We start from the raw sequence: 144,179 nt of genomic DNA, 5'->3' as shown, positions 1-144,179 counted from the left end.
GGGTCATTAAGGCACTCCAATTGGATTGAGCTGGTGCAAGTTTATATCCAAGGGGAGGTTGGGGTTTATTGTTTATGTAATGTCACTCAGGGATGAGTGAGGCTGGTCACTCTCATCTTAAAAGACCAACTTGCCTATCCCTGGGTTCCTATGCTCCTCATGGGGAAACATAGGATTAAATGATGAATGAATGAATGAATGTAATGTGATCTTTCCAAGATAAATCCCAAGAGAATGAAACCCCAAGTATGTTGAAAGATGCTGCAGCATTGAGCTGGAAATTATCAAACATTAGCAGGTACTCCTGTGGAAGATTTTGTTAGGCTGATAGGCGTAAGAAGTGAGTTTTTGATGCATTAAAAACAAGATTACTTTTACCCCAGTCAGAGATACGAGCCAAGTCAGACATTTGGTGTGCCATAGTCTCATTCCTTGTTTGTTGAAGTAACTACTGAGAAGGATGTTGCAGGAAGCAAATGGAAAGGTGAAGGATGGAGTCATCGGCACATAAGTGGAAGCTATTTACAGTACATATTACATATACAGCAAACAATATTAATGTATCTCAAACAGAAATACAGTAAACCCTCGATAAAACGAACCCCGGTATTGCAGATTTCGGAAATAGCGAACGGCCAATTCGCAACCGAATTTCCCCCAGATTTTGCGAACAAGGGTTGCTAAATGTGGGGGAAGTTTGCTAATCAACCCACAGTGACAACAGCAACCCTTCCTGGCACAGTAAGTGTACTGTAACAATACTACATTATACTGTAATCTTATTATTGGCATTGTATTTATATGTACAACTTCATAAGGTAATGTATTTACATGTACAACTTCATAAACCATTGAAATCTCCATGCAATACTTCATAGAGTTAGTTTAGGTTATGTCTGAGAACGCAGGACCAAACGACTCCCCTTATATAGCGAACAGAGTTCATTAATCCCTCAGAAATACCGAACCCCTCGTATATAGCAAATTTTCGGATATAGCGACCCACCCTTCCCCCCAATTAGTTCGTTATATCGAGGGTTTACTGTTCAGTGATAAGGAAGACATGTTAGGGAGCTACCTTAACCTGTTTATTTTTGGATACAACTAGTTATTAACCTTTGTATGTTACTTGTGTGCAATATGATAATATCAATGATTTAAACAGTACACAATAGTAATAAGTAGATGCAAGTAGTAACAGCAAAATATTTCACTTATGAAGAGGTGTTAGGGAGCCTCCTAAAAAAAAAAAAAAGGTGGGAGAGGGGGAGTTGGAAGAGGTTAAGAACACCTAATCCAACTAAGCAGGTGTGGACCTAAGCCAATCCAGAGCTACTGACTGTGACTAGACTGGGTATCTGGGGCATTCAGTTTCCACATATGGCAACACTGAATTCTTGGTCTTTCAAAATAAATAACCTTAAAGTTAAAACTTATTCTTGCCTAACAATGACAAGTTAGACTCTATCCACCTTAACTTGCCTATATTCTTTTAAATCCTTCATTTCAGTTATATATTACTGTATGTTTTTTATATTATTCTTGCTGTCTCCTATTTTATTAAGTTATGGAGATATGTTTCAAAACAGAGGGGTTACATACAGCTTTCATTTACCCTTTTCAAAACAAGATGTCTACCAAGAGCTGAATAAAATCACCTGGAAGTAGCAAAAATAAATAAATAAAACCGGTCACCGCTGTCAAGACATTTCAACTTAATCTTGCCTACACACACCAATGATACACTACATTGTAGTTCATCCACTTTACTATGGTGAAGATATTCATCCCAAAGCTCAAAGGCAGAATTAGTGAATATTTATAGCTCTACATCCTTTCCATAACACTTTTTCATGACCTGAACCATATTCTAATGTCAATCTCATCACAGCTCACCACTTAAGATGAAGATGATATTTTTACACCAAGTGAAAGTGGACAGAGCACAGCATAAATGACACATGCACACAGATAATGGAAAGAAATTGATTACATGTGGCTCAATTTCAAAATCTCAGTGTTTAAGCGTATTCAAATGAGTTACAGTATATAAAAAGTGACTCACAGCACTTTACAATACTGGGAACCACAGAAGTGAACTGGCCTTTGCACTTAATTATAGTAGAACATATCACAACATGTAATTATTAACTTACATTGCACAGTTTACCATCAAAACACCATTACATTATTACAATGTTAAATAAATTAACCCACATCAAAAGCACTTATGTTTCTACAACTGTCAAACACCACGCTTGGAACTGCAGTCATAAGGCTGGGATGGCCAAGGAGAAATCCAATAAGAACAAAAGTAAGCCTGATATCCTGTCAGGAAGAATAGGATGGTTGTGATAAGAGGAATAGATCTAGACCATGGTGGGAGAGTTGGGATGGTTTTGAAGAACAGACTGGGACTGGATTTTTGAAGGCTGGAATGGTTGTGGAGGGACTGTGATTGTATTTTGGTTGGAAGGTTGGGATGGCTGTGCTGGGCTTGGGACAGACATGGGAATGGGATTCTGGTGATTAAAGTTGGGAAGACTGTGGAGAAAATGGGATTGGAGCTGGAGTGAACAAGCATATTGATTAGAAGGTTGGGATTGGTGTGGGATTTGGGATTGGGGATGAATGAGCTTGGATACTGGTTGGAAGGTTGAAAAGGGGCAGGAACAGGAGTGAACTTAGATCTGGCTGGAAGGCTGGGATGGCTGTGGGACATGGGATTAGGACAGGAGTGAGCTTGACTGGAGGGCTGTGGAAGTGATGGAATTGAGACACAAGTGAGTTTGCACCTTGAGGACGCAGTATTAATACAGGTATTAGAGCACAGGTGTACACAAACCCCTACTTTCTGACAGTCATTGATGGAACACCTATAGCTGTTAGTGATAAACCTGCATCCCACACTACAGTGTACTTAGCAGACACAAAAAATTAAAAATGATCAGTCATCATAATATGCTTCAGAAATTACTGTAAAAACCTAAGGGCTTGGCTCTCAGTTTTAATGAAGCAGTCCCTGGCTGGAAAGCCAGGAAAGATTTAATGGAACTGTGACAGTGCAGAACTGAGCTAGGTGGAGGTAACATTCAGAGGTAAGCATATCCAGTACTTCATCTACAGTCATGATGTTATTGTGCTATACTTCTATGTATTCCCTGGGTATCATCCACTTCAGAGGCAGCAAAACATTCATTCTAAGCTCATCCAGATGTGACAGTTCTTGTTGCTGACAGGTGTGTAACCAGGTAACTCCAGAGATAGCTCTAGCACATCATCCACGATTTGTGTGTCAAAGCCAACCTTACATCGGCACTTCTCGGAGGATATTCAATAAAAGATAACAACGAAGCAGTTCCAAAGAAGGGCAAGGGTACAAGAGGTCCCAATCTTACAAATATTTTTGGTTGCTGAAGCTTGTGTATACATTGCATCTGTTCCTTAGCCCAACTGTACTCTTGCAGACACTGAACATCATTCACAAGCCCCTCCCCCAACGTGTTCATCTTGGTGGTATACTGCTGGCAACACCAACTAAGTGCAAACTCAGTGAAAAGCTGGCTAGAATATCTGAGATTTTGGAAACACAATTAGCTCATCTTGTGCTGCCAATTCTCAGCAACAGTGGATTTCAAGGTGGCAACTTATGCTTTATGATGCTGTAATGAAGTTATCTGTGTTCCATAAACTGATAAATTCAGTATGTATACAGTAACAACCAAATTTTTGTAACCTAAAATCTTTTAAAAGTTTTTTTTCTTCCATGTGTTATCAGAGCTGATACTGTGTATCCAAGCATGTGATTTGAGGATCAAATGTATTTCTACTTTTACTGGGAATTATTATTACTGAAACAAACAAATGAATGTATCTTACTGAGTTCAGTTCATGTATTTTTCAACACTGGAACTGAAACATTGTACTATATATATACACAGGGTCGGCATACAAGGATTCCCCTTACATTATCATCACAATTATTCTTCAAAAAAATTGCAGCGGGCCATATTTACACAGAAATTTCATTCTACCTGCGCCTCCACCATGCCACAAAAATCATATAAATGAATTTCATGATTGTTAACCCAAAACTTGATGTAAATTTTCACTGACTGTTATAGCAATCAACCACATACCAGACAATCATATACTGGATCATGACTGTACACCATTAGATTGTACAGACAGAAAGTGCTGTCTTGAAACACTGCAAGCATTTTTGTAAGGAATTTTGAAACAATTTACGTGATGAAAACTTTATCCAAAATGTTATTCTTGGAATTAAATATTTATGTAATCATTAGTTAAATACACGAATTCATATAATCAATTACCTATTCAGAGTCAGTGCAGTATATACAGGATACTGAATGTACATAAATAAAAGTTTGAGGAACAATCAGGAGCATGCTGGATATGGACCACTATTCATCTGTGAAGGCCAGTAATGATAAGGATAGAATCACTTGGTGTTGGTCCTCCAAGGTTTTACTGCTTCAATATGTGAGATTGTTGAGACACCCATGTGCTCGTGAGTAGACTGACATTACTTGTTGTTTGGCAACTTAATCAGTACATGTGTGACTTTTCGTCTCATTAACTCTAACTCTTCTCCTCTTACTGACGCCCTTCAACCTCTGTCTCTTCTCCGCACTGTTGCATCTTTATCTCTTTTCTATCGCTACTTTAATGGTCACTGCTCCTCTGAACTGTCTGCTTGCATTCTTCCACCTCTATGACGGGCGCGTAGCACCCGTCTGGCAGCAAACTCTCATCCCTTTTCTGTCCAACTCTCTAATGCAAGAGTTAACTGTTACTCCCAGTCTTTCATTTATGCAACAGGTCAACTCTGGAACTGCCTCCCTCTGTCTGTATTTCCTGCTGCCTATGATCTCCAGTCTTTCAAACGCAGTGTGTCCAGGCATCTCAAAATGATCGGATCTTGAATTTGGCTCTCTATTGTATTTTGTTTTTCTCTTGGAGGGAATTGTAAACTGCGGGCTCATGGCCTTTGGTTCCTTCTTCCTCAAAAAAAAAAAAAAAAAAAAAAAAAAAAAATATCAGCTAAGTTTTTGTACTTTAGGAATTGTCTGTTTGTATTTGCAAAAATTTGTAAGTCAGTATTTGCAAAAATTTGTAAGTCAGACACTGTCTACAGATTCCTGACTTCTACAGCCTCCTGTTTTGCCATCTTGTCAAGGCCATGTATGTCACGCTCATGACTCTTCAGCTCATTTTGTGTCTGAAAGTACTCTTTGCAGAGTGTACAGAGGTATGGCTTGGCTGCATTATGTACACACTTCATGTGCTTCTTCAAGTTTGGTAGTTGTGAGAAGGTAGTAGTGCAAAGTACACATTGGAATGGTTTCTCCCCCGTGTGTGATCGCATGTGACTCTTAAGTACTGATGAATGGCCGAAGGCAGCACTGCACATCTGGCACTTATAGGGACGCTCTCCTGTGTGAATCCTCATATGAACTGTCAACTGGGAATTTTGGGTGAAAGTGGCCCCACAGGAAGAACATTCAAAGGGCCGCATACCCAGATGCAGACGCATGTGCTGCAATAAATGACCCTTGAATGCCTTGCCACACAGACTGCATGTAAAGGGGCGGGAGCCATGATGTACTGTGCTGATGTGCTTGTACATCCCCTCAACGCAACTGAACTTCATATTGCAGGCACCACACTGGAAGTCTTTCAAACCACGATGTTCCAAAAGATGGTCTTTGAGTTCATGGTATGAAGCAAACCTTGCACCACACTCAGTGCACTTGTGGGCCTTTTCCTTTGTGTGTACGCGTGCATGCAAAGTCACCTGGCTACGGCGAGCAAATGTCATATCACACTTCTCGCATTTGTGAGGCTTCTCTCCTGTGTGCAGTCGCATGTGCAAACGAAGCCGATCTTTCAGTGCAAAACTCTTGGCGCAGATATCACAACAGAATGGCTTCTCACCAGTGTGAATCTTTTCATGACCACGCAGTGCTGTGATCTGAACAAAGGCAGCATGACAGACCTCGCACTTATAAGGCCTAACACCTGTGTGGATACGCACATGTTTTAGCAAATCAGCCTTGACTGAGGACAACTTTCCACACGTGCCACACTTGAACCGCTTCTTGTTTGGTAGATACTCAGAAGACTCATCCTTATCACATTTAAGCACAATGATAAGCTCTTCACCTGGATCTTTACTGATCTTTTCTTTAATCACATCTTTGATGACTAAATTCATCTCACTTTCAGATTCATCACAAGAATTCTCCTCCTCTTCCTCTGCCTTGAGGGGCTTACCTTTGCCCCTGGCCTTACTGCACCGTTTTGGCTTAGCTTCCTGAGCAATTTCTGAAGCAGATACATCAAGCTGCTTCGTTGAGGTTGAGGCTTTACTTCCCTCAGATTCTTTCTGGTCTGTCTCTTTCACCAGAGATTCTTTTTCCTGTTTTATAGATAATCTCTTCTTAACTTTTTTCTGGGGACTCATTTTACTCTGTGTCTGTGTAATGTGAACTTGTTCTATGGCACTACTTTTACCTGAACTTGCATTTATAAGGATTCTGCCCTTGGCTTTTTCTTTACCTGTATTACTCAAGCTTGCAGGAATGTTCAATGAACTGCATTTCCCTGATAACCTTGTGTATGGTTTCTCCCTGAGGCCCCTATTTAGGTTCTGTCTGGATCGCATGATGATGGCAAACACAACAAAAGATCCACTAAATACCAGTGAACGGGTGATTCCAAGCTTTGCATGGACAATTACAGAACAGGTCCTCTACAACCGAATTCAATATAAAGAAATCTTGAGGTGGCATGCTCCTATACCCGATTATCATATGATGAAGAACACGTCTAAGAGTGGCGTTGTGAGCCAACAGGTGATAATGGTTAGTTTACCTTAACTTGGTAGAGATCTCTGCCCTTTTGCAGTCTACCTGCCATAACTTAGTGATTCAATAAGACATTACAGGATTACAGCTCCGCATTCTTTCCATGGCACTTCCGTATTACAAGCACCATATTCTAGTGTCCCACACTTGTTACAACTAAGTATTCAAAATGGAGAGACAATAATTTTAAGCTAAGTTAAAATGTACAAAGTATAAAGTTTCTGATAGTGCAATGTGATAAGAGTTAGTGCTGAAGTATAAGCCAACCCGCCCACTGCCACCACCACCATTAGTAAGAGCAGAGCACCTGTAAGAAAAGAAGACCATAACCACTATCTGCATGCATTTTACATACTGCCTTGTAAACAGGCCACAAAAGGAATATTACTAGTTAAAGTGCCTTCTTACTGATGAATGTTTTAGTCTCATGCCTTTCATTAACTCCTCTTTTATGCCATAATCTGTATAATATCAGTATGTACACTGTTCAGCACCCAGATTAATTTACTGCTTTTTACAGTATACAGTACTGTACAGTACTTAAACCCTTCAATAATTTTTTTTCTTCTATTTTTTCTACTGCAGTTAATGCCCATGATTTTAATCTGTTATGAAAGACCTCACTGACTGAATGACTTAGAAAAAATCTCTATCAATGCTTCCAGAGAGATGACTCCCTCGGAAAGTGAACAAAATTGCCAGGCACAGCACAAACATGAGAAATTATAGTTAAAAAAAAAAAAAAAAAAAAAAAAAAAAAAAAGGGCCTGAAGCATATAACAGCAGTAAGGCACATTTCCTAGGTCTGTCCACCTCTACAGTCCCACCCACATGAAAGATGCCACTTATGCTTTGACTCTCACCATCTCCATATCAACAAATTGTGACTCCTGGGGTCATGTTCCAAGAAGCTTTGGAGATTTTGTAGCACCTCTTGCCAAATTATTCTGCACATTCCACCTCCACATCATCCTGCATGCTGATGATACAAGTTATGTTGAAATTAAAATTATATAAATCTCAATGATAATGTTAAGATGTAATATGCAAAACAAACCACTGAAAATGAGGTAGGTACTGTACTAAAATACCTCCTCCATCACCTAAAACATGGCCCATACATGCAACACATTTCAAAGATCAACAACACCCCCCCTAAAAAAATAAATATATAAATAAATAAATAAATAAATAAAAATCTAACACCTTAAATGTCTGTGAATGTTTTGGCAATTCAATGGAGGTAAAGGTGTATCTGATGTAGGGTGAATTTTTTGGTAAATTTGTGGAGGAAAAGATTTATCTACTGCACGGTGAATGTTTTGGTAAAATAATGAAGGTAAAAGTGTATTTGATGTTTGGTGAATGTTTTGGTAAATTAATGTAGGTAAAAGTGGTGGTAGTGGGGGTGCTCACGACCCACTCACTTGATGTCGTGCTGTCCTTGGGTAACTGCCCTTTCCTCCCTTCCTTTTTTTCTTCCTTCCTCTTCTGCCTTTCTTTCCTTCTTTCTTTCCTCTTTCCTCTGTCTGCAGGTGACTCTACACTGAGTGACAAGCCAAATGGTTTCTTGTAGACCAGGAAACCATTTACTGCATAGGGTAGTAACCATAATACCAAATTCTGGCGCCTGGTGGTTTAATGGGTAATTAAGGCACTCCAATCGGACTGAGCCTGTGTAGGTTTATATCCAAGGGTAGGTTGGGGTTTATTGTCACAATGCCACTCAGGGATGAGTGAGGCTGGTCACTCTAATTTTAAATGTCAGGATCAACTTGCCTAGCCCTGGGCTCCTACGCTCCTCATGGGTCAACACAGGATTAAATGATGATGATGATGATGATGAAAAGTGTACCTGATGTAGAGTGAATGTTTTGGTAAATTTATGGAGGTAAAGGTGTATCTGATGTAAGGTGAACGTTTTTGTAATTTTATGGAGGAAATGGTGTACCTGATGTAGATAAGGTTCGTGTGAGAGGAAAAACACTAGAAAGGGTAAATTCTTTGTTTCTCCAATGTTTCTGACAACAAAGAAGGAGTCAGCCAATCTGAGCAACAGGTTCTGTATTGACTGAGAAAGAAGAATAGAGAGCTTTCCTGTAATTTTCCTCTCATCCATTTCATCAGCTTGTAATTATGAGGCAGTAACATCAACCTGACACTTTCTTATTCAACAATGAGGTACAATTCTGATGGGTGAAAAAACCATCAAGAATGTTACAATGAAGCATAATCAGTGGCATCTTTCATGTACCTAAACCTCCCTATGTATCTTCAGTACACTAGTCTACTGTTACCCATGCAGCCCTCACTAGCATACAGAAATTCGATATGTTGTAGTAATGAACAGAATAACAGTGTGCAAGAGCCTTCAGTATGATGACACTTATATTTAGATTTCATGCTGCCTCCATAAAATTAGGCTAACTTAAGAAAGATGAAAGACCCTTTGTACTGATGGATTAATAAAGGCTTCAACTAACTTTTGCAGCATGCAAAGTCTCTCCTAAGCTGAATAAAATAATCTGAAGTAAGAAATATTATGACTGTTTTACTTCTAGAGTTAGTCCCCTATGCTGAAAAAATCATCCACTGCTAACAAAAATAAAATATTCAAGATGTTCTATGGCTGAAAGGGTGAATGACCAAAGTAACAGTTAACAAAAAGTGAACAGAGATCCAGCAAAATGATTCTGATTTATTTACTGATACAAACTTGAACATAAAAGTTGCTATTTTAATAATGAAAATTTAAAAGCTTCCAGAAAAAATTAATACATGAACAAAAACCAAAGTGTGACCAAATGAATTACAACCATGGGTGAACACTTTAACCACAATACATACACTAAACCAGAGTGAACACGTGAACTAAAGTACATAAACTAAAGCCAAGGGTAAACAAGTGAACTACAATACATAAACTAAATCCAAGAGTGAAGAGGGGATCTAAAATACGTAAGTGAACACATGACACCGAGCATACTGTGATCAAAACATCAAGATATGAAGTGACCCAAATACAAAGGGAAAAACCATAATCCATGAGTGAATACCAATAGGTACATCTTCTTAAAGGTTGTTAGGAACAATAATACAGTAATAATAATTAAACAGCCAACATTAGTATCAATAATAATGAAAAAAAAAAAAAAAATACTGTAATGACATCAGTAATAATACAAACAAGCATGTAGTTACTGATGAGAATAACTTTAACAAAATACAGTACAATATACATCAATGAATACTACAAAACTGGTATAACCTTATAGAACGAAGAACCCTCCTTGCTGGGTGCATGAGAGGTCGAGGAAGTTCTGCTCCCAGGCCAGACACGGTTACTTCTCCTCTCCTGGGGTGCACAGTGAATCCAAGGGTAGGCTCACCACTGGCACTAGTAAATATGGTAAAACTGTAAAATACACTGCCATCCACCAAATAACTAACAACTACAGTACATCATAACTAAAGAGCTTACAGTATATAAATCTCAAATCATGCAATTCATTTGTGAAATGGAATCATGTACATATGCAAATGTGATTGGATAACCACACACACACACACACAAACACACACATTTTGGTTAAAAAGATGTTCTGTTCTTCATCTTTAAGTTCTTGTATACAGCATATGAGAATTTTTGGGGAATATTTATCACGTTTTTTATAACCTCAAGTTTCCGTAACTGTGGGTTAAAAATTTGTACAGTATAGTACATTAAATCTTGGATTAATGAATCTTCCAAATTAGTTAGTTGTAAAACTGAAGTCTACCAAATTTTTGGTCGTAAAACTGAAGTCTATGATACTGACAGTACTGCATTTGCAAAGTTATTCATAGTTTCATAAATTTATTTCCATATATGTGAATGTCACAAATGTGAATATTAGTCTTCAATTTGAAACCCTTAAAAGTTCTACAGCCCCAAACTTTATCACTTCAGAACAGGTATGATGATGTCTTGTATGGGTTGACTCTTATTACCTCCAGATGATTTTATTAAGTTTTGGGACACCCTCTTGTGAGGAGGTTTTTTTAAGGTGCTATTTAATCTCTCAAATTAAAAATATCATGATGAAATACAGTTTGAAGAATATTATCACAATGAAAATTTTGTCAATATCCTCCCCCCCAACCCTGGGCATAGGGCTCACAGCCTGTTCCCAATTCCCAGTAGTCCTCCTACATACCATACACCTCCACAAGTCTGCGGGTCTTCTGGCAGATCAGTAAAGTCTGCTTGAATGAAATTTAATTCTTAAACCGTTCCCTGCCCCAGCTGGGATTCGAATCTGGGCCCATTAAGACTGCGGGCCTCCTCTCTACTGATTAAGCCACCGCTTCCCTCAACCTGGCATATTCTTTCCTCCCCAACTACAGCATCAGTTACCGTTACCCTTTTTCCTTACTTTTAAGTACCACTGATGGAGTCACAGTGTTCCTGACAGGGGGCAATTTTACACCAAAAAGTGGAAGTGTTCTATTATTTTATTTTATTCTTTAGGCTACGCTAAATAGATTACATGTACTGAAGTTTCATCAATCACTGGAAATGTGTGTAAAGGGTAGGGATAAATATTCTGAAAATTATATATTTTATACAAGAAATCACATTATTTAAAAAATTAATAAATAATATGTTTCCCTTACACAGGACTAAAGCCTGCCAGTTATGTAAATGGTTAGTACAGTACAGAGTCATACCCCAGTATATGATCCCCCTTTATGCGACACCCTGCCTTAGCGATGTACAAAAATTAACAGCCTTCCCCACATATCGATGGCCGGTCCCCAGTTATCCAATGAGTTTATATCTGATGGGCTTTTTAAAACCAATTTTGATGATTTTGAACTTAAATTTTGTGTTTAGGTTGATTAATAAACTGTTTTTAGACTCAAATTAATGTGTTTTAGTCATAGGTGGGATGAACAGTCATTTTGAGTACAGTTTACTGTTTGATTTTTTCCAGACTTATTTTTGATGATTTTCAGATTTTATTGTTGGGTTTAGGCAAGTTATAAACTGCTTTTAGGCTCAGCTTAGCTTGTTTTAGAGTTATTTGGGGGTTTAGGTGACCTAGAAACTTGTTTTTGGACTCATCTGGGTGGGTTTTGGACTTGGCCAGAGGAAGAGATCCCATGGCTCCCAAACGCATCCCAATGCAGTACTATGTTATAATGATCCCATTTAATGATATCCCAGCTCAACGATGGCTTTTCCCAAATCCATCTCATCATTATAACGAGGATGGCCTGTATCGGTCAAACTAAAGTAATACTGGCAAACCCCAGCTTATGGAAGGTATCTATGTTATCAGCTGATACAATCATCGTAACCACACAACAATTTTCGTAATGCACAGTAAAATATATTACATTGCAATATATCTCATACACCTGTCTAAGTTCAGAGTTCTATATAGGGGTTATAATAAACATAACTTACTTTATTATTTGGCGGCAGCGAAAAGATAAGTACCACTGTAATCATTCATAGCTCCTCACCACCAGCGTCGCGGTGTTTACATATCGCAGCATTGCTAAGTTAGCTGTTTTCCCGCTAAATCTGGAGGTGCGGCTACCGTGAAATTTAGCGGGATTGCATGCTCGTCTGACGGTTTGCTAGAGGGATGGAAAGGATATATTTGTCGCGCAGTTTCACAAATTCAACTAGTAAAAGTAATGGATCCCCACTCATAAATATGTATGTATGTTACACTACTGCCGATATCAGTTCACGTTCCTTGGTTCATGTTCACGTCTATTTCCTACTGAGCATCGGCGAGTCGTTTACTGCCCTCGGTGAGTCAGTTTACAGTTTTGATTGTGATGGATTTGAATTGAAATATTTATTGTTGTAAGAAATACAGAGTGCTAATACAACAAAAGAAGGTGGTGGGTCTCGCCACACACCTTCAGCCACCAGTTTTTCGTGGGTGTGGCCACACCATTTTTTTGGTTGTAGCCACATACCCTTTGATTAAAAAAAAATAAAGCTACATTTTGTTATAAAATACAGACACACATGAGTGGGGGCTAGTATCAGAGTTCTCGATACTGACTAATGTGTCCAAGGAACAAAATGAAGGCAATAGTACTTTCGATTTATTTTTTCAGAACATAGAGTGTAGCTCATTTTTATCAAAGGGTATGTGACTACACCCAAAAACCATGGTGTGGCCACATCCACGAATGCTGAAGAAAGTGTGTGGCAAGACCCACCACCTTCTTTTCTTGTCTGTACCTTTTAGAACAATAAATAATTCAGTTGAATTCAATTTTTCCTTGCTGCAATCAGGTTAATTTTGTAATCGAATTACGAAACATTTAACTCTTCAAATAGTTTCTCAAACTGTGCGAATTATCGTTTTCTTAGTTTTCATCAGGATGGACATTTTAAAATTCAGCGGGTTTTTGTCCAAATCTAGCGGTTTGGGGGGTCCAATCTAGCGGTTTTAAGATTCGGAGTTGGCAATACTGGCCAGACGCCAACATTCCCAACGACGTGACGTTCCAATCCACTTGGGTTCAAGCAGCGGTTTTCAACCATTTTCGGGTCGCGCACCCTTTTACCTTACATTCATCCCCCCACCCCCTAGCCTAGGTTGATTGGTCAACATATCCACGCCCCCCCCCCTCCCGCTTTCCAATATCCAACTTCCTGCCATCACCTGACGTTTTTGCCGCACGTTCTAGTGAACTTTAACCCAGTTGCATACAGGCAGCATCAGCTTTCCAGCGGTTCACTGTCCCCTTTTCGAGGGATAGTGGGAAATTTGTGGAACGTCTATATTTTAACGGGTCTGGCCTAGCCGCCTAACGACAAGATTACATGGAAAATAAAAGCAAGAGAAGTGTGCTTTGAAGATTGAAAGAGAATATAAATAGTAGAAATGTCAATAGGTCATGACACACACACACACACACACACACACACACACACACATACTGGTTCAAGCCACTCACAAAGTTTTATCACACGCACACTTGCTCAATCCACTCACAAATTTTTATCACTTGTTCAAGCCACTCACTAATTTTTATCACACACTTGTTCAAGCAACTTACCAATTTTTATCACACACTTGTTCAAGCCACACACAAATTTTTATCACTTGTTCAAGCCACTCACAAATTTTTATCACACTTGCTCAAGCCACTCACTAATTCTTATCACACACTTGTTCAAACCACTCACAAATTTTTATCACACTTGTTCAAGTCACTCACAAATTTTTATCACACTTGTTCAAGTCACTCACTAATTTTTATCACACTTGTTCAAGCCACTCAATGATTTTTAACACACACACAACTTGTTCAAGCTACTCCCTAATTTTTATCACATACACACACTTGTTCAAGCTGCTCACCAATTTTTACCACACACACTTGTTCTAGTCACTCACTAATTTTTATCACACTTGTTCAAGCCACTCATTAATTTTTATCACACACACTTGTTCAAGCCACTCACTTTTTTTTTTTACCATACACTTGTTCATGCCACACACTGATTTTTATATTTTTATGTCCTGACCCCCTTTGTTAACTGCTCATCCCCCCCACCTCCAAGTTGAGAACCACTGGGATAAACACTACCATCAACATCCTGACCTCATTTTTTTCACATACTGGTAATGGCAATGTGGGATACAGCTTCAGAGAGAGAGAAAAAGGGGCATATGCCATTTTTGCACTATGCTGCATTGCTCATCTCTGTACCAAGGAAACAAAATGTGAAAAAGGAAGAACCATCAATAGCATACCAGTGAAATGGTCTTGACAGTCATTCACACATCATTTAAGCCCCTAGAAAACTGGCTTCACCTCACATGGGGATTCAAATAAAATTACTTGTAAACAAAAATAGTTTACAGTTAGAGGCTTGGAAAAAAAAAAAAAAAAAAAAAATGCACCAAAAAATTTATCGAGTAAAAAAAAAAAAAAAAAAAAAAAAAAAACACTATCCAATGTAGAACTACTGTATATTAGTCTTCCATGCATTCAGTCTGTAGTGGATAAACAAAGGATAATCACAGACAAAAATATTTTACTAGTAAATTTGTATTATAATGTTAACAGTGTAGAACCTTCCCCCCCTCCCCCCACCCCATCTCTATGCTACCCTACCCTACCCTACCCATATAGTGAAAAGAAGCACATTTGAACATGGTGAAGACGGAGAGCATAAAAATGACTTGCAATCATTATGCGCTGGGGCCAAAGCCTCAGGTATCTGTAACAATTTTCCTTTAAATAAATAAAGTTAATATTTACTGAGGTTCATATCATACACAGAGTCCCCTATGTTACCAGCATACTGTACATTCAGCATGACCAATCATCTATATACATCTCTGGGTTGCTAACAACAGCATAATATTGTACTTACAGTTGGGGAAGAAAAAAAAAAAAAGTACAAAATGTTCTGCTTGGGTAGAGGACATCTGTAGTTTAAAATATTTTGTAGGATGTTTTCTTGCTTGGTAAGAAAAATTCAAACTGATTATGTGTAAAGAATTCTGGCAGATTAAAAAAAAAAAAAAAAAAATTATAACAAAAAGCCCATACATCATTCTGAAGATAATGCATACCAGTACCTCTCAAGATGTGAATCACAGTTTCTGATACCTAATAAGGGCTGCTCTCTAATTCTTTAAACAAAAGGTGTTAAAAACATTACAAAATTCCTTAATAACTTTTCAACTACAATTTATTGTCACTTTCACCCAATGTCATCTTTCTCTTCAAGAACAATACATATTTTCATTATGGTATCTGTTTACAGTCCTAGCACAATCCATTTAGATCAGATTTATATCACTACTTCTTATCATCACTTTTCTTCTCATCCTTATCTTTCTCCTTGTCCCCCTCCTTCTTGTCCTTATCTCCCTCCTTCTTATCTTTATCACCCTCCTTTTTATCCTTGTCTTTTTCTTTACCCTCCTTTTTTTCTGCATCTGTGTTGGCAAGCTTGTTGTTGATAAGATTGTGAAGTGCAATAACAGAGCGGACTAGGGATGCCAGGTACACGACGAGCATCTGGTCATTAGTCTTCACATACAGGGATTTTACGAGAGCTGGATTGGTCACATCAGGTAGAAGGTTGAACATATCCTGCAATAAAGTACAGTAATGGTGAACAGGAAAAATGCAGAGGAAAAAAGTACTGTCTGAACCAGGTATACAACTAGCATCTGATCGCTGGTCTTCACGTACATAGATTTTATGTGGGCTGGGTTCGTCAAGCTGGACAGTAGGTTGAACATATTGTACAAAAAGATGGTGGTGAACACATAAGGAATGGAGGGGAGAGGGGGAAGGATTTTTGAAGATTCAGCAATGGCTTTGACACTTCTGTTATTCCTGAGGAAGCCAGTATAACAAAACTGAATAAAATTGGGTCCTACTCTACAGGCTGGATTTTATGAAGGCCTGGCTGGTCACGTCAATTAGGATGCTGAACATGTCCTGCAGAAAGATGCTGATGATTATATGAATACTTAGGTGGAAAAGAAAGAACCAATTACAGTATGGGCTATTATCTCCTTCACTGTGGCATGTCTGTCCCAAGCTGAATTTTATCATCACAGTGAAGGAGACAATGGGAGTTATCACTATAGTTTGATGGAGTTCCTGACCAAGTAAAATTGCATGGTAGTATCATAAATACAATAAAAGTGGCATCATAGCAGTGAAGATGTTAACAACCACCTTCCTGTGTTTTACAAATTATGGTGAATCAAATCATGCATACATACAAGTTTAAAAACTGGATTAGGATAATGACTGGTTTGGAACTGGTTTAGGATGATTGGTTGGCAAGTGGATTTGGATGATGACTGGTTAGAAAATGGATTAGGATTATGATAAATGATTAGCCTATGCTTCTCATGGGGCACCATAGGATTAGATGATGGATGGATGGTTGATGAATAGAAACTGAATCAGGACTTATGATGAATGATTAGAAACTGGGTTAGGATGATGATGAACAGCTATGTGATATTACTGTACCTGTAGGTGATAGACAATGGTGTGATTGACAGGCAACGTTCCATCCACCACCTGCTTTAAGTAGTTCAACACCTCACTCAGCTGCTTGTGTAAACCCTTCAGGCCCAGCAGCTGTGTTGTAATGCGCTGACCCAGAGAACCCACCACTGTGTCCTGTAGATTAGTAAATATGGTATACCTGGTAACTGTTTGTACTTTTACGACAAAGATGTATATTTGTGAGCATTTAATCAACTTAATACTACAGTATGTGCAGAATATGAGCCAGGTACTGTAATATGGTAACACTATATGGTGAACAGTTTACAATTAGTTAATTAGCTACTGCAATGTTTTAAGGATCATTAGGGGGATAACAGATATACAACATACTGTAAAAAGAAAGAAAGAAAGAAAAAAAAGGTGCAGTGGGGAGGTAAAAGTCACATGGATACAAGTCCCAGCAGAGCATTCAGAAGTCCACAGCTAGGTCCAGAATATGAAAGAGTAGGTGAAAAAACTATGCAAAAATAACCTTGAACTCTCTGCCATTACATGATCAATAATTATGTAAATGTTTATTAAAAAAATTATAACAACAGAACCTGCTCCTTACCCTCAATGTAGGGGTGACCTCATTATAAAAGTAGCATCTGATGTACCTCTACCAGGTAACGTGTATCTCTAAATTTCTGTGAAAACAGATAAAGCAACTTACCTTAATGTCTCTCAGTAGGTGCTCCACACCCACCTCCTCTGCCTCTTCTGCTCCAATTTCACTGGCCACATGCTCAAATGTCTTGGTAGTTGGTGTTCCATCCTGTTGGTGCACAAATTTTTTTTTGACAATTTAGTTTACACCTGCCAGTACACAAGGAGAATGAGTTGCTGGTCTAACAGTTTAGGTGGCATTCTCAAGAAGCACCTGGAATTCATTACATACCAGTAACAAGGAGTAGACTGTAGCACCAGTCGAGCAGGGCAGTACTCCCGAGGTGGATGGAAAGCTGATGACAGGGAGTGCTGGAGCTCCCGTTTCATCAGCCCTCAGGACTAGTTCCTGACCATCCCCCTTTGCTGAACTTTTTCAGTGTCTCAGTTACACAGAGAGTAGGCCAGCATGCTCTCCAGTACAAATTTCTCTATCTATCTTCACCAAACTACATGCACAGTACACACTACACTTCCTATTCAAAATTTACCAAAATGGCGTCAATTCACCCAGCCTCGGAGTCCCCAGGGGGGGGGACCATAAATGCCCCCGCCATCTGCCCCTCTCCCGGTGACGACTCGAGGTGCCTGGAACCACTGTCTGACTCTCTTCTTCTTCATTTCTGCAACATTCGCGGCCTTTCATCTAACTTTCGCTCTGTTGAGCACCACCTCTCCTCCTCTAAACCTCACCTTCTTTTTCTAACGGAGACTCAGCTGTCTGAGGCAACTGACAGCAAACCCTTCTCTGTATCCTCCTACTTTCTCTATACTCATTTCAAAGCCAAAGGTGGCTGTTGTGTATACATACGCAACGACTTATCTTGCTCTCGTGTTCCTGAACTTGATTCTTCTGAATTCTCCACTCTCTGGCTTCGGCTTTCCTGTCATTCTCTGACTAAATATATCTGTGCTGTTTACTTATCCCCTAATTCTACTGACTATCAAAAATTCTTCGACTATCTTACTTCTACGATGGAACACATTCTGTCCATTTCTCCTTTCTCTGAAATCTCCATTCTTGGAGATTTCAATGTTCACCACCACCTTTGGCTCTCCTCTCCTTTCACGGATCCTCCTGGTGAACAAGCCTACATCTTTTCTATCCTTAATGACCTAGAGCAGCTTGTACAGCACCCTACCCGTATCCTGACCGCCTTGGAGAGAGCTCCAACATACTTGACCTCTTCCTCACAACTAATCCTTCTGCTTACTCTGTTAATCTTTTCTCTCCGTTGGGCTCCTCCGATCACAACCTTATTACCTTAACCTGTCCTATCGCTCCAGTACGGCCTGCGGACCCTCCCAGGAAAGCGTCGTCTCTGGCATTTTGGAGCTGCGAACTGGGAGGCCCTCAGGCAGTACTTCTTTGATTTTCCCTGGAATGATTATTGCTTCCATGGCCGTGAGCCATCTGAGTGTGCCTTGCGCATTACGGGGGTTATTCTCTCGGGCATGGAAGCATACATTCCTTTCTCATATCCTTTGACTAACGCAAGAAAGCCTTGGTTTAATCACGCTTGTTCTAATGCTGTCCGCAACAAGGAGAAGGCCTACAAAAGGTACCGACCAACCCACCCCTGAATCACATAATCTTTACGTTTCTGCCCGGAATCGTGCTAAGTCTGTTCTTCGCTCTACTAAAAATAATTTCATCCATACTAAATGCTCTCAACTCTCCAACTCGAATTCTTCCCGCTCCTTCTGGCACCTTGCCAAAAATCTTTCTAACAACTTTACCTCATCATCCTTCCCTCCTCTTTTCTACTCTGATGGTTCTGTAGCTATTTCTTCTACTGATAAAGCAGATCTCTTCGCACAGACTTTCTCCTCCAATTCCACCTTAGATGATTCCGGTGCTGTTCCTCCATCACTTCCCCCCTCTGACTTCCTCATGGCTGACATTAAAATTTCTTCAGTTGATGTATTTTCTGCCATTACTGGCCTCAGTACTAACAAGGCATATGGGCCTGATGGGGTCCCTCCTGTTGTTCTCAAAAACTGTGCTTCTGTGCTTACACCCTGCCTAGGCAAACTATTTCGCCTTTGTCTGTCAACTTGTACCTTTCCTTCTTGCTGGAAGTTTGCTCTCATTCAGCCAGTCCCAAAGAAGGGTGACCATTCCCAACCCTCCAACTATCGTCCAATTGCTTTAACGTCCTGTATTTCAAAAGTTTTCGAGTCAATTCTTAATAAAAAAATTTTAAGGCATCTTTCCTATCACAACCCTTCTTTCCGATCGTCAGTATGGGTTCCGTCAGGACGCTCCACTGGCGATCTTCTCACCTACCTTTCAGACTCCTGGTCATCCTCCTTTCGGGACTTTGGCGAAAGCTTTGCCATTGCACTTGACATCTCAAAGGCTTTCGATCGAGTCTGGCATAAATCTTTAATTTCCAAACTGCCCTCCTACGGTTTCTATCCTTCTATCTGTACCTTCATCGCTAGCTTCCTTTCTGGTCGTTCTATAGCTGCTGTCGTAGACGGCCATCGTTCTTCTCCTAGATCTATCAACAGTGGTGTTCCTCAGGGCTCTGTCCTATCACCAACTCTCTTCCTTTTATTCATCAATGATCTTCTAAGCTGTACATCTAACCCTATCCACTCATACGCTGATGACTCCACCCTTCACCTTTCCATTCGGTTCCCGCAACGCCCATCTCAACAGTTACTTCAAGAAACAAGGGATGAGGCTATGGCACACCTAATGTCTGACTTGGCTCATATCTCTGACTGGGGTAAAAATAATATGGTTGTCTTTAATGCTTCTAAGACTCAGTTCTTACACCTATCAACCCGACAAAATCTTCCACAGGTATACCCACTAATGTTTAATAATATTCAGATTAATCCTGCATCATCCTTGAACATGCTTGGGGTTTCATTTACTCGGGACTTATCTTGGAAAGATCATAATTTATTACATCTCTTGTAAAATCTGCTTCCAAGAGATTGGGTGTGCTAAGCCGACTCCGCTCTTTCTTTACCCCTGCACAATTGTTGACTCTATACAGGGGTTTTATCCGCCCCTGTGTGGAGTACAACTCTCATGTGTGGGGAGGCTCCCCACATACAGCTCTTCTCAATAGGGTGGAGTCAAAGGCTTTTCGTCTCATTAACTCTCCTCCTCTTACTGACTCCCTTCAACCTCTGTCTCTTCGCCGCACTGTTGCATCTTTATCTCTTTTCTATCGCTACTTTAATGGTCACTGCTCCTCTGAACTGTCTGCTTGCATTCCTCCACCTCTACCACGGGCGCGTAGCACCCGTCTGGCAGCAAACTCTCATCCCTTTTCTGTCCAACTCTCTAATGCAAGAGTTAACCGTTACTCCCAGTCTTTCATTCATGCAACAGGTCAGCTCTGGAACTGTCTCCCTCTGTCTGTATTTCCTCCTGCCTATGATCTCCAGTCTTTCAAACGCAGTGTGTCCAGGCATCTCAAAATGATCGGATCTTGAATTTGGCTCTCTCTTGTATTTTGTTTTTCTCTTGGAGGGAACTGTTACTGCGGGCTCATGGCCTTTGGTTCCTTCTTCCTCGCATTAAAAAAAAAAAAAAAAAAAAAAAAAAAAAAAAAGCTTGTCACCATTTCACAACGACACATGGCCTTCCCACAGAATCTCTGCAAATCGGTACTGTACATTGCAAATTAAAGGAGTGATAGTACAGGGTAGGAAACAAACATTTCATTAGAAAAATCATATCTTTGGACAACATATATCCCAATAACTACCATAATTATGTAAACACGCATTAGAGAGAGAGAGAGAGAAATTAGGACTGACAAGTTCACAGGAATGTCAGCTCTGAAGACAAATTTCATATATGAAAGAGATACCTTAACATTATTGTCATTGTTTTATGAAACAGTATTATAAATGCTTCACTTGTAAAACACAACTGCACCTAGTGCCTTATGCATGTACTATACAGTGAGGAAAAAAAAATCAGACAACTAGTGAAAGAAAATTTAGAAATCATTATTTTGTAAAAAAAAAAAAAAAAAAAAAAAAAAAACACTTACACATATGGGGCAGGTATAGTCTGACAGGAAAAAAAAAAAAAAAAAAAATGCAATGCTGAAACTTACATCATGAACTTCCTCAACACTGTAGTATGCTTCTGTGGGCAAGCCGATGTTTGATGCATGTGCGTCGATGATAACCAGGACCGAGTTGCCACAGTGGCGTTTCACCAGGTCATTGATTGCAATGTCATTCTGACACAACTTGGGGCCTGTGTGATACCACCCAACTATCTTCTCACGTGCATTCACCTATGAGAGGAAGTGCACGAGGACAGTTTTGAGAATAAAGTACAGTACTGTTTATTTCCTGTAATATAAACACATGGCTATCTTATATAGTAATTTGGGGATAAGTGCTATTTCTTGTTTGGAATATGAATCATGACAGTACTGTGTACTCTACAGTACACAGGCTAAAAGTGCTGAACAACACAATACAGTACAGTAAACACTCACTACAGTGCATATACTGAAATACACTATAGTACACCATACCTGAACTTAATTTTATTATTATGAATTCTGATGACACATTTATTTCTTCATTATTTACTGTACTGGTGTGTATTATTACATAAGCATGCATAGGCTACTAGTGTCTCTGACTCACAAAGCTGCATGTTTTTTTCTTCCCATAAAAAATGATAATATGACATCCAGGAAATGTCCTATAAAGACAGATCTTTATATCAGACTTGTGGTTTATCACACTTGATCTTATCATATTCAATTTGATATATATATATACAGTATTTTCATATACCATACATATCCCATTGGAGCCCAGTGTCCTGAGAATTGGACAGAACTGAGAATTTTTCAAATCTTAATAAAGTAGGGACCCCCAGGCAGGGACCTATGAGCTTCGCGACTATGAGCCGATAGGCGGAGGTCAGTATACTTAGTACCCTCCCAATGCAATGCCTCGTCCAGCAACTCTGGGATCCAATGGGATATACGTGGAAGTGCAGTGCGTCCCTGATTGTAATGCCTGTGGGGGCTAGGTTTACGGTGGAAGAGTTGAGGGGGATGATGGACCTGGAGTGTATTGGTGTTGTGATGAGGAGAGGTAGATTGAAATGGTCTGAGCATGTGAAGAGGATGAGGGATGATAATTGTGTGTACAAAGTGAGAAGTGTTAATGTTAGGGTTAAGGTTGCATGTGGCAGACTGAAAAAGTCCTGGAACGAGGTCAATGATTGTGGCCTCAGGGATAAGGGACTGAATAGGAAAGCTGCCAGAGATCGAGCAACACGGAAAGCTGCCATTAGGTGACCAAGGCCAATGCATGCAACCATTTTGGAGCCTTCAAAAATGAATGAACATAAAGTGCCCCTACCTTCTTGAACATGTTGTATTTGTTTTCCAAATAATCATGATCAAGGAACCAGACTGACTTATCCTTCTCATCTTCATCAAATGGAACTGAAAAACAGAGGAAAAAAATTATATATTACTTTATCAGAGTAACTGTCACCTTTTAAAAATCAACTATAAAGTATCAATATCTTCTTAACCTATCTTTCTATTACCACCACCATCACAACTTATTTCCCCATCTTCATATGATATGGAAAAATCTACCACAATTTATGGTGAAGCTCCTCGTATAGGACAAATTTGCGTACCCATAGATTCTGAGCTGCCCTACACTTCTCAAGCTGTCCTTATATGGCCTGACAGTGTTAGCTAACAAAGAGCATAAACCAGGTGTAAGTAAACTGTGAGAGTTTACTCATTACTGTCAGAGTAACTCTTACAATGACTGGGGACACTTAACAAAGTCATACCACAGTTTTCTTTCCATCACTGTTACAGTCCACTATATGATACCTACAATGAACTTTCAATTATACAGTACTATTTAATGTACGAACTTTGATATTTTGCCGGCAAATAAAGCAGGGGTTGATTCTACTGTAAACCAATTACTTGGCTGAATATCTAAGAGAGCTCCCACTCCTCTAGTACAGTACTACCGTATACTTTTTCCTTTCCACGTAGTTTTACTTGACTATGAGTGACACGTTTAGAAGGTGGAATTGTAATTTTGAAATTAATCATACAACCACTAATTCTATGCACACACCACACTTAACAGCACCTTGCCTAACCATGAAAGCAACATCCGTCTGTCATTACACTGGTATCACATCGTTAATATCAGCATTATGTGGGTGTCATAATTATGAATTACAGTAGCCTAGTCTGTGATGGAACAATCCTCAAGAACTTTCTAACATCTGTGACTGGAAGTTCTCTTATATTTTGTCCATAGTTATTGACAGAATGTAAAAAACATTAATTGTCCCGGCACAATCTCACCTGCATATGAATTTGAGACATCCAGGACGCCCTTGCCCCGCCACGACCCCAACAACACTCCTACCACTCGCTTAGTGCTTCCTATCTTTGACATTCTCGTGAAATGATCCACCACACTGAGAAGTACTAGGGGATGAACCACCACCTTGTTCACTGGGAGGGATTCGGTGCTCATTTTGCGGTATTTAAGTATATATTACAGGATATTCTAACAAATTTTGGAGAATGTGACCACAGCACCAGCCTCCAGTTCGAGTTTGTTTTGATTCGTCACTTTGTCAGACCGTCGACATCTCTGGAAGGTTACTGTATTTCTCTATTTGATAGAGATATATAAAAATAATAAATATTTATGATAACATGAATATTATATATCAGCAAGGCTACTTAAAAATATTGAAGATTTTAATTTTAGATATAAGTCGACTAAATAAACTGACCTATTTTCATCAATGAACCTATAGTTGTTATTTACATGAAGCAAAAAAACTGTAATTTTACTAACCCCTTTCACTTCTCTGTCATTATTCAAGGTTTATTGGGAAAGGTTACCTTTGCAACCTACAAATGTCAGATTCAAAGAAAATGGACACAAGAATGAATTTTGCCCGAATTGATATATTCTTGACTCAGCTAAAATCTCTATAGCATTTAAGGATGTGCACAGAGGTTTAGTAAAATCCATTATTTAGTAGATCTTCAAATCAATCATAATTAATAGAGAAAGAGCAAAAAATACCAGATTCTCGTCCTAAGATCGATTTCACCGAATGAAGTAAATTCTTTATTACAAATAAAGTTAATTTTAAGCTCCGATTAGGTAATTATGCTTCTTATTAATTTAGAAATTATGACAATAGTCCATGAATTGTTTTGTCTGGATCGATTTTCATGGCAATGTTTACGAGAAGTCAGATGATCGGGCATGGCGGGCCTCGGTGATCAATAATGTCGTGTTTTTTGCAATTCTGGTGGAGTGAGAGGCGAGACACGTGATGTAGAGCGTGAGGAGGAAGGCGAGGAGTGTGAGGAGTGACCAGTCTGCCTCAGTCTCCTCCTAAAGTCTAGGAATCTCCCCCCAAAGTCCTGAAGGCTCTTGTTCAGGGGGGAGAGATTTACAACTCATTTACGCTCCCCCTCCCCTCTGGCCCTAGTTTACACCCCCCACGCTGCCCCTGGGGACACTTCTCAAGGAACTAACGTGATATTTGCCGTGAGTATAATTTATTTCCCCCGTGCATTGGTGGAAGAGTGATTGATACGGGATTTTGTGGACGTCAGCTGATGGGATGTTATTTTTTATTTATTGTTTTCATGGATCAGTATGAAGTTGTATATGCACATAATTTGGCAGGAACAAGTATGGCACACAGGTTCTGTGATTTTATATTCACTTAAACTGTTGTGGAAATATACGAGTAATATAGGCTATGTAAAGTGGAACTACGGTAGGCAGTTATTTTTGTAGTTTTTGTAGCAGTTCCACGTTTGTGAGGTGTAGGAAGGATAGGGAGAGTGACCTTGAAGTACTTGGTTTCAGCTTGTGAGTGGAAACAAGGGATCAAGAAAGGATGTTGAGGATGTAGATGTACCCCAAATTACTGTCAGAAAATTCCCTTAATTGTGGCGTTCTGCTTTGACCGTTTGATTTTGTCTTTTAAGTTTCAGATACAAGGACCCATGCGATTTGCTCTAATTACAGTTTTAAGTTTTTTTTAACACTAAAGCTCACATTCTCATCAGCTTAGGAATCTTTCTGGTACCACTCCCATGCCAGTATATTTTGTACATTACACCTTCCTGTTCTGATTTTAGATGTGTTAGTTAGCTGTGCCTTTCTAGCATGGAAATAGATTGCATAAATAGTATACTGTAGTAGAATGTACGGTATTAATGTAGAGTCAGATTCTGTACTTTTGTCAGATGGAGTTATAGTAAGGATTAGGAGCTGTGCCAGGTGAAGTAACAGTTGAAGTCAAAAGTTGTGTCATAGGAGCCGGTTGTAATGGGGATGGGTAACTCCCACCACCTCTGACTCCAGCACAGCTTCTGCTTCCCTACCATAAACTTACTGACAAATCTTTTGGCCCTGACTTTACCGTGTGCAGTACAGAATAACATTTACAGCGCTGGGTGGTAACCATATAACCAAACCATACGTGCTCCCCACGTGTCAACAAGTGGGTTGGTGAAGGGTTAGTGCCCCTCCCCGTAAAACAAATAACTCAAAGTCAAATGGCCACCCCTTATGGGATTGTGGCGTCTGGCAATAGATAGATAGATAGTACAGAATAAACTGGTAAGAAATGATAGGGAACCTCTGTAACCCCTATAGTCCAATGATGTATGTGGTGTTTTAAGGGGTAAATGAACAATGTAGCAATGTACCAAATAGGCAGTCATTTACCGAATTGTCATTTTCAATAGGAAAATGTTATATACTTTTCACCGTATTGGTTCATACACGCCTAATTATCTGAAATCTGGTAAAAAAATTTTGCTTAATTTAACTACAGTAATCCCTGTACTTTCCGGATGCCCACTTTCCGGACACCCCACTTACTGGACATTGTGGTCCTGGTCCTTCGGAACCCAAAAATGGCCAAAAAAAGAAAAAAAATACCCCCCAAATCCTAATTTTTTCCCATCCGTAATTTGAAATTGCCGCGTGGCGCCGAACAGCTGTTACACCATGGACCCTTCACCCCTTCCTTCCTCCCCCTTTCCCCCTCCCCTGTCAGGGTTGCCATTTGGTATTTTTCATTACCAAATGTGGGCCAATTTGGTAATGAAAAATTTGTTTGGTAATGAATCAGAATAATGCAATACCAAACGGATTTTTCACATGTGTGAGGATACACAGGATGGAGATGGTGGATTGTTTGCTCTCTCTGATTAATCTGCTAGCCTATATAGCGTGAAAATAATCAACATGCTGTTAATTATAAGAAGAGAGATTACATGAATTTCCACTTGTATATATAATTGGTGAAGAATAAATGCTAGCTTTACGAATTTGGTAATGAAAAGTTAAATTTGGTAATGAAAATTGAGGAGTTTGGTAATGTGGCTGTTGTGATCTGGCAACTCTGTTACCCCATCATCAACAGTCGCAGCCTAACTCCGATCAAGAGCAGATGCTTATCGTAATGGAAGCCACACGTGCACGTTTTTTGTGAATAAACAGTGAATAAATTGCAATACCTCGCTCCTAGACCACACAGGAATTTACAGTGTTGTGCAGTGTTAAGAAATTAGAATTTAGAGTGCAAAGGATTATCTGTGGAGTGCACACTGGCAGTTGAAACTGGTGTGGTGCAATTAACAATGTGCAGTGTTAAACAATTATAACTCATAGTGCAAAGAATTACTGTAAGTGCAGCACAACACTGGATTACTGTATGTGCTTCAAGAGCATTTTCACCTCTGCCAAAGCCAGAGAAGGCAGCTGTAAGTACCCTGGCTGAGGTACAGCCACTTCTAATTCCTCATTCTTTGGTTCCTTTTCATTTATTTCATGCTTTATGTTCGTTATTGGTGTGAATAGGGTCTTAAATAGGTTTAAATATGTGGTATGCATGTCCATCAAGGAGTTATTTAGGTGGCTTTCAATGTTAGGCTGGGTTAGGGTCCTTAAGTACCAGTCCAGGAGCCAGGGACTTGTTTTAAGTACCCAGAATGTTTAATATTGTATAAACTCACCTCTAAAACCTCATTCTGTAGTTCTTTTGCATTTATTTCAGTCTTTTATGTCCCTTATTGGTGTGATTTGGATCTTAAATAGGTGCTGTGTGTGTCCAGTAGGGAGTTGTATAGATGTTCTTCTGAGTCAGGGTAGGTTAGGGTCCATAAGTACAAGTCCAGGAGGCTGGGGACCACTTTCCGAACATGCTTTTGGCTCTATTACATCGGAAAGTGGAGGGATTACTGTATTAATAAGAAATCAAGATTTATGTGTGCCAAAGTTAGTCGGTATTTCCCATTTAGATTGCCAACATGCCTTGACAGACTTCTATTCATCAATATTGCTTTACAGTGCAAATAAATGTATTTGCATGTTAAATCAATATTTGTTCAAACTAGAAGAGTGTCAGTGCGAGTTGTCAAGCTTAAACGTGAAACACTTTAGCTAGTTCCACATTGAATCCTGTTTTTTTTTTTTTTTTTTTTTTTTTTTTTTGAGTTAATTTACAGATAATATTTTGACCAGATTTCAGGTAATTAGGCCTGTATGAACCTCTATGGTGATGAAATCAAAACACTTCCTAATTTAAAGTGCCGATTCAGTAAATGACCACTGATTCGGTATTTCGTGGTACCCTTAACGAAGGGTGTTTGTAACTTCTACAGTTCAAAATACAGCATATACGATATATATATATATATATGTGTGTGTGTGTGTGTGTGTGTGTAAAACAGCAGTGTTTGGAAACTCCCTGTACTGTTGTTTGCAGATGATACTGTGTTGTTAAAAGCAGATGAAGGGGAGCTACAAGGTTTGGTGGATGAGTTTGGGAGAGTATGTAAGAAACGGAATCTAAAGGTGAATGTAGGGAAGAGTAAAGTTATGGCCTTCGAGAGAGGTGAAGTCAGTGAATGTACAATGAGGTTAGATGAGGAGGAATTGGAAAATGTGAGTGCGTTTAAGTACTTGGGTAGTGTGATGAGTAAGGATGGAAGTTTAGAGGATGAAGTGCTTGAAAGGGTACAATTAGGAAGAAAAGTTGCTGGTTCCTTGAAAACAGTGAAAAGAAACAGGGAAGTGAGCATGGAAGTGAAAAAGTTACTACATGACAGTTTTGTGATACCAACTCTACGTGTGGAAGTGAAGCTTGGACCTTGCTGGAGGTACAGAAGTCAAGAGTGAGAGCTGTGGAAACGAGTTATTTGAAAGGAGCATGTGGAGTCACATGGAGAGTCAGACTGACAAATGAGGAAGTGAAGGATCGTTGTGGTGTGGATGTGGATATAATAGGATGCGTTAGGAGAAACACTTGGAGGTGGTTTGGCCATGTGGAGAGGATGGAGAGTGAGAGACTAATGAGGAGAGTGTATGTGAGTGAGGTGGAGGGGGGGAGAGGGAGGGGGAGGCCAAGGATGAGATGGAGGGATGGAGTGGAGAGGTATATGAGAGAGGGGGGTGTGAGCTGGGAGCAGAGCAGTGAAATGGTAGGGGACAGGGCGACACGGAGGCAGTTTGATTGTGGCCACCCCTTACGGGATTAAGGCATCTGGCAATAGATAGATAGATTGAAATATGACAAAGATTTGGGTGTCAACAGAGCCCACAAAAATTTATTGCATGTACTGTAAATGACTTAAAATGGTTTATCATAGTGAGTTGCAGTGCTTATAAAAAAGTAAGATAAGATCAGTACATTGTGTTTTTATGCTATAAACTTTTAAAACCCAGCAGGGCAGTGCAGACACCCTATACATATACAGTATAATAAACTCTCTGTAATTCGGATTATCGGGGGGGGGGGGAACCCTATGTCGAATTATCCAAAAATTCGAATGATTGGAGCTCATGCTTGCTCCTATTCCCAAATCACACCCACGCTCACAAAAACATGGCTTTTTCACGAAATAATTGAAGTACAGTATATTATTACTTTATACTCAGAGAGTGCACAATACAATAAATAGTGTCAAACCTTGATAATGAAGTCTTGCAACACAGTAGTAGAGTACAGTACACTTAACTGTACCGAAGGTACTGTACTGTTCTTAAAAATTACATTTATTACTACACTTATCACAACAAAAACTGTTCACATCCACTTATCACTGGAACCCTTTTCGGACTTGCTTCACTTGATTCGAATTTTTGTCCGAATTAAAATTATTTGTCTGGTGGTCAGAAAAGTTCCAAAGTAACTGATTTCCGAATTGTTCGGGTTCGAATTAGAGAGGGTTTACTGTACTATACAGTATATATATGGCAGGAATATGTTACTGTATGTACCTAAAGAGAGATCATATCAGTCATATGGTAGGTTGTTGATGTTTCTGTTTGACAGATCATGGGTTCACTCAACCTTGTGGTACCACTGGTGATGTGGGGACGGGAGGCACCCACACATGACATCTCCTGTATCCTCCTTACCCCTGATGTCCGTTCCGTCCTCACTGGATCCAGGGATGGACAGATCTGTGTTTGGGACTTTGACCCTCCCAATCTCAAGGTGAGCTAATTTGCAAAATGGATGCCGGTATGCCTAGAAAGATCTGGTTAGTTAAATTTTTTTTGAGTGAATATTGTTAATAATTTTTGCTGTCATGAAGTTTCTCTCTCTCTCTCTCTCTCTCTCTCTCTGCCCTTTGATATACAGCTTTACTTATTAAACATTGTCCTTGTGAAAGCATCTGTGGTATTCATAACTGGTACAGTGTTTACCTATCCCATTCTCTTTTTGAACAAGATGCCATTTTCACATCTATATATCTTTATCCTCTGTTACTAGGTAGAGAACCAGTGAAGAATAAAAAAAATTAAGGCAAAAAGCACTCTTTTCATTTCTTTGTTTCTATAACCTTGTCAGTCAGATGATGTCTTTTAAAATTCTTGCTGGCCCCAAACTAACCTGCTTTATTCAGCTAGGGAAAACCATTGAACTGTAGGGGTTAGGTATGGCTTTCTCTAACCCTTTCATTACAAAAATGTCTTTCCAGACGAATAAAATTATCTGCAAGTAATAAGAATCAACTTAAAATCATCAGGGTGAAAGGAATGAAAAAATGTTCTTCTTTCTCTGTGCTATTCCCAGTTTTATTTGTATCTCTAAAATGTTTTGATGTGGATCCTGTAGCTGACACCACGATGCCTGCTGGTGGGACACACAGCAAGTGTCACCTGCCTGGCTCAGGGCGGGAAGGGAAATGGTACATCATTTGTTGTCAGCTCGTCGGAAAATGGGTCAGTTGATATTCTGTACTGTGTCTGCTGTAACATTGTGTTAGTTGCCATTTTTGCATTTTTAATGCTGAAATATAAATAGAGAATATCTCTAGAATATATTGCAAATATCATAATACAAACCTTGTGTTGTTTGCTTTTCATACCACCAATGTATTATTTTTAAGTTTTGTTCAGCATGGTTAAAGGCATCTTGTATATACTGTACATCAGCTCAGAAGAACCAGACACTTACAGTGGTATTAATTCTGTTTTAAAGTAGTTTTGAAGTCATATTTTTTTTTCTTTCAGCCCGTTAAACAAGAAGTATAGGCATGGCCTGCTAAGATTCTAGGCATTAAGTGTAAACTGACTACTCATGAGGTGCATGAAATCTGTTAGTAGTTAGGAAGTGAACCTTTAGTAACAAGAATGATCAGAGTAGCATACTGTTGTGCATCCATAAATAAAATTGCATCATGCTAACTCTTTAATAGCCATCATTGTTGTAGGATGGATTCAGGATATAAAAAAATACTCCATGGCTTTTCATCCATGGCGACTCAGTGGTAGAGCGTCTGACTCGAGACCGAAGAGTTGTGAGTTCGCGCTGCGCCCGGGTATGCTGCCTTGCCGGGACAGGTAGCGCTCACCTGTCACCTAGCTGGTTGTGGCAGCTGTGGCTCAGTGGGTTAAAGCGCTTTGACCGAAGGGTCGGAGGTTCAAGTCCATCCAAGGGTCATTGGTAGACATCAGGAAGGGCATCCAGTCATAAAGTGCTACATGCTCCAAAACCAGCCTTTACCCAGGGGCAGCGCCCTAGCCCGTATGGAAAAAAAGGGAGAAGGCGGAAAAAAAAAAAATGTCATTCCTTTTTCTTGCCAACACCAGATGATTCTGTTCAGCTTGGGAGAAACTCATGTAGGAAAGACTGAAAAAAAAAATATATATATACAGGTATATATATATACCTTCTTTTCATTGCTGGAGATCTCATCCATGAGCTGAATAAAATTGTATGGTCTTAGGGAAAATGCTATGTAAAAGGGACTGAATGGGGAGGCTACCAGAGATTGAGCAGCATGGAGAGCCATCATCAGGTGACCAAGGCTGACACATGTGAACATGTTGGAGCCTTTGTAAATAATGTGATATGATACGATTATAGTGAATAGGTTGAGATAGCCTTTCAGACAGAGTAAGGTGCTGGTATATTTTAGTACTACCAGGGGCACCTGATGTTGCCTTGGTAAAACCTTGTGATTGTGCATACCATTATTGCTTGGGACCCTGGATGGCCAATTCTCCCTGTGGGACAAGACTATGGTGTCTCATTTTACCCAGTGAACCTATGTTGCCCCTTCTCATTTCCCCAGGGATATATTCTCTATGGACCCATGGACCTATTTTCCCAATACTTACCCATTCATCAACCCTTCTGACCCACTCTGCTCACCCAGCAGCCCATCCGCCCACCCATCTTGTCACACCATTCGCACTTAACCCTGCCCACCTATGCTGCCCCCCATTGCCCACTCAACCCTGCCCACCCACCCTGCCCCATTGCACCTGCCCTCCCACCCACTCCATCTACCCTGCCCATCCACCCCACCCACCCTGCCTACCCTTCCAGTCCATCCAGTCATCCATCCCAGTGTAGTTAAAAATGATATTGTTGTAGAAGCGTCAGCTCTATAGTAATTGGCTGCCATGTTTCCACAGTGTTGTCTGGTTTATTTCTAATCAGTTCTAATCATGGCCATTAGGGACGCCTCTTAAGCAGCTGTAAGGTACACATTTAAATTCATTGTAAAAAGCCACACCTGTTAGAGTTGCTCAGAGAGCTCTGTATGCGTCCCCCTCAGTTTCCATAGAGGACAGAGACAGACAAACATAAACTGAATTATCCTTTCTGAACCCAATCTTCAAATTTACATGTGAATTTCTGCTCCCCTTGCCTGGTCTACTCTAACATTCTGAAAAGCATCATTAACTGTACTGAAAAATGTGTAGTTCCAGTTTAGACCAACATAGGGGCACCACGAAAATCCACCTTTTTGCGGGTTTAGCAATGTTTTGGAAAAATTTGATAACTAATGTACACATGTAAATTTTCTGTAAAAAGTTACACATGTTAGAGTTGTTTAAAGAGTTCTGTATGCATCCCCATCGATTCCCATAGAGGACTAACAGACAGGCAAACATTCTTTGTTATATACATGGTTTTAATTTTGAATGTTGATAATGGTAGTGAGGATTTTTGTAGCAGACAGTCCTCAATTTAAGTCAGGAATGCATCCCAAAGTATCAGAACCCCTTTTTAGCAGAGCTGGTATTGGAAATGAGGAAAACCAGTAACTCAACTGTATAGGTAGCAATGAAACCTTAATAGGCAAGCTTTTCTACTATTTACTTTGGGTTTAACATTAGATATGGAAAAGAAAAAGGTAATATAACAAGGGTGGGGTATACTGCTTATCTGCCTCCAAGTACTGTACTTGTAATTACTCTTAATGTTACAGAGAGATGTGTGTTTGGGATATACGCGATGGGACATGTGTGGAGATGCTGCGTTCTGCCAATGTTCACTCTTCCATGAGGGTAAGTAATAATGGTTGTATGTTTACTTATTCAGTACAGTATATACTGTAATTTCAAGCAGTGACTGGTTACTCATGTCCTAAATGTTGGGATATAGTACTTGTTCCCCGGGTCCCTACTCTCTTATCGGGGCAGTAAAGGATTGGGTGATGGATGGATGGTTTCCTTGGAAAGGGACGTTAGTGAGTGGTTATCAGTGTTTCCTGTTGATAGTGTAAGTTGTATGGCTCTTAACCCATAAACATACCATATGAGGATGCCATTTTGGATTTTTTTTTTTTCAAGCTTCCTTCACATTATTTTATTCAATTTAGGAATGACTTCTATGCAGTGAGAGTGTTTTTGATGACTATAGGCATCTAATCTCCTCAGGTTGAAGTCTTATCAGCTGAATAAAATTATCTGGCAGTGGCAAAAATGAGAGAGAAAAAAAAAGAACCAGAGGGAGCAGTTAGCTATGATACACAAGAGTCATGTGGACTTTCAGCTCGAATATTGTTCACGTGTGTGGAATGAGTGTCAGTTAGGTTGTACTAAAACAGCTGGACAATATTCAGAACAAAGTTATAAAAATAATTAATAACCTAGCAATCACAAATGACCTACCTCCCCTACAAGTAAGACAGAATGTTGCCTCCATTGCATTACTTTACAGATACTGTACTTTTATTTTTATGACATGTTAATAAGTTGCATTCATTGTGCCACCTCTTTATACCTTCCTCCGTGCTGCATGGGCATCTGGTAGCACTGATGACTTGCCTAGTACACTGCCCTCTGCAGAACTGCTGCCTATCAGAATTTATTTATTCCCTGAACTGCCTCGCTTTGGAACCCACATCCCCAGATTAGTTTCACCTAAAACTTCAGTTAATAGCAGTTCATGTCCAGGTGTTACTTTTTTTTATTTTTTTATTTTTTTTAAGAGAAAGTAGGTGGGGGCGCTCGCCATCCACTCACTTGATGTAGTGATGCTCCCGGGTATCTGCCCTTTCCTCTCTCCATCCTTCTTTCCTCCCATCCTCTTCTGTCTTTCTTTCATTCTTTCCTCATCCTTCTGCCTACGGGTGGCTTTGCACACCCTCCTCTGTCTTTCTTTCCTTCATTCTTTCCCCTTCGTATTGCCTGTGGGTGACTCTACACTGAGTGACAAACCAAGTGGTTTCCTGTACACAAGGAAACCATTTACTACTCTGGCTGGTAACCATATAACCAAATTTTGATGCCTGGTGGTTTAGTGGGTAATTACAGCGCTCCAGTCGGATTGAGCCTTTGAAGGTTTATATCCAAGGGGTGGTTGAGGTTTATTGCTCATGTAATGCCACTCAGGAATGAGTGAGGCTGGTCAGTCTCATCTTAAATGTCAGGACCAACTTGCCTAGTCCTGGGTTACTACGCTCCTCATGGGGCAACGTAGGATTGGATGATGGAAAGGAATGGGATGAATAGGGAACACCTACAGTCTGGTGCATAGATTAAAAATTGAAAATCATTACACTAATTTGTTTTTTCATCCTCTGTACATGTAAAAAAAAAAAAAATCTCATAAGCTGAGTACAGTTTTGTGGAGACAGCAAGAAATAACAATTTCTGGAGATAATAGGGATAAAATTATCAGAAGAAAGCAAGAATAAAATCATCTGGAGATGGAAAGATTAACATTTGAAAACTTAAAAATTTAGAACTTTTTTGTGTGGAGAGAGCAAGGATAATATTGTCTGTAGATAAGAAGAATAAGATAAAGTATTTTTATTTAAAATGTTAAATATGAAGATTAGTAACATCTTGAGATACCAGGAATTGAATTTAAAATAATATATTAAAATGGTTAAAATTAGTTGAGAGTGGTAGATTGAATGGTGAGTGAGTGAGAGTGTGGTCCAGTTCATTGGATATACATGTGCTGTTATTTAGTTCTCCCTCTGTTATGTATTTCCCTTTTCTTGCATTCTGGACCTAACCTTACCCCATCCTTGGATGAGAAAATACAAAAAAGACTACCGGTATGATGAAAACTTCTTCACAGGCATACTAGATGCTTGACGATGGTGAAAATTGTCTTCATCACAGGCTTACCAGATGCTTGATGTGAGTGACGTGCGACTGTTCTGCTGTGGGAACTACCCGGAGATTCTGATATATGACCCACAGACCCTAGATATACTCTTCTCCCTGGCTGCTAGGATACAACCGGATTGGATCTCAGCGTTACACATCCTCCGCCCGCCTCGGAGGAATGGTAAGGAAAATTACTGCTCTTTTCATTGTGGCCCCAGGGTCATATAGGCTTCAGGTAGAGTCTGCCATCCTTCTTTAATTGGATAGGAAGAGGGTTGAGGAACATTTGTATATTGATACCACCACATTCTTGCGTCACTCTCCAACACCGAGGAAGTATTCATGTGGGAATAAAAGGATCCAAAATGTTTTGATGAGGGAGGAGATTCATATAATGAAAAGGGTTGAGGTGGAAGAGATCTGGCAGTTTCTTGCAGCCAAACTGCATCAACACAATACAGTTTTTTGGTTTTCATATGTAACCTCCTACTTCTTATATAGCTTTCATACCATACCTTCTGTCTCCAGTGCCACAATCTTCACTGCACCATCAATATATCCTAATATATGAATGATATAGTCATATGTAATGGGCAGCCTATGTGACATAGCTAATGCTTATCTGTATTAGACCTACATTAATACTAAAGTCATCATGAAAATTAGACTAACCATTTGCCTTCCAGTCTTTTTGTTGTTGTTGTAGCCCCATGCTTGTCTGGATGTACACACTGATCTGCAGGCTGAAGTTACCCCTCTCGAACAGTCCTCTCGCCTTCTTTTGGGAGATAAGGAAGGAGTTGTGGATTGTTTGTACAACCAGGTAGCACTGTCGCCTGCTTGTATTGGTGTCACTACATGAAGATGTCCCTCTATGTTAGCATCCTCTAGTGTGCTGAATTATTGTAGCCAGCCCCAGACCCCTAGACTTTAAAGTGGTAATATGGAACTTTTATTTGTGTTTTCAGATGAGGTGGTTCTGGGAGTGACAACAGGGGGGTGGGTCAAGGTATGGACGGTGAGTGAGCGTGAGGTGCGTCCCAAAGAACCTATCTTTGAACATGAGAGTAAAATGATTCATTCCCTCAATGCCCTGGGTCTTGTCTGCTGTACCTACAACCAGCGCACTGTCCTCACGGTCTCTCAGGATGATTGGCAGGTGTGTAACAAGTATGCAGAAGTTGACCATAATTTTTGTAATTTTGCTGTACCGTAGTTAGTTTATTTTTACTTGATGGAACCAAACCCCTCCCACAACTTCATGGTTTTATGGAATATTTAGATGCTGAATTGTGCAAACATGGCAAAATAGAGTGAGAGAGATCAGGGTAGAAGGATTTGGGAGAACTCTGTGTTATTTTGGAGATGAAGAGGGCCTTGTGTTATAGTGTGTAGTTTGATGCCTGTGTATTGAGGTGAAATCTGGTCAGTAAATTCATCAGTGTTCTTGGTGTCCGATAGTGAAGTGGAAAGTGGTATAAATGCCCATGTCATAGTGATGGGCTTGGCATATTTATAGGTTTGGTGATGCAATGCTGCTCTCAGGTGTCTGCCGCCCTTTCGTCTCCTCCATCCTTCTTTCCTTCCATCCTGTTTTGTCTTTCTTTCCTTCATTCTTTCTTTGTCCTTCTGCCTACAGGTGACTTTACACTCCCTCTTCTACCTTTCTTTCCTTCATTCTTTCCTCTTCGTTCTGCCTGTGGGTGACTCTACACTGAGTGACAAGCCAAATGGTTTCCTGTACACCAGGAAACCATTTACTATACTGGGTGGTAACCATACAACCAAATTTGGCGCTTGGTGGTTTAGTGGGTAATTATGGCGCTCCAGTTGCGTTGAGCTTGTGAAGGTTTATATACGAGGGGTGGTTGGGGTTGATTGCTCATGTAATGCCACTCAGGGATGAGTGAGGCTAGTCACTCTCATCTTAAATGTCAGGACCAACTTGCCTAGCCCTGGGCTCCTGTGCTTCTCATGGGGCAGAATAGGATTGGATGATGGATGGATGGATGGATGGTTCTTTAGTTCTGTAATGCTACTGGTACAAAAAAAACTGGACTGTTTATCTACCCTGAACTTTTACTGATGTTTTGACACATGTTAGTGCTGCATTTAGGATGAAGTTTAGCATTATTTCCAGTCTGTCACTTTGAATTTTGAGTTGTTTTGAACTTTGTATGTAGTGAAAACATTGTAAACAAAGCAGTTTATAATCCTGAAGTGTTCACAGTGAATAGTGATAAATAATACATAGTAAATAAACACAATGCAGCAGGTTACCATTTTATTTCTTTACAGATATATGATGCTGGAGACTTCTCACAGTTGTGTCGGGTGGGTGCAAGGACAGGTGAGAGGTGGATGGGTGGGGACTTCCTCACAGCCGATCGTGTCATAGTGTGGACTGACTTGGGACGTGCCTATATCTACAAACTGCCTACCAAGTGAGTTAGTTCCCAGAGCATTCAGTAATCAAAAGGTATTACCCACTTTAATATCATGAACTGCTCTTAACTCCTTCAGTTCTGTGACTTAATTTTACCTTTTATTCATACTACCTCCTAGCAACTTCAGATAGGTTTAGAGGGATTTTTCAAACTGTGAGAATCAGGCATATTCTTCATTAAGCCCTCCAGTATGAGAGAGCTTTCCTAAACTGAATACTGTCATCTGGTAGTGGAATGAAAGGGTTGATTTTATTCTTCCTACCACCAGATGTTTATATTTTCATTAGGAGACCTTCCTTGAAAAGGTGAAGTTTGGGAGGGTATATGTTATGACTGCTGTAAAAAAATTAATAATAAAAAATAATCAAAATCACATGGAGGAAGCAAGAATAAAATATGAACGGATGATGTTACTGCAATCAAGGGGGCATCTTCTGATTTTTCTTTTCCAGTAAATAATCTTGACAGTAATATGTCATTTTGATTTTAGTTACCAGTATAATTTTTTGTTTTTGTTTTTGTTGTCTTGGATTTTGGTGTTCTCACTGTGGCTGATTCATTTGTGTTATATTTTTTTGTATTCTGGTGTTGATTTTTTAAATATTTATTTTATTCATTTATTTATTAGTTGTATGCATGTCTGGTTGTCCAGATAATACAGCACTGCAGGTGGTTTAATCAAGATTCATACTGGTTTTAAGTTTCTTGCAGTACAGTAGAATATACAGGTATACCCTGGTTTAACGATGTAATTGGTTAAACCCCATTGTTAGGCGGAGTATCATATATGGGGGAACAGTAAGCCCTTTAAGACCCGTATGCCCAATACCTGGACACCCCACGTCCCGGACATTTTGGTCTTGGGATCTGGGATGCCAAAAATGGCCCAAAACCGTCAAAATCCAAAATAAAACAAGCCGATATGTGTTTATCCCTATTCTAAATTTGCCGCGCGGTGACGAACAGCTGTGTTTTGGTGTGTAGTTCCAGTGACATCTGCTAGAGCGCCCCTGCATCCTCCCCATTTCCCGCCTACCGACCGTTGTGACCGCATTCTCGTTGCCATGGCTGCCCACGTGCTTGTTTTTGTGAATAAACAGTGAATGAACTGCAATACCTCACCACCAGACCACCACATGGGAATTTACAGTGTTGTGCAGTGTTAAGAAATTAGAATTCAGAGTGCAAAGGATTAAGTGCAGAGTGCAAACTGGCAGTTGCAACTGGTGTGGTGCAAGTAAGAACAGCATGTGCAGTGTTAAACAACTTTAATTCATAATGTAAAGGATTAAGTGCAGTGCAACACTGGATTACTGTATGTGTTTCAAGTGCACCTTCACCACTGTCAGAGCCATAGAGGAGGCAGGTTAATCTTCGCGACAGCCATGGACGTGTCGAAAGTACCCTGTACACTGCTAATTATTTTCCTTACATCTGATTTCTCATTCTGTGGTTCCTTTTCATTTATTTTATGGTTTCTGTCCCTTATTTGTGTGAATAGGGTCTTCAACAGGTGCTGTGCATGTCCAGTAGGGAGTTATTTAGGTGGCTTTCAAAGTTAGGTTGGGTTGGGGTTTATAAGTATCTGTCCAGGGGCATTTTTCCCAAGTCCTGGACAAGACCAAGTCCCGGACATTTCTTGGGGTATGTTACATTGGATCTTGGAGGGATTACTGGACTTTTAACGTGTAGCTAAAGTAATATGAAACGTTTATCCGCTTTGGGTTTCCCCCCAACCCAGGTCCAAAACCCACCTAAATGAGCCCAAAAACAAGTTTAAAGCCAATCTAAATGGCCTAACTGCAGTTAAAGAAGCTAACCTAAGCTCAACACCTGTAAATAACTCACAAAAATCAACAAATAAAATCTGAAAATCATCAGATATAAGTCTGGAAAAAATCAAGCTTAGTAAACTGCACCCCAAAATCACAATGTTCACCCCACCTATGACTAAAATACATTAATGTAAATCTAAAAACAGTTTATAAATCAACCTAAACACACAAATATAGTCTATAATATCATCAAAATCAGTAAGAAAAAAATCAAAACCCATCATTAAACCGGGGTTTGGCCTTCGTTAGGCGGAGTATGGTAGTATTTCTACCCCTATCATTAAGCTGGAGTATTGCATCTAGAGATATCATATATCGAGGTATTACTGTGTGTATATATAGTAAAAAAAAAAATGTGAGTCTTATTCACATGAGCTTAGGAGGCTTTCTTGCACCTCTTCTCAAGCAGTTAATATTGTTTATTACGCTGTAATTCCGTAAGGATGGGCATGTTTTTCCAATGTATTCCACAAGGACGAATTTTTCCAGACAGTGTTAATGGCTTGAAGGGACTCAAACCCTGTACTCACAGCAAACACCTCAAGATTGGAACTTGCTTAGTTGTTTTTTGTTGATGAATCAAGATATGTTTGTATTCTGTATGTGAAAACTACACTTTTTGGAAATTTCATTCTTAACCTCTAACTGCCGGGTATTGGTCGGAACTGTCAAGAAATCGGTGGCCGGGTGGCACTGGGTGTCAGTCAGAACTGCACTTGTTTTCGTGCGACAGTTTGAAGTGGCTGCCACTTTATATCATCACCAAAAGCTAGGGAGGGACTCCCGCCAGCTGAGCCAACCATACCTCAGTGGTCTTTATGACTGCCTGGTGTAAGACGATCTTTTCTTAACCATTCTTGTCCGATTCCGTTCCCGCCTCATGTGGACTTTTGCCTCATCCACCCCTGCCAAGCCTTCTTCCAAGGATACTAGGAAAGGACACAGTGATAGTGCCATACAGTGTGCCTTGGACACCAGTGTGTCTAATTTATCTAGTAATGGAGAAGTTATCACATTGAGAACAAAGCCATAGTTGGGGCTGCGGGCAGACACATGAACACATCCTGTTCTTGCTTTAAAAATTAGTCCTTATCCTCATGTCATTACTCATCGATACAATGACGTACAGACCTTGAGATACTGTACTTTCATTTGCGAGAAGAAGAGTTGGTGAGTAGTAGTGTCATTAATTTGTTTCTCTAACTGCTATAGTTTCTGAGATATTAAGGTTTGAAAACAGGCTATCTGTCTATCTATCTATTGCCAGACACCATAATCCCATAAGGGGTGGCCATTTGACTTTGAGTTATTTGTTTTACGGGGAGGGGCGCTAACCCTCCACCAACCCACTTGTTGACACGTAGGGAGCACATATGGTTATGGTTACCACCCAGCGCTATAAATGGTTTCTTGGCTTACAGGAAACCATTTGGCTTGTCACTCAGTGTAAAGCCACCTGTAATGGAAAGAAAACAGGCTATTTTCTGAAAAATGCCTGTAGTGGGAGAACAACGGCGCTATAAATAGCTTGGCGTGGAAGGGTTAATACAACTTGAAGATTTGCCACAAAAAGTCTCACAAATCCTGTGAGGTTACAGTCCTTCTTAGTGTTTATATTGTTATTATTTTTTTTTTTATATTGGCATAAACTTCATATAAATCGCACAACATAACAGTTACGTACCAGATGCAGAAATAAACTGGAGAGGAAGTGTTAAAGAGCCTCCAAAGTTAACATGCATACAGCATAATCCTATGACTGCATTGTTAATTCCCAGGATCTTGTAATGTTTTGTAGACTATTTAAATGCACTGCTGTATATGCACATGCACTTTTTATTTGATGTAGAGGCACTCCAAAAAATATCCTTACTTTTTCCATCCTACTGTTTGAAACAGTAGACAAAACATTTGAAGATAATCTGCAGTTCCTTATGTTTGTATATAACTGTGAGTTTTTTTTATAGGACATACAGAAGGAAATTTATCTGACTTGAAAAACACTTATTATTCACAAATACATTTGTCTTATGAATAAACATAGAAAGCAGCATTGCTCATTGTGAAGCCTTCAATCACCCAGGTAAAGATATATTTTGGAGTAACTTAGCCTTGATGAATAGCTCTCTCTTGCATGTGTTGGTTTTCCCAGCCACTTGCCTTGTCCTTATCTGTAACACTTAGATGCCTTGCCCTTCTTTTATCTTTATTTTTATTTATTTTTGTTTGTAGTTTGTTTTTATCACTGTTGTTTTACATAAGTTACTTTGGTTAGATTTTTTTTTTTTTTTATCATGTTTATGTTTATTATGTCACCAGTTCAGCTGATTTTTTTTTTTTTTTTTTAATTCCCATTTTTTTAATGGTTTAATGTTCTGAGTATGGGTAGATTTTTTTTTTTTTTTATGCCTCCATCTTTGAGCTGTTTAACTTTTAACCCCTACACCGCGGGCTTGTTTACCAATTACTTGCGTGTGCCGCGGGGTTATTTGGGCTCCGACAGACTCTCAAAAAATATTTGCCAAAAATCAGTTATTAGTCCTAGAATAATAAAATTACATATGCTTATGGCACATACCTTCAGCTTTCTCCTGGAATGATTGTTGAGCCTTCGTCGGTTACCGTAGGACTTGTGGAGACCTCTGAAGTAGGGTAACGAAGTCTCCACTTTACACTTCCCAACAACCCGTAATATGATTACCACAGCCAGATACAAACACTATAAACACTATTCTACAATTTTCAAGTAGTTTGGGATCCATACTAAAAAAAAAAAAAACACTGTGAAAGCAATGGAAATTACGAGCGCGTCTGATCGTCGCACTGGCACTAGTTCGCTCATGGTAGTCTGTCATTTATTATTCATAAAACCCCTCACACTTTATATTTCTATTACTATATAACACTTATATATATCTACAGTCTTTATCCATAAGTTTCCTTCAGTAGTATTAGTTTATTGTCACTGTAGGGATTCAATTTCTTTCAGTAAAATACGTAGCATTCACTTTCTCGTCCTGTACAGTATACTGGCATTGAGAGTGAATGTCACTTTCATCTTCACTCTCATAACTTATAGCATTCAGACATGCTAGAGTGAAACTCACTTTCATTACTCCTAGGGTATATACTCATATTCTTATAATACTACTCATTTACATTTCTATTTACGATCTCTATTTTATTTACGTTATTTACATTTCTATTTTATTTACAGTGTTATGCACTGTCACTTGAAATAACTTATAAAACTATTTTCCATTGTTCACGTATATTTACATTCATTACTTTCACTTGCTGTTTACACATTATTTACAATTCCACTTGCACTGTTTTACTCAACAGAAAGATCGTAGTCACTCTTTTATCAATTGTCAGCCCTTTACCTCTTTCCACACGAGGTTTAGTAGGGGGTAAAGGTCACAGAGCCATTTGCATGGGGGTGAAAAAAGGCCTTGAAGTCAGCAAGATGAAACATACGTCCTCTCACTTCGGAAGATGACAGTACACTGATAACGCAGGGGCAGCCTAGAGGCCTGCTTTAGGGGTTATTCAGAGTTACCAATATTACTTCTTGAAACAGCTAAGTCTAGCACTGATATGATTGGCAGGAAATCTAGACAATACATTATAAATTTGGTAGTTCCAGGTGAATGTAAATATCATTTAGGGTTCTCCCTTCCCTCCTTACAGGTATATTTATTACGAAAATAGATTAGAGGCCTACTTAGGAGATATATAATCAGAGCTACCAATGTTAAATCTTGAAACAGCTTTGTGTAGCACTGATATGATTGGCAGGAAATCTAGACAATACATTATAAATTAGGTAGTTCCAGGTGAATGTAAATATCACTTAGGCCTCTCCCTTCTCTCCTTACATGTATATTTATTACGAAAATAGATTATACGGCATATTTCAAGTGGAAAAAAACAGCGAAAATTAGCGAACGAGTGCACGTGAGGTGTTGTCAGGTGATAATTAGCCAATTCCAGGTGTATGGCACTCTCACTTACCTGATTTCTTTCTTGTATATATTATTTGGTATAAGAATACGACATAGGGCTTATTTCAATGGATGAAATCAGTGAAAAATTCCAGGGATGATTTACTTAGCGTAGCATGGCCGGGCAGGCGAGAGGATAGGGTAATGGAGGGGGGGTAGGGAGGGGAGTCAAGAACAGGGAGAAATGGCTAAATTGTCAACAATGGATGGGAGTACAGATGAGATTAGGAGTGCTGACTAGTGTTGGACATTGTCAGAACTGATAGATGATACAAGCCCCCACTTGAAAGCCCGGGTGAATTCAAAATAACACAGAATCACAAAAGCGACGCCCCGCGGTATGATCCCTTGCTCCCAAGCGTCACGAAAGTGACGCCCCGCGGTTAAGGGGTTAAATATGATGAGGTCATGTTATTTTTGTTACCCCCAGTTGATTTTGTTGGGCTTAAGAGAGTTTTCAAACAGGATAGATATAACCTTCATTAACCCATTCACTAGAAGTCTCCTTTGATGTGAACGTAATTATCTGGAGGCCGCAATAATACTGTAATACAGATGTTACTTTACTTTAAGAGTTATTATAGCAATTTGAGGTATTTCTAGTTTAATATTTGTCCACCTTTTCTGATATGTTCCTGTTCTGTATTTGTTTTTTGTGGAGATTTTACATGTTTATTTAACGTAATGCCTTTAGTTAAGCGGGAGCTTCAGTCTTTTTGTAGTATCAGTATTTGTATTATCTTGATTTTTTGCAGTTGTATCTGATGTTTAGCTTCCCCCCAAATAACTCTCAAGGATATCAGTGTGTTGATAAGATTATCCCCCCACTGTCTTCTTAAAATCCTCACATTTTCCAGCCAATAGATGCTTTCCTATGTTCTTCTTGTTTTTAGTTTCTTTTCCACCTTATACAGCACGGTACTCTCACATAAATACAATCTGTGATATTACTCCTCATTCTCTCTTTTCACACCGTCCTCGTTAGTACTGTTATAAAGTACTGTACATAATTATTTTTATGGTAAATCCTGTTTTAATGAAATGATGATAAACTGATTTCTTTGCATAAAGTTCATACATCCATGCCAGTTATCCTCAAAATGTCTCTGCAGCAATGGAGGTCTGATTATTCAGAATCTAATTATTGTTTTAAGAAGGTTCATTAGGCAGCATTTTCTTCAATTTAACTCTTAAGCTAAGCTGTGCTTACATTTTTACTAAGTTTCTATTTTTATGATTGTGTTGTATCATTTACTCACGTTTTGGAATATTCTGGTTACCATCATCATCATCATCATCCAATCCTACATTGCCCCATGAGGAGCATAGGAGCCCGGGGCTAGGCAAGTTGGTCCTGACATTTAAGATGAGAGTGACCAGCCTCACTCATCCCTGAGTGGCATTATGTGAGCAATAACCCCAACCACTCCTTCAATATAAACCTTCACCGGCCCAGTCTGATTGGAGCGTCGCAGTTACCCACTAAACCATCAGGCGCCATAATTTGTATATATGGTTACCAACCATCATTGTAAAAGGTCTCCTGGTGTACAGGAAACCATTCGGCTTGTCACTCAGTGTAGAGTCACCCACAGGCAGAAGGAAGAGGAAAGAATGAAGGCAAGAAAGACAGAAGAGGGAGTGTAGAGTCACCTATAGTCAGAAGGACAAGGAAAGAATAAAGGAAAGAAAGACAGAAGAGGAAGGAAAGAAAGGAGGGAGGAGAGGAAAGGGCAGACATCTGAGAGCAACACTACATCGAGTGAGTGGAAGGTGAGCGACCCCACTTACCACATCTGGTTACCACAAATAGTAAAAATCAGTATGGTACATAACACCAGTAGCTGGTACAACAGACCTTCATCATAAGTGGATACAATCATTTTTTAACTCTACTCCCTTTTTATATAGAAACTGTAAAACTGAGCCCCTGCATTCCATTATAATAAAGCCAATGTGCTAAGCAGATTTCTAACATGACTACCACTAGATGCCACCTTGTCTACTGATAGGTTATCTGAGGACATGCCCTGTTATGCAAAAGTAAAGCGGATGTACAGTAAAACACTGGCACTAGAGAAATTCAAGGCAACAAGTAATGTCCTAAATTACATCATTTTGTGGCTGATTGAAATGGCTTGAAGTTTTCTGCCATCATAAATCTATGTTTGAAGTGATATTGCCTCATACGTGATAAGTGGAGCAGGTTTTGATTGTCCACCCAAGAAGGAAATTTATTTTTAGTTTTTGTTGTATACCTAAGAGGAAAATTTATTTTAGGTTTTGGTTGGCTACCTGATAAGAATATTTATTATACTGATATGCTTTCTGGTAAACTGCATACTTTTACTTGAATATGCAATAACAGAAAATGTGATATACATTACTGTATTGCATTATGTTCATAGACAATCTACACCAGATTCAATACAGGATGCACATACTTCAGACCAAACTCCATGAATAGGTTTGTTAATTATGTATACATGACAATGAATGGGAGAACAAAAATGTTTCGGAAGAACCTTCAGAATAATCAGGTTCTGGGTCATTGGAGGTCTGATTACCTGCTTACTGTACGTGGAAGAATATCAGTTCTTTCAGTATCATGGTGTCTTGTACTGTATATTATTTGCATCACTGCAGGATGGTGTTATTCAGTTTAGATGGGTCTTTTCATTGTGATGTGGTTACTGAAACCTCTCCAGTTTGGAAAGATCCTCCTAAGTTGGTAATCATCTAGGAGATGGTAAGAATAACAAAAATAAAGGAATCATTGTATTGGTGGTGTCTAAGAAATTGGCAAATACAGTATGGCAGCAGTGGATTGTTTTGAATATAAGTGGCTTAAAAGACCTTGGGAACAAATTTGTAGGTAAGTGGAATATGACATCAGTTCTGAGAGCTGTTTAATCTTTCCGTATAAAATGAGCCTATTGCAGGCCACTGAATCCTGTTTCATTTATAACTTTCAGTTTATTGAGAAGTTAGCCTAATTGATTGTTGGAGTACATAGGAATTTCTTGTAGGAATTGCTACATGCTACAATAATGTAGCACACACAGATGTGTGATCACACTGGCATGTTAACTCCTTCATCCCAAGAACTCTTTTCTAAGATGAAAAAAATACAAAGTATGTTCTCAGGCTAAAGAGGTTAATCCCTTTAGTCTGAGTGATCTACCAAAGTAAATACGAAAATTTGGCTTGTTGCATTAAAATACAAAGTAGTCGTCCCTTGGACTGAAGGGGTTAATTATTTGCAGTAACCTGGTATTGGAAGTATACCTTTGTAGATGACTCACATGCCATCAACTTTTTACAGGTGTTTGAGGGGCAAGGCTGTTAGGTCAGTAGTCCACACACTCAAGTCACTCTCTGTTACCCTTGTTTGTTTAATGCTTGTGGTGTTTGTGTGTTGTTTGCATTCTTTGGTTACTTCCATGGCTTTGTGTTACTCTGGGTATGTGTCGGCTAATGCTGTATATATATATATATTTATGGTATGTTTTCTGTTTTGTGAATGTCCTTTTTTTCCCATTCTATTTTACACACCCACCGTATGGTTCTGTGTTAAACTGCTTTGTATGAAGCTGGGATCGCAGAGTTTTGATTCTGGTGTGATAATTAAAGCATTACGGTATTTAATTATTGTAATTTTGTTTTGTTTGTTCATGGGATTTTCTCAGTACACACACTTATGATGCATTACACCTCATTTTCTTAGTATAGACTTATTTCACTGAGTATATTTTTACCTTGTCACACACACACAAACACATGCACATCTTATTCCACACACATATTGCACCCTGTTTGCCTGAGCTCCTCCTAAGCTATGGGTTATACAGTTCTCCTCCATTTCAGATTTTTCTTATGATAAATAATCTTAAATGTCAGGACCAACTGCTTAGCCCCGGGCTCCTACGCTCGTCATGGGGCAATGTAGGATTGGATGATGGATGGATGGATGGATAAATAAATAATTATTTCACATATGTCTATCTATCTATCTATCTATCTAAAACAGGTCTGGACTCTGTTGAAAGTTGTATGCAGGGCCACTTTTTTTTTTTTTTTTTTCTCCAGTGAAAAATGTTTTTGTATATACAGTCCTTTCGGATAAAAGGGAAAGAATGTAGCATACCCATGTCTTCCCTTTATGTCATGGAATCTACCAAAAGCAGCAGTGACTATGAAGAAAGTACCCATTGTGCTGGAGGAGTAATTGGAAATTATTACTTGACCCTTATATGTTAGCATAATCTTGGACCCCTTTAAAGGGATAAAATGAGACCAGCTTATACTAGTTTTGCAATTTCTTAACCTTTTTGTGCTAGAGGTCTCTTCTAGGCCTGACAAAATCTTTTGGCAGAAACAGATTGAGATTATAAATGTCATGTTGTCAAGGGATTTATTACTTCCTGTAGGTGGAATGTGAGAAATGGTACTGCCTACATTTTCCTTGGTTGTTTAAAAGGTGACTCAGATGAGTTGGAGTGGAGAGCCAGAACTCCATACTCTGTGTTGTATTATAGGGTTATGACTACATTTGCCCAATTCTTGTGTTGCAAGGAATCTTCTGCCTCCTGTGAGAGAGGCAAGGGATATTGTATTTTGGAATGTTCAGTCTCCTCTGTTGTTATGTCCAAAGCTATCATAAAGCCTTGTTTTCTCACCCCTCCCTATGTAAACATGGGAAATTTGCATTAGGGTGTGGTTGAAGAGGGTAATGATATCAGTTTATTGACAGTCCCCAGGAATGGAAGAGGACAAATGTGGTACCAATTTACAAGGGAGAGAACAAGGAAGTACCCCAGAATTACAGACCAGTGTCCCTGACTAGCATGGTTGCAAAACTGTGCAAGAGAATCCCAAAAGACAGATGAATGAAATATCTGGAGAAGATGGACATTTTGGCAGAAGTCATTTTGGATTCAGAAGTGGAAGGTCGTGTGTTTCCAACTTGATGAGCTTCTACTCAAGGGCGATAGTCATGCCACAGGAGTGAGATAGTTGGGTGGATTGTGTGCATTTAGATTTGGAGAAAGCCTTTGACAAGGTACCCCACAAGTGATGAGTGTGGAAATTGGAATACATAGGAGGACTGAAAGGGAACTTCTCAGAATGGATGAGAGACTTCTTGAAAGACAGACAAATGAGGACACTAATAAAAGACAGGATGTCTGGATGGAGAGAAGTATCAAGTGGAGTCCCAAAGGGCTCAGTGTTAGCTCCCGTAATGTTCTGATTTATGTAAATATGGTTCGTTCGTTCGTTTAAATTCATGGCTGGCTTTGTGGTGTGTATGAACAATATGGTAGATGGAGTAAATAGTTATGCAAGTCTGTTTGCTGACAATGTGAAGATCATGAGGAGAGTAAAAGTTGAAGAAGACTGTAAAATGTTGCAGGAGGACCTGGATAGAATTCACGATTGGAGCCGGATGTGGGAAATGAAATTCAACGCAAAAAATGTAAAATTTTGGGAATCGGTAAAAGCACCAAGAGACCATCACTGAATTATTTGATGGGTAATGAACCAGTCACAAAAATGAGAGAAGAGAAGGACTTGGGAGTGCTTGTCCAGGGTAATTTGTTGCCTGAAAAACACATTAACAAGATAGTTAGAGAGACAAATAGTCTCTTGACTAACATAAGAGTAGCATTTCATTACATGGATGAGGAGATGATGGAAAAGTTGATGATCCGCCCCAGGTTGGAATATGTGGCAGTAGTGTGGTCCCCACATAAAAAGAAAGATATAAACAAGATTGAGAGAATAGAAAGAACAGCAACCAAGATGGTCCCTAGCCTGGCAGATCTGTCATACAGGGAAAGGCTGGAAAAACTGGCCCTGCCTTCCATAGAAGAAAGGAGAGAGAGGGGTGACATGATTGCAGTGTTCAGGGCCAGGATGGGAGTAGAAAAAATTGACGGAGAAGATCTGTTTGTATGGGATGGGAGAGTAACAAGAGGACACAGAATGAAACATAAAAGCCAAGTTGCTTGAAGGATGTCAAGAAATATAGTTTTCCATATAGATCCATAGACCTGTGGAATAGCCTGGACAAAGAGGTTGTCTGGTCTAAAAACTTAAACGAATTCAAAGCAAACTTTTACTCACTGAGAAACGGAGATGGGACCCCACGAGCGTAGCTCATTTCCTGTGTATCACAACTAGGTAAAAACAACTAGGTAAATACACACACACACACACACACACACACACACACACACACACACACACGTTCTCGCTTGCCATCTGGTAGACGGGAGTTCGCGCCTCGCTCAGGTTGCGAAAAGTTTCACTGACAAAGTGGGTGGTTACTGTCCCCCCTTGAGCAAGGGGATGGGTGTGTGCATGTATGAAGGTCACAGCCTTGCCCTTAGATCGGACTATATGAGCTCATCTCCCTTGTAGGAGGGTAAAAGCTAATAATCATGACCATCAAGTGATCCTGACTGTCCCAGTGAATTACACACACACACACACACACACTCACACACACACACACACACACACACACACACACACACACACACACACACACACACACACACCTCTCTGCAGCTTTAGCATGAGAGGGATGTTGGACTGTAGATGTCTTTTCATTTTCATTTTTACTGACTTAAAGCTTTCATGTGCAAGCATTTCTGAGCTCAATCCACTGAGAGTAATGCATCTTATCAATGGTAAAGCAACTTAAATCATGCTGTATGAATTCCTGTTGGTATTTCCAGTGCTTGAGCAGTTGGTCAGACAGGGGACCCATATCTTTGTCATTTCCCTAACTTCGTTTGAAGTTGATGGCTTTTCAGAGAGAATGGCATTGGTTGTTTCAGTAATAGTTTTATTATATGCTGCCTTCTCCTTTGCTTCACTCTTTGTGAATTAATTATTGCTTCACTTTCTGGAAATCATTTTACAACTTCCCGAAAGTATCTGATGATCCCAGGGGAGTCATGACCTCCCAGTATGAAAACTTCAGTTCTGTGTGAACTTATGATTGTTTCAGCTATTAAGCTTCCCAGTTTGCTTCACTGGAACTGTGATGTTATAGTTAGAGAATTATGTCTTCTTTGTATGGGTTAGGGTAGGTTATGGTGGAATTTAGTTTGTGAGAGGTGGAGGTAGGAATCTTGTAAGGAGTGTGTTGCAGTTGAAAGGGAGAAGGCAGAGAGGTTGTGAATGGGCCAAGAAAGACTATTATATTTTGTAATGAGGCAGATTATGTGAAGTATTCAGTTGTGCAAATTGTTTTTATTAATTAATATTTATCCATGTTACTGTACCTCACTGTTATGAGAAGCATTTGTGTTGTGTTTCTAAAAGTATTCCCTATCAGCTCCTTCACTACAAAGGTGTCATTTTTATTTCATTCTTGCCATTTTCAGGTGATTTTACATATTTTTAGGAGAGATTTTTCAAGGTGGACAGGTTACATATTGGCTCTGTTAACCTGACAGGGTTCCCACTGCCGCTGGAAAACCTGGAAAACTGAAAAAAAATTTCCAGTCAGGGAAAAGTCAGGGAATTTTATAATTTTTAAAAATATCATGGAAAAGTCAGGGAAATTTTGGGTGAAAATTGAGGTTTATGCTAAGGTGCATTTTTTATTATTTTGTTCCATGTGTACAAGTTAGGATTAATTGTAAACTGAATGGCTGTGGCAGCTTCACTCCTCAGTAATGAACAAATTAGGGTCATTTTTGCTAATCAATTTTGAATCTTTTAGTCATGTTACCCATCAAAAATTTAAAAAAAGACAGCACAAAGAGGATGTTACCCTGGAAATCTTGTATCATTTTAGAAACAATCAAGTATTCTTTGCTGTAAAGGATATCTTTATTTTTATTCATCAGTATCTCTACAGTTTTGGCTCTGATTCGAGGCTTGTTGGTGTGGCTGGAAGGGGAGATTTTACTCTTGGGTAATGTGGGAAATTAAAGAAGTACACTAATGTGTAAACCACTATAGATGTAAAAATGTACTCAAGAGTATTTGGAGGCCACAGTAAAAAAAGTGTAAGATTACACTTGAAAATTTACTCAGCAAAGTATGAAAATATACCTGGAATTTTGTCAAAATTCCGGGAAAAGTCAGGGAAATTTTTGCTGACCAGAGAGTGGGAACCCTGCCTCATTATTGCTTGAGGCCCTTCCTTAAGTTGACAATAATTGTCTGGCGGCAGCATGTTATTAAAAAAATATAAAAGGTGTAGTGACGGGGTGAATATCAAAATTTTTACATAAAGCAGTAGATCCCAGTACAGCACACCCTTGTTTTATGATGAGGATGTTTTTGAAAAAAATTCATCACAGGACGGTTTATTGTATATTATCATTTATAACATGGATTCAGTGGGGCTACATTTTTTGGCTAATAAAGTATAACAGCAAGTATCCAACTCACCTGAACTGGTAGTTATTTTTTTCGCTGCACTTCACCTACTGCCTGAACTCTAGCACCACACTTGTTTCATTAGTGACACTAACATTTCTGATAATGATGAATGCAAAGGCCATTTTCTACCAAACAGATGGCTGTAGACGTGCGTATGAGCAATCATATAAGTGAAATAGCGACTATGCATCACTCAGTGAGGCTTTGTACGGGCTCCTAATGATCATAGAAGCACAATTTCTATCGTTTATCAAAAAAAGATCCCAAATTTTTCATCACATCAGTGATTCATTGTATACCGGTTCATCGTATAATGGGGGTCTGCTGTACACCGTATTGTTTATCACTGTGTAGATCTGGGTTGTTTGTGTAAGTGTGAATTTGTGTAGAAGTTGGAGGTGTACAGTTATAGTCTTGTTATATGTTGTCTTGGTGTTCCCAGTCTCCCCCAATACTGACTTCTTCAGCAGCAAGAAGTCATTTTAGCTTGATTTTTACTGCTACTAGCTCTTTTAATTCAGCTTAGGAGAGCAGTCAAGTAGTGAAGGGCTTAATAAAGGCTGTCACTATCCCCTGCAGTTTGAAAATGTTATCTGGAACTCAGCAAAACTATCTAGAGATGGCAGGAATGATAATGATTTGAACCAAAATAAAGGTCCTCTGACTGAAGTAGTTAATTCTGTCAGCCTGAGTGTCCTTTTTTTTTTAAATCAGCTGATTTAATTAAGTTTAGGAGATACTCATCTATTTATAGGGGTAAATATACCCTTTATTACCTGTCACTTCTCATGTGCTTCTCTAAGCTGAATAAGATTGGCTGGTAATAGTTAAAATGAAAGCTAAGTGATCCTCAGGCTGAAAGGGTCAAAACAGTAAAGTGCGCTTTGTGAGCGCGTGACGAGGGAGCAAGTGCTTGTACATGCGCCTATCATCATAATTTAATCGTGGTGTAAGCTTTCAGCATTTATGGTGAAGTAATTGAACATTAACAGAAGAATAATTGACCCAGAATATTTACTTTCTCACGTTTTCTCTCTGGATGTGCATATAGTGAGGTGCTGTAACATTTATCACCCGCGCAGTGTTCAGTTCTCTGCTCCTGACTTGCCGTTTCAACGAACTGCGTTGGTAAATGCGTGACTATTGATTGAATGATATAACCCAGAAATGGATTGATTACCCTTGCTGATTTAACCCCCAAAACATAGAAAAATTATCATGTAAAACTATGAGCATAATGCCCAATATTTTAATTGTTAGAATTCATGCAAGAAAACTTGGTGTTACAACAGGAAATCTTTTTCAGTTCGATTTCATAGTGGAGCTTGTCATTTGAAACCCTCGGTTCTTTCCCTTGAAAAGCTGGGATTCCAAGGAGTTTCTTTGGTCTCGTGAGTAAATATATAGCTAAAAACAAAATTTATTGAATGTACAGTATCTGCCACCTGCTGAAAGCATCTCTTCTCTATCTCACATAGCAGAAAAGTTATAAGCCTCTGAAAACCATCGCGGTTGGGCCGGGTCATGTCAGGCTGCTCATTTCTCAGCTGAACATGGAGTAAACATTGCCGTTCTCACTGTGCTCATTGGCTTATAATCAGTAGTTGTATTTACTACAGTTTAAATTTTTTACATAACCCTAGTTTGTAAGAATACATAAATGAATTACTTTTTTATTTATTTTGCTGTATGTTTTTTTTCTTTAATTTAGTATCAGTTTGTTATTTTATTACTCATTCTTTGAATGGATTTCCTTCTGTTGTAACGCATCTGGTATGTAGTTTGATTGTTTTTTTATACTGAAGTCTGGTCACTTTCAGGTGATCATTGTCTAGCTAGGAGAGGCCATTCATATTGAAGTGTTTAGAAACTGTCTTCGTTAATCCTTTCAGTTCCTAAGACCCATTCCATGTTAAATAAAGTAATTTGGCAAGAACAAGAATAAGATACATAAAGTGGCCATCACCATAATGAATCGGTTAATAAACTGATACAGTATAATACAATATATTCATTTACAACACTGTTGTAAGTTATTTCAGTGGGCTTTTAGAATGCAGGCTTAGTATTTCAGGGTTTAAATCTAAGAAGTGATTGATGCCCTTACACATCTGTAATACTGTCCTTGGGAAAATGACCAGTCACTTTCACCTTAAATGTCTGGACTGAGTAGTTAAGCGCTAGGTCAGTGTGCTGTTGATGGGGTAGTAAGTAGAACAGTTGACAGATGCCTCAGTAACATAGTGTCAGAGTCAGGTTGAAAGAAGCCATGTGCCAATGCCCCACAATTTGATTCCAAGAGGTGATTAAAAGTTTTCATCATTCTATCCATTACCCAATCCTATATTGCCCTATCAAGAGCATAGGGGCCAGGGATAGGTTACTGAATTCAGATATTTCAAGGGTGAATGAGCAGTAGCTTAGCCCTTAGTGGCATTATGTGAATGATTAACCTCAACAACCATTAGGACTCAGACCTATTAGGACATGAGTGATTAGCCTCAACCACCAGGCATGTAGAGTAGTTTCTTATGGCTTAACTGAAATGAACCATGGTTGCCAAGCGTTTAGGCTTTAGTTGATTAAGATCAGCATAGAGAGGTGTCTCTGTAGAACATGGGTTAATCCCTGCAGACTGGAATATCTCTTTCATTTTATGCTTGCTAATACTAAACAGTTTATTCAGCTCAGGGGAAATATCTTTTAACTAAAAGGATTTATGTTCCATGCCCATGCCAAATTCTTGCTTGTGCAGGTGGGGGTTTGCATCACCATAACTCATGGCACCACTGGCTGTGGGTGTATGTGGGTGAGACCTGTGGGTTACAGTGATACAGAACTCCCACCCACTCCAGCAAGTACTTGGTGTGAATGCTGCCTTTGACATTAGTTATAATTCTTTCAGTACTATAGGTCTTCCTAAGCTGAATAAGATTATCTGGGAGTTGCAAGAATTATATAATAAAGTGCCATTGTATTGAAGGTGGTTAATGCAAATAGTGACAGATGACCAGAGGGAAGCATTGAGGTACTGTACTGTGTTTTTATTGCTGCCTCCCTGATAGGCTTCTGGATATAGGGATCAGGAAATAATAGCTTAATAATGTATTGTGATCACGGCACTTACAAATACTGTAGATGTAATTCTCTCTCTCTCTCTCTCATAATATTACTTCTTATCCTGCAGGTTGTATTGTGTAATGAAAATGTTAATGCCAGAGTCCTATGTTAGCATTCATTCATTATTCATTCAGTCACTTTTATACCCTTGCTAACATCAGACACCTTACTTCAATGTAGGAGAGATTTTTTGAGCCGGAGAGGTTACATATGGCTTCCAGTAACCCATTCACTCCACGATATCTCCTCTGAGTTGAATAAAATTGTCTGATGGTAGCAGGGGTAGAAGTAAAAGTTCGGGATGTCATCACACTGAAGGGTTAGGTCTTCTCAGCTTCACCCCATAGGCAGACCATCCACATTAACAAACAGATTTTTTTTTTTATTTTTTTTTATGGTTCTTATGTTCTCATTCATTCATTTATGGTTAATTATCTTCTTCCTCTTTTCCCTTCCGCTCCTCACACACTACCCTTCTTCCCACTGAATAATGTCCCCTTCCTCTTTCTGTCTCAGTTTCTTTTTCCCGTTCCTGTCTCCGTCCACTCAATTCTCTCCGTCGTTTTCTTCTTTTTCCATCTTCCTCCCTTCTTTCCCACTTTTCCCTCCCTTTCACCATCCCTTTCACTTTCTCTCCTTCCCTCCGTATTTTCTCCATTCTATCTACTTCTACTGCATACCTTCTTTTCTACCAGACCTTATATTTTTTTCACTACTATTACCACCATCGTCACTATCTTAATCCAGACCCTCACAAAAAAATGGAGTCAGTAGTTTCTAATAACAATTTACTGTACAATATATTATTTTTATTTGAACATTTTCTGGCTAGAAGTGATCAGATAAGAACCGCACATTGTGTTTGATAAGTTAAGAAAGGTTCCTATTGAACTGAATACTCTGGTGTTTTTGTTCCTTCTGTTTTCATTCTTTTGTTAACCTGGGGAGTGTATTCATTCCATTTATTTTTTATTTTTAATTATATGTATGGTACAATAGACTCTCCAAATTTGGAGGGGAAACGTTACAGAAATTCCCACAAATTGGGAATTTGAGCGAATACTGTATACTGGTCATGCCCCTGAAAGGGGTCCTGTAGTTTCAGTACAGTAAGCTCGTTATATAGTAACATTTTAGCGCTTGTTACCATGACCATTATGTATTGCTGTATGGAAAATTATATCCATTTTACTGTACTGTATGGTTAACCACCTTTATTTTGTGATGGAAATCAGAGAAAAAAATTTGCCAGAAGGATATTAATACTTTGCTTTTCACTAAGTTAATCAGCTGACCATCAAGTTTTGAAAGCTTTATTTACCTCCAGTCAGTTCACGTTAGCATGTCCTGCAACATATATTGGTACCCGTGCATATGACTTCGTTTATACACAAATATGCTTGTACAATGAAGCCAGTCATGGAACAGTGGCAATCTCCCTCATTATTTCATAATGTGTTGGTGTTCAGCAAGTGTATCTTTAATCTCAGAGACCTAGAAGGATCATCATACCTTGTGGGGTGGGGGAAGTAAGTTGAGATGGTAATGGAGTGCAAGTAAATTGTATATTTTTCACAGAAAGAGATACAGGCATGAGGAATGTTTGGTTGTTTATCATAAGTGAGTGAGATGCACACTTAGAAAAGTGTAGAGCCAAAAGCAGGCAACCAGCTATGTATGTAACACAAAGGAGGCAGGCTGGCACTTGCCTGTATGTGTATCTACGGTATGTAAGCATTAAGTGGTGCCTGATGAGTGTGGGACAGCAGAGTATGTGCTGAATGGCCTCTTTGTAAGCATCATAGCAGGTATTCAGTGTTAATCTTTTTTATTTTTTGAGGTTGAGTCATTCCCATTTTTTTCATTTAAATATAGAGGACTGTTTAATGATGCAGTGGTGGCTGCTGCATGACTAAGGCAGGTAGTGGCCCAAGCAGGACTGCAGGACAGAGGCAAGGGGAACAGGAGTGCGGGTCACTTGATAAATGCAGGAAGAGCAGTGTAGATGGGGACAGTGTGTTGCAGGAGACCCACTCAACACTTGTACACTTCTGAATGGTTCTTGAATGTTATGGAAGCTTCACTTCTCGAAGAATGGCCATCTGGTCTCCATGAATAACTGAATCTGGCAATTTTGAACCATATGAATGTGGATGGCCTCTTGTACTCTGTTATGGTGATTCCCCCATGGTGTTATTTATGTAGCAGTGCTTAGTTCTTGTTCCTTATAGGTGTACTCTGGTTTGGTAAGGGAAAGGCATCAGTTTGTTTTGGCTTCTAATGTTTTTGGTGTTTCTTTTGACAATAACCCTTTTGGTGTTCCTGCCCACAGCTGCATTGTGGAGAGCAGAGCCTTCCACAACAAGCAAGTGGAAGGTGACAACCCCATTATGTATGGCATTGTCAGGCCACAGAGTGAAGAGGTGGGTATGATGCTTTTTTCCCTCACATATATAATCGTTCTTTTAGTTGTCATCACCATTCATGTCATAATCACCATAATCATTTCTTTTGCTGTGCTCCCTCTGGGGAACCTCCAACAGGGGATGACCATACAGTAATAGAACTGTCATCATCTTGTTAATGAATGTAACTGCTCTGAAAAAGATCATGGCCTGTAACTTAGAAAGTTTTCTGTGTAAGTTTCAGGCTGTAGAAAGTACATTTATAGAGGAGCAGCAGACATAAGTACAGTATTATGGTCAGTGTTGTTGTCATTGTTATCATAATCATCAGTCATCATCATCATCAACATCTTAGCTCTGGTTTCATTTTCAAGAATGAATGTTATCTTAAAAAATAGCTTAAGGAAAACACTTAAAATCCTGGATAGTATAAACTATCAGCAGTTTGTCTTGATTGGGCTGAAACTGTTTTGTCATCACAGTAAACTGAATTTCAGTATAGTATATTGCTGTGGCAGGGGACAGGGCAATGTGGAGGTAATTTGTTTGTGGCCAACCCTTACGGGATTAAGGTGTCATGCTATAGATAGATAGTTGCAAATCATCCATTTGAAGAGTTAACATCCCTCTGACTTGCATTTTCTACCCATTACAGCAACTGGTGAATGCCCCATCCTGGCAGTTCATGACCATCCCCCTTGAGTCCGGTGCAGAGAAACTATTATTACGAGGGGACTGTGAAGGACAGGTAAGGAATGGAGGTTGCTTTTAGCCCATTCTGTGCCATGTCCATATATATATACAGACAAACATATGGACAAGCCAATAGTGCGAAATTGCCAAGTCCGTATATATGCGGACTAACTCATAGTACCCTAAATTTACCAAGTCCCTATATGTATGGACTAATTCTTAGTACCCTAAAGTGTCGAGTCCATATACTTTATGTACCGACAGAGTTTTCCTCATGTTTGCACGAAATTACTTGAGTCTGCCCTTTGTGTGTGACAGAAATTTGGATGACAAACACCCCTCCTCCCCTCCCATGCCTTGAGTCTGGGGCAAGTTTATAGTGTAATAGTGAAATATTTGGGTGTGATGGAATGAAAGAAAGAGCTATAGGAGTTGAATATAGAACTGTCAAGTAGATAAAGAGGAATACTTTGAGATGGTATGGATGTGTACAAAGAAGGCACCTAGATCAGGCTCCAAAGTTTATGGAAGTGAGATTGAGGGCAGTGTTGGTAGAGGCAAACTTCATGTGGTATGGTAGAAGAGTAGAACAGCACATTGGTGAAAGAATAGGAAGAGGAAAAGTAGTGTATGAGAGAGTGAGAGGAGGGTGTGAGAACAAGGTAACATGGATGAATTCTGTCATGGTCATCCCGTGTTCAGGGGTTTCCAGGAGGGAGCAAAGTGTTGGAGATGAAGATGATGGCACAGTGTTTACAGATAACCTGTGTTATACTGTATACTTGTATTAGAGATGTGTCCTAAATTATCACAGCTGTTTAGATATGAACTGACAAAATTAGCATTACAGGGTAACAGTGGAACTTTAAGCCCGTCAGCCAAGGTACAGTCATTACTCGTTTTACAGTGGGGTTTTGTCAGGTCATACCTTATCGTACACCGATTTTATCGTAAATTGGGAGATTGAAACCCATTATAAAAGGGGGGTTATGTTAACTAAACTTTCCAAAGTCACCTAACCAAGACTGAACCATAAATGACAACCCACCTTCATTCCTTCCTGTGTTGGTCCAAGTCGTCTCCAAGTCATCCCCCCCGAGGCTGGGGGACAGCCTGTGCTTACAGGCACTAGTGGTCAGCCTCTGAGTCAGTTCATTCCTTCCTGTGTTGGTCCAAGTCGTCTCCAAGTCATCCCCCCCGAGGCTGGGGGACAGCCTGTGCTTACAGGCACTAGTGGTCAGCCTCTGAGTCAGACAGGAACAGGTTAGGGGGAGGGGAATCCGGCCCATACCTGCACCAACCTTTGCGCTGGGACCCATACCTGCACCAACCATAGCACTGGGGCCTACACTGGCACTGACCTTACCACTGGGCACACAAATCCACAGTACTGTAGTACGATGTTTGGCTGAGAGGTGACGATAACAAGGGGGTACACATGAACAAGTTGAAAAGACAGGGCATTGAAGGGGTGGCTGGACCTAAACCATAACAATGCCTGCACGCTGGGGCCACCATCTTGCCTGAGACAAGCGATGGTCACCTTGCGTGTGCTTGATGCTTTCCAATGGCAAAATCGTCATATTGGGAAATTTAGTGTAAATCGAATTTTGGAGTGGAACTTTTCTATTATCGTTGTAATGAATTATTGTAAACCGAATCATCGTAAAACGAGTAATGACTGTACATGTTTTTTTCCTGGTTAATGCTTAACTGTTTTACTCTGTTTTGGTAAGATATTCCAAGGCAGTTAGGAATAATGGATTTTTTTTTTTTTTTTTAATTTACTGTGGATGTACTAGCACAAAAAAAAAAAAAAAAAAATTATACTGTTGGCTTAATTTGTTGTGTTCTTCCACTGTCAGATTATGCTGTGGCGACTAGCAGATGTTTCTGACAACCAGCTGCATCAGATCAACCAAGTGCGGCCCTTCCAGCCACTGCTCTTCCCCCCCACCATCTCACACTCCATGGTTAAAGCTTGGAATGCCATGACGCCTCCTCCAATAGGTCTGCAGTGATTTTCTTTCGTTTTTGGAGGCTGGTCGGCACTAAGCACCGACCAGCCTCCACAGTAAGTTTACACTAGGTAGTAGTGGGAAAAAAAGCCAGCATTAAATTTGGGAGCCTGTGATAAAACCATGGAAGGAGGCATTCTAGGTAAAAAAGTCATTTCATAGACCCCCCTAATGTGCAACCAGTCTTATCAATGGTTGTGTTACTTTTGCTTTAGGGTCAACCATGGCCATAAAAAGGCCATTTCAAAATATGATTTTCATAAAAGTCCATGAAGGAGTCAAAAGTCAAGGACAAGATATAAAACAAAAAATATTCCGTGTCCCCCAAAATAGTTGGGTGGATATCATTAGATTTGACATTGAAGGTCAAACAAGGCTGTAATAATGAATAAAGTCAGAGTTTGCCCATAGCGAAAAATGGACGTAGAGAGGTTGTTTGTGTCAAATGCAAATGTTCCAACAGTGGTCATTATCTTTATTGATAAAAATAGAGCTATACTTTTTTTAGGCATATAAGCTAGTTAAAAATGGGAGTGTTTTTGTATTTTTTTTCCTCCAGAATTTGTGATAAAATGGAAAATACAGCAAAACATGATTTACGATATTATTTTTCAGGTTTTATGGTTACATCATGAAATATTTTCTTAAAATTGATGAAAGTTTTGTTTACTTGATGCTTTTCATTAGTGATGCAAATGTCGTCCGGCCTCCAGGTTCCACATGTAAAATGTTTGGGCCCCTTATGCCGGTTTTGATTACCGGTAGGTGTTATTTGCTACCTGAGGGTCAATTTACACTGAGTGGCAAGCCATATAATTTCTTGTAACCTACTGTAAGCTACCATTTACTGTACTATCATGCATGGCAAATTTATAACTACAAGTGGAGTCTTGACGGTTTAGTGGGATCCAGTCATTTGTTTTAACCACATGTCAGTTTTATGTTTTTATGAATGATAAATGGAGTACTTTGTAAGCTCCTCTTATACTAATAGCAGTCAGAATATCATTAGCTATCAATTAAACATAGGAGAATTTATTGCTACTCTACTTTGGATTAAGTACAGTGAACCCTCTATAATTTGAATCAGTTGGGGGGAACCATATTCGAATTATCCAAAAATCCGAATTACTGGAGCTCATGCTTGCCCCTATTCCCAAATCACACCCACGCTCACTAAAACATGGCTTTTTCACAAAACATTGAACAGTACAGTATATTATTACTTTATACTCATGAGTGCACAATACAATAAATAAAAACAATGTCAAACTTTGATAATGAAGTCTTGCAACACAGCAGTAGAGTACAGTACACTTAACTGTACTGAAGGTACTGCACAGTTCTTAAAAATGACATTTATTACTACACTCATCACTACAAAAACTATTCACGTCCACTCATCACTGGAACCCTTTTCGAACTTGTCTCGCATAATTCGAATTTCTATCCTAATTAAAATTATTTGTCTGGTAGTCAAAAAAGATCCGAATTTACTGATTTCCGAATTATTCAGGTTCGAATTAGAGAGGGTTTACTGTAGTTAAAAAGAATGTCTAAAAAGGTTATGTATAGTTTGTATGTGTGTGTGTGTGTGTGTGTGTGAATATTTCCCCATGTTACTCTTTCTGCAGGTGTGCTAGACCAGTTGGAAGGAGAGCGAGGTCCCCCACGTATCACAGCCAGCCTTTTCCTGCCACTCCAAGGCCGCCTGGCTTGTGGTCGGGAGGACGGCTCCATCATACTGGTACCTGCTACTGAGGCCATCATGCTGCATCTCCTCCATGGCAAACACCACCACTACCACAGTATGTATCACACCACACTTGCACAGCATTCATCATACACCACACTTCCACGGCATTCATCATACACCACACTACCACAGCAGTTATCCTGCTCCACACTACCACAACATTTATCATTCACCAAACTACCACAGCATATATTATATACCTTTCTCTCACAGTATTTTTCATACACCAGACAACCACAGCATTTATTGTACAGTGCACTACCACAGCATTTATCCTACACCACACTACCACAGCATTTATCCTACACCACACTACCACAGCATTTATCCTATACCACACTGCCACAGCATTTATCCTACACCAAACTACCACAGCATTTATCCTACACCAAACTACCACAGCATATATCATACACCACTCTCCCACAGCATTTCTCATACACCACTCTCCCACAGCATTTCTCATACACCACACTGCCACAGCATTTCTCATATGCCACACTGCTACAGCATTTATCATACACAAAACTACCACAGCATATATCATAAACCACTTTGCCACAAGATTATCACACAGTGCACTACCACAACACATACCCTACACCACACTACCACAGCATTTATCATAGGCCACACAACCACAGTATTTGTCATACACCAAACTACCACAGCATTTATCATGCACTACTTCTACAGGAAGTACCATATCACACACCACACCACCACGGTACAGTGTGTATTGAATACCACATAGTCATGTCTCAGCAAGCTATAAGTTTACTAAAGTAGCATTGTCATCAGAGCGGATATTTAGCCTTTAGATCATTGTAGAATCCCTGCAGTAGAAGTCAAATTAGATTGTACAGAGGCCTTTCGGCATCATGATTACCCAACAATAATGGATTGGATGATTACAGAGTTGCATATTAGGTAGATATGTGGTAAATGGGTCTAATGTAAAAATAGTTTTCTGTGCCATCTAATTTATCAGGCTGGGCTTTTGACACCATGATTACTCAAGAATGATGGATAGTTACAGAGCTGGGCTATATGTAAATAGATTATAAATAGATCTAATGAAGCCCAGCATGTTCTGCCTTGCCATCCATCAGACTGGGCCCAGCCGATGGTGCTACGAGGGCACCAGGGTCGGGTGAACTGCCTGTTGTACCCCCATGGTGAGTCGTCACGCTATGACCTGGCCCACCTGGTGTCTGGGGGTATAGACTTCAGCATTAATGTGTGGGACATGTACACAGGCAACCTGGTCCATCGATTTGTTGTGCAGGCCGGCCAGGTCCTACAGCTCTTGGTCCCTCCACCCACATGCACCGTAAGCTTATTATTCACTTCCATTGATGTTTAGATAAAGTAAATAATGGGTATGGCATTTAAGTTGGTGTGGAAATCTGTGAGATCTATGTGTTCAGTAAATAATTGTATGCTCTTGTGATGGAGGAGTTGTTTTTGTTGATCAAGCCCAATCCATCTGGCTGAGCAGATCCATTAGTCACTGACAAGCAACTGCTGCTGCAGGGCTGTCCCATGCAGTGAACCAATGTTCCCTTGTGGTTGATTACTTTACTGCAGTGAGGTACTAGGAAAAATACTGAGACTTGATTCCTGGGTGGATGCTGCATTTGCATCTTCACCCAGTTAACAGGGGCACCATAGTAGGCTCCACTTCACCCTGTGATATGGTCTTATGGTTACTGCCCAGTGTTGTAAATGGTTTCCTAGGCTACAGGAAAACATTAGACTTCTCACTTAGAGTAGAGCCACCTGAAGTAGAAAGATGAACAATAAAAACTGACAGGAAGGAAAGGCAGAAGTAACAGGACAGGAGGGCAGACTCAGAAACAGAATAATAAAGATGAAGGAAGTAGGCAGCACTATATTAAGTGAGTGGATGATGGTTGCCACCACCCTCCATTTGTGATGAAGTAGTAAATGATATGATGATAGATGAGAGACTAGTGGTGGACCCTCAGAATTATGTAAAGAGTTTGTGTAAATAAGTAAAACAAAAATGTATAAGTACCTTTTGCCTTGAATGGTGACAACGTTTGGAAGTTTAACTACATTTTGTTGCCCAAATCACTGAGTACTCTGGTCATAGTAATCCTTCTGTACTTTCTCTGTCCTACTTACAGTTCTGACCAATCCAGTTTTTTATTGGGAGTTAGGGTTTGGATGATGGAATATTTGAATACTTGAAAGTTTTGTTACCTTTGTGAAGGAAAAAAGTGAAAGTATACATTCTGATATTTTGGAATGGAGAGAGAGAGAGAGTGAGAGAGAGAGAGAGAACTGGGTGGGTGAATGTACAAGTAACATTGTGTATGTACAGTACATGCATACTTATGTGTGAATGTTTGATTCTTTTAAAGAGGTCTAACCATCTTCCTCAATCACGACAGCTACGCATTCAGAACTGCATCTGTAGTGTCTCTGAGGACCACAGTGTTGCCTTGTTGAGCCTGAAGGAGTGTAAGCTGGTGTTACTGGCCTCCAAACACCTATACCCTGTCGCCTCTGTCAAGTGGCGCCCGGATCATGACTTTCTTCTGGTCGCAACGCAGGATGGATCTGTGTATGTCTGGCAAATGGAGACTGGTGAGCTGATATGAAGCATTTTTTTTTTTCCTATACAGTACTTTGCCTTTTCTGGTGTTTTTAATCTTGTTTGCTGCATAGGATAAATCTGTTTATGTCTGGCTGAAGGAAACTGATGAGCTGATGTGATGCCCGTTTTGCTTTTGTTTTGGGTGGGAATCTGGGTTGGGATGATGGTGAAAATGAAATTAATGTAATTAATCTTATTTGCCTTGCAAAATGCATCTGTTTATATCTGATGATCATGATGGTAATGGGAGTGGTGGTTGTGTAATTAAATCTTAGTTGCCACACAGGATGGGTAAGTTTCCATCTGCCTGACGGAGACCAGTGAACTGATGTAAATGCCCTTTTTTGATGTAATTATATACGGTACAGTAGTTAGTGCATGCACTTATTATGTGTAGTTAACTTACCCAAGTTGGAGTGACAGCCTTGCCATGTGGGTGGGTGTGATCCCTAGAAGTAAGTAAAGGTTTTTCAGCCATATACTACAACCAAGAGGAGTAGGTTCATATTGTCACCATTCCCTACCCTCACAGGTCACCTGGACCGTGTACTACAGGGCGTGACAGCAGAGGAGGTGCTGGGTGCGTGTGATGAGCACATGGCGGGTCACGGTGGTGGTGGGGGAGGTGGGGCTGGCTCTGAGACTGGCCTGGCCAACCCTGCTGTCCACCTTTTCAGAGGGCTCAGACACAGGAACCTGGCAGCCATCAGACACGCAGCTCAGGTATACAACACCACTCGGTTATTTCATTAGTGTGGAAGTGTTAGTGAGCCATATTTTAGGTTGCAGAAGAGGCTTCGTAGCACCTCTTTTTTTTGCTATTTATTTTCCTTACTACACCTTGGTATTCTTTTGAATATCCTTTAAATCATTTCAATTTAGACTTATTTTGCATCAGTAGCGTGTAATGTGCAGAATAAATCGCCAAAGAAGATGAGGTATGAAATCTCCAAAGGCACTTAGAATATGGCCCATAATTGCTATACTTACACATGGAGAGTGGTATGAGAAAGGAGTGAACAGCCATATTCCATAACCTCTTAACTATAACATCTTATCATTTTAATCTTTCTTCAGATATAGATACGCTATATATATCATGCAATTAATGGGAAATTATTCAAACTGTTGGGTTTGGATTTTGGCTTCATTAACCCCTCCATCGCAGGAGGTCATTTGAGAATGATGCAGTATATACCTCTCTGTTTCAGATTAATAGGAAAAATACCTGTGTGGTATAAGTGAGTCTGCATTATACCTGAAAATTATTAACATATTGGAGCAATCGTGTGAGCCAGAGGTACCATAAAATAGAATACAGGATGCATACTACTGTGATGTTGAGCATAAACATATAATAAGCTTAAAACAGTACAGTTCATTAATGATTCCTTCAGAATTTTACAGTTAAAGTATATTCTCCCTCACTTCTTTTTATTACTTCTTCCTCCTCACTCTTTACTACTTCCCCTCTATAGTAAGCTTTCTTTTGGTCATCCCATCTCTGTCACATTCATATCCCTCTCTTTCTTTGTAACTTTCTTAGTCGTTTCATCCCATCTCGCATAATTTTCTCTACCATATAACTTTTCCTTCAGTCAGTTTAACATAGGATCCAGCAAGTCCTAGGTGAGCAGAATAATCACCAGGACATCTCTTCCCTCTCAACCTTCCTTCATGCATCCCTTTCCCTCAGACACTCATTCTCTCCCTTTTTCCCCTCTTTCATTCTCCTTTCTGATTTGTTTCTCTATTCTCATTCATTTTTGCTCCCCTTTCTCCTTTGTTCCTCGCCCTTTTCTTGCTCATATCTATTCTCTTTTCTCTTACTTCTTTCATTTCCCTAACCATGCACCCAGCCCTCTTGTCAACCCACATTATCCAACTACTCACCTTGTCACCCTGTTCTTTGTGTCATTTCAGTGTGGGATCTAGCAAGTCCTAAGGGAACAGAATAATCACCTGGATGTCATCCTTTTCCTCTCTCCCATGAATCCCCTCCCTTCTCTCCCCTGTCACATTTGTTTACTTCCCTTTCTGCTCTCACTTCGTTCTCTCCCTTCTCATCATCTTTCATGCAGCCCATTCTCTTTCCACAGTCAATTCTGTCCCCCCGCTTTCATTTCTTTCTCCTTCGTAACCTTCTCTCATGCAACCTCTCCATTATCTCACTCATTTCTCTCCCCTCTTATTTCCCTTCTCTCTCTCCTTTCACACACTTTCTGTCCTTATTCAGTGCTCTTTCACATACCTCTTCCCTCTGTCAGCCTGCATCTTTCACTCACTACCTCCCCTCGCCTCATTCTCTTTTTCTATTTCAGCGTGGGATCCAGCAAGTATTAGGGGAGCAGAATAATCACCAAGATATTCACGACAGCTCCAAGATGCGCACCTGTCCGCTGATGATACAGGGACTGCGAACTAACAAGCAGGATGCAAATTCTCATGTCCTTTTCTTCGACATTGAGGCACTGATAGGTGAGAAGGAAGGAGGAGAGATGATAGATGGGGAGGGGGAGGGAAGAGGAAAGCAGGAGGAAGTGAGTGATGAAGGGAGAGGGAGAATGGGAAAGAAGTAGGGTGGAAAGAACACCTAGAGAAAGAGAAAAGTAAAGGAACTGTCAAGTCCTCAACATTACTGAGGCATTGATAGATTAGCGGGAAGATGGGAATGATTGAAGAAGAAATTAGAGAAAGGTGGGAGGCAGTGAAGGAGGAAGAAGGATGGAGGGTGGGAGAGAGAGAAATGAGGGGGGGGGAAGGAAAAGAAGTAGAGCAAAGAAAAAAGGATTCTAGAGCACAAATTCTCAAGTCCTCTTCTTTGAGGTACTGTACTGACTGCTGAGAAGGAAAGAGAGAGGGAGTGAGGGGAGAAATGGGAGAAGGGTGGGAGGTAGTAAGGGAAAATTATTGGGGGTGATGGAGGAAAGCAAGGAGGAAAAAGAAGAGTTGAGACAAACATGGAGTAGGCTAAAGAGAAATAGATAAAAATGAAGAAGTAAGGTTTAATAGGAAGGCAAGAGAGAGAGAGGGAGTGAGTGATATGATAGGAGAAGGAGGAGGAAAGAAGACAGACAACCAGTACTGTAAGGAATAGTAAAGGAAGGGATAAGGAGGAGAGGCAGAAGAAAAAAATGCAAATGAACTAAACCTGAAGTAGAGAAGGATGTGGAGAAGGGAATATGTGGAGGAAGGAAAGAAAGAAAGAGAAGCAAAAGGAGGTGTTCATATAGGGAAGGAAAAGGAAGCAGGGAGATGAAGGATGTCATACTGGGGGGAAGGAATGAGAAATGAAAGGAAAAAAGGAGGAACACATTGCAGGAATTGTCTTGGAAAAAAGTGGAGGAATAACACAGCATAGAAAAATAAAGATGAGAGAAGGGGCAAGAAAATATGAGAGACAGTGGAAAGTACATTGAGAGAAAGGGTGCAGACAATATAAAACATAATGCTACAGTCTCCAACTTTCACATCCCAGTGCATTCACTCATATCAGTCATACAAAACTGATTGCCCTTCAATACATTCCTCAGCAAAATTTTGACTGAAGTAGCAACAATTTGCAATCCTCTGAGTTGCCGTCTGTGTGAGCCAGGGTCTATGGTAGCATTGTCAGAGATGAATTTTACACTCAGCCCCTGTTGGTCAATTTGCTGGTTACCATAGCCACTATTATTAACCTTTTTAGATAATTGACTGTATTTCCTAGCCATTCCACTTTCTTACATACCTCATCATCATGGATGTTTCAGCCTCATTGGCTTGAAAGTTTTTTTTTCATTCTGTTCTTCCTCCTCATCCAACTTCTCCTTTCTTTGTTCTCTTTACTTCGCAGTAAAAAAAACATTATCAGTCCCCCACTCCTCCTGTTTATATCTGTGTGATTACACCATTTCATCACACTCAGGTCAGTCCTTACCATCATTCTATACCTATATTCACATTCATATCTTATCCCTCATTATTCACTTTGTCAGACCATCACATTCAACATAATGTGCTCCAGATAGAGGAGTGGCATTAGTGGGTTGTATTTAAAATGTTGGTGTGGTGTATAATTTCGGCTGAGAATATTGGCTTATGTTCTTGTTGCTGCAACATCTGTTTCTGTCCTTATAAGGTCCAGTGCAGGAATCAGCTTCCTCCACAGTAGGAGAGTGATAGCCAGAAATTGCCATTTTGCAATACTGGCCAAGTATGAATGAGAAAAGGGTATCTATAGCAAGAGCAGTGCATGTGAAAGTCAGAGTGTTATTATGGCTATGTTTGTATTTGCCAGAGTTTGTAAGTGTTATCAGCATATGAAAAGACATAGTCAGTACCCCCATACATGGGATTTTAACCCAGGTCTTAGGACAAATGCAGGTTGGGAACTAAACATCAAAACCACTGTGTCACTGTGGTTCTTGTACCATAGCATGCCAGTAATCATGGTACTCTCTTTTATATTCTGTCCCTGTAGTTGTATATATTCCTGAAACACAGATCACTAGCTCATTGCTGTATGAGTGTGGGAGGTTTATCTGTTGTAAAGAAAGAAGGGCTGATGGGTTATATAGTTTATATTTGTTACTGTGCTTTGATAAGCATTAGTTATTTTGTCGGGAATATTAGGCAAGTGTAGTAAAAAACCAGATGGCTTGTTATGCTTGATGTGCAGCATATGGGGGGGCTTAGATGTTTGTAGTATATCACCGGGTATTGATGGAAGTGGTGTTATAATTGGAGTGACAGCTTCATTTACATCTGGATATTGTATAATACTGTAAATATCCTTCAGCTTGACAAAGAGAAGCTAATGAGGGTAAGTTTGCAGTATGAGTGGTCTTGGTAAACTGGTAAGTAGCTACTAAGTACCGGTATTGTATTCAGTTTCAGCCTGTGGGGAGATTTAGACTGGTGAGCTAGCCTTCCTTCTTTTGAGCATTGAGCAAACTAACATATATCTGTATGTGAGCAAACTAACATTTATCTATATGTAAGATTGTGAGTGAGTGAACTAACTCTCTTCTTCCTGTGAGAATGTGTTAGCATGTAAACAGCAATCTCGACCCTCCAGTGCAACTTCTGAGTGATGAGTACACGCTGATGTCTCCCGGGACTTTGGAGGCCAACGAGCTGATAATGAGCAGTCAGTACCAGCGCATGAATGACCTAACTCACCCTGCATCACCTGAGGCAGCCAAGAAAATTGCAGGTGAGGGGTTGGCACAGAACGATATGCATTTGTGGACAGATGGATGAGCGTGTGGGTTGTCTGGTTGCTTGTGACTCCGTTAGAGGCGGATATGTTGGTGGGTTACGTGGTAAATATTTGGTTGGTACGGGAATTTGTTTAATATAGTTGGTGACATGAAGATGAGAAATTAAAGAACAGGAAGAAGTAAATGGAGAGGACACAGAGAGGAGGAGGAGAACAGCTACAGGCTGGATTAGCAGACAAGAAAAAAGCATCTGGGAAAGTAATATAGCCTCAGCAATATGAGGAAGTCTTTTTTCATTATATTTTCTGGCATGACCTATAATAGAATTAAAGAAAAAAATGCTTAGGCTGAAGGAATACTTAGAGAGAGAGTTAGGATAAATGTTGGATGTAAGGGAGGAAGGAAATGAAGAAATATTATGCAGTAATCCTTCGATTGTCTGACATAAAAGAACCAAAGGCATATCTGGATATGGATGAAATCTGGATACGAAGCAGTATCCTCTGCTGTACCTATACCCAACCTACTACCTATATCCAGCCTGTATGTACAGTACCCCTTCTATTTGTGGCAGTGTTCTCTGGTCTTTCAGCTGTATTTAGATATCAAAACACACATGGGAATATCCTGTATAATGCTGGACACTAAGAAAACATTATATGATATAATGCATAAACAGTAAAAGTCCACAAATATCCTACCCATGTTTACAGTATCCCTCCCAATTGTGGCATTCTTTCAGCCGCAGTATGTAGACATCAAAACACACATGCTAGACACTGAGAAAAAATACGCAAACAACAAAAATCCACAAAAAAAAATCGATGAAGATGACGGCTGCAAGAGGAATTTTAAGCCTTCCAGGACCATAAGGTTTCAGTTTGTTTCTGGGACACCAGCAGAGCTGAGAACCAAGATATGGCTGCTTACACATGCACAAAGAAAAACATTTCTATGGCCAAATTTGCCCACGGAAATTAATTACATTGGTATTAATTGTATACCGTCATCTTCAGTGGTGTTTATACTGTAAGATAAGCAATAAAAACACACAAAACTGATGAGTAAAAGTACAGAAATGCAGTGAGAATAAACTTGTTCAAGAGTACAAAGTAGCTTCAGGTAACTTCCCAACATTGTAGCGCAAAATTTTGCCTGCACTGTGCAAGAGCTATGCATGTGTCTAGATGCAGAATTTCATGAGCTTTCTCCTGCTGTTTTCAGAATTTTGGTATGACCACTAGTATTTGATTAAATTGCCAAAAACTTAAAAAACTCATTGGTGGCGATGCAGGGGGTTAAGTGGTGGGAGGCAGGCAGCACACTAAGCAGGGTTAGGGGATAGAGGGTGGGGGGACTTGGAGGGAGACACACCTGGCAGCGCTGAGCTCGGAGGGGGATGGGGGAGGGATGCGGGGATTAGGAAACGAGGGCAGTCGGGAGACTTTGACCATTTGGTAAGGAGCCGGACAATCATTTTGCTTAGCTTGTGGGTTACGGGCCTGTAATTTTCAAACGCTAGTGGAACTTTCTGAGTGATCTGGACAGCTGGGGGACTTTGACCATTCAGTAGGGAGCTGGACAGCCAGTTTGCTCAGGTTGTGGGTTTGTGTTTGTATTGTTTGCATGTGGCCGTTAGTGTCCAAGTGATCTGGGTGGCCTTGGGACTTTGACCATTCAGTAGGGAGCCAGACAGCCATTTTGCTCAGCTTGTGGGTTATGGGCCCTTATTACTCGAGTGCTGGCAGAACTTTCCAAGTGATCTGGGCAGCCGGGGGACTTTGACCATTCAGTAGGGAGCCGGACAGCCATTTTTTGCTCAGCTTTCAGGTTCAGTCTATTACCTGCGCTTGGCCAGAGAGGCTGGCCGGCCACTCAACCTGTTTTTTGAATTTGTAGGCCACCCAGCCACTGATGTTGGAACTTTTATGTTTGGGTTCAGACAAATAAATTCAGATACGGATTTAATAGAGCCAAGGCGTAATGTCCGGATACGGAGCATGTTGGATATGGAGCGTCCGGATAATCGAGTGATTACTGTATATCAAGTGGTGGCTTATGTTGTAGTGCAGTGTGAGTGTATTGTTTTGGTATATCCTTCCCTAATTCTGGAAGATTATGATCAGTCAAAAAGTGTCATTTGCATTGTGTGTGAGGAGAAGGGGAAATTTTTTTTCTATCATGAAGATCAGATGATGAATGAATGAAGATGTTGGGAGTGAACAGGTGTTTTATAATTTTTAGTGGTAGAAATGATAGTGGATTGTTATGAATAAATTGACAGTATAGAATAAAAGATGTGACGTGATAGTAGGTAATGGAATACGGAAGTAATATTTTAAAGAATTGAGGAAGTATGTGATGGAGGAGTGTTTTTAAACATCATCCCCCTCAGTATGATGGCAAATTTATTTGATATATGCTGGCTTCATATAGTTTTATTCAGCTTAGGAGGGACTTTTTGAACTGGATGAGATATAGCTAACTTTGACCCTTTCCTAAGCTGTATACTAGAAGCCCTACTTATAAGTCACTTATTCTTTTTTTTTTTAATTTATGTATTATTATTTTTACTATAACATTCACTGTAAAGTACAGAAAAATAGCCTTTTAAAGTTCCATTCCCATTTGTAAAGCTGATTTGCCTGTGTCCCTACATATTACAGTGTCAGTTGTGTGGAAACATGAGATTTTGCAACATATCTGTGACCTATAATGTGGACTGTTAGTGAAACTGTCTGGTGGTAGCCAAAACAAAGTAAAAAAAAGATGTTGTACTGAAGGGTCAGTAATAATTGTGCTGACTAATAAGTGTAGTTGTGAATGTAGTGGAGGGAATGATATGGTGTTGGTGGTGGTGGCAGCAGTGGTGTTGGTGGTGGGGGTGTTGGGTAAATCAGATACAGTACAGGTATTAGGTACTTACTAATACCATATTTCTCCAACAGTGGATAGGGGAATGGTATAACATTTTTACCCTAAGTTGGCCCAGATTTTTTTTTTTTTTTCCTTTTTTTTAAGTACTGTACCTTATTTCACATAACTCAGTGCCAGAAAAATGTAAGTGAGCAGCTGTTTGTTGCTTAGTTGTCTTGATTCAGACATTGCCAGAATTTGATGAATTGGTGATGATTTTCACCTCCGGCCAAATCTGCAACCTCAAGAAGGGAATGCCGTGAAGATTGTTTTATGCGTACACAGCTGACAATTCCTTAACTCAGCGTAATGTGATAGCATTGGGTGAACAGAAGCAACTTCTCTCCAAATGATTTTAAGAGAGACAGAGAACTGCTAGACTTTGAGAGTGTATCACAACTCTCTCCCAGTAAAGCATGCAGTAGTAATTCGGAGTCTAAGAATAACCTGAATTCCTGATGGTATATCTACAGGCCTACATCTCACAAAATATGATACTGTACAATTGCTGTGCATTCTTTTAATACTTCTTTGTAACTAGCAGCATATTCTGGTGTTATTCCGTTGTTACAACTTGACATTCAAGATGGAGAGATGGCAGATCTAGGCCAGCTTAGAGTAAAAAGGAGTACAGTAAGTAATGGGGGTAATAGTTATGGTGTTGATGGTAATAGTGGGTGTAAATCAGATACAGTAGATGCTCAATTTAAGGAACATCAATTTAGTGGATGCCCAAGATAACAGAATAATTATTTTTCTGGTATTTTTGCCCTGTTTAATGAAAAATTTCTGTTAAATTGAGCATAATTCCGATAAGAAAATTCCATACACAGTAATGCATTTCTGGGGGCATTAATTATGGATTCAGACTGATGTGTGTAGCATTGAGAGTTAGCATAGTTTGCTAGGCTTGGGTTGCCTTCAATGATTTAGCTGAAAATAGCTTGAAATACAGGAAAATTTTCCTTTATGTTGAGCCTTGGTTATGATACAGAACTTGATTTAGCGGAAAATTCAAGATAACGGAATGGGGGTTGGCCAAATTACAGTAGTTTCTTAATCAAGCATCCACTATACCAGGTAGCCACTAATACTATATCTCTCAAACAGTGGGTGAGGAAATGGTAGTTGGTAATGGGGTTTGTGGTTGTGGTGGTAATGATTGGTCTAAGTCAGGTATTGGGTAGCTACTAATACCATATCTCTCAAAACAGTGGATGGGGTGATATCATATAAGTGTAAGTACTGTACTGTACCTGTATGGTGATGCTTAACTTATCGCATGGTATTGATGTGTGTGCAGGAGTGAAGTTAATGAGCATAACTTCATTTCCAGTTGATTAAATATCCACAGTTGTTTAAATTTTTCATCAAAGTGTTCCATGATAAGGATGCGGGAAGTGGTAAGACCTTGAAAGTACAATAGATGAGAGGATTCATAACATCAAGCCTTAGGTTATGATACAGAGTGCTCTTATGATTGGCACAGATATTGTCAGTGGGTGTATTCTCTTTAGCATGAGAGACTTTGTAGCACTTCTTCTTTAGTGATTTATTTTTATTATTGCACCTTAGTATTTTCATATATGCTATTTATGTACTGTAAAAGTCCTTATGGTATTGAGATACAATAGTTTTTATTAATAACTGATGGGGATATGAACACCTGACTGAACATCCCAACCTGGCATTTAATATTTATTGAAGACAATCTTTGGCCTTTGGTTAGAAATTGACATAATAGCATTTCTCAAATTCCTTGAAAATTTATGGGTGATTTACTTCAGTTTTGATGCCACTTTTGAGCTGCCATGTTCCATAGTGGTGACCATATTGCAAAGGTAGCTGATGACTCACTGAAATTTAGCATGGCAAGTGCACATGATTTCTGTTAATTCTGTGAGAGTAAAATTGTTTTCAAATGATCTCAGGCATGTTAAGGTGTCTAGGCAGAATACATCACTGAAGAAGAGGCGCTGCTAAATCCTGTAAGCCAGTGTGAATATGAGCCATTGTCACCATTGTCTTACTATGTCAGTACCCGTGACCAGCTCCTGTGTCCTTCAGTGTAAACACTGCTTCCTTTATGGTGTCTTGGGTAGAGGGGAAAATTATACAAGCAGTAATGCCTGATGTGGAGTTGTAAAATTGCAAATATGTGTTTATTTCGGTAAAATATTTAATGTGTGCTTAGTATTGCAGCAACACAAAGATAACCTTCCTTCCAGTGTGCAGATGAATATATTTATAACTTTTTGCATATTGTATGCCTAAATTCTCTTTATTCTGGTCTTCACTTTTCCATTATTCATTACTCCAATGCCACACCTCCAGAAAGATATCTTGCATTTGAAGAATGTTATGTTTATTCTGTGCAGTATGAACATAAGCACATGCATTGGTATTTATTTTGGTAGTCTTTAATTGTTCTTTTATGGTCTTACAGCAATCAGACTACGTGAACCTCAAGTTATTCATACCAAGAATTACGGTAATGGAATCATAATCAGCCTAATTTCTTATGAATTGAATGGGATTATTATTATTATTATTATTATTATTATTATTATTATTATAGTTATTATTATTATTATTATTATTATTATTATTATTATTAAAAAAATGTTAAAGTTGGAGAAGCTTTTAGCAAAGCACAATACTGCACTGTACACAGTCCAGTGGACCATACTGTATGTCTAATAAATCTTTATTCAAGCCTTCTGAATGTTGGATTCATTAGTCGGGTAATACAGTACAGGCAGTTTGCAATTTTCGTTTGATAGTATTATGGAGCATGGTTTAGTGTTCCAGCTGTTTCATTTGGTCACTCATCCCAGTTACTGTCAGAATAAAGGGAGTTTATGTGTTGTATGTACTGTAATAATGAGATTTTCAAAAATTATATTTGTATCATACGAGAGTTTGTAATCCTTTCACCGGATTCTGTAGAAGAATTAGGGCCATTGTGTCTCAGAACCAACTCCTGTTACTGGCTGCTACTTGTTAATTTTCATCCTGCTCAAGGTGAAGTATCTGTAACTAACTGTAGGCTGGCATCCCCATCACGCACTTGTGTACACTTGCTAACCTGGTCTGGGCACCTCTTTCTCTCCCCCTCCACTTCTCCTCACCTGTCTGTGTCTGTGGGGTCGTCTGCCGCGTTTGTGTCTGTCTGTGGCCGTCTGCTGCGCTTAACAGAGTTCTTCGGAAAGGTGAAGGATAAGGCCGGGGAGATGGAAAAGAAGATGAAGGAGAAGGATAAGCATGGTAAGATGAGTAGTGCATGATCTGTGAATGCACACCTTATTTTCAGCTTATCCCAACTTAGAGCTTGTGCTTTCTTTGTGTTTTATATTACATGTGCATACAGTTCCTTGCCATCGTGTTTTGTACTGTGTTGTAATAACAGTTATGCATTTTGTTTTTTATTGATTCTGTATTATCCATGCCACTCTGCTACCAGTTAATCGGATCTCTTTATCCTGTAGAGTATCATCATTATTATCATTGTTGTCATCCTCCTTTTATATTGAATTTTCATACCTTGTTTGAGTGTGTGGGTACGGGGGGTGCATGCACGTGTGCATATGTGAGTACTGGTACTGTACTTATTTAATGTCTGTTATGTATGTGAGTTTACAGTGTTGTATGTATATTATTCTGTGTGTGTGTGTGTGTGTGTGTGTGTGTGTAAAACTGGTGTATAAATGAAGTTTATTATTCTGTTTCTCATGTTTATTTAATGAGAAGAATGTTTTATGCATACTTATCATATTTTGGGGGGTGGGAATTGTGGATATATTGTAAATATACACCGTACTGCATTGTACTGTACCATTCGATAACCCTTAAGTATGGTAATGATATTTAATGGGGCAAATTTGCTATAAACCCTGCAGTTCATTATTATTTATATTTTAATTCTTAGTATTATTTATTTCCATACTTGTGTATCCAGAGTACAACCTGTGCAATAGTAAGGTATCACTGCATCTGCAAATACTGTCATGGGGCTTGGAAAAACTGTGCATTAACTAATCTGTGTGAGACAAGCTTAATACATGGGGATTATTTACTTGGGGCTGGAAGTAACAGTACCCTGCATACTGTATTTCAGACTGTGTAGCACCATCAACATCAGACATTTGCATCCTACAAATATAACCTCATTTATAATATTTTGGATGTGGATATATGTAATGCATCATGGCAATGTTGTTTAACCTCTTGGATGATGGAGAAAAAAAAGATTTTAGTAACCTGTCACTGAGGCAAAACCTTGAATGTTTTTTAAAAGCAAAATCCAGTATAGTAAAGTCTGTTATAGTGTGGTTTTACTATAAACAGCTTACAATATATACTTTAGAAACAGGTTACTGTATTTCTATGTTTCGAAGTACGTTTCCATCATTTTTTTCCAATACTTATTTCTCATACTTCGTTGCATGTCCATACAGTACTTGATTTTTGGTAAAGGATTTTTCTTCTTTTTAATTAGTATTCATATATCTGGAATACACTTCTTAAGTATATTTGGAGTGATCAAATAAACTTTGATTGTCACAATAAAAAGCAGCTCCGAAGTCTCATCAATGCACATATTGTTTATTGTGAAAATTTCTTAGCCACGTTCTGCATTTGAGGATTAATTGAGTTGTACAGCTGCGTTCATAACAAGGGATACACATGTGCTCATATTATCTACTGTAGAGTCTACTGTTGGTGAGATGTGGAGCCGTTTCACTTACTGCCTGGTTCACTGGCCACCAATGCGCCAATAAGTGAAGGAATTAGTTCCATATCATACCAGCATTGGATACCATAGTACACTAAACGAGTAGATGTGTATTGTTTCTCCTGAACGTGATTGTATGTGTTTTCTTGGTGATAGCTAGATGTTAGTGGATTTGGTTTTCTTATTGCATTTTTAGAACTTTGATGAGCAATTTTCCAATTCTTCTTTACTTGTTTGTCAGAGAGAGAGAGAGAGAGAGGGAGAGAGAGAGATTACTCAGTTCATCTTTATTCATGTCAGTGAGACAGAAAGAGGTACTGTAGTTAAATAATACTGTAATAAGTGAGAGAGAGAGAGAGAGAGAGAGAGAGATTATTCAGTTCATCTTTATTCATGTCAGAGCTAGACAGAAAAAGTTAGTTACATAATACTGCAATAAGAGGCACAGAGAGAGAGAGAGAGAGAGAGAGAGAGAATTACTCAGCTTAACTTTATTCATGTCAGAGAGAGACAGAGAGAGGTAGGTAGATAATACTGTGCAATGAGAGAGAGAGAGAGAGATTGATTAATTGTTTCCTTAATGATTTTTGCTGAATATCATTCTAAATCTGCTGGCCAGAACTGAGTCATAAATATTTAACATCAACATTTCATTGCTTTGTCAACCATGCATTGTCCGTAGTGGGCATATTTATTTAACCTTAACCTGATTATTTATTGTCTATTACATTTGTGCATCCTCCAGATGATTTTATTCTGCTTAGGAGAGACTTTTTAAACTAGGGGCATTAGATACAGCATTCACTGATGCTTGTATTCAGTTTAGGAGAGGCTTTTTGAACTGAGGGTATCAGATATAGCTTTTAATGAGCCCATTCACTACAATAGATCATTCTTGCCTTGAATAGAATCATCTGGAGGTATAGTAGAATGCATCACAAAATTCAATGCAAGAATACAGACTGTAGCAGTTTACTATTTTCTAGTGGGTAGTTGACCTTCACCTAGTCACTTATAGTTTGTAACATTACATGGTAACTTTGTCTATCGAGTTTGTGTATTTGCTATTGTTTTCTGATGCCATATTATCTGTTGCAGTTGGGGTGTTTTGAGTTTTGTGTGTTTGTCTTGAGTTTTGCTTTTTCGTTGTTTTGTGGCACTAGTCCTCAGTGTAATTCATGGCTGTGTCCAAAGTATAGCAACTTTGTAATGTTACTTATGAACCCATTCACTCCATGGCTTTTTTTTTTTTTTTTTTCCCCCCCCTACCTTCAGATGAATTTATTTTGTCAGCAAAGAAGCTATGTCAGTGAAAGAGTTATTAAAGCCTGAATTTAAACCTTGCAGTTTTGAAAATGTCCTTCAGGCCGAGTTAATTGCCTGGAAGAAGCAGGTTAAAAAGTAGAAAATGCAACAGTAAACTGTTGGGGGCTAATAAGGGGAAACTAGCAGTCAGCTTTGTTAGTAGCAGTGGAGCTTCAAATCCATACATTTTATTGACTTTTATCATATTTTTGCAGCTTATACATGGTTTTATTTAACTTAAAAAAAGATCTCTCTTATTACAGAGGTTAGTTATACTGTAGTTTTATCTAACCACAAGCTCAATAAAATAATCTGGAATTAGCAAAAGAAGGCAAAAACAAAGCAGCAGCAGCAGCATGATCCATCTCTTTTCCCAGCATAGGGTGGGAGGAGGTAGGGTCCAGAGAGCTAGAAAATAAACAAACAAAAAAACGTAATTTGAATCATGGGATTAGTAGGCAGTTTTTCTCCATTTTGCTGAGGACTTGATACCAAAAAAAAATGAGAAAAGGTGACTTATACTGAGGACTTACGGTATTAATTTGCAGTGCCATTGTCAGTGCTTGTCTTAGTCTTTCTTCACTAACCCGCAAGTCATTTCTTTTCCTGTCTTTGCTAATTATATATACCATGGTTTTATTGTGATGTTTTGTATGGTGAAATTTTACTCATTTTCATTCACATTAAAAACATTGTGTGAATGGATTTTCTAGTTAACCCTATTAAAATTGTGCTTTCTGATTAAAACTTAAGAGTATATAACATTTTATAGTCTCCCAGCTTGTGTATTGTTTGTTTATAAAGTTTGGAAATCTATACTCAATGTATGTGTGAAAAGAGGTGTGTATGTGTTTGTGTTCCTAATACAGTAATATGTGTCTATGTGTACCTTAACTTCACCATCATATATAGATGAAGATATCTTTCAATGTTATTATGTGTATCAGTATTGTTTGAGTGTATGTCTACCCTCATGGTGTGCTGGTCTTGTATGTGAGTGTGTTTGTGGGTAACTTAACTATACAGTAGAGTGTTATGGCTCATAAATTCATAACTACTCTATTATTTTTTGTGAAATTATATTTTGAAGTTATGGGGAACAGTAGTGTTATGCATCATTAACATAACTGTAGTGATCTTTATTTATATATAGCACAGGAGAATGACAATTCTCCCGTTAGAAAATGATGTAAGAAACAGAAATCTTGAAAATTGACACCTCACAATATTATTACTCATTAACAGTTCTTATTTTTGTGGAACTGGGCATCCTGATATATTTGGTTCAGACTGTAGATTAAATCAAGTGCTTATCCTGTCTGATACAGTCTTGTATTTAGAGCAAAGTTAATTGTGAGTGACTTTAGTTATGATATCGTACTGCTGCTAGTTACACGTGCATTATATAGCAACGTTCCTGCATATAAGACCAACTGTGGGTTTGTTTTCATTCATGACAGCTGTGCCTGAGTGACTTTAATTATATCTTGTTTCTTTGTCACGGTTCTTCTCCCCATGTTTTTGTGACCATTATGACCTGAGCAGCTTAACTTTCAGCACTGGGCAGCAGCAGTATCATGATTGTAAACAAGTCAACAGTTAGTCTTAAATGCAAGTTTGTCCTTGTAATGCACATGTGCAGCTGGAAGTGGTATGATACTAATCAACTTAAATTGCTCAGAGTCAGATTTTTGCAAATTGTTAGCTAGAATAAGCATTTGATTTAATCAGTGATCTGAAGCAAATAAATTAAGATGCCCAGTTCCACTAAGTATAATAATACTGTTAACGAGCAATGATATTGTGGAGGTTCAAGTTTCAAGACTTCAATTTCATAGAGGAAAAGTATATGTGCTAAGGCCTTTGACCATGCTAGTATGTCTAGGTCTTTTCACCCGATGGCAGATCTGTGTGTGTTGCAATCTTGAGCCATTTCCTTGCCAAGTCCCCTAGCCTAGAGATCCCCATGCAGGACCACACCCCATGTATTGTCTGATCTACCTCTGTGCACTCCTCCTTCTGCATTTATGTCTTTGACTATTCCCCTTTACCTCCTCAGCGGTGTATGACTCTGGTGCACCACATAACTTCATATGTTAATGATAACAAATAATAGAGTACTGTAGTTAGAAGCCACAGCATTCTAGAGTAAAGCCACAACATGAAAGTGAGTTTTCCAAGAAGCACCCCATTGTTGGGTTGAGCCACTGAGGGGAGGAGCAAATATGATTAGTGAAAGTTAATACATGTGATAGATAAATTGACTGAAGCCACGCCTGCCAAAGCACATTTTTAAGGCTGTATTTATTCTGATATATGTTGACAGGTAACTAAAATGAGAGTTATATTATTCATAATGGTTTGATGATGGTATGTATGTTTGTGTTTGTGTATATGGTTGAATATTTTTACTGTGGTTGGTGGGTGTGTTTTGTAGAGTAGCCTGACAATTATTCTGTCATGAGCTGAGCAGTACCTTCCTTCTCCCTCCCTCCATTTTGCTCCCTTATTCCTTCCATCCTTCTTTCCTGCCCTCACTTCATCCCTTCTTCCTTCCTCATGTGATCCTTATTTCACATGTTTCAATCCTCCTTTTCCCATTCCTTTTTTCACCCTTTCTGCATTTTCTGATCTAATTCCTTCCTCATTCCTTTACTCTTCTTCTTTTCTTCCATCATGTTATGCTGTTGCCTCTCCTTCCATTCTTCCTTTTCCTCATACTGTTCTTCCATTTTATCTCTTCATCTTTCATTCCCTTCCTTCACACTTCATCCCTCCATCTGCAACTTTTATTGCTTCTCACATGCACTTTATCATTCCATCTCTCTTTTTCCTCCTTCCATCCCTCATTTCGTTGTTTCATCTCCATTCATTATACCTCCATCTCACCTATCTCCTCTCCTCTTGTTGCTCTCTTCTCCTTTCTTCTATACTGTTCTCTCCTTTCCTTTCTCCTCTTATCTCTCCTCTCCTCTCCTTCCTTTCATCTTCATATTCTTTCCTCTTCTTCTTGTGTTCTGCTGTCCCTTTCCACTGTTTTCCATCCCTTCCCATCTCCTGTTGTCCCCTTCATACCCATCTTCTGTTTTTCCCCTCCCTTTTGTACCCCATACTTCCTTTTCTTTTCTCTTGTCTTCTCTTTTGTACCATTACCTCTCCTCTCCTTTTCTCTCCTATTTCTCATATCTGTATTTCCTGTTTTCATCTGCCCATTGGTACCCATCACATTCTTTCCTTTCCCCATGACTTCTCCTCTTACCATTGACTCTCCTTGTCTCTCCTGTCTCCTTATGTCCTTATCTTGTATTATCTTTCTTCCTTTTGAATCCCTTGCATCATCACCTTTCCCCTTTGTCTCCCCTTCGTACCATCTCTCCTCTCCTCTCCCCCTCTTTTTCTCCCTCGTACCCCTTGCTTCTTCTTTCTTTCCCTTTGTACCCTTTCCCCTCCTTGTTATCTCCCTTCCTGCTGCCCCAGACCTGCTAGGGCGGGCCAAGGACAAAGCCGTACACATGGAGAAACGGCTGAAGGAGCGCGACCAACAGGGTAGGAAATAACTGGCCCCCCTCCTCCCTCCTTCCAGAGCGTCCCTTTAGAGCAGCTGTTCCTAAGACGCCCCTGATGCACTCCCTGTAGCTCCCTTCGCACTCCCTCTAGAAAAGTGGTCACTCCCTTTGCACTTCCTCTACCTCTGTGGTCACTCCCTTTGCACTCCTTCTAGTTCCATGGTTGCTCCCTTTGCACCCTGTCTATACCTGTACTGTATTTGTTTTCAACACTTCCACGTATACACAACTTAGACTTCCATTAGCTTTTGATGTCCCCATGTATTCTCTCTTTGGACTTTCTGTAGCTGCTGACACTAATATTTTCCCTTTGGGCTTGCTGTAGCTGCCTCTTATCGTGTACTCAATATGCACCCCTATTGCCTCCCATGTAGGCCTAATATGCCATCCAGCCCCCAACACTTCCTCATAGAAGCCAACTCCCTCTAATGTATTCCCTCTAGTGCCAGACACATTCATTGAAGACCCCTTTTGTAATCCCTAGTTTACACCCCTTTTATTCTTTTGAAGCTGGATGATCATATTTTTCAGTATCTGTTTTTGTGATCAAACTTTTTCAATTTCTCTAGTTTCCCCTACACTCCTGCTTATACTGACAATGCACTTTCTCTGGCATTCCTCACAGTCTGATATCTTTACTTCATTTAACACCTCAGCACCTACTCCTCTTTTGTATACTGATAATTGAAAAAGATAGCTTCTCTCAAGTTTAGTGCCATCACCATTGTACCACACAGCTGTCATCCTTGTAGGCATCACTGTATTTTGCCCTTAGCATAAGCTACTGTTGGATCCCTCCTTTCATAGTGTCTTGGCAGTATTGCTGTCACCCTCTACTGTGCTAAGCCTTCCCAAACTAGTACCTTAGTTTAGTACCAGCACTTCCTTGAACATAATTGCACTCATCTACTCTTTATGCTTCATTCTTGTGGTTGTTCTGTACTTTATATCTTTCCTGCAGACACCTTCTCAAACCCCACATATACTAACAGTGTTTTATTGCTGTACCAGTATTCTGGTGCACTTCTGTACCTTATGCATTTTTTCCCTGTACCTCCCTGTGCTTACTTCTTGGAAAAAATGTCTGCCTTAGCTACTCCTCATCCATCTAAATAAAAAGTGAAGGATGGATAAGCCAGCCATCCAGCCTCTTCTCATAATACCTTGTGGTGTCATTGGTGCTTTGTGGTGACTAAATGCTTTTGATGTGCATAAATATTAAATCCATCCATCCTTCATCCAATCCTACCTTGCCCCATGAGGAGCGTAAGAGCCCGGGGGTGGGCAAGTTGGTCCTGACATTGAAGATGAGAGTGAATAAATATTAAATCTTTCTTTATAATGACATATTTTATTCTGACATCTCCAAATGGTTTTATTGAGCTTAGGAAAGACTTCTCTCATGTATAATGGGAATGGAGGATGTTTACCAGGTGTACTGCATTAATAAAGTGTCATAACATTAACATACTGTGACATTTACTGTGTAAGTATCAAGACCGAGCAGCACTTTTGCCAAGACGTCCAGCACATCAAACACTCGTATGAATTGCTGTTTTATAATTGTTGTGGTCTGAAGATTTTTTTTTTTTTTTTTTTTTTTTTAATGCAGAAAATTGGGCTCATGACTGGAAGTCTGAGGCATCTGTCATGAATGATGCATACAGCAGTTATTAAGAGTTCAGTATTGAACACCAATTCCCATAATAGTAGGTGGATTTTGGTTGACCCTGGGTACATATTCCTGCTCAGTGGAAAAGTCTGGCTCTTCCCTCTTATCATTATACTGTGATCTTTTTGCCCTCTCCCTGTGCCCTTGCTATGCTCAGTCTTTTTCCTATCCCCTGCACTTGCTCCCTTCACTAATATTCTCTCTCTCGTTTCTCTTGCCGGATGCCTCCCCTCTCCACATGATGCATTTTCCCTTCCTGCTCTCCTTACATACCTTTTCCTTCCCTTTACATACCTCTTTCCTCTATCTTTCAACTGACTCCCCCTTTCACTCACCCTCCCTTTCCTCTCTTCAGGGTTGGTGTTTCCCCTCCCCACGTAAACATATTCTCCCTCCCCTCTCTACATATGCATTTTCTTCCTCCTCGCACACTCTGTCCCTCCCTCCACAATCTCTGCTCCACTGACCAACACATTCCTCCCTTCATTCACTCTCCCTTTCCTCTCTCTGCAAGGATGATGGCTTCCCTCTCTGCAAAAGCACTTTCTCCCTTCCCTTCCCACGTATGCATTTTCTCCTTCTCCCTACACACCTTTTCTCTGCACCTCTCTACACACTTTCTCACTTCACTCGGTGTCACTCCCCTTCTTCTCTCCTTGCATGATGCCTCCCCTCTTCAAATATACTTCTCTCTCCTTTCCTGCACACTTGCCCTCCCTTCCTCAACTGCTTACACACCTCTTTCCTCCACCCTTCCCCTCTTGATGCACACCCCCATGCATGTTTGACCCCTTAGTTTATGTAGATTGTGATGATTATGATTGGAAAATTGACTGTGAGGACTAGTCATAATGTCTTGTTATTTTAAACTTGTGTCAAATTGACTGTGAGGACTAGTCATAATGTCTTGTTATTTTAAACTTGTGTCTGTGTGTTTCATGTACATTTTCAGAAAAAATATTATTTATAAAAATATTCTTCATCTATCAGCATTCTTGATATTTTATTGTTAATAAGGTCCAGTGTCCATATCAGTGTAAATGCCTGTACAGCACTAACAGAAATAAGTACACATCTGTCATTGTAGTATTAACAAGGATACTCTTGTTATGATTATTTAGATAAGGGTGACCGAGATTTATTATGTCTCTAAGGGCTCATCTTTGTTTAGGACATTGATATTTACATCCTTGTACACTATGCTAAGGTCTAGAGGTGAGCCGAGATGCATAATGTATCATTTGTTTTCCTGTGTCTGTTGCAGTGCTGATTTTTAAAATATTACCAGTATTTCTGTGGTATTGTGTACAATACTGTGACAATGACTACTACAGTTACTACTACTACCACTACTACTAATATTATTATTATTGTGATTTTGATTATTATTATTATCATCATCATCTATTCCAGTGTTGCCCCATGAGGAGCATAGGAGCCCAGGGCAAGGCAAGTTGGTCCTGACAGTTAAGATGAGAGTGACTAGCCTCACTCATTCCTGAGTGGCATTACGTGAACAATAAACCCCAACCATCCCCTGGATATAAACCTGCACATGCTTAGTTGGACTGAAGTGCCTTAATTACCCACTAAACCACCAGGCGCCTTAAGTTAGTTATATGGTTACCACCCAGCATAGTAAATGGTTTCCTGGTGTACAGGAAACCATTTGGCTTGTCACTCTGAGTAGAGTTACCCATAGGCAGAAGGGAGAGAAAAGAATAAAGGGAAAAAAGACAGAAGAGGGAGGGTAAAGTCATCCATAGGCATAAGGAAGAGGAAAAAATGAAGAAAAGAAGGACGGAAGGAAAGAAGGAAGGTACTACACCCACTTGCATAGAGTGATGGGGTTATGTGTTTGTCTTGTCTGTCTGTTTGCAAGATTATGGAGACTCTTTGGAACAGAAGTGCACTAAATTGAACATGAGAATAAAGATTGAAGACCATTATAGAAACAAGTGATTAAATACATATTGTTTGAAAAAGGTCATAGGTCCAGAGTAAGGTGTGCTCTGGCAGTTTTAGGGTTTAGACCAAATTTGGTGGAAGAGTTGAGGATTAGGAAAAGATAAAGTTATTCAGTATTGAGAACAATCAGTCAGAGCTAACAGTTACTGGGCAAGCTCAAAAGAAGAACTCTTTAGCTCAGTTTTTATTCTGTGTGGACAAGACTTGGTGTAATGGTTTAAAATCAGCCGAGGAAGAAATTATTCAGGTTTGAAAACGGCAGGTTGAAGGTCAGGATGACAATGAAAGGTCAACTTAAATACTTTTGTTCCAGTTTGGAGCAGATCTGGTTGAAACATTGAGGGTTGGGCAGGGATGAAGTAATTCTAGTGGTTGAAAGTCAAGACCACTGGGTAGAGTCAGAAGTTTGGCTTTAGATTAAATGGGACTTAGGTGATGCACTCTCAGTGTGTGCATTGTTGCTATTACTGTTATTATAATTGTTATTATTTTTTATTATGGCAACAGTGTAGTCATATGGCCATTAAGAAATAACATTCCCAAGCTACTGTACTTGTTTGTGGCACACTGATGGTGTTGAAACCACTATACTTGGTATGCAGTATCACCTGGTATTTTTCAATCATTTTCTTGCAGCACCCAGCGATGAAAGCTATACCATGTTTAATGGTTAACTGTTGCCTTTTCTCCATTTAACATTCTTACAGCAGTCAACCCTAGGAACCTTTATAACTACTAGATTGATCTACATGGATTACAGTCTGCTTAACTTGTGAATTCTGTCCCTGTTATTTCACCAAGGAACTGGCTCTAGGTCCATTAAGTGCAAGGTCAGGACTGAGAATATTAATAAAGAAAAAAAAAATCAGTTCCTTGTAATTACTAATGCATTATTTATTTTTACAGGAAGTGCAGGACTTGGAAGGATTCTTCACTCTCATTTCATTGTTCATTATAAACTAATGCTTCTTTACAGTCCTCACGTGTGGTTTGGTCTTGGAGATAGATGCCTTCACTTGGTAGCACTGATATGACTAGATGGCTCCTCTTCCTGGTCATATAAACATCCATCAGCTAACACCCTAACCCCCAAAAGGAGGATGGTGGATTGCTGAAGGTTAATTTCATCCTTCTGTCTACTGGGTTCACATTCAAATGAGCCTGGGGATGTACTGCTACTACTGCTGCTTCTACTATTTGAGTGGTTTAAATAAGATCAGTAGGATGGTTTACTGTTGCTGTGTGTGGTTACATATGGTATATATACATATATTTTGTAGCGCACAGTATTGCATAGTAGTATTAACCATAGCAGTATGTTATTCTGTGTTTATACAGGTGGTTTGTGACTGTGTTCACTTTCTATTTCTAGGGCTAACTCATGGGATTTTCTTTCCAAAGCTTGGGATACCTTCATTGTACCCCATCATATATTCTTTTTATCTTGTAAATTATTGTGCAGCACACTTGTACATACTATTGCTACCCCACTTGGTAAAATACCCAGCACCACCTCACAGCCAGCTTTACTAGATGTTTTCTTGTATAGCTTAATGTAAGTTATTTATTCTCGCATTTAATTGTTATCAGTCGTTTTGTTGACTTTTTCATTACATTATTTTACCATCCCATTGGCACATCTTATGTGTGATATTCTGAGTGCTGATAGGCTTCCATCTAGCTCAGAAAATTTTACACCTGCCATGTCGCAAACCCACACGTACCATACCTCGTTCAATCTTACCCTTCCACACTTTGCTTGTACCACACATTCATTTATCATACCTCTGGTACAGTACTTCTGTCACATCTGTACCTTCTACTCCTTGTCTCTCCCGTAGCTTCATTTATCACATGCCCAATACATTAACCTCATCATATTAACCACACCTCTGATAAATAGTTCATATTTCTACCTACCATACTTTCATTTACAACACCCCAGACTGCACTTTCACCCAAAACACCCGACCCCCAACACAGTGCCCTCTCTAACACAAATTCTTCTTGGTGTGGGTGCTCAGGGTTGCTCTCACGGGTAAAGGAGTCGGCAGAGAGCGTGCAGAACATGATACAGAACAAGGTGGAGCAGTCAGGCTTCAGGCCAACTTCGCTTTCTGGGGCTAAGGGTAAGTACAGTACTACAGTATACATTGCTTATGCACATATCTTGGGGCAGTATTCTCATGGGCTTTGTACTTTTTTAGCATCTCTCTCATAACTGTTTACTTCAGAGTATGGCACACTGTCTTCAGTCCAGTGATATATTTTTTATATTACTGTATTTAGAATTATTGTGGCATAAGTTTATTGAGTGTTGTAGGGAAGGTATATGGAAGAATTATTATAGAGAAAGTAAGAGAGATGTCAGAAGTCCTAGTGAGTAATGAACAGGGTGGCTTTAGGAGTGGCAGAGGATGTGTGGATCAAATATTTGCAGTGAGACAGATAGTGGAGTAGGCTTGTGAGAAGGACTATAATGTGCTTATGGCATTTATGGATCTGGAAAAAGCATACAACAAAGTAGACAGAGAAGGATTGTGGAAGGTTTTGCGCATGTACGGTGTAGATGGTAAACTGCTAGGTGCCGTCAAGAGTTTTTATGATGGTAGTGAGGCATGTGTAAGGGTAAATGGGCATCTTGGTGAATAGTTCACGATCAGTGTGGGCATGTGACAAGGTTGTGTGATGTCCCCTTGGTTGTTCAATATATAATGAGAGAAGTAAAAACACAAGTAAAGGAGAGACGGATGGCATCGGTAATGAATGGTGATGGATGAAATATCCCAAATTTGTTGTATGCTGATGATGCAGTGCTACTTGCAAATACCAAAGAAGAACTTGGTAGACTAATGCAGAGTTTTGATGATGTCTGTGAGCGTCGTGCCTTGAGAGTAAATGTAGAAAAGAGTAAAGTGATGGTAATCGAGAGAGATGGTGGCTCTCAGTGTGATGTTACAGTGAATGGAAAGAGACTGGAATTGGAGAGAGAGTTCAGATACCTGGGTACAGTGATAGAAAAGAGGAAATGTGCAAAAGAAGTGGAAAGTAGAGTAACACAGGGAAGGAAAGTAGATGGTGCTTTGAAGGCCTTGATAAGAAAGAGGCTTGAGTGTTGCAGCTGCATGAGGCTTATATGGATTAGTGTTGGTGCCATCTTTAGCATACGGGTGTGAGACTATGGTGTGGCATGAACATGTAAAGTCAAGAGTGAGAGCAGTGGAGATGGGACTGCTGAGGAATGTGTGTGGATTACAGAGAGTGGGTAGGATACAAAATAATGTGATCTGTGAAAGATGTTGAATGAGGAAGTCTGTGGACACCAGAATCAAAGAGAGTGTACTGAGATGGTATGGTTATGTGGAATGGATAGCAATAGAGTGGTGAAAAAGGTATATCTGAGCAAAGTTGAAGGAGAGAGGAGGTGAGGTAGACCAAGGAGAAAGTGGAGGGATAAGGTGGATGAGCGTATGAGGAAGAGAGGTATGAAAGTCGGTGAGGCTAGGGAACTGACAAGAAGTCGAGCTGGCTGGATGAATGTTGTGAGAAGAAGTGCATGATCAGAGATTTGGCATCCCATTTTAATGTGACAGTGTTTGGACTGACTTTATCAGAAATGTTTATGTGAAGCTACAGAATGTGGTGAAAATTTTTTGGCATATCAGATACAGCCAGGATTCCGGGGGCTTGAATGATGAGCGAATGGAAGTGTGGCGCATTGGATTGGGCAGACTTAGTCTGTCTGGACATTGCTACCCCTCACCCTGCCCTAGGGTGGAAAAGGAGGTCCAGATGATGATGATAATGGTGTATTGAGATACTGATTATTTTATTCAACTTAAGCAGTGACATCAGATTATTATGGGGTTAATGATAGTAGCCCCATCAGTACAGACGGTCTCTCCTAAACCTAACGAAAATGTCTGGAGGTAGCACAAAATAAAGTAAAATTTGAATCATTGTGTTGAGGGTGTTAATGTTCATTTGTATGCTATATTATTTATGCAGATTGTCATGATGTTGAAAAGACATGAATAACATTCAAGAGAATATTAGTTTAATACGCAAAATATATCACTTAGGGAGAGGTGCAGGTAAGTTTTATAACTCTGTGTGATTACAGTCCATGCTATTTTGAATGAAAGAAAAGAGGAGTGTAAGGTAAACAGAATTAATCTCTATGCCGTTAGTGGTAGCTTAATCCATTTGCAATGACGATGATGTTTTTATTTGTGTTATTATTTCCAGATAACATTATTCAGCTGAGAGGAGACTTTCTAATTGAAGGGGTTAAACATAGCCTTCATTGACCTGTTAATAATTACAGATACTGTACTTCCCTAGTTGAAGAAAATCATTTGCAGATAGCAAGAATAAAATAATGTACTTGGGCTGAAGGGATTAAGAGATGGTTAAGCTAGAGATGACAGTTCAGTACCCAGTGCAAAAAATTACAGTATTTAGTCATTATTGTGTTGGTAGTAGAGTATATTGTTTCTAGGGTGTGAGTGTTGAATCAGTAAAAGTTAAATGATTGTTATACTGGTTAGTGCAATATTGTTTTCTAAAAAAAAAAAAAAAAGGAGGGGACACAATGATTACAGTATGTTGATAACTGCAGCTAGTGCTCTCATTTTGGAAGTAGGAGGAAAAAGTGATGGTTGAGTTGAACATAAATTCCTTAGTCATCACCTTCACCCTTGATGGTTTAATTGATTCACCAGCTTCTAGTCAAATGCTATTATACTATTAGTGCTTTATTGATGACCTAAACTTTCTTAGATTTTTTTTTTTTTATCTAAGGTTTCATTCATAAAGGATTGTAGCCACATCTTATGATAAACAGATCTCTGTTTCTGTGACTTATTCTCAAAATCATTTTTTTTTTTCTTTTTTTCCACATAATATTCATTCTGGCTGGGTTGTGAAGTGTTTGGTACCTGTGTGACTCAAAGAATGGACAGGCTATTTCACATACATCTTACACTCAAGAAAATTCATAACACAGCTTTTGGTCTTCTGTTAAACTGAAGGAAAGTAATATTTAGTGGGAAGTGCAGCCTAGTTTTTTATTTGTCCCCTACCGTTCAAACTGTTCGGGAACTATAGGTCTGCTAGGCTCCAGCAGTCCGTCAGTCCGTCCGCAATTTCGTGTCCGCTCTGTAACTTCCACATGCATGGACAGATTTTGATGTAACTTCACACAATTGTTCCGCATACCATGACTGTGTGTCACGCGCAGCAACCAGTCATCTACTCCCAAGGTCAAGGTCGCACTTGGGGCTTAAACGAGGTGGGGTGCTGTCATACTTGAGAGCCATTCCTACATTCGTGTCCGCTCTGTAACTTCCACGTGCATGAACAGGTTTTGATATAACTTCACACAGTTGTTCCCTTTACCATGATGGTGTGTTGTACAGAAAAAAAACAGCCATCAACTCCCAAGGTCAGTTACATATTTATGGATATCATCCAGTAGGGGATTTTGTATTGCATGGCAATACTTCATTGACTTGTTTTCAAGATGATATATCTTGCTTTGTGCAGTGACAGAGCTAACCCCGTCCATATGATGATGTCTTTTTCAGTATATTCTAGCATTCACCAAGTAAGTTTTTAAAATTTAGCAAAACCATTTGCTTAATGAATGATTTAGAAACATACTCTATTAACCCCTTCACTGCTTGGGGCCTCAGCAGAATAAAATAGTATGTTGGTTGAATTTTTAAAATGCCTTATAAAAGTTGTCCATAAGCTGAATGTATTAAGGAGAGTAGTCTGGAAGAAGGCAAAGTAAGGAAATGTAGAGGGAGTTTGGCAGAAAGTACAGTCAGGGGCAAAAGTTTGCCCATTATTATGCTGCACCTCCTTCACACTTAAGACATATCTGCCATTTTCCCCTAATGCTTCATGTCTGGGAGAATCGCTTATGAACAGAGAAACATACCATGTCTCCCTCAACTTGAAATATTAGCCAGCAGAGAAAAATGAGAAGTAGAAATGGTGAAATGTTAGGTGTTAGACTACACATTGACTGGGAAGAAAAAAAGATGAAAAGAGATGTAGGGAGAGGGAGTGGGGAAAGTACTTTTAGCAGAATAAGTTATGTACAGGGGAAAAAAGTTCCGAATACGAAAGAGAGAGAGATTGCATCATAGGTATATAAAGTCATCCATCGTTCACCAAAATTGAATTGGGTGGAGAGGAATATAAAGCCCATAGACTGAATTGCTTCCCTTTAATCTTGTACTTACCAAATAGGAAATCATATTGGCAGTTCCATATGGCATTTATAATAAACAGTACAAGTAATTATTGCTAAAAAAAAAAAAAAAAATCATCATTTCATCATCTGAACCTGATTCTGTTTAGAAATGCTGTGTTGGCATGTAAAATGGTGCTCTCCAGTTATTGTGTCATGTATTGTAGGTGCATCTCTGTGTTATGTTGGTTTTATGTATGAGAATTCATTTGACTTCTGGTGTGTAAGTTGATGATCTGGAACAAAACGGATGAAATGAAAGTTGCAACAAAGATGGTCATTGAGTGAGATAGGAAGTTAGCACTAGGTGGGATCTAAATTGGTAGATGGATGGATAAATATATAGAGATGGGTAATTGAACAGTTATGGAAGGCATTGAGTAAGATGGTTATAGGAGTAACTGAAGATGGGAGATCAGGACTCGGTTTGGGTCGAGACTTTGGTATGTGGAAGAGTTATAGTTGGAGTTATATTACAGTGTTAAGTATGGGCAAGATATGGCTACTTGTTGGTGATTTGTATAGGTGTGATCAAAATTTTGTTCAGCATGGAGAGAAAGAATAGAAGGACATGGACATTGTTGGTGTTAAGGAAGGATGTACTGTAGTTCTCTGGGGTGTTGTATCATGTAAAGCAAATCCAGTGTGGGGTTGAGAGTTTAGAGGGGCATGGATATTGTTTTATTAAGGAAGGATGCAAGAGGGGCATGGATATTGTTTTATTAAGGAAGGATGCAAGTCTGTGTAGATACTGTCATGTAAGACTAATCCAGGATGGTGATGTAAGTTTAAAGAACTCTGTATGAGGTGCCATGGCTGGGGTTGTGGATGATGCGCAGCTGCTCAGCATCACGGATCACCGGGGAGACTGCAGGACCTATGTCAGCATTCACAACAACGGGTTGTGCTGGCAAGCCGGTGTAAAAAATGACATGGTTTTCGGACTCTGCTGCTGGTGCAGCTGCTGCCTCCTCAGACTCTGCTGCCTCCTCAGACTCTGCTGCTGGTGGAGCTGCTGTCTCCTCAGCTGGATGCTCTTCCTCAGCTGGGGATGCTGCTTCTGTTCCCTCAGCTGCTGGCACTGCTTTGTTCTCCTCAGCTGGGGATGCTGCTTCTTTCTCATCTGCTGGATGTTCCACCACTACTGGTTGTTCTGTTGTCTCCTCCTCCACTGCTTCTGGTTTAGTCTCCTGAGCAGCCATGGTGTCATCCTGGGCTGCTGCCAGAGCAGCTGCCACTGCAGCCTTTTGTTCCTCCACCAGTCGGAAATGCTCCTGCTTGGCAGCTTCTACCTCAGGAGTGTCTGGCACTTGCTGGAGGGTCATGACAGGAGCCTCTGGGTGGGCCTCTGGGGCAATGGGCAGGGCATTGGAAGCCACACGAAAGCCATTGTCATCAGCGATGTACTGTGCAACTACCTCATTCCCCTCGGCATTGATGTAGGTGTAGGCACCCCTGACAGCACCAGTGAAGTCCCTGATTGCACTGTGGGCCTGGCCAGGAGAGGCATAACCAAAGGAGAACTGGCCTAGTTCATCCTGGGAGTGGTGCTGGGTCTGGTATTGGACAGGTGGTGGTGCAGCAGCAGCCACAACCAGTGGGGCAGGGTGGACTGGGGCAGGGGCAACATCAGGCACCACTTGGTACTGGTAGGTGTTGTGGGTGATGGCAGGGTAGTAAGGGGACAGCCCAGTGTAGTAATGAGGCAGCCCCACTGCCACGCTCAGACCCACTGTCAGCACCACCTGCAACGCAACACAGTTAACCCCAGCCTACTGTCACACATTAGCTAAGCAAGGTAATATTTGTACTAGCTAACTGCGTGACAAGATTAGTTCTGATGCACCCGCCTCCTTGCCACTGCTAATGGCACTCATACAGAAATATTTGACATAGTGTGAGCAAAAGAGACTGACTGTTGGTGAACATACAGTAATTCATTCAAGATTTGGAAAGAAGAAAGGACCAGACATGAGAGAAGACAGTTACAAAACTTGCAAATAGAAAAAAAGAAAAATTATCATCATAATCGTCATCATCATTATGTAATCCAGTGTTGCCCTGTGAGGAGCACACAAGCCCGGGGCTAGGCAAGTTGGTCCTGCCATTTGATGAGAGTGACCACCCTCACTTATCCCTGAGAGGCAGTACATGAGCAATAAACCCCAATCACCCTTTGGATATGAAAACCTGCACAGGCTTAGTCCGATTGGAGCGCGTTGATTACCCACTAAACCACCAAGCGCCATAAATAATTAAGGTAACTCGCTTTAGTCAGAAAGTTAGATAGATAGAGGGATATGAGGGGTACATTGTAGTCATTTTACTAATAGCCTACATGTATGGTACGGTAGCTGAATGACTGCCTAGTCTTGGGATGCATAACTGGCTGCCTGGTGATAGCCGTTTGCTGCTTTACTGGACAGATAGTGGCAGTTTGATACCACCATCTCTCACCTTATTCTTTCTTCTGCTTTGAATTGCCCACGTTCGCCGTTTGTCTTTGTCATCAGGTTGTACAAGTTGCATAAGATGATGATATAACGTCCTTTCGTGAACATCTTTTCGTTTTTACTGCTACTGTTAATTTGACCCTTTCAGGCTGAGTAAATCACTTTCGTTTTATGACTTTCTGTTACCTGACTCGTTTAGCATTGAGAAGACTCCATAGTGGAGGAGTTTAAAATGGTTCTCTAAAGTTATATCGACCGCAGGTAACGAGAGAGAGAGAGAGAGAGAGAGAGAGAGAGAGAGAGAGAGAGAGAGAGAGCAGCGTATTGAAGAGCATAATTTCCGACCGCGCATCCCTTTCCCGCGATCATAACCCCCACAACAATGCCAGCCATGAAGTGAAGGGCAAAGTCATGGCAGTCGGGTAGTGAGAGTGAAGGTGACGCGACGACGAAACTGTACGAGCGATTCCCGTAGATGTAATTGTATGTGCTTGTGTATTTTTATTTTTTTTGCCACTCGCCTGTTAATTTTTTGTCAGTTTTGCACTTCACTCCCCCCCCCTCTCTCTCTCTCTCTCCATATATTATTCCCCAGTCATTATTAGCCAATTCCTTGCTTTTCCTGTCTCCCCCCGCTATCTGAGCCAAGAACATTTTTTTTTTTCCCGCGGTCACCCACGTTTTGTTATGTTTACCAATTATACGCATCTCCCCGCCACCCAGTTTACGCATCCCCCATTTTTATTTACTGCAGATACGCTTCTCCCCTTCCTCCGTCCCCCATACTGTAGGTGTGATATTGTTAGGCAGACGGTAATTAGGGTTAGTTCAAGCCATTATAAGCACGATATCCCTTGACTCAACATTCAGAAATAATAATAATAATAATAATAATAATAATAATAATAATCCAACACATGATGCTCAGTGTTATTTTAAACTTATATTTGTCTAAAACTCTGAAGATTTTGATGTTAATCGTAGTTCATAAGACTTACTAGTGCGTTCATGTCGCCGGGAAATGCAGTGGAGGGGAAGACTGACTCCCTTATGGCTTTCCCGCGCTTTTATACCATTCCGACCCCCCTCCCCCCAACCCGGATCCGCGGCCACGCCCAAAACCCTTAGAGGACGTGTTCTCTTCACTTAACCCCTTTAAAACGAGGACTTAATTTTTATTTCGTGCAACCCCCGGGCGATTCTGTTAAGCTTTGAAACTTGAACTGGAGGGGGTACAGAAGCCTTCATAATCCCGTTTTCTGTTACTGGTGTTCCTTAGCTGATTAAAATTATTTAGTACCAGAAAGAAAAAAAAGAAGAAAAAGCCACCGTACTGAAGAAAATTAATATGAAAAATAATAATAATGTAGCGTATCGACTAAATCGCTGAGGGAAGGGTGTAACGGTGGCTCCCATATTCCCGCCCTTATGCAGCTTGTCGGTAAGGGTTAAGGCGGACAAAATAAACAAAAGACGATCACAACGTGCGCTGAATTGAAGATAGGCTGGGAAAGGGGAAGGATAGAATGCCTTTGTGTTTAGTAATCCTGTGTGTGTATGTGTGTGTGTGTGTGTGTGTGTGTGTGTGTGTGTGTGTGTGTGTGTGTGTGTGTGTGTGACTTATTTTTGTTACCGAACATTGTTATTATTATTATTATTATTATTATTATTATTATTTTTATTATTATTATTATTATTTTTATTATTATTATTATTATTTTTATTATTATTATTATTATTATTATTTTTATTATTATTATTATTATTATTTTTATTATTATTATTATTATTATTGTTGTTCTTGTTATTATTATTCAAATTGTTTTTTAATGATGATGATGATGATGATGACAATAATAATGATAATAATAATAGCAATTATTATTATTATTATTATTATTATTATTATTACTGTTATCGTCATTCCTCTTTATTGTTACTGTTATTATTATTATTATTATTATTATTATGAACCACGAAAATCAACTATTCAGGGGGTTAATAGCGGCAGTATCTAATCCCTCTAGTAAGAAAGGCCTCTCCAGAGCTAAGTAAAATCGAATTAAGGAAGCAAAGAGGAGTAATTAAGACGTGATTGTAGGGAAGCGATTATCCTCTTATGTAATTGTGTGTGTGTGTGTGTAAGGCAATTATCGTTTCCCATTAATTCTCTCTCTCTCTCTCTCTCTCTCTCTCTCTCTCTCTCTCTCTCTCTCTCTCAAAACTTCTCCTTCTCCTTCATCTTTTTATTATTTTTTTCCCATATAACTTGTCCTAAAATACCACATGTCCTTTGATACTCGACTGTGCTGCTAGTCACGAAGAAGTGCTATGGAAGGGGTTTTGAGTCATAGTATTTTCTTCCTCTTCCGTTTTCCTTCGTGATATAAACTGCAAAGGAACGATATTTTGTAACAAGTATTCCCTAAGACCTTTTTCTAAGCGATTTATTTTTTTACTGCTCCATATTGCCCTCTTCTGTTACGTAAACCTTTCCAGTATCGCCATAATCGGCGTAAATAAACATACACAAGGCTATTAACCACCCATGCCCAAAAATAAATCGCTAAGGGAGAGGTGTTAGGGAGCGAAGAGAAGCTAGAAATGACGTCCACGGAGTCAAAGGCTTAACTCATTCCTCCAAGGGCGTATTTAATTTTTACTACACGCTGTTCACTTTAGATGTAAAATGGACATAATTCCATCTTGAATATTTAGCCATTACGTGCGATTGTTATTATGAAAAAAATATATATATGATGCTAGTCACGATGAAGTGTGGAATAGATGAACAGCCGTAGTAGTGTGTGTGTGTTTTAGTTGTGAAATCAGCATCAGGTTATTATGGTCCTAGTCACGAAGAAGTGTGGAGTGGGCGAATAGCGGTAATAGTTTTTTTTTTTGTCATTGAGTTAGTGAAATAAGCTCCCTATCTATCTCTTTTGTCAGATGCCTTCATCCTGTAAGGGGTGGCCACAAACAAATCTCCTCCATGTCGCCCTGTCCCCCGCCATTTCACTGCCCTGCTCCCAGCTTACACCCCCCTCTTTCATATACCTCTCCTCTCCATCCCTCCATCTCATCCTTGGCCTCCCTCTCCCTCTTCCCCCCTCCACCTCACTCACATATACTCTTCCCGTCAGTCTCTCACTCTCCATCCTCTCCACATGGCCAAACCACCCCAGTGTGTTTCTCCGAAGCTCCCAAAGAATGAATATCTGGACCAAGGTAATGTAAAAGAACTGCAGTCTTGTTAGATAATAATATACGGCAAATAGCGTCCATGGGGTGAAGGGTTAAGTTATTCTCCCCAAGGACGTATTTTATGTTATTCTTACTACCCTGCAGATGATTTAATTTGGCCTTGGAAAGTTAGGGGCGTCCACCATCCACTCACTTGGTGTAGCTATCCCTTTTTCCCTCTCGTCTTCCCCTCCTCATTTTCTTGTCACCATCCACTCACTTGGTGTACTGCTGCCTTTAGCTGACTGTACTGAGTGACGAGCCAAATGGATACCTGTAACCCAAGAAACCTTTTTGAACCATTTGCTAAGCTGGGTGGTAACCATATAATCACATGACGCCTGGTGGTATAGTGGGGTAAGGTCCTCCAGCCATATGGGAGCTCGTGAGGGTTTCATTAGAGAGTTGGATTTTCTTGCTTTATTGCAGCTCTGGGGCGAGTGAGGCTGGTCACCCTCCCCTCAAATGCTGGGATCGAGTAGCCTAGCCCCAGCCTCCTACGCAGGTAATGGGGTAACAAAGGATTGGATGATAGACAAATAGATAGACAGGAAAGATTTGTATTGAAAGGATTAATGAAGAAAATTCTCTCCGAGGCTTAATCAGGTCGTCTTCAAAAAAAAAAAAAAAAAAAAAAAAAAAAATAATAATAATAATAATAATAATAATGTTGGTGTGAGGGGGTAATTTTGTCAGACCTAATTGGCTGTTAGTGTAGTGATTTAAGTTGGTGTAAAGGGACTATTGACCGTAAGTGTACTTGTGTCTAGGGCGTGGTGAGGTCCTTGTATTGGGAAGGAGGAGGGGGAGAGGGAGGAGTGGGAATAGGGAAAGGAAGAGGGAGGAGGAGTGGGGATGGGGAGAGGAAGGAGGGTTAACTGAGAGATGGGAAGGGGAAAGAGGGTGGGGAGGAGGGAGGGGGTGTGAGAAGCAGAGGGAAGAAGATTGGAAGGGAGATGGGTGTGGGGAGGGAAGGGATTGGAGGGAAATGGGGAGAGGTGGTGGGAAGGAATAGGGAGGGAAAGGGAAGGGGAGAGGAAGGAAGGGAGAGGGTAAGGGGAAGGTTGTAAAGAGAGAATGGGAAGAGAGAAGGAAGGGGAGCAGGTAAGAATGGAGAGAGAGAGAGTAGAAGTTGGAAGATGGATAGATAGAGAGAGGGGGGAAGAAAGGGAGGAGGCAGGAAAGGGGAGAAGGTTAGAAGAGCGAGGGGAGGGGAGGGGAAGGAATGGAGGGGAGGGATTACCTTGCCTGAGGGGATAGGAGTAGATGCTCTTCTTCCCTCTTTCTCCATACGCATCTTCTTTCCTCCTACCATTCTTCATTCCATCCTACATTTCTTCCTTCCTGCCATTGTTTTTCTTTCAGTCGTCCTTCCTCCCTTCCTTTCAGTTTCCTCTGTTTACCTTCCTCCTCCTCTCCTTTCATAGCTGTACCTCGACCATTCTTTCCACTCCTTCCATCTTTCCTCCCTTCCTCCCGCTCTTCCTTCCTCCCTTCCTCCCGCTCTTCCTTCCTCCCTTCCGCCTTTCCTCCCTGTCTCCCTCCCTCCCTCCATCCTTTCCTTCCTTTCCTTCTTTCCCTCCTTTGCTTGCTTCCTTCCATTTATTTCTCTCCTTTCCTCCTTTATTTAAGTGAACAGTATCTTTTCTATGTTAATCGGAATAAAGCAAAGATCTTATATTTACCGGGTTCTTTATGACACGAGTGATGTTAACCTCAGATGATGATGATAATGATGATGATGATGATGGTTGTAGTGATGGTCATGAGAGTAAAGATGATGATGATGATGGTTGTAGTGATGGTGATGAGAGTAAAGATGATGATGATCATGGTGGTGGTGGTGGTGGTGGTTGTGGTTGTGATGGTGATGAGAGTAAAGATGATGATGATGATGATGATGGTGGTGGTTGTGGTTGTGATGGTGATGAGAGTAAAGATGCTGCTGATGATGGTGGTGGTGGTGGTGGTGGTTGTGGTTGTGATGGTGATGAGGGTAAAGATGATGATGGTGATGATAGTGGTCAGATTGACTATAATAATAGCAGGGGTTATGAGGATGCTGGTGATGATAGCATGGGTGGCCGTAATGGTGATGATGATGATGATGGCAGGGATGACGGTAGTAGTAGTGATGATGATGATGATGGTTGTGGTATAGATGATAGTGATGGTCATGATGGTAATGATAGTGATGATGACGGCATTGGTGTTTACTATGCTTGTGGCATGGGTTAATAGACATGCCTACCTTGTCATTTGTAATTATCCTTGTGCACATGGGAGGGTGTGGCCGAGAGAGAGAGAGAGGTGGGAGGGGGAGATGAAGAAGCCAAAGGGTGGGGGGGGGGGTTGAGGGTGTGTGTCCAGGATTAAAAATATTCTCGCCTGCAAACCTGTTGACCTGTTTTTAGCCAGTATATCTGTCAGCTTCTTTTATTATCCGTCCCTGCCCCGGAGGGTCTCGGGGACGGGTATTTTCACTCGGTTTGTCTGTTTGTTTGTCTGTCTGTTAACAACTTTTCGCAAAAACTACTAAAATTACAGTGATGATGGGCTATGACCTTCTGATCACCTGATTAAATTCTGGGCCAAAATGGGCCAAGCCCAGGCTGTAGGCACCAAAAAAAAAAAAAAAAAAAAAATCGTTTTTTCGCCGTAACTTCTTTCAAATTCGTCATGTCGACATGAAACCAAAACCTAAAGGTGCATCTTTCAATTCTGCATCCTATAATTTGCCTCATTACATCAGGGGGGTCACCCCCCACTCAGCGGTAAGGGGGTCAGTGTCAGGTGGGTCAGGCCTCAAACTTCAGATGGGCAAAAAAAAATCGTTAATTTTCACCTGATTTACTCCAGATTTGTTATGTGACATGTTTGACTAGATATCCTGTTGTGTTTATACGTCAGCACTTAAATGACTGCCAGGGACGGGTTTGCTGTGCCTTGACACAGTTTCTTGTTTATTTATTTTTTATTTTATTCAGGATTCCAGGGCCTTGACAGGTGAGTGAATGTGGTTAATTTTCATTAGGCTGGGTGCTGAGTAGTTCTTTGTCTTATTCATCTCTGTCCTTGCTTTCTAGACCCTTCCCCACCTTATTTGTGGGTAAATGGTGGTGGTGGTGGTGGTGATGGTTAGTAATGATGATGAGGATGCTGGTTAGTAATGATGGTGAGGATGGTAGTGTGATGATGATAATAATAATGGTGATGAAGGCGATGATGGTTTAGTAATGATGATGATGTTGGCTTGTAATGATGATGATGATGATGATGGTTAGTAATGATGGTGATGATGGTTAGTAATGATGATGATGGTTGGTAATGATGATGATGATGATGGTTATTAGTAATGATGATGATGTTGGCTTGTAATGATGATGATGATGATGGTTGGTAATGATGATGATGATGGTTATTAGTAATGATGATGATGATGATGATGGTTAGTAATGATGGTGATGATGGTTAGTAATGATGGTGATGATGGTTGGTAATGATGATGATGATGGTTAGTAATGATGGTGATGATGGTTAGTAATGATGATGATGATGGTTAGTAATGATGGTGATGATGGTTAGCAATGATGATGATGATGGTTAGTAATGATGATGAAGGTGTTGGGCAGCAATGATGATGATGATGGGTAGTAATGATGATGATGGGTAGTAATGATGATAAACCTAAAAAAAAGCTTTCGGTATGGTAGGGTAGAAAGGCCAGGGTGGTGAGTAGTGCAGCAGTTATGTGAGGGAGGGTGGCGTGTTGTGGTACGAGGGAGGGGTGAGAGTTTATTACGGAACAGGGACAAAAATGCCTCCAGGGCCTTCGTCATTAGGCAGTGGAGAGCTTAGGGGAAGTGTTTGGCAGAATTGGGGTTGGGGAGATGATGGTGGTGGTGGTGGTTGTGGTGGTGGTGATATTGATGATGGTGGTGGTGGTGGTGGTAATGATATTGATGATGGTGGTGGTGGTGGTGATGATATTGATGATGGTGGTGGTGGTTATTGATGTTGTTGGTGTGGTGGTGGTGATGATATTGATGATGGTGGTGGTGGTGGTGGTGATGATATTGATGATGGTGGTGGTGGTGATGATATTGATGATGGTGGTGGTGGTGATGATATTGATGATGGTGGTGGTGATGATATTGATGATGGTGGTGGTGGTGGTGGTGATGATATTGATGATGGTGGTGGTGGTGGTGGTAATGATATTGATGATGGTGGTGGTGGTGGTAATGATATTGATGATGGTGGTGGTGGTAATGACATTGATGATGGTGGTGGTGGTGGTGGTGGTAATGATGATGGTGGTGGTGGTCATTGATATTGATGATGATGATGGTGGTGGTGCTTGTGGTAGTGATGGTGATATTGATGATGATGATGGTGGTGATGGTGATGGTGATGATATTGATGGTAATGATGACGATGAACCGAAAAAGCTTACGTTATGGTAGGGAAGAGAGACCAAGGCTGGGGAGTAGTGTGGCAGTTATATGAGGGAGGGTGGAGTGTAATGAGAGGAGGAAGAGGTGAGGGTTTGTTACTGAATAGGGACAAAAATGCCATCAGATACATTGTCGAGGTCGCACACTTACAGGATGCGGGGTTAGGCAGTAGATAGATGGATAGATTCAGAGGCCAGTACAGGAGTTGGATAGATTTATTCAACAAATTTAGTTAGGTAATTGAGAGGATGGGAAGAAGGAACAATGGATGAATGAAGAAATGGAGGGAAGGATAGAATATAGGAGGAATGAAGGGATGGATGAGGAAATGGAAGGATAGAGTGAAGGAAGAATGGATGGATGAAGGAGTGGAAGGAAGAAGAGAATGAAGGAGTGGAAGGAAGAATGGATGGATGAAGGACTGGAAGGAAGGATAGAATGAAGGAAGAATGGATGGATGAAGAAATAGAAAGAAGGATAGAATAAAGGAGGAGTGGAGGGATGGATGAAGAAATGAATGAAGGAAGAGTGGAAGAATGGACGAAGAAATGAAAGGGAATAATATGATGAAGGAAGACTGGATGGATAAAGAGATGAATTGAATGGTTGAAAGACAGAATGAAGGTTGGACATAAAGAAGGAAGGAAGGAAGAATGAAGAAAGGGAATGATTATGCAAGGATGGAATGAAGGAAGGATAGAGAAGGAAAGATGGATGGAAGGAAGGACAAGTAAATGAAATAAGAACAGAAAGATGGAAGGATGGAAAAAGTTAATGAGGGAAAAAAGGAAAGGAATTGAGGATGACAAGAAGAGAGAAGAAGGGAAAGGAGGGAGAGAAGAAGGAGGGAGGAGGAAAGGATGGAGGGAGCGACGGTGAGGGAAGATGGATGGAGAAGAGGCAGTGGGTGTGGTTAGGAGAGAGAAGATGGGGGGGAGGACAGGATGGAGGGAGGGAAGGAAAGAGAAGATGGATGGAGAAGAAGAGGCAGTGGGTGTGGTTAGGAAGGTGAAATTAAACGAAAATTGTAACATACCTAAAGTCTCTCTTTCTCTCTCTCTCTCTCTCTCTCTCTCTGCAATGTATAGTTACGACCCTTATTTGCTCGTAACTCCGTGAATCATCTTCCCGCCTATTATGGTTTGTCTGATGCTTTTTTGCCCTGACCGTAAGAAAATAAAATAAATAAATAGCTATAGGAATGGGGTTAAGGTGGTCAGTTTTTGTGTAGCTACGATGACTGTGGAGAGAGAGAGAGAGAGAGTTAGGAGGTGGGTGAGTGAGAGTGTGAAGGTGAGTGTGTCCTTGGTAGTGGGTGGTCATCCTTGTTTACCTTAATGTGGCCTTATTCTTCTTCCCTACCACGCCCTACGACCACCACCTTCACACACACACACACACATACACACACACACAAAATCGTATGGCCTTACCCAGTATAAAAAAGAAAAACAAAAGTCCCCGGGCTGAGTCAAATAATTCAACACGACTTTATTTATTTATTTATTTTTTTTTTGCTAATGTCTGACAGTTTTATTCAAGGTCTCGTAGTGACAGTGATTTTTCCCCTTAACCCATCAGACATTGTTATTTATTGATTTTCTCTGCATTTTTTTCAAGCTGTGACAAGATCAGCTCATGTTTGTATAATTTGTTGGCGTCAAGCGTCCGCAGATTTAAAAAAAAGAAAAAAAAAAAAACGGTGAACTCGAATGCTCTCGTTTGTTTACAGTCTGGAGGCGAGGACGAAGGAGAGGGAAGATAGGATGGGTGGGGTCGAGAATGGGAGAGGAGAGGATAGAGGGGAGGGGGTAAAAATAGGTGGTGGTGAGGGGAGTAGGGAGGAGAAATAGCGAGGGAGGGAGAGAAGGAAGAAGAAACAAGAGAGGGCGGGGAGGAAAGGGAAGATGGGAGGGTGGCATCGAAGCGTGATAATGGGGAGGAGAGTCTGGGTGTAGGACAGATGACCAAGAGGAAAGATGGGAAGGGCGGGGCCAAGGAAGTTTAAACATCCTTGGGTGGGGCTGAGTGTTGGGGAGAAGAGAGGAGGGGGGAAGGAGGGGGATGGGAAGAGGAGAAAGGAAGAGGGGTGTCGGAAAGGGTGAGGGGATGGGGAATAGAAGAGATGAGTGAGGGAAGAAAGGGAAAATGGGAAGGGTGTGGCTAGAGAGGAGGATGGGGGCGGGAGAAGAGAGGGTAGGGGAAGGAGGGAGAGAGAGAGAGAAAGAGAGGGGGGGGAGGTAAGGAGGGAAGAAGAGACAGTAGAGGAGAAAGGTGGAGGAGTGTTTTGTAGATCTACTTTGAGGCCTTGAACAGACGGCAAAGGAATAAGTGTTAGGGCGGGGCTAGATCCAGGGATAGGGGGAAGGATGAAGTAAGTAGGGGAGGGTGTGGGATAGGGGTAGGATGAGTCAGGATAGAAGGAGGGATGAGACAATTGAAAGAGGGATAAGGCAGGTTAGGGAAGGATAGGCTGAGGGATGAGTCAGGATAGCATGGCAGGATAAAGGGGTAGGGGGAGGGTGTGAGATAGGGGAAGGATGAATCTGGATGGGTGAAAGGATAAGACAGAGTAGAGGAAGGATGAGGCAGGATGGGGGAAGGTAGGAGTAGAGGTGGAGGGGATAGTGGAATATATGGTGGGAAGATAAATGAGTGAGGCAGGGTGGGGAAGGATTGAGGGATGGATGAGGCAGGGTAGGGGAAGACAGAGGGAGGGATGAAATGGTTGAGGGATGAGTCTGGATAGAGGGAGGGATAAGGCAGGGTGTGTGAGGTTAGAGAATTGGAAGATAGGAAAGATCACATAAGAAAGGAGGAATGTGGGAGAAGATAATATTAGGTGAGAGGGTGGGGGATGATTTAGGTACAGTACCATAAAAATGAGGTATTAAGAAAAATTATGCAAAACAGTTAGTGGAAAGGATGAAGGATGGTTCAGAATAAAAGGATTGTGGGAAGGTGAATGCAACCAAACTGCTGGGAGGTGAAATTGAAATAACCGTGTGTCTGAAATTTCTTGCCTTGTTTAGCCGATTATATTCAGTTTATGGGAGAATTTTCAAACTGGAAGGGTTAGATATAGCCGTCATTTCCACTTTCACCACGGTTTTGTTAAATAAATAATTTTGTTCAGCATTGGCAAGAATATAAATGAATAAGACATAGTAGTATTGCACCATATGTAGTGTGTGTGTGTGTGTGTGTAGTCAGTGTGAAGGTTTTCTTATTCTGGTTTATTGTGAGCTATGTATTAATTGGTAGGGAGGGAGGGGAGGTATATGAAAAGGAAGAAGGAAGGAGAAAGGGAGGATGGGGGGAAAGGCGAAGGGAGAGTGAGGAGATAAGAGAGGGATGGGGGAAGAGGAGGGGTAAAGAGAGAAATAATGGATAGAGAAGGGAAGATGGAAGAGGAGAAAAAGAGAAGTGAGGAGGGGTGGGCAAGGAGTGTTGAAGGGGACAGAAATGAGGTAGAGAGAGAGAGAGAGAGAGAATTATGGGAAGGGAAAGGAAGGGGAAGCAAGGGAAGGAGGAAGAGAGGAGAGGAAGGGAAGGGAAGAGAAGGGAAGGGGAGAGGGAGGTAAGGGAAGTGAAGGGGAGAGGGACATATGGGAAGAGAAGGGGAGAAGAAAAAGAGGCGAGGAAAGGAAGGGAAGGGAAGGGAAGGAAAAGAAAAAGAAGGGAAGGCAAGAGGAGAGGAAGAGAACAGAAGAGGAGAGGAAAGGAATGGGGAAAAGGATGGGAAGGAAAGGGAAGAAGAGAGGAAGGGAAGGTAAAGGAAGAGAGGGAGAGTATAGGAAAGAGTGTATGGGAAGGAAAAGGGAGAGGAGGCAAGGGAAGGAGGAGAGGAAGGGAAAGGAAGAGGAGAGGAGAGGAAGGGAAGAGGAGAGAGAAAGAGAGAGAGAATGGAAGGAGAGGGAAGGCAAGGAAAAGAAAAGAAAAAAGAAGGGATGGGAAAGAAAGAAGAGAGGAGAGAAGGGAAGGGAATGGAAGGGAAGACAAGGAAAAGGAGGAGGAATGGTAAGGAAAGGGAAGAAGAGAGGAAGGGAAGATTAAAGGAAGGAAGATGAAAGAGGAGAGGAAGAGTAGAGTTGTGTAGAGAAGAGAAGAAAAGGGAAAGGAAAGGAAGAGAAGAAACGTAAAGAAAGGGAAGGGAAGAGGAACTAGGGAAAGGATGAGAACCAAAAGGGAAAGAGTAGAGGAAGGAAAAGGACAAGGAGAGGAAGGTAAGGGAAGAAGACGGAAAGGAAAGATGAGAGGAGAGAAAGGAAAGGAAAGAGAAGAGAAGAAAAGGAAAGGGAAGGGAAGGGAAGAGGAGAGGAAGAAATGAATCTGTGTGGGAGAGAAGTGGATTATGTAAGGTTGAGACCACACCCTCTCTCTTTCCTTCCCTCCTTTCCTCTCTTCTCCTTTTCTTCCCTCCTCCTTTTCTTCCCTCCTTTTCTTCCCTCCCTTCCTTTTTCATTCCCTTTTCCTCTCCTCCCATTCCTCCCTCCCTTCCTCCCCACTCTTTTCCTTCTTCCCTCCTTTCATTTCTTCCTTACTCTCATTTCTTCTTCCCATCATCCTTTTCCCTCCCCTCTTACAAGCAGACAATCCTTGAACATCTAACAAAAAATCTCTATGTATGCCTGCCTGAAGTGGCTGATTTCTTGCAGTCCACTGAGTTTCCATCCAGATGAACTTGGGACCACAACAACAACAGCAATTTCCTCTCTACCTCCCTTGTCCGTGTTCAACCAGCAGTACAAATAGACATCTGACTTTAAAACAACCATACTTTATACATTAACCTGGCCCAGATTTTCATTCTTTTACACATTATTTCAGGCAGCTCAGTGACAGGAAGGAGAGTGCTGTGACTACTGTCTGTAGCACTTTTTCGTTATTAGTGTCCTATTCAACCGTCTATATCGCAACAGCTTTGAATTCAAGATGATGAGATAGCAAATTTAGACCAAGTTAGAGTCTAAGGGCATATTGGAGGTTTTATTTGAGGGAAAGATTGTGATGATATTTATAGTTTGTTCTCCCTTTCCCCAGATGATTATATTCAGTTTCGGAGAGATTTTTAGAACATGAAGGGGTTAGATGTCTTCATTCTTTCATCCCTTCACTGCTACATATTATTGATGAGTTGAATACACTTGTCTGTTGATTTGAAGAATTCTAAAAAAATTTGTCTTGGGAGAATATCAGAATGTGTCATAAGATTGAAGGAGTTAGATTGGCTCTTAGAGGTTGTTTTTAGAGGGTGATTTGGACTAAATAAATTAATGATTTGCCCTAATGACCCCCACATAGTCAGTTGATATATAGTAATTCAGGGTTTCTTATTCTTCCTTTCTTTTTCCGAATCTCAGGCATAATTTGATGATTTGCCTTAATGACCTTTGTGTAAAGAACAGGCATTAGTCCCTTCACTCTGATGACACGCTTTTCATTTCATCATTTCACCACCAACCGAGTTTACTCAACCTGAAAAGGACCTCTATTAGTAGAAAGGTTTGTCAAGTCTTTATCGAACCCTCTCTTGTGTGAAAAACCTTTCAGAAGCAGAATAAATTAACTAGGAAATATGAAGAATGAAATCAGAATACGTCACTGGACTGAAAGAGTTAATTTGTCTTCTCCCCTGTCTGCGTCGTAACCTTGTCATACTCCCACAGATGGTGAGGGTGGAGGTCGAGTACAGTTGCCGCGCCATCTTGACGTGACGGCCCAGACCTTGCAGATTGGACAGATGGTGATGTCTCTCCTCCACTCCTGGGGCCTGGACCCCTCCCTCGACAACATCTGTGAACACACGCTGGGTCTCCTGAAGCCTCGTGTTCCAGTCTCCTATGGTCTCATTTCAAAATCTGGTATGTCATTCCCCCCTCCTCCCCAGCTTTATATGTTAACACTTTGGTAGTAATACTCACTGTCCTTATTAAATACATGCAAGGGCTGTATCATTCTTGAATGATGTGATGGTATTAGCAGGGGTGTTTTTTTAACGTCAGTAGGTTTTGGAGAAGATCAGTGAAGTTAGTTTAATGAATGCAAATTATCAAACTCTTCCTTGTCATAGCCTAGAATCAGACCTTTATCTTTTCAGATTGCAAATCACTTTTCAAACCACTTAACCACTTGCTGTTTAATATTTATAGCAAATAAATATTGAATGGCTATAATCACCCAATTTAAATCTTCCATCCATCCATCATCCAATCCTATGTTGCCCCGTGAGGAGTGAAGGAGCAGTATACTGCTAAAATGCTCTAACTTGAAGAATAAAACAATTTCCAGTCCAATGAGGCCACCAGTTCCTGACGTGTCTCATTTCTGGCCTTTTTGACATTGAGTGGCTTCGGCAGTCTTTATGCGGATCACTTTCTTTCTGGGCATTGAAGGTACCATAACACGGCCTTTTTTTTTTTTTTTTTTTTTTTTTTTTTTTTTTTTTTTTTACATTGAGCAGAAAAGCTGCCGAAGGCAGCCTTTAAGTGAGTTTTTTAGTGGTAAATTCAGCCATCGTCCACCCACTTGATGAAGTGGTCTATTTCGTCCTTCACCTTTATCATTCTTTTTCTGTGTCTTCCTTCCTCTCTTCCAATTTCTCCCATCTTTCCTGTAACTTGTACTCCTCTTTCCTTTTCAGGTGGCTTTACATTGAGTGACAAGCTAAATGGTCTCCTGTTAGCCAGGAAACCATTTACAGTGTTGGATGGTAACCATATAACCAACCCATGCATTTTCTTTACACAGCAACAAGTGGTTTGGTTGAGGGTTAGTGCCCATGGCAACAGGTGGGTTTGCGGAGGGTTAGTGCCTCTCCCCAAAAAACAGCTAACACAGAGACAAACGGCCACTCTTTACAGGATTATGGCACCTGGCTGTAGATAAATAGATAGAAATTTTTCCACAGATAAGGGAGTGTGAAACATTCCATTCAGTGATATGTACAGGTATTTTGTTTCAGTATTACTAGTAAGGTTTATTTATTTATGTATTTTTGGGGACATCTTATGAGGTTGGTGTAGAGAAACAAGGCCTTATTGTAGAAGTAGTACATTTTTCTTTGTTACCTGTATCTACCTGTATCTTTGGTTATTGAACATATGGCAGATTTTCATTAAGTAAAGTGGTAGAGATATATCCCTAGATGTTACATTGGTACTGTATTTTGTACGTGTTTCAGGGTACATGTCACTGTTCATGCCCACGTGGCATCCTGTGAAAGACTCAGACATGCCCCCCATCAACTTACCTCCAGACCTGGCTGCTGAATTGCCTCCAGAGATGGTCACCCTTGAACACCGCACACAGGTACTTGCAGAATTTACCTGTAGTGTAATGGAGCTATATTGTATGTTCTTAGGAAAGTACAAACATAAGCAATAATTGGTATCCTCCCAGCAGACAAAGCCATGGGTCATTTGTGTCTGTCACCTTCTGTTGTCTTCACCATCACAGTGTGAACTCACCCTCCTTTTCACCCTCTTTTGGCTTGTGTTTCACTTTAGGGGTAATGGGCAATTCATTGGCCTTGGCTTTGTCCACTGGGGGTGAATAGTTATTGTTTTCAAGTGCAGCCTACAGTACAGTACCTGTATACCTCTGTCATCCTATATTTCTGCTTACCAGTGAAGTATGAGACCTTTTCAAAGCCATGATTTTTTTTTTTTTTTTTTTTTTTAAAGGCATGAAAGTGTGTGTGTGTGTGTGTGTGTGTGTGTGTGTGTGTGTGTGTGTGTGTGTGTGCGCATTAACAATCCGACTTTTTTAAGGCTTGCTGCATCAGTATTGATTAGATTACTCGTAAGAAACTATAATTATACCCACGTACTGAAATTGTGTTTACAGTATAATGAAGTTAAGAGTTTCAGTCTGACATGGATACTTTATTTTTTGTTGTTGCATGACAGGTGCTGCCAATACAGTCAGAGATGTTTCTGTTATTAAAGTTAAATGCAATAATTTATAAGCAGCATGAATAAAATATAAAAATGCATCTCTGGGAAGGAGTTACTTGGGTATAACTTTAGAAGTAACCAACGTTACCAATTTTCATTATATTACGTCCCTGAACTATTCTAACTAAGACTTACCCTTTAAGCCTAGTTTCAGTTGGGGGAGCAAATTTTGTAGGGATAGTCATATAGTGACTTAGGTTAGGCTGTCGCTCAGTAACGGATGAATGTTGCGCCATATTGGCTGGTGCAGGCGTGTGCATTTGGTCTATGTCAGGCTCTACATCAGGCCTAGGTTAGGTTAGGTTTGGTTAGGTTAGGTTAGTTTGGGTTAGTTTAATGCAAAATAGTGTATTTTTAATTAATCTTGATCTTGATTTTGGGGGATAAACCCACTTTTGGAAATCTTACTCAAAATTCCAAAAGGGGGATTTTCCCCCAAAAATGAGGGTCAAAACTAATTAAAGCACAGTATTTTCCATTGGAAACCATAAAAAAAATAATAAAAGAAAATGTTGGTTACTTCTAAAAATTTACCGTTACTTGCATAGAAGAGCATAAAAAGAAAGGTGACATGTAATGAGTACTAACTGTTTATTTTTGTTGTTGCTTGGCAGGTATTCACAGGTCGGGGTCACTGGGAGGTGTCACCAGCACTGACCACTCACCACCTACTGGCACTGGTGTCAGTTGCCAATACACTTCAGGACATGAATGCTGCCACTCTCATACCGGAGCAGGAGAGGAGACGCAAGAATCATATGTGAGTACTTGTACCATATTATCAGTATCATCACATAATGCAGCTCGTAAACAGTTCACTACGTCTTTGCTGTAATATATCCCCTCACACTCACCTACTTGTCTCATATACCTCACTATCACAACACAGACAGCACTTCAACAAGAGATCTTTGGGAGTGCTCAGCATGTGGCTGCCACATGATAAATTGGTTAATTGGGCTGAAACATGGCAAATGGATTTTAATATTGATAAATTCAAAGTTCTAAATATTGGAAGTGAAAATGAAAAATGTAGTTATATAATGAATCATTCTCAACTCATGAATGTAAACCATGAAAAGGATCCAGGAATAATTGTAACAGATGATCTTAAGCCAAGTAAACAGTGCACAGAACCTATAAAGAAAGCTAACAAACTAGTTGGATTTATAGGTAGATCATTTGATTTCAAATAAGAAAATATAATACTTACCCTGTACAGTTCCTTGGTGTGTCCTTATCTAGAGTACTGTGAGCAGTTCTGGTCTCTGTATTACAGGAAAGACATTGAGAAATTAGAGAGAGTGCAGCGATGAGTAACCAAAATGATGCCCAGGCTGAGGAACAAATCATATGAGGAGCGATGATATGAGCTAAAGTTATTTAACCTATCAAAGCGCAGACTATGAGGGGATCTGATTCAAGTACTCAAAATTATTAAAGGAATCGATAATATGGATGTTGACAAGTACTTTGCCATTGATCGTTCAGACTGTGCTAGAGGTAATGGGTACAAGATTATTGGAAAGCATTTCCAGTCTAATGAAGCAAAGCATTTTTTCTTTAACAGGGTTGTTAACATTTGGAATAAACTGCCCAGGGATGTCGTTGATTGCAGTACAGTGGTGACATTCAAAAATCGCTTGGATAAGTATCTTGCTTCAAATCCCCAGCTAAACGCCTTCATGACTGAATAATAATGTAAGCTGTTTTTCTCTGTTTCAGATCGTGATGAAACTATAGCAGGGAAACACTATGTAATTAATGATACCTGTAGCTTATTGACACTTGTAGTGTATAGATATAGTAGGACAGAATATAGTTTACCACTTTTTAGTCTTTCCTATGAAAATTTCATGGCAGCTTTTCCATGCTGCATTGTGGTCCTTCTCATTTTTTTCTTTCCAGCTTCGACTGGAGGGCTTGGTGGGTGGGAGGGAGCCTTCTTGTTTTATTATCCTTACCTTCAACATGTAGAATTAGATATCATAGTGATAGTTTTCTCTGTGACAAGCAGTCTGTTGTTGTTTTCTTTCCTTTGTACTCCTTCATGCTCCTGCAGTTCATTGGTTTCACATCCAGATGAGCATGGGACCACCACAACTTAGGGGAGACCTCTTCAGTGAAGGGATTTATGAAGGCTGTCTCTATATCTAACCTCACTTAATGAGAATAACATTAGTGGCAGCAGGGATAAAATGAAAGTTATATTATCGTACCATGGAGGTGAATCACTTCACTATTCTATCTTTTTGTGTTTATTCCTGCCACTGTCGGATAATTTTGTTCATCTTAGGAGAGACTTCTGTTGATGAGGACAGAGAAGGATTTAGAAAATTGTGATAGATATGTGGTGTTTATGATACAGGGTATCTCAACTTTTGTCCATCCAGTTTATGTAGTTTTTACTCTACAGTACATAAGGATTTCTTAACATAGCACATGTAGATGTAAATATAATTGCTCATTTGTTTGTGTTTTGCGTATTATTTTAAGTATATTTATATTGTAGTTTTCAAAGTGTTTTAGCACTTTCTTTGGGGGGGGGGGGATTGGAGGGGGCAGTGTGTGAAAATTGGTACACTTGTGAGAGGAGCCATGATTCCAGGGGCTTTAATGGTGTGTGAATGAGTGTCAGGCTCATTTCATTGGGAATGCAGTTGATAGTTTCCCTTTTTTGTGTTTTCTCACATCCATGTTTTCTGGACCCTACCTTACCTCAAAACTTGGATGGAGGAAAATGGTCAGAATGATGGTGATAATGATAATTACAGCCCTTATAAATACTGCCCTGCTTTTCTCACCCATACCACAGCCAAAGCTCAAAAACCAGCACATCGTCAGGACAGCAGGAGGATGAGTTTGTACGTCAGCAGTCAGTCATCAAGCAGGGATGGTCAACACTCACTGCACTCCACACTGTCCTCCTCCCTGACTGTGTCGTGGCTGCCGGGGCCCCTCATTACCAGCCCCCCATGGTTGAAATTCTTGCACGCAGATGGCAGGACCGCTGTCAGGAGGTGGGTTCAGGAGCCACCATAATGTCAGTAACACTAGAGTCACGTGTGTAGGGAAAAACAGAGAAAATAATGGAAGTCCATTATTTCCCTGATGTTTTGGATTACACAGTGTTCGTGTTATCTGCAGATCAGTATGAATCAGTTACGTTTATCTGGTTCTAGCAACATATCAGTATGTACATTTTAGTATCTTTTATCTGGTAGACTCGCATCTTAAATGTCGAGACCAGCTGCCTAGCCCCGGGCTTCTATGCTCCTTGTGGGGCAGTGTAGGATTGTATGATGGATGGATGGATGGATGGATTTTATGCCAGTCTGCATCTATATACCGTATTGTGCATGCTGCTAATAATATATATCAGGTGTCAAGAGGTACATTATAGTCATTACTTTTATCAAACACAGCACTTCCAGAATTTTCTCTCAGGCTGGATCCTGTGGTCTGGAAAGTAGTGGTACCAATAGAATTATGGAGCTAACTTATAACCAGTCATGCTTTTGTCAGAGATATTCCATGACCTTTAACCTATTCAGCTCAAGGACATATTTTGTACTGTATTTTATTCTTGAAAATGGTAGTCAGTTTTATTTAGCTTTTGGGAGATATCCACTTTTTTTTTTTTTTTAATGTGAGGAAGAAGGAACCAAAGGCCTTGAACCCGCAAAATTGTTCCTTCCAAGAGAAAAACAAAATACAAGAGAGAGCTGAAGGAAGTATAATAGGGGATTTCAGATGATAATAATTCTTTATGGCACAAATATAACAATAATTGAACAACTGTGAGATGTGATTGTAGATGGGGTATGTTCAAAAGTAATGAAAAACTGGGATACATTGCAGACTCTTTTATAATCAATCTTTATTTTAAGCTAGGGATGTACTCTAAAATGTCCCAGCTTTTCCCATATAAATTTAGTGGAAATGGCAAATGTGCTTTACAGACAGCAGTCAGACTTTACTAAAATTTACAGGTCTTTATGAAAAAAAAAAACTTCCAAAGAAAAGCGGTTTATAACATGGGCTAACAGTATATACCATACTGTATATGTTTGTGAATTATTTCATCAGGTACGTGAGGCAGCCCAGGCACTGCTAAAGACGGAACTGAATCGGATGGGTCCAGAGGGTCGACAGAAGCTTATAGAAGCATGGTCCCCTCACCTGCCCTCACACACTGAGCCTCTCCCTGCTAACACCACCACACAGATACACCACCACGAACCACCACCCAGACCCGACCACCCCAAGGTTAGTGTGTCTTTTGTACGATATCCCTTTCTTTCTTTCATTTTTTTTTTTTTTCTTCCCATCCCTGCACCCCTCATCCATCATTCCTTTTACCTCCTTTTGTTCATCTTTCCCTTCCCTTTCCTGCCTTCCTTCCTCCCCTCCCTCTTCCTTGCATCCAACCTGTCTCCAGTCACTTGCCCTCATGTACCAAACCTCTCCCTGCCAGCTCCCACCACACAACCACCACCCAGACCCTGCCACACCAAGGTTAGTTGGTGTTTCCTGCATACTGTTTTCTAAATCTTACTTCCCTCCCTCCTTTGGCCTCCTTCCAGTTTCATCTTACTCCTCCTTTCTTTTTTCACACCTTCTCCCTTCCATTCTACTCCTTTCCCCACCATCACCTGACCATCCCAAGGTTAGTGTGGATTTTGCTTGACCACCTTGATTTCTGTCTCCCTCTCTCCTTTCTCCTCTTCCTTTCCCTCATGCTCTCTCCTTCTCCACTTATTCCCCCTCATTTTTCCACTCCCTTACTTGTCTTCTCCCCACAGCCACCCTATCACCACATCCTACTAACACCACCAAGACCCAGCCCTCTTCTGATTAATGGTCATTTTGCATTAACCTTAATTCCTACTCATTCCTCTTCTCTTCCTCCATCTTGTTGCTCTTTCCCTCCATCTTCCTCCTTTCTTCAGTCCTTGCTCCTCATATTTTTCCTGTTCTCCTGCTTCTCAACACAGTACTTATTTCCTCTCTACAACTTAGCCACCTTAAGGTTCAAAGGACCCACAGTAATGTGTTGACCATTGTACTTCATACTTCCTTCCCCCACCCTATTTCTCCTTCCTATTGTAGTGGGAAAAAAATCATTATCATCTGTCTATCTATCTACTACCAGACGCCTCAGTCCCGTAAGGGTTGGCCACAAACGAAACGTCTCCATGTTGCCCTGTCCAACGCCATTTCACTGCCCTGTTCCCAGCTTACATCCCCCTTTGTCATATACCTCTTCACTCCATCTCTCCATCTCATCCTCGGCCTCCCCCTCCCGCTCCCCCCCTCCACCTCACTTGCATACACTCTCCTCGTTAGTCTCTCACTTTCCATCCTCTCCACATGGCCGGACTACCTCAGCGTATTTCTCCTAATGCTTTCTATCACACCCACATCCACACCACAACACTCCTTCATTTGTCAGTCTGTCTCTCGCATAACTCCACCATACGTTAGGGTTGGTATCACAATACTATCATGAAGCGACTTTTTTTATTTCTATGCACACTTCCTGTTCCTTATCATTGCTTTCAAAGAACCAGCAACCTTTCTTCCCTGTTGTACCCTTTCAAGCACATCACCCTCCAAACTTCCATCCTTACTCATCACACTACCCAAGTACTGAAATGCACTCATTTTTTCTGTATCCTCCTTTTCCAGCCTCACTCTACATTCATTGGCTTCATTTTGCTCGAAGTCCATAACTTTATTCTTCTGTACATTCACCTTTATGTTCCATTTTTTACACATTCTCCCAAACTCATTCAACAAGCCTTGCGGTTCCTCTTCATCTTCACTTAATACAGTATCATCTGCAAACAATAGTACAGGGAGTTTCCAAACACTGCCTTCTCATTAGGGTTGCTCCAATATCCACTGCCCTACCTTGTACCTCTTTTATAACCCCATCCATATAGAGATTGAACAACCATGGGACATGACACATCCCTGTTTCAATCAAACATTCATATAGACAAATTCACCCAGTTCACTATCCAAATGCACTGCAACCTTAGCACCCTCATATAAACTCTTCACGGCATTCAACAACTTCCCATTGACTTCATGTATTCTTTTTATTTTCCACATTTCTTGTTTATATACCCTGTCATGCTTTCTCCAAATCCATGAAGGCTACATACAACTTCTTTCCCTTCTCCAGAAACTTTTCCAGAAAGACCCAAGAATGAATATCTGATCCACACAACTTCTTCCCTGCCTAAAACCTCCCTGTTCCTCTCCAATTAATTCCTCTGTTATTTCCTTAACTCTGTCAGTAAGTGTCCTACCGTATACTTTTCGTATTACACTAAGAAGCCAAATGCCTCTATGATTACCACACACTTCATTTTCCCTTTTTCCTTTCTACAGGGGAATAATTATACCTGACTTCCAATCCTCCGGGACTCTACCTTCCTCCCATGTCAATCTGCATATCTTCCATATCCATTCTGCTACTATCTCTCCCCCATTCTTCAGCATTACACCACACACTCCATGAATTCCATGGGCTTTCCCCATTTTGACTTTCTTCATTGCTTCCACAACTTCCATCCTACTGATTTCTTCCTCACATCTCACATTCCTCCTCCCAGCCATTCCTCAGCCACTTATTCACATTACTTTCATTCTCTGTGTTCAACAATTCCTTAAAGTACCCTCTCCAACTGCTCACTTTTTCCCTCTTCTCCACTTGCAGTCTACCATTTTTATCTTTCACTCCCGAACTTACTACCTAGTGAAGAGGTTAATGGCCAGGTTTTCCTAATCTTCAGGCAACATCAGCCAACTCTACTGCCAATGCCACCACCAACGGCACTGCAGGCAACCCGGGAACCAGTGGAGGGGCAGGAGGGGGCAGTGGAGGAGGAGCAGGGGGAATGGAGAGAGGCATTGAGGCACACCCACACCTTGATGAAGATCACTATGATGAGGAAATGGATGGTAAGTGCAACATCTTTCACGGAATTGCAGTATGCTTTACATAAGGCCATTTTTCTTCCTTTCTGTTTACATTTTATTGGCATCTTCTCACTCCCACACCTCCTGATAATCTGGTTCTGATATCTTGATAATTAAACTCTTATTTCTCTTACCTACATGAACTTCTTAACCCAATCCTCTCAGACATGTACCGAACCTCTGTCGTTGCCGCCTGCGACACCCGGCGAGAGATGGTGGCACAGAGTGAGAGCCGACGAAAGCAAGACACCGCCATCATACTGCTTGGCGTGATTGGGGCATACCACGGTCAAGACTCGGCCGAGGGCTTTGGACTTGGAAATCTGGCCATGATGACAAGTAAGTATGAGAGACAATGGTAAAGAATATTGAAATTGGGGATAAATGTGGGGAAACTGGCTGAAGGTAGGCACAGAAACACAGGCTCAGGGAAAGATTTGGTACTGACTGTGATAATATAGATGATGATGATGAGAATACAGTATATCTCTCACAGCCATCCAACCTCCCAACCAACAGGTAAAGCCCTTGCGTATCGAGTGTTGGCCCCGCCCTCACCCAAGCTGCCGGCCCACATTCCCCTTCGACGTGCTGCCATTGACCTCATTGGCAGAGGGTTTCCAGTCTGGGAGCCATATCTGGATGTGGCCAAGGTGGGAGTTAGGTGTACAGGTTTAATTTATGTTTAGTTGTGGTTTATATATATTATTGGAAAATATTTATTACTGATCTTAGTTTTTATTTATTCTGAGAGTGGCCTATGTAACACTATTCCGGGCTGATGAAACACTAACTTGTCATTTGTTGGCCAACTGATTCCGGGCCAATGATGTGTCATTTGTTGGCCAACCAATTCCGCACTGGTGCATCATTTGTTGGAGTGATTTTTCATGACGCAAATACATGGCACAGCAATTTGTTGAACACAGGCACCAGATCTTCATTTCGTTGGAAACTCACCCCTGACCTGGGAACTGGGTAGAAAAGTTACACAAGGCTTGCCCGGAGTAGTGTTAATTGGTCATACCTTGGGTAATTGTAATATTGTACTTATTTTCATTTATTTATTAAAATTTTTTTTTTCTCCTTGGACCCAACCTTTCTCTACCTGTAGGTGGGAAGAGAGATCTGGATGATGATAATGATGATTTGTCTTTACAGTTCTCTTTCTGATGTGTTTTCTCTAGATGCACAGTTTTTATTTTAATTTATGAATTAGTGATATGCACTTTCATTACATTTTAAGCTTTCCTCCTGTCTTGTATTCTCTGGGTGTACAGTATTGGTTTATATTTACCAGTATACCATTTTTTTTTTTCCTATCCTTCAGTCCTGTTTTCCTTAGGTGAACAGGTATTGTATATTGATATATATATATATATATATATATATATATATATATATATATATATATATATATATATATTGTATTTAAAGTTCTCCCTCAGTTGTTGTTTTCTTTTGTTTACTGGACCTAACCTCACCCAGTTCTAAGATGGGAAAAGGAGGTCAGGATGTTGATGCTAATGATGGTTTACCAGACTATACTGCAGTTTGCATTACTAATTGTGAAGCCATTTCTTTGTGACAGTATGGTGACTTTGTGAATGTTTTTGTCCCAGATACTGCTTGCATTGTTGGATTACTGTGCTGACACCGATCGTCTGGCTCCAAGGTGAGTCTTCTGTAGGATTGTATTTTGGGGGACATAGATGGCTTCATAGCTCCACTTCCTTATCAATTTAATTTGTATATTGCACCCATCCCATGTATGGTGTGTATATTGTTTTGATGAAGCAGCTTGCGTGAGTAACCTGCAAGAAGATATTGATGTGTAATATGCAGAAATATCACTAAGAAAGAGATGCTAAGAAAGCTTCAGAGTCTCTTTTAATGCAGTGGTTACTCAGATTTCATTTATATTCCTTATTCAGATATTCTGTATTACAGTTATTTCGCTTGAAGTTGAGTCAGTATTTTCCCTTTAAAGCTGCTCATGGTTCATTACAAAGTTGTATGCAATCAGAATAAGGATTATTATTATTATTTTTTTTTAGCCCTTTCATCAGTAGCTTTAGGCATTTTCCATGTCATTTCACTTATAAGTAGCCATTTTTCATTGCACAATCAAGATTATAGCTTTTTCATCCAAGTATGTAATTTTTAAACTATTTTTGCTGTGGTTAGACTTGTGCCTACTCAATGTAGTGCTGCTCTCGGGTGTCTGCCCTTTCCTCTCCTCCATCCTTCTTTCCTTCCATCCCCTTCTGTCTTTCTTTCCTTCATTCTTTCCTCGTCCTTCTGCCTACGGGTGACTGTACACTCCCTCTTCTGGCTTTCTTTCCTTCATTCTTTCCTCTTTCTTCTGCCTGTGGGTGACTCTACACTGAGTGACAAGCCAAATGGTTTCCTGTACACCAGGAAACCATTTACTACACTGGGTGGTAACCATATAACCAGATTTGGCGCCTGGTGGTTTAGTGGGTAATTACGGCACTCCAATTGGATGGAGCTGGTGAAGGTTTATGTCCAAGGGATGAGTGAGGCCGGTCACTCTTATCTTAAATGTCAGGACCAACTTGCCTAGCCCTGGGCTCCTACGCTCCTTATGGGGCAACATAGGATTGGATGATGGATGGATGGACGGATAGACTTGTGAGGTGAAGCCAGGATTCAGGGGATTTGCATGGTGTGAATTTTTATGTGGCTTATTTCTCATCATACTTCTGGTAGTTGTCCCTGTTTCATGCTTTCCATTTCCATGTTTCTGGACCTGCACCTTTGGATGTGAAAAAAGTCAGAATTATAGTGATGGTATATCCAGATGATTTTTCATCATAGAAAGAGTTTTTCTAACTGGAGAAATTAGTTTTACCTTCATAAGCCCATTCGGTATGACAAATCTCTCCTAAACTGATTAAAATTGTCAAGAAGTTGCATGAATAAGTTGTAATAAGATGTTTTGGAATGTAGGGATTTCATACATGTTGTGCCTGGTAGAGATAAGTACTGTACATGTATATACTGTATGTTACTTGCTCCTCGTGGGGCAATGTAGGACTGGATGATGGATGGATGGATGGATGGAAAAAGCCCTGGCATGTTTCCTGTTACCTGTTTTGTCCTCCTTCCAATAACCCCTTTCCTCCCTGCCAGTTACTCACCAAACCCCCTATGTCCCCTTTCAATAAACTACTTATGGCCTCATAGTAATTCCCCTGCCGATTACCTAATGTACCCTTGTGCCAGCCATCGACTAAAACCCCATGTCCCATTCACAAATAACATAAAATATGCACTGCCCTTAATCCCAGATGCATTTTCCTGTTGCATTTTTTCCACTGCCCTGACTGTTATTGTGGAGGCATCAAGCCCCCTACCGGTTATCAACCAAAATCCTATGTCCCATTCCCAAACAGCATGAAGCATGAGATGCCTCCTCTTCATTATAACCCTCTCAAGCCCTCAGAGTAATTCCCTTGCCCTTGAGTACCAAACCCCCTTGCCAGTCATCAGTTTGAACGCTATTTCCCATTTCCAACAGTATGAAGTATGGGCTACCTCTGATTCCTGAGGCAGATTCCTGTCGCACAGCCTCTAATGCCCTGACCCTGATTGCGGAAGCCCGACCCCCTGCGTTCATCACCACCATGGCAAGGGAGGTGGCCAGGTTCAATGCCCTACAGCAAAATGCACAGAGCCTCCAGCTGAACATACATACCAATGTACTGTACCGCGCCAAGACAGAGATACTTAGGGTTATGGAGTACCTCATTGTTCACAAACGCTCACACATTATGGATCTTATGGTTGAGGTGAGGCTTTGCTGCATTTTCAGTTTTATTTTAGTGATTAGAACATACCCCTGTTTGAGTGGCAGGTTTGTATATGTTTGATCCCCAGTAGGTTTTTCAGCCATGTTATGCAGTTACTTATGGTTATGGAGTGCCTCATGATCCACAAGTGCTCACACATAGTGAATCGTTTGATGGACACGAGGTTTGGTTGAATTTTCATCACATGGTGGATCGTATGGTGGACATGAGGTTGGGTTGAGTTTTCATTAATATTTTAGAGGCTCGAACTCCCCAGTTGGGGTAATGGCCTTGCATAATTTTGATTCCCAAGAGATGACTGGAGGTTTTTCAGTCATCTGATGCTGAGATATTTAGGGTTATGAAGTACTGTACCATATTGATACTGTGGTTGAGATGAGGTGTGACAGCATTATTATTATTTTTTTTTTTTCTTCCTTCCCCCTCAGTGAAAAGATGTTGGCCCAGTGAATACTGTACAGTTTTTTTTTTTTTTTTTTTTAAACAGTAAACTCAATTATCTGGCATAATTCAGTCAAACCATATGCCGGATAGGTATTGCAAAATGCCGGATATTGCATAGTACCCCCATCGGCTCAGTATTCAGCTTCGAGCTGGATATTGCATTAGAGTCTTAACTCTTACTTAAAAACTTTCCCAATAGTAAAAGATGGTTGTTAAGCATAGAATTCAATAAAGTAATGATTAAATACTGTAATACAGTATATTGCATAGGCCAGATACATCCCGCTTCGGTGCTGGATTTTGCATTAGTAGAGCCAAGCCAGCAGTGTGGGATGTTGCGTTGGGCCGGATGTTGCGATGACGGATAATTGAGTGTTTACTGTAATTGGTTAGAAAAAGTGATAATCTAGTGGATACAAGAATAGGTTGGTGATAGTATTTCTATTCCTAGCATATGTTGAAACATTGATGATTTTAATATTATAGGAACAATTTTCTTGATTTTCTGTAAGGCTCACTATCTGTTATGTCCAGTCTATACTGTCACACCCCAGTTCTGAATAATGTATGACAAGCATGTCGCGGTACATTACAGCCATTTGGTAATATCTGTTTATATATTCATAGGGTTCAACACCACATGCCAGGGGATACAAAAGAAAAATACTACCCACATAAAGTGTTGGGAGCTGGAGTCTACAAGACTTAACCTTTTGAATGTGTTGTTGTTTTCATGTGATAATATCACACCCTATGCTTTGGATGCAGTCATATCTCATATCTCCTATTACAGGAAGGTGGAAATAATACCTTGGTCTTCATTTCTTCCCTGATTCATGTCCCAAAAGATATTGGAGAGCCGTGTTTTGGATTTCCCGTAGCTGTCTGTCGGAACATGAACCAGAGCTTGGTACATCAGAAGAAAAGAATAATAATGTGCTTCATCTTAGGATGGAAAAAAAGACATCATCATATTGAAAGGTTTAATTCCCACATCTTCATTCAGGTAATGGACATTGTGCTACACTGCCTGGACCCGGGTCACCTCAAGAGCCGGGGTCTGAGTGAGGTGTTCCCGTCCATCTGCAGCTTCCCTCAGGTGTCACATTGTCCCCACACACGACGCATTGCCACCGGGGCAAAGTCAGGCACCATCGCTATGTATGAACTCAGGCTCAACAAGTGCCAGGTCAGTCTGTGTGTCCTTGTGCTTGGAGGCTTAAGGGCTATGGGACTGAGCAGGGAAAGGCTCATGATTGCAAAACAGTGAGAGCTGCCATCTAGTGAAAAGATTTACACATGTTAGCATGGTCAGTGGTCTCTAAATCTAAACATACCTGTTCGAGTAGTATTAGAGCTATGCTTCAGGATGAGAATTTTTTTTATATGTTATGTAAGGGTATGCTGACTAAGGATGATAGAAGAGAAAGTGTCAATCTGGGTGTCAGTGACTTACAATGTGGGGAGGAGTTTTGTTACCTGGGGACACATTGAGTACAGGAGGAGGAGTAGAGGATAGCTCCATGCATGAGAAGTGAAAAGAAGAAATTTAGGAAATTATTCCCTTTTTCTTTTATAAAGGTGCTCTTTGTACACAGAGCACTGTTAGCAAATGTGTGAGAAATATTATTCTGTATGGCAGTGAGACTTGGCCTGTAAGAGAATACAAGCAGGTTGAAACACACACAAATGGGAATGATGAGATAAATGAGTAGTATGTCACTGAGTGACAGGTATGTTTGCTTGTTTGATGTGTTCATGCATGAGTACAGGTATGTGCATTGTTGTGCTAAAATATAAGTCTTCTGATATCAGTTGTATTATTGTAAAAAATTAACTTATACACCTCCAGATGATTCCAGCTCATGGAGCACCAGTGACGGCACTGTCTTTCTCCCCTGATGGAAAGTATCTGGCTTCCTATTCCATGGCAGAGAACAAACTGTCCTTCTGGCAGGTGAGGCAGTGCTCATTTTGACAGTACAGCATAGTGAATGAAACACATACCATACAGTATTATAGCTTTATTTGAAATTTCCCTGTCCTCTTTGCAGACATCACCAGGTGTGCTTGGCCTGAAGGTTTTGCAGACCAGGTGCAACAGTATGGAGGGTGAATTAGTGCTCTGTAGCTTCCTTTTCCTCCCTGCAGATTTCACTGGGCATGTTTGGCCTGGGAGCATCACATACAATTGCAGAGAGAGGGAGAGAGGAAGTGAGGGAGAATTTCTTATCATAGCTTTCTTTCCCTCCTTTCAGATATCACCGGGTGTGTTTGGGCTGGGTGCATCACAGACCAAATACACCAAGACTTCTGATGTATAATCCCAATGCTATGCATAGTAAAAGAGAGAGAGAGGGAGAGAGAGAGATTGATTAATTGATTGTTTGATTATGCTGACCAGTGTGAAGACTTTTTACTGATCTGTATTGTAGCTTCTCTGTGTCCTCCTTTCAGACATCATCGGGTATGTTTGGTCTGGGTGCATCACAGACCAAGTGCACCAAGACCTTCTCAACAGTCCCGGTGCCTGATATAGTGCGCCTCAACCCACAACGCCTCCCTAAGCTGGTCTGGGTTTCCAACAAGTCCGTCATTCATATGATGGCTGACGGCACCGAACATAGGTTTAATGCTTGAGTCAGTCGGGGTTCCTCTTAGGCCTTCGAGGTCCAGGGTCGGTATTCACAGATAAACCTACAGTCAGTTCCCTCTTGTAACTCAGACTTTAATTTATGGAATAGCAAGATGCATGGGAAGTTTGTGTACCATATTCCTCTTTCTTTATCCTTCCTGCAGACTCAGAAAATAGCTCATGATAATTTCCTCATAACTGAGATTAGTTTTTACAGGTAGGACAAGAAAATGAAGTGTTTTTGCACTCTTCTCTCCTTGTCCTTCCTGCTAAGCCCAATCTTGGTTACAAAAGGTAGTTGATTGTAAGTATGTTTGTGCATCAAGGCCCAGTATGGAAGGTTGTGGGAATTATATTTGAGCCTCTTAGGTTAAGTGTGGAAGGTTCGACTGAGTTAAGTTCCAGAATGTTTGCACACAAGGACGTTATTATTTAATAGGTAAATTCTAATACTTTGGCCATAGAGGCTTAGCTGTCATATTGAGCAAGTTAATATGTTAGGTGGAGTTGGGAAGATTTTACTCTGAGGCAAGTGAAGAAGTATTCATATATGCAAACATTAGGCTTTGTTGGCCAGTATTGAATTGGCTGCTACTGTAATATTCTCTGACTGTTTTCTAAGGAATACTGATGTGTGTTCTTGAACCTCCCCACTGAACATTGTTGTTATGGTAGTCATTAATGTGATAACTCTAGTGTGCTTGTTCCTTAGATTACAGAAGGCAAGGTGGGAAGAAGAGAAGAAAATGAGAGGGAAGATGGTTGGATATATGAGCAGATAGAGCAAAAGAAAAGAAAGTACTGTACTGTAAGTGAAAGTGCATTATTAATAGCGAGAGATGAGTAGGTAGGTAAAGAAAATTTTTCCCTTTGACTGGTGCATTTTTCTTGGCATCAAAATCAATTGGTGTTAGCATAAAATATATTCTTAGCTGTAGCAGTGATGAAGAAAAGTTATTAGAGGTAGTTTTCGGAAGCCAAAATAAATTTTCTGCCATAAGCCTAAATAAAATACCATAAGTGCACCAGATAATATGCAAAGGGTAAAGGAGTGACCATGGAAGAGCAAAGAAGAGAGTAATGGAGAAAGTTATTACATTATACAGTAATGAAAATGCACAAGAATAGTCATTATCATATGGTAAAAATGATGAGGGAGAAAGGTCCACAAGATGACAATAATGATGATGATGATGAAAACTGGCAGTGTGTTTTCAGTGCTATAAAGCTGTGACAGTGACATCATTCATATTTAAAGGGAAACTGCAGATGTATGATATATTCAAAAACCTGATTGTGAGGTGCAGCACTTGTGGACAAGAAAGAGAATATTACCAGAGTGTAGCAATGCCTTCTCTTTCCCTGGTGAGTGTAGTGGAGAAAGCAGTAGTGACAAATATCACTATAGTCCATTTATTTTAACTTGGCAAAATGGTGGCATGCCCCCACCTTGAATGCCTAAGCTGTGATTGGGTGGTGTGAAGTTGATAGTGACACTAAATGCCAAATATAATGAAGTAATGAGGAGCTATGGCATGAAAGGTAATATCAGCCAATCAGCTGCAATGGAGGTGGGGCATATTTGTCAGGAAACTTAAAACGGACTATAGAATGATGGTTCTCTCTTCTTGTTGGTCTGTGTATGTGTGAGAATCCCTGTTCATACTCCTCCAAGTGCAGTTCCCCTCACAGAGACTTAGAAAAAAGTAGTAGAGTTCTTCTATAAATGGAGAATGCAGAATGCTTCGTCCTTTAGTCGTGTGGGAGTGCTGAAAGAAATACTGCATACTCTGCTCAGTATGGAAGTGAAAATATTATTTGACTTGTGTTAAAGAAGAGCAGATTGGACACTTCTTCAGTTTTGCATTTTTCTTGTACAGCTCTGGGCCTGGGTTTACAGGGTTTACAAATAGTTTCAGTTAATTCCCTGTTGTACCTGTGATTTGTTTTTGCAGAAGGAACAAGACATATTGAAAGATTCCATGCTATCCTTTCCTTGTCCATCATAGAAAAGCAAATCATAGTTAAGGCAGGTAATTGGTTTTAAGTTTGTGAATCCAGGCCCAATGTCCTTCCCACCCTTGTGGAAAAAAGGGGAAACTGGGTTTGGATAACGTTGGTATGAAAGCAGAATCATCTGGTGTGCGAGAAAAAGAATGATATATTTCTTTAAGATGCATTTAGGCTGAAATTTATATTTCATGCCTGAATTAGGAGAAGTATACCCACAGAGGTAGAAGTTGGTTATTCAGAAGATGCAACAATTTTACCTGGACTTGGACACTCATCAGGTTGTATCTCTGAATAAGCAGCTGTTGTTTATGTTGGTACACTGTATTTCTTCAATTTGAACCATTCTCAGCATTGTGAAAACAAGGTTCTTGTTCTAAGTGGCTTTGGAGATTTTTTATTGCCTCTCCCTTAGTAGTTTCTTGTGCACACTACACCCCAGTATCTTCTTGCATGTTTTTTTATGCACACAGTGGTGATAATAAAATTATATAATGTACATGCAAGAGAATGTTAGGATGTAATATGCAGCTTAATAGTCAGAGAAGAGGTGGTACGAAATTTTCTATTCCACATAGAATACAGCCCCAAGACACATGCCTGAACTGTGATCTTAAGTTTGTTTTCTTTCCAAGTGGGCTGGGGCTCCTGCAGGTGACTGCATGGCCTGTGTTGTACAGTTGCAGACAGTGATATTGCTTCAGTTTTTATGTTTGTCTGTCTGGTTGTTTATTAACCTAATCATCTTTACATGGAGCATGAGGGTTCCCATAACAGGAAAAGGAAGTTATTCAAGCCAAAGAACTACTGTATCCGACAACTCTCGATGAGGTCCACCACATGTTCATTCATGCATCATTCAAACCTTCAAAAATTTCCACTTTTTAGTCCAGCCATTATAAAACAGGTAACAACATATCTTAAAAAAAAAAAAAAAAAAAAAATCCAGGTTTTAGAATTTTGTCCTCATTGTTGCCATAAATTGTAGTGAAGTTTAGTCAGTATTTTTGTCTGCAGCTGTGCCGCTTGTCCTTCCCACTCAGAACAACATGGCCTTACTTAGCCTGTCTAGCTATTCTGTTGGTGGTGGTTGTCATACTGCATGTCTGTTCATTCATAGTTAAGTACCTTGCCTCTTCACATTTTGGTATTTTTTACTCCTCAGTGCACCTTTTGCTAGTGTGAGTCTTTGGAAGTAGGGCAAGGTTGGGTGTGGTAGCATGAAATCAGTAGTTGTGTTGTAATATTGCAGTTCAGAACATCAGCATGACTTTAAGCTTATAATTTTTTTTATATAATTAATGTGTGAACTCTGTCAACTCCTTAGTCATGCAAAGTGTTATAGTTATAAAGAAACAGTAGAGCATAATGTACACAGTGGATAAAGTTTTATATAGAGTTAACCATATGTATTTAGAACTGTACATATCCCCACATCTCACATAAAGAATTGCACTCACATACCAAGACTTATACATACACCAAAGCTAGCTAGCATAAGGTAAATGATACTGTAATTTTTTTGTAACTTCCTGCACTGTTCCATCTCCAGCACACAATGCGACGTTGTCAAGTGGTAGCCTAGTCATAGTCTGCCCTGGGACTTCCTTGCAGTATTAGGGTGTGGTGGTGCCGGCATTCTCATTAATGGATCATTTATCACTGCAAAAACTTAGCACATTCAAATGTACAGCCATATGCTAACTCCTTCAGCCAGAGGACGTCATTTCTGTTTTATCTTCCATCTCCTCATGATTAGAATTATTCAGCTTGGATGGGATGTTTTCAAATGAAAGGTTGGAAAAAGCCTTTAGAAGCCTGTTATTGCAAGAGGTCTTCCCTGGGATGAATAAAATTCTGATTGGAGAAAAAAAAAAAAAAAAAAAAAATTGGTGGTGGCATTGAAAGAGTTAAAACTTAAATTGGGAATGAAAAGACAAATCCCTCATTCACAATTATGATGCATTATGAAGCAAATCATAGATAGAAAATGTCTGGCTGCATTCTGTGAGTGCTGACTGAATATTGTAATGTGGGATATTTCCTGGTCATCTAATAACTGTAGGTGTCCCACAAATATTCGTAAAAAATTGGAAGCTTGTCTTCCCTGTTGTGATGTGCTCAACGCATTGAATCTGAGCAACATCATTTTTAGTTTGCTCTTGCTGCTACTGGACAATTTTTTTACCTGGGGAGAGGCCTCTCATATTGAAGGAGTTTAGTAAGACCATCTCTAGCCCCAACAGTTTGAAAAGTCTGCCCTGAGCTGGATTAAATCATCAGGACATGGCAAGAGTAAAATTTTTAAAATTCTTGGCTCTGTGGCTTAACCATATGGCTGTATGAGTAAAGTTAGAATGAGAGGTTACTTACACTGTACTGTACAATATGTTTAGCAGGTGTTATGGTATGCAAGGAGAGTGGGAAGAAGTGAAACAATTAAATTTTCATAACAACACCGCCACTTATTTTACATAACATCCACTACATATGCAAGAATTTTCTCTACATCCAGGTTATCATAGCTGGTGTATAAATCGTTAGTTAAACATATAAAGAACTTTCCTTCTGAAGATAAGATACAGAAGCCTCAACCAATTCACTACAATAATGCATTTTTCATTTTATTCATGCTAGCTCCAGTTGATTGTATTCCGTTTAGGAGAGGGATCAGATTGTGAATGGACTAATGGAGCCAGTTTCTAACCAAGATTGTCCCCCCCCACAGCTGAACAGAATCATTTTGTTGTGGCAAAAATAAAAAGGACATCACTATATTGAAGAATCATTTTGTTGTGGCAAAAATAAAAAGGACATCACTATATTGAAGAATCATTTTGTTGTGGCAAAAATAAAAAGGACATCACTATATTGAAGAATCATTTTGTTGTGGCAAAAATAAAAAGGACATCACTATATTGAAGAATCATTTTGTTGTGGCAAAAATAAAAAGGACATCATTATATTGAACAGTGTAATCATATGCATGCCTCAGTACCGTTCTGTTGTGTCATGAGCAGGAGCGGTTCAGCCACAGGTGATGTTAATTAGGAGGGAATACAATGTAATGAAAGGATGATCAAATAGTCAAGTATGTTGCAGTGACTTGGAAAGTTTGTACATGATTCTTGTGAGTGTTCTGTTTGTGTTTGTCATTGACATGGTGTGTTGTTGTGCATGTACTGTACTGTACTGATAAATACTTTAACAGTTTAGAGTGTGTGTGTGTGTGTGTGTGTGTGTGTGTGTGTGTGTGTGTGTGTGTGTGTGTGTGTGTTGTGAATCCCTCTAAATGTTGTATGCATACAGATGGATATGATGTTTGGTATAGCTGTCATTGCAAGATTATAGTGATGGTACATTATGCCAGTGTCACAACAAAAATAATATGTGTTTGTTAAGTACAGTACACCTGAACTTTATCTTGTGCAATTCTGCATGTGTGCATCACGGCCTTATGTGGTTGCCTAATTGACGCCTTATTTCCTTTAATGTGAACATATCCAGCCTTATGTAAGATACATCTTGAAAAATTGGGAATATTGCTTGTGGTGTGGCGTCAACAACCCTTGTTGCTGATGAATATGTCATCAGTTTCAAATATTTCTTGTTAATAATTTTTTACGGCTTATGCATTTGTAAAAAGATAAAACTGTAAGAACTTTAGGTACTGCTTTACAGGTACAGTACTGTATTTATCAAACTTTTTATGTCTGCATGATTATGTGCTTATGCAACATTTCCCTACAGGGTAAACATCAATAGCTTTTTTTTAGTGCTATTACCCTTATATTTCTATTATACTTAAAATGCAGTTGAAAATATGCTGACTGTATTGGTATCAAATTGTCAGTTGTGTGTACTAATCCTAATATTTCCTTACAAGATCATTATTTGTATCTTCTTTCCTTCCTGCTGTTGGCTTATTCTTATTCTAGTGTTGCTTCGTCTATTGGCAAAGCGTTTATCTGAAAAAGTTTAATGCAGATGGGTTTGGAAGAGGTACTATATGAAGGTAAAAAGTTTGGATGGGTCAGGTTCTGAATTATTATTCCTTCAGAACATTACATTTTGTGTTGCTTGATTTCTGCTATTTTTTTTTCCAGGAATTATGTAAGAGGAGCTTTGGGTGTACTGTCCTGTACTGTAGTTCTTAATCAGATTGCAAAAAATTTGTAACCAGTGCTTCAGATCTATACTGAAATGAAATTTATGCTACCCTGAGTATTATATACAAGTTTAACATAAGGCTGACAGTGACCATACACTCTACTCAGAGCAACCATTGATTGAATAGTAATGGAATTTATGGTAGAGCTGTTCTAATCTGAGAAGCACTGTTTACATCGTTATTAATTGAACTAATATGTCCATGAACCTTTGTGATATTCATTTCTGATCTGTTTTATAATAACACTTTTAACTGTTATATTAACTGTTCATCATCAGTATGTCATTTATTTTATTTCTTCTACCATTTTTTATTTAAGAGAATACTTTAGTTGTGAGAGTGATTAGTGAAGTTTGTATTTAAATTCATCAGTTTGGAAAGTCTCTCCTGAGCTGAATAAAAGCATTAAGGGATTCAGCGGGGGGGGGGGGAATCGACTTTTTATTCATGGGGTTAATGTAGATGTAAAGTCCTTTCAGCATTATTTACTGAATTACAATATTATTTATTCTCTTTGTGCCTGTACACACTTAGTTGCATTATCCATTTAGTACAGTATTTGGAAACTGTTGGTTGTATCAGAAAAGACAATATACCATTTATTTATATATTTATTTATTTATTTCTATTTATTTATTTTCAAGTAGCATTTAGATCAAAGATAAAGTGTAACCTTGAGTGAATTTTGAGTATAAAGTAGGAAAATGCAAGTATGTGGGCACAGTTATATTTATTAATGCATCTGAATTAGTCATGACACTGAAGCAAAACACGTAGCATACAATCTAACCAGCACTGACATTCTTGTAAGTTTCTGAATATACTGTAGGTATGTTTGCGTGCAGTGTATTACAGTACTGTGTGTATCAGCGTGTGCATATATGTATATGTGTCTCTTTCTGTTTCTACATTTATTATCCAGTGAATGGATGTGTTGAGAATTATACTTAATATTGAGATAATTTAGAAAGAGTGTTGTGTGTATGACTGAATGATTGCTTGTTGTCACATACTGTATCTTTTCCTGTAGTAGTGATAAATACTGCAGTATTGACAGAAGTTCCATGTTATGTAAAGTACAGTATACATTATAAGGAAACGAATTCATGATTGGAATATTATATTAAAAGAATGATAAAACTGCAGTGCTGTACTTAATTTAAGTTATTTACATTAATGGAGATGATTAGTAGCTGTACATAAAATATTTGCATTGCAAAATTAGATCTGATACTGTAGTGACAAATGTTGAAGTCAGGTCAGGAGCAGGTCATTGTAATTGTTGGAACATATTGTCTTCAGAACGTGTTCCAAGTGGCATTGGAGATAAACTCCTCATCCCTAACAGTTTATTCTCTACATAATTCTGTATATTGTAGTATGTTATTAATGTTAACTATATGTTGATGGTAAAACATTGTAGACAGCATACAAGAGAATGTTAAGGCAGTGTAAGCAAAATGATTCACTAAGGAATATATGCTGCTATGCAAAGTGTCTGATGCCACCTGGAATGATGGGAGGTTGGAGTGGCCGAAGATTAGAATTAAATTGTCTTATAAAGCACATGAGTTTCCTGCTGTCAGTTTCATGGAGTCATAGTGAATTTATTATTTAATTTTAGGAACAGGCATTTAAGATGAGTAAAATGATCTTAAAGTAGCAAGAATAAAATAAGATATACATTATCAGAGTCATTTGGTTGAGGATGTTATTGTTTGTTGGGTGTCATTTGTGTGAGTGTTTCTTACTTCAACAACATTACATTTCTGGACCAGGATGAAAAAAAAAAGCATACTTACAATCACCTCCCAGTCATAGGAGACTTGGAGAAATTCTGCTCCCTCCTTTCCTTGTCTTTCCTACAGAATTAATTGCAGGTGAAATGGGAAACAATGATTGTAAGTCTGCCTGTATCCAGAGCTATGTAACTTACAAGGTCTTCCTCTTGCTGTGACCGCTTGTCTGTATGATATACAGTTAGCAGCAATTGCATCACAACCTATGAACATAAAAAGGCAGAAGGGAATGTTTGTGTACAGAAAAATAATAACCATTTGAACCCAGGGACATATCTTGTATATTATTCATGCTGCCACCAAACTATTTTATTCAGCTGGTAAAGATCTTTGGATGTGATGGAAGTGAAGGAATCAGTGAAGGCTGTATCTAACATTTTTTGTTTGAAGATTGTCATTGACTTGAATAAAATCATAAGGTGGTAGCACAAATAAATAACAGATGTCCTGGTAATGAAGTGGTTAAATGTTATATGTCACCCAGAAGTAACTAGTAGTCCTTGGGAATTAAATGCACTGATGTTAGACTGGCAAACTAGGTTGGTACACTAGATGAAAAACAGCATTTTCTAGAATGTATTTATATTTTGACAAACTGTAATAAATAGCAAATTTGATTGGTATAGTCTGTACTGCAAGAGCTGCAGTTATCTAATGTTTAGTTTTTTCTTAACCCTCTTCAATCCGGATGATGTATATTTTATTTTTCGGTGTTCCTCCTGTTTCTAGATGAATTAACTTAGCTTAGGAGAGCTTTTCATATTGTAGGGAGTAGATGGATTCATTATTAACCCCTAAAGTGCTAACAGGATCAATGGATCCTTTTCTAGGATTATGCAAGATACCGAATGTGATTGTTTGAGGGGCTCAGGGAAAAACTGGGGAAAACATGCTCCACCCTGATTATGACATATATCCCTTCCAACCAATTAGAACTAAGTGCTGAATAGGTGGGAAGGAGGGAGGGGAGGAATGAGGGAGGAATGGGGTGGGAGAGCATAGAAAATAGGAGTCGTGCCACCTGGAATGGTAACTTTTTTCAACTTTGACAGGCAATAGCTCATGAACCAGTCGGTCTAGAATGCTCTGGTTTGTGGCATAAGGTGTGTAAATTCAAGCTCTAAACCTTGGGCATAACACTTTTTACTTCTGTAAGAGTCGAAAAATCAGCTCTATATACAGATTTTCACACCGGTACAGTCAATCGAATTGCATATCCTAGGGGTTAATCCATTCATTATGAGAGATCTTTCCGAATTTGCATAAAATTTTCAGGAAGCAGCAAAAATAACCTGAAATGAGTATCACCTGAATTGAAGGGGTTAAGCTAGTTGTGCTGTGATTGAGCTGTGTTGTGTGTATGGCAACTGTGTGCATGTCAGGGGAACTGCCCAAAACATTCCAAAGCATCATCTCTGTGTCTGCTCTATCCTATATCTGTAACCTATATCTTAAGCCCTCCTCTGTATACTGGTATCTTGTATCTCTGTATGTCTGTTGCCTGATGGCCATATAATTAAAACTGAGTATGCAAAGGTGTGGGCAGACTCCTAATCTGTGATGGTTAAATGGAGGCAGGTTTGAGGTATCTCCAGGGTTATGGTATCTGGCTATAGATAAATAGATAGATAGAATCGTAAACCACATGCTGGAATAGAGAGTGGTTAGATTGCATTCCCTTTTATGTAGTGCAATTAGGAGTGCGGGAGAAGTGTCAGTCTCTTTATTTTCCATGATGTGTTTCAGTGATGATGGCAGATTATGGGTAAGCCTTATCCTTTCCTGTCTCTGTTTTAATAATACGTCTAAGTCTCCTAAGAGTGCATGTTGTGTGTGGGATGGTCAATTATTCTTTGTTAAAGGGGAAAAACTCCATTGGTGTATCAGTATCTGGTGATAGATGTAGCTTTGCATTATGGCAGAAAATTTGTGTATGCTGTGTTGCTCCATACAAGCATTTCAATTATCCTCAAGCATGGCGAATGTGAAATACTGTATATCCATAATCTATTTATCAAACTGTGCTGTCTGTGTAAACCTGTTCTTTGTAAAGTTGTTGAAGGTTGACCTGTAATATAGTGTTAACGATTGTTTAGCCTATGAAACTGTTGCATTTTGAATGTAGGGTTGTATTCTAAGTGGTCTTAGAGAATTTGTAACACCTCTTCCATAGCAATTTATTCTGCATCGTACATTTCAGCATCCTGCTGTATGTTAAGGCAAACTATGGACGTTGTTGGAAGGACACAAGTCAAGAGTGAGAGCAGTGGAAATGAGTCATTTAAGAGGAGCCTGTGGAGTCACATGGAGAGACAGGCTGACGAATGAGGATATAAAGGAGCATTGTGGTGTTGATGTGGATGTGATAGGAAGCGTTATGAGGAACACACTGAGGTGGTTTGGCCATGTGGAGAGGATGGAGGGTGAAAGACTGACGAAGAGAGTGTATGTGAGTGAGGTGGAGGGGGGAAGAGGGAGGGGGAGGCCGAGGATGAGATGGAGGGATGGGGTGGAGAGGTATATGAGAGAGGGGGATGTGAGTTGGGAGCAGAGCAGTGAAATGGCGGGGGACAGGGCGACTTGGAGGCGATTTGTTTGTGGCCACCCCAAACGGGATTGAGGCGTCTGGCACTAGATAGATAGATATACAAGAGAAAGTCTAGGTGTGCCGTAATATGCAAAATGAATTGCTAGAGGAAGAGGCGCTACAGAATCTTCAAGGTTACATAGAATGTGACTCATAGCCTTGTAGTGCTGGAGCTTTTAGGGTGCGTTGAGGTGTATCGTAGTCATATCTCCTGTAGCACAAAAGTTATGGGTAACGCAAGCAGAGAATGATAATGGAAATGCAGCCCCCATCCTCTCATTCTTTTCTAGAAGTACAGGTAGACCTCATGAAAATTTTCTTCACTAGTCAGTTTGCTAGTGAATTAAGACCTATTATTCACTTAGTGTTTCATCACTAGGCCACTGAAGAACTAAATTGTATTTAAAGTTTATTGTTACATTTGTTTCAATATAAGTTGCTTTGAAGTGAGAATTGGATGTCTTTTGTGCATTTAACCTCTGATTTGTGCACAAAAAAAATGTCTACCTTGAATGTGTTTCATTGAGAGTAGCCAAAACACAGCCTAGGTTTTAAGTGGGGACAAAGTTTGTGTCAGAACCTAGTGGTTTTATGTGTGTGTGTGTGTGTGTGTGTGTGTGATATATATATATATATATATATATATATATATATATATATATATGTATGTATGTATATATGTATATAAAATTTGTCATAAGCAGAAATATATTGATGAGCTTTTTGCACCACAGTACTGTGGTACTGTATTTTATATTTTTAAAAATCTGTGTTAATTTCCAGTTCTGTATTTCCTTCAAGGTGGAAGGCCCAGAGTCTGAGCTGCCATGGCTCGGTGCATTTAAGGTTAAAATGACCAGGCTATTCCCCTTAGTAGTTTTCCTTAATCAAAAAACCTCAGTCATCACTTCAGGATTGAACTTTCGTGAATATCAAAACTGTCTTTCTGATTAGAACATTCTAGCTACCTGAATCTCTGAGTGGAAAATATACCTCCTGGCATTGTAAACTTATAATATAAATTCTTGAATTTGTTTTGAAAATTGGCATATTCCCAAAACATTTTGACACGTAAACTGTTGTTCATAATTTGCATTACCGTTTTTTGTTTTTTTTTTCCCCACATGAGCGATAATCATCTAGTTGTAATCATTTTTTTTTTTTTTTTTTCCCCATCACCATTTTGGTTATGTACAGGCTCTCAGGATAAATAATGCCTTTTTTTTTTTTTTTTTTTTTTTTTTTTTTAAAATGGAAAGTTAACTTAATATGCATTTTCTAAGGTTGTAAACTGTATTATGTATCTGAAGCTCACACGTCTCCTTCAGTTCAGAGTTGTATTTGTTTAATTTAATATTGCTGCTTTCAGGTAATTTTGTTTGGCTTTGGAAGGATCTCTTGTACTGTCTGTGTGATTAGCCATGATATCATAGTGAAATAATTAACAAGGCCAACTAACTCTTTATGAATATTGCCTGCAGACATGTTTCTCACTGTGTAGTCACTCTTCTGAACTTGCAGAACAGTACTGCGATGAATAGTAAATATGCCACCCACAAGAGGTTAGACTAGCATTGAAAAAGAAGGTATCGCATCTAATCACCGTTTTGTGTGTGTGTGTGTGTGTGTGTGTGTGTGTGTGTGTGTGTGTGTGTGTGTGGAATATCACTGAGGAGGTTGAAAGTAGATATTATTCCTATCTGCTTAGTAATACTCTTCTGTTTAATCCCATATTAAGTTGGTATGTCAGTGAATCAGTGGAAGTGCCAGATATGATAGGACAGTATTGCTTACCACAAATACAGTACTGTAGTGAGTGGTGCCTTTGAAAATTTACCTTTGCTTGATATTTTAGTACCATATGCAGTATATAAATTTAGGTTACAGTACTTTATTTCACAAATCTATGTAACATATTAATACATGGGATACATTCAGGCTTTTTAAAAAGGCAGTATTCCATGCTCTCATGGATCAACATAATTCACTGCACGATCTCCCACAGCATTCTGATCAAGTCACCGTATCCTGAGGTCTCATATTGATGAAGATGTAGCATATTTTTAAAGTTCAGTATTCCATCAACTTCTGGTGTACATTGACATTACGACATTACAAAGCATTTACGTAACAGTAGTCTTTTTACATTACGGTCTTGAGGCATGTATGACATTGACAGGACATTAATACCACTTTTTTGTCCATAATTAGGCTGATTAGCTAGTGAAATAGTTAAACTACCTGAATACTGAAACCATGTCATAAATGAGTGCAAGTCTCTCATTACCAAGAGCAGTGATGCTATCTAGAATTTGCCTTTTTTTGCCACTAAATGAATTTGAAATAAGGTTATAGTGGAGGTCGTCCAATATTTGTATATATGAGAGTTGTGTGCATAAATATGCAGATTATTAGAAATAACAGAAGAAACAATGGAAAGAATAATGAAATGCCAGAATATTGGAAGGTTTTTAGAAGGGAAAAATATTATGTATGACGAGCAAGTTTTTATGAAAGGATTAGAGATGTTAATTTTTTTTTTTTTTATGCTGTAGAGCTATGTACAATTGTATATATATATTCAGATCATAGTGCTCTTTATTATTTGTTGATAGATATGAGGGTGTAATTTTTTTTATATGTTGTATAATTATGTATAGCTGTACATTTGTTCATGGTGTAGTGCTTATTATTATTTTATTATTAATATTATTATTATTATTTTTATTATTATTTCATATCCACCCTGGGTGAGCTGTGGGAGTAGGTGTTGGGTAGTTGAGAAATAGATAGAATCTTATATTGGTTGTATAACTTATATGCTTTAGCCCCTTTGGTATGATGATGCTTTGTTTGTTTCACTCTCAGTAATTCCAGACAGTAATATTTAGCAAATGGGAGATCTCTAATTGCAGAGCGGTTAAGGGAGTATTTTGCTAACCCCTTCACTACCAGACATCTCTTCAAAATTGAATAATATCATATGGTGATAGAGAGAATGAAGTTTAGAGTGTGTCATTATATTCTGGGGGTTGAGGTACAGTCAGGGACAAAATTAGTCTAGTAATTCACCTCTTCTGCTTCGTGCTTTTCCCTGCTGGGTATTATTCCTGTGCTGAGACAGGTTTGTTATATTTCTCTTCACATATGTGATTCTTTGATATGGTACGTCAGGCAGGAAAGTAAGATGAATACCTTATATGTGAAGTAGAGGTAGTGGAATTGTAGATGCACTTTGTCCGTGACTGTGTACAGTAGTAACGTGGTGCTTGAATGCAATATTCATACTCCAGATGCTTATTATTGCATGTTTCAGATTTTTTTTTCTTTTTTCTCTAAATAGAGAGGTAGGTGGGGGCTGCATGAAGTTTGAAGAAAATCCCATTCACTGACAGCATACTTTTTTCTTATTGCAAAACAATGAAGTATATAAACTTCTGAGCCATACTATGTAGATCTTCGCAAGTCTACACTATTTATAATCAGAGACTTGTAGATTTACCCCTTTAGCCAGAAGATATATTATTCATGATCTTTTTGCTGGTACTTAGTGATTTTATTCAGCCTGTGAAGGATGCTGAAGTAATAAAGGAGTTGGTTAGTGCTTAATCTAACCCCTCCAGTTTGAGTACAGTAGTCCTGTATGCTGAATAAAACCACTTGGAGCGAGAAGGAGTGTATGTAATTGAAAATGCATCTTCTGATTCAGGGGGTCCAAGCAGATGAGTAGGAGATATGATTAGACTTAACAAAAAGCCAAGTATTGAAGCTAACGTGTGTCGTATATATATTTGGGTGCGGTTATTTATGTTGAATTTTATGAGAGCTGTTTAACTTGTTGCTACCATGTTCATTGTAATATACTTCTGTACAAATGGATGTATAAAATTTCTGTAGTGATTAATGATGGGTATATTATGTATAAGTCTTTCATGGTGAATATTTTTGAGCATATCTTGTGTAGAGCAAGCAAAATAATACATGAGTCCAATGTTGTCTTTATTTTGTGTGTGTGTGTGAGGAAGAGATATTGTGAAAGAGTGTGAGCAAGGAGTGAGTGAGTGAGCATGGACTGTAGCGGTTAGGGAGGTCGAGGCCATCGGGTGATAAGTTGCCGTGCGCCTCACAACAATGTATATACAGGCAGTTCTCATTATAAGTCAGAGGGCGTGTTTAAAAAATGTCAACTCATGCCATACACATTGGTGCTGTAAACTGGGGGAAACTGGTGAATCAGCATTATAGGTAGGAACAACACTTTGTATAGGCAATTTGTATATACTGTTGTAGACTTAGTATCATTATGGATATTGTAGTAAGAAAAAATGACTTATAACGAGGACTACTGTAGTTAGCGAGGATGTCCAATAAAGCAAGTGAAGGTTGAGGATTTTTCTTTAACCTTTTCACTGCTAGGAATTCTCTCTACTGAACAATATTGTATAGGGGCATGGAAGAAGTTGAGAGGTGGAAGAGAGAGTTATATGTAGAAAGAAAGAGAGAGGTGAAAAGATTAGTAAGAGAGAGTAAGAAGAGAGTGGATGAGGAATTTGGAAGGAATTTGAGTGTAAAGTGGAGGGACTGTAAGAAAATGTTCTGGAAAGAGGTGAAAAGAGTAAGACAGGGTAAGACAAGGGGAGCTGCAAGGCATGGTGGATGAGTTTGGGAGAGTGTGTAAGAAACGGAATCTAAAGGTGAATGTAGGGAAGAGTAAAGTGATGGTCTTTGAGAGGGATGAAGTCAGTGAATGTACAGCGAGGGTGGATGGTGAGGAATTTGAAAATGTGAGTACGTTTAAGTACTTGGGTAGTGTGATGAGTAAGGATGGAGGTTTGGAGGGTGAAGTGCTTGAAAGGGTACAGCAGGGAAGAAAGGTTGCTGGTTCTTTGAAAGCAGTGATAAGAAACAGGGAAGTGAGCATGGAAGTGAAAAAGTTATTACATGACAGTACTGTATTGTGATACCAACTCTAACGTATGGAAGTGAAGCTTGGACGTTGTTGGAAGGACACAAGTCAAGAGTGAGAGCAGTGGAAATGAGTTATTTAATAGGAGCCTGTGGTGTCACATGGAGAGACAGGCTGACGAATGAGGATATAAAGGAGCGTTGTGGTGTGGATGTGGATGCGATAGGAAGCGTTATGAGGAACACACTGAGGTGGTTTGGCCATGTGGAGAGAATGGAGGGTGAAAGGCTGACGAATAGAGTGTATGTGAGTGAGGTGGAGGGGGGAAGAGGGAGGGGGAGGCCGAGGATGAGATGGAGGGATAGGGTGGAGAGGTATATGAGTGAAGGGGGGGGGGGTGAGTTGGGAGCAGGGCAGTGAAATGGCGGGGAAAAGGGCGACTTGGAGGCGATTTGTTTGTGGCCACCCCAAACGGGATTGAGGCGTCTGGCAATAGATAGATAGATAGATAGATAGTCTGTGCTGTATGTCTGTTCCTCTAGTTGCATGCCCTAGACCCGGTCTTGAAGGGAACCCAAAATCAATAGCTCGGTGCAGAGAACAAGTTGAGCTCTGAATACGTAGCATAACAGTAAATGGATGAAATTGGCTTGGCACTGCATATGACGAGTGGTGCTCCTCCTTTTGACCCCTTCGCAACGATGGCATTTTTCAACCGAAGGTAATTTACAAAACGGATGCGGCGTTTCCATATTTTCTCTTGAAATGAGTCGTTCACAGGTCACTTATTATTCTTGGATTGCCACAGCTACTGGGATTTTTTTTTTTTAAACAACTCTGAAAGCTATAAATGAGAATTTAGACTGCGTAAGAATCTTCCAACGGCTGCCAGTAGCCAGCCATATTTTAACGTTCCTAACGCACAGTTAAATTTGAAAGCTTGCTGTCGAACGCAAGTGAGGTTAGGTTGGATTAGGTTTGATTTGGTTAAATCATTAAGTTTTCCATAGCTTTGACACACGATATACTATCGCGTCTAGTCGGAGCGATGGTTGGTAAACAACGCGGCCAAAGTCGACAACGCGGCCAGGGGGCGAGCTCTTCGGTAAACATTGCGTGGCCGTTTCTTTTCACCACCCACTAGAGGTATGTTTTGTCTTTTTCCAATCACTTCTTGCACTCATAGTGGAACAGTTAACTATCTGTGTTGCTTATGTACCAAAATTACAACGTAGCGATCGTGAGCTTGTTATGATATAGATGTAATCGCCTCGTCCGTTTGAAAAATACCCAGCCTAGGAGTAACTGCTTACAGTGAAGGGGTTGTCGAAGGCTTTATCTAAACCCACCAGTTCAAAAATTATATCCCAAAACTGAATGAAATCATGTGGAGGTATACAGTAGTCCTTTTACCTTAAATTGACCCAGATTTACTCCCTTTTGCAGCTTTCATCATGCAGCTTTAGTACCAGTAGGAGAAAGGCCATAGTACGTCTTCGTAACTGTCATCATATCCAACTTAAGTGTTTACCTGTTGATAAAACTCTACATTTTAGATGGGATTATGGCAATTTTAGGCCAAATTATAGTGAAAAGGGCATAGGTTGAAAAAAAAAGCAGCAGTAGAAGTAGTCGTAGTGGTAGTCCTCGTGGTGGTAGTAGTAGTAGTAGCGGTAATTTTATTATAAGAAGAAAATAGCAGTAGTAGTAGAGGTGGTGGTGGTTCACAGGACTGGAGGGGTTGATTATACCACTCTCCTTTGTTCCATGATCCTTTATTTAGAGGGCGTCCGAGCAAAAGCATACGAACTTCCCTCTCAGTTTTAAAAATTATGTGCCGGGTATGTCTTGATAGCCATACCCCACGGAGCCAGGCCCCATGTGCCACTCAGTACGGCAGACACCCTTTTATACGAAGCAAATCTAGCTTAATTTCCGTAGTCTTTCCCTCGGGTCCAGGTAGAGATGCGACTTAGAGAATGTTATGGAAATTTTCAGTAGATGTTTAAATTAGGTTCTCATTGATGATTTTGAGTAATTCAATTTTTTAAAGTATTGATAATTTAAACTCAGAAAAGATCGAGGGACTTCAGATAAGGAAAGTATTTGAAAATTGGCAAGATTTCTCCTTTCTGTTGGAGGCAATCATTTCGAATCCGTACCTGGCACTGTTAAGAATGACAGTTTTCATTTAACTTTCAGTATAATATTTTTATATAATTGCGTTGAGTAATTTATCAACATCTAATTAATTGACTGTTTGTAAGTAATCTCAGGGTTTGACTTATGCAGGTATTTCAAAACAAAGAAAACGAAGAGTTGGACTAACTATTGTATTTGGAAGTTGCTTTTCCTGGCTACAGCGCTCAGGAAACTACTGCCGATTCTGTATAGTTTTTGTATTTGCTTTTATTTGGAGAATTTGATGAGCCTTTCCTTTTCTCTTTTGGAGTTTCTGACAGTCATACAGTAGGCTGGAACAATTAATCCTTTCAGCCAGAGGACATCTTTTGTTATTCGTACCTTTCCCTTTGTCAGAAGTTTGCATTGTACTTGGAGAGACTTCGAACTTTGTCTTAGATACAACGTTCTTTGACTCCTTTACAACTACAATGGACTCAGACGAATAAGATAGTCTAGTATTGCCGTATCATCAATAATAAGCTACATGTGACGTCCTCTGGCTGAAGGTATTACAAGAATGGTTTTAAAAAGGCGTAGAAACAGGAAAAGTTTATGGTGTCCTTTGCGTAACAAGCACCATATTCTTTTGTTACAGCCCTGCATGAAAGATACTGTTCGACCCTGTATCCTCTCCATAGCACTTCTCGTGATTGGCATCGTATTCTAGTGTTTATCTCTTGTCACAGGTCAGCACTCATGACGAAGATATAGCAATTTGAAGCCAAGTTAAAGTGACCAGTATAGCACAATATTCTAGCGTCAGTCCCGTGATAGCTTGGTAGTCAAGATGTAGAGATGGCAGTTTTAGGCCAAGTGAACAGGTCCAGCCTATTTCTCCTTCAGCGCATAATAATAATAATAATAATAATAATAATATGTTCTTTGTAATAAAGATACGGTATTACTGTCAGTAGCATTTAACGAGTATTGTTAAGTATTACACCTTAACTACTTCACACTGTTCTGCTACTCTCTCCGTTAGGTCCTCCCTCCGTCCCATTCCTGGGCTTCATTATTTTCCTCGTCTAACCCGTCTCTTCTGTGAGAGTTGGCAATCCTCACGGGACCTGCAGATTAACAACAAACCTCATAGTCTTAAACCCTCTGTTCTTCCCTGGTACACCTAACCCACCGCAATCATCGATGGGAGACTATCCTTGCTTGTCTTCGCTTGGGTCATACCCGCCACGCTCGTGGTCATAAAATTTTACTGTATAGAGCCATGACCCTCAGCCATGTAACTTCCCTATACCTATCCGTCACCTTTTTCATGATTTCTCGTCTGCACTCCAACAACGTCTCATTTTTCCTTTCTTTCCTCACTACTTTGGTCCCCGCTTGTTGATTTCCTAGGTGACTCTCCCACTGTTTCTATTTCCAGTATTATCCATCTTTCTTACTACTCTTCACATCATACATTCAGAATACAGTACAGTAGTTATTTCCCCCGCTCCCTTCTGCCTTAGTGCCGTATGGCCTTATTGTGGCTTGGTGGTAGCTAGTTCTTCATTATTCCTTTCTCTCTCTCTCTCTCTCTCTCTCTCTCTCTCTCCCTCTCTCTCTCTCTCTGCATAAATAACACGCTATATTCTGTTTAATTCGACCAAAAAAAAAAAAAAAGTATCTCTATCTTCAGTGTTAAACTGTAGCAAGAAGTTAACAGTAGAATAAGTGCCAGTCACAAACTATGGAGAGGATGCAGAACCGTACTACTAAACTACGCGAAATAACGTGCGAAGAAAATCGGGGTCATGTTAAGGTGAAAGAACTGTAAAGGTTATTATGATGTGTGTGTGTGTGTGTGTGTGTGTGTGTGTGTGTGTGTGTGTGAGAAAGAGAGAGAGAGAGAGAGAGAGAGATACCCCTCTCCCATATCTATCTATCTCTCTGTTTATCTATCTACATATATATATATATATATATATATATATATATATATATATATATATATATATATATATATGGACCCACACCGTATTGGCCACATCCCTCATCCATTCACTAATTATATGTACCTAGCAAATTACACCCGCTATCAAC

At 39.9% G+C, this 144,179-nt stretch overlaps 3 protein-coding genes, 1 non-coding gene and 1 pseudogene across 4 annotated transcripts; 1 reads left to right on the top strand and 4 right to left on the bottom strand.

Annotated features, from left to right (window-relative positions):
* Positions 1-3,007: 3,007 nt before the first annotated feature.
* LOC145399458 (uncharacterized) lies at positions 3,008-6,691 on the bottom strand (annotated as a pseudogene).
* Positions 6,692-15,029: 8,338 nt separating this feature from the next.
* Rpn8 (regulatory particle non-ATPase 8) lies at positions 15,030-24,223 on the bottom strand. The gene is made up of 6 exons (XM_080272022.1): positions 23,966-24,223; positions 22,980-23,065; positions 21,704-21,889; positions 17,620-17,721; positions 16,923-17,075; positions 15,030-16,022 (listed from the first exon to the last, which is right to left on the bottom strand). The coding sequence occupies exons 1-6, from the start codon at positions 24,138-24,140 to the stop codon at positions 15,726-15,728; spliced, it is 999 nt and encodes a 332-aa protein (XP_080128148.1). The 5' UTR covers positions 24,141-24,223; the 3' UTR covers positions 15,030-15,725.
* A 5,768-nt stretch (positions 24,224-29,991) lies between these two features.
* On the top strand, positions 29,992-124,487 carry Rbcn-3B (WD repeat-containing protein Rbcn-3B). The gene is made up of 32 exons (XM_080272021.1): positions 29,992-30,153; positions 30,778-30,884; positions 33,386-33,464; positions 35,535-35,703; positions 36,491-36,681; positions 37,821-37,966; positions 47,137-47,160; positions 57,670-57,760; positions 58,398-58,490; positions 60,301-60,445; positions 62,088-62,261; positions 63,322-63,542; positions 64,630-64,825; positions 65,368-65,558; positions 67,157-67,313; positions 69,895-70,032; positions 76,154-76,222; positions 82,473-82,541; positions 88,226-88,330; positions 108,286-108,480; positions 109,800-109,927; positions 111,189-111,334; positions 113,390-113,594; positions 114,664-114,849; positions 117,381-117,549; positions 117,733-117,906; positions 118,087-118,220; positions 119,190-119,242; positions 121,112-121,382; positions 122,854-123,036; positions 123,700-123,804; positions 124,305-124,487. The coding sequence occupies exons 1-32, from the start codon at positions 29,992-29,994 to the stop codon at positions 124,485-124,487; spliced, it is 4,659 nt and encodes a 1,552-aa protein (XP_080128147.1).
* Positions 93,252-95,926, bottom strand: LOC145399393 (uncharacterized). The gene is made up of 2 exons (XM_080272014.1): positions 95,915-95,926; positions 93,252-94,208 (listed from the first exon to the last, which is right to left on the bottom strand). Exons 1-2 carry the CDS (start codon positions 95,924-95,926, stop codon positions 93,252-93,254), a joined length of 969 nt encoding a protein of 322 aa, XP_080128140.1.
* Positions 124,488-141,737: 17,250 nt separating the features above from the next.
* Positions 141,738-141,866, bottom strand: LOC145399560 (U11 spliceosomal RNA). Its single transcript, XR_013897314.1, has one exon. It is a non-coding gene; the product is annotated as a U11 spliceosomal RNA (small nuclear RNA).
* Between the last annotated feature and the right edge of the window lie 2,313 nt (positions 141,867-144,179).

Source organism: Coenobita brevimanus, chromosome 49, assembly GCF_032717465.1.
Source record: "Coenobita brevimanus isolate Jiangsu-jjx chromosome 49, ASM3271746v2, whole genome shotgun sequence".
Classification (NCBI taxonomy): Eukaryota; Metazoa; Arthropoda; class Malacostraca; order Decapoda; family Coenobitidae; genus Coenobita; species Coenobita brevimanus.
The sequence above is the reverse complement of the archived record's forward strand: the minus strand, read 5'-3'. Positions and strand labels throughout refer to the sequence as shown.

Coding starts and splice junctions, on each gene's coding strand:
- Rbcn-3B (XM_080272021.1), top strand. CDS start 29,992: ATGGGTTCACTCAACCTTGTGGTACCACTGGTGATGTGGGGACGGGAG. Junction 114,850..117,380: donor CCGACCACCCCAAGGTTAGT/GTGTCTTTTGTA, acceptor CCTAATCTTCAG/GCAACATCAGCCAACTCTAC. Junction 117,907..118,086: donor AAATCTGGCCATGATGACAA/GTAAGTATGAGA, acceptor CCCAACCAACAG/GTAAAGCCCTTGCGTATCGA.
- Rpn8 (XM_080272022.1), bottom strand. CDS start 24,140: ATGAGCACCGAATCCCTCCCAGTGAACAAGGTGGTGGTTCATCCCCTA. Junction 21,890..22,979: donor AATACAACATGTTCAAGAAG/GTAGGGGCACTT, acceptor TTCCTCTCATAG/GTGAATGCACGTGAGAAGAT. Junction 17,722..21,703: donor GTGTTGAGGAAGTTCATGAT/GTAAGTTTCAGC, acceptor GTGCACCAACAG/GATGGAACACCAACTACCAA.